This window comes from Equus quagga, chromosome 5, assembly GCF_021613505.1.
Source record: "Equus quagga isolate Etosha38 chromosome 5, UCLA_HA_Equagga_1.0, whole genome shotgun sequence".
NCBI lineage: Eukaryota > Metazoa > Chordata > Mammalia > Perissodactyla > Equidae > Equus > Equus quagga.
The window spans coordinates 11229692-11373870 of record NC_060271.1 but is presented as its reverse complement, the minus strand read 5'-3'; the positions used below and the strand labels follow the sequence as shown (position 1 = coordinate 11373870).

The window sequence follows — 144179 nt, the reverse complement described above, 5'->3', positions numbered from 1 at the left end:
TTCCCAGCTTCCCTGGTCGGGGGACGTGGGGGCCTAGGCCTTGCACTGTCAAAACCTGCTCTTCCCTGGGGGGCTGGCATTTTAACAGGTCCAGATTTTAGTCAATTCAAATTTTCAAATAATCAAAAATTCAGTTACTCAGTTGCACCAGCCACATTTCAAGTGCTCGATAGCAACAGGTAGCTAGCAGCTACCACATTGGACAGGGCAGGTAGAGAACATGTCCAACATCACAGAAAGTTCTCTCGGACAGCTCTGGCCTACAGGGGTGAGAGAGCCCCAGGGTGGGGATCAGGCAATCTGGGTCTAGCTCCTAGTTCATGCTGAGTTTAGACAAGGCCCTTTGCTTCTCAGAGCCTCAGTTTTCCCATCTGTGCTCACCCCACACTCTGTGCAAGGCAGAGTGCAGGCAGGGCTCGACAAGGACCTCTGGACTGACTCTACTACCCCACTTCCCGGGATCAGGTCCATGGGGAAACAGGTGGGCGGCTGGAGCTCTGCTGATGTGGAGGCTGAGGGACCCACCTGCCCACCCCCAGGCTCTAGCAGCTCCAGAAAAATACCCTGGTGTCCAAAGTTGCCTCCCTGCATCTCAGTGTCTCAGTCAATTGTCTCCAGGCCGATAAAGCCAGAGCCAGGAGGGCAGGCCCTGCAGAGGGCCAGTGTGTATCTCTCCATGGCCTTACACAGGCCCCAGTGAAGCCTGAAGATTCCGAACTCATCCCTCCGGAACCAGAGAGGCCCAGGCAGCGCCTTGGGGAGGAGGCAGCGGCAGGGGCTGGTCCAAAGGGGAGGGGAGACGCGAAGAGTCAGAAATGCGCTATCAGCACTGCGTCCTCCCCACTTCCTCTCTTCGAACGGATCACATCCTGTTATTGTGTGGACAGAGAAGGCCAGGAGCTGGGGAGGGAGGCAGGGCTCGGACCATATAGGCTGGGGGAGGAGAGAAAGGAGGAGCCAGAGGGAATGTCTCGGTGGGCGGGAGGGCATGTGTCACCGTGTACCTCCAGTCGCGACCCCAGGTGGCCTGGGCAGGGGTGGGCACCTCAAGGAGTAGGAGCAGCTTCTATCACAGCACAGCCTGTGCCTCCCTGCAGAGCCACCTGGAAGAAGGGAAACGGCACCTCCTCCAGGAAGCCTTCCCCAGCCTCCTCCTCAGGCTCCTTCACTTTAGCGCACATTTCCTAGGCCTCCACCACCAGGGCCGGGCTCCCACGGTCACCGGGCCTCTCTCTCACAGCACTTGTCTCCAGGGTGGTAATGCTCTGTATCTGCTCCCCTCTGCCCCACTTCCACCCAGCCTGCCAGGCCCTTGGACAGGGACAGCAAAGCTCCCTTACTGGCTCCTCAGCATTGCCCAGCATGGGCAGGTCCAGAGGAATTCCTGCTGCGTGAATGATGAGTGTTCCCACTTCCCCCTCTGCCCTCTTCTCTCCTCTGCCATTCCCAAGTGCAGTCCTATCCCAACCCCATTTCCAGCAATAATAATGGTTTTCTCTATAAAACACAAGCGCTTTGCATACATTGTTCTGAAACCTTGTGACAGCCTGTAAGATGGGTGTTAGTACCTTCACTTAACAGATGAGGAAACTGAAGCTCAGAGATGGTAAGTGATTTACCCAAAGTCACGCAGCAGGTACACTAAGTGGCAGTCCTGGAACTTAGACCCAGGGAGGTCTGACCCCAAAGGCCAGGCTCTTTCTGTGGCCCAACTGCCTTTCCTGTTCTGTCGCACTTGTGTCCTGGCCTCTCCCTCCCTGAGCTGACACCACACCGACTGTCCTCACTGAGCACGAGCCTGTCCTCAAGCCGAGCCTGTTGCTGGAGGCAAGCTCTCCAAGGTCTACCCCGACTGCTCCTGGTCCTGGGCAAGCTGCTGCACGAGCTGAGCTACTATCTCCCCCACAGCCCAGGCCTTTCTGCTCTAAGAACACCAACCACATAAGGTCTGTTTCTTCTTCTTCTCCTGGGGGCACTGAACACTGGCCCTGGCTTCAGACCTGGATTCAAGTCCTGAGTAATCTTCGTGAGACCCCATCCCCTCATCAGGCCTCATTTCCTCCCTGGACAGCAAAGAGGACGCCTCGGGCGAGCTCGACTTACTCCTTTCCTGACTCTGACTCAGGATGGCTGAGCCTCTACTGCCGGACACTGTGCCCACCACCATGGCCTGTCCCCAGAGGCTGCTCAGAGGTCTTGTCTGGCTCCCATGGGCCTCAGGGCTGGAGGGTCTCCCGGCTCCTGGGGAACAGTTAGTTGTTTTGCAGTGGGTGGCATGAGGACGCAGGGCTGCTGTAAGCGGACCAGATAAACAGCCTCCAGATCCTCATCTGCTCTGCCTCCTCCCACCCAGAGCCAGAACGATGACCGGGCTGCTGGGGCCCAGCCCAAGAAAGCTCATACCCCACCTCCCCACCAACAAAAGCAGCCCGAGGCCCTCTGCCAGCCCAAGGGGCCAGCTGTCCACCTGCCCCGACCAGCAGGGATGGTGGTTTCGGCAGGGCCATTAGAGCAGGCGTCTTTGTAAGAGTGACCCTGCCCCTCCCCAGCCACCCCCTCCACCCTTTTATTCCATGCTGACCTGGAAACTGAGCTAGAAGATTCCATACAGGGGAACCTCCCATTCAGCAAATGTTGAAAGGGAACTGTGCCAGGCCTGACGGAGGGCGCTGGAGGCGAAGAGACAAGTCGGGGGCAGGGAGGGGGGGTCTCTCCCCTGAGGAGCTCATGTTTAGTGGGGAAGCAGACAGGTGGATGCACGTCAGACAGCACAGAGCGAAGGAGGGCCTGTGGGGTACCAAGGAGGCAGCTGACCCAGTAGAGTAAGGACAGTCTCCTGGACGCTGAGGACAAGTCAACCAAATGAAAGGAGGGTGTGAGCAGAGGCTGGAGAGCAACAAAAAGTGCAAAAGTGGTGGGGCTGGCCCCGTGGCCGGGTGGTTAAGTTTGCGCGCTCCGCTGCAGGCGGCCCAGTGTTTCGTTGGTTCGAATCCTGGGCGCGGACATGGCACTGCTCATCAGACCACGCTGAGGCAGCATCCCACATGCCACAACTAGAAGAACCCACAACGAAGAATACACAACTATGTACCGGGGGGCTTTGGGGAGAAAAAGGAAAAAAAAAAAAAATACATGCTAAAAAAAAAAGTGCAAAAGTGGTACTGTTAAAGAAAAACTGCAGCCCAGAACAGAAAGGATAGCACAAGAGGAGCACAGGGGTGAAGGGAAGAGTGGGAAGAAGGGAGGCTGGGGAACTAGGCAGGCCTTTTGGGCAGGGTCCCAGGGTGCAGTCCCCCCCCTGTGGTGGACACAGGCCGTCAAGGGAGGCAGGAGGCCTGGGCCTGCCCTGCCTGCCACTGCTGTCACTGTTCATGGGATGTGTGGCCCTTGGAAGGCTCCTTTCCTCTGTGGGCCTCAGTGCCTCCATCTGGAGTCAAAGACACCAAGCCAGACCATCCCCAGGGCCTGGCCAGCCTGGGACGTCGATAGCCTCAGTCTCTGCCTGCTGGCCACAGAGCTGATGGGCTCTTCCTGACCTCTCTGCACGTGGACTGCCTCGTCCTCTCCTGGGGAAGGTCCTTCTGGAAATGGGTGCTTCTCCCTTCCCGTTCTTCCGTCCAGGGCAGTCAGTCTGCTGCCTCCACCCCTCCTGTGACGCTACTCTCTCCACAGTCATCACCAGCCTCCGTGTTGCCAAATCCAGTCAAGACTGTCAGGCCCTGTCTTGCCCCCTCAGCTGCGCCGGGCTTGGCGAACCATCTCCTCGACCCCAAACACCCTTTTGCCTGCGCCTCTGAGACCCCACTGTCTCCAGCTGTTCACCTACCTCTCTGACTGCTGTCTCAGCCTCTCTCTCTCTCTCCCTCGTCCCTTCATCATGCTGCTCCTCAGGCCTGCACCACCACCAAGGGCGCTCCCACTGGTATCCCCACCACAGGACTCAGTCTCACCGTCCTATCTACCCAGTGACCTCTTTGCCCTGGGCCAGGGAGAGGCACACTTGGAGTCTCCAAAAGCGAGGACCTTCCCGAGAGGCCAGGACATGACCCCAAGCACGTGGTGCCTTTGCCCTCCTTCTGTGGCTGGAAGCTCCCTAGGACGGTGGCCACCAAGAGCAGTGCCTGGTGGGATGAGCAAGGCTCACCCGCGGAAGCCAGAGACCCTGTGGGCCCTTGACTTCTCTTCTTCGCACATCTTTTTTCCTGAACACTCATCACCTTCTAGCTTACTGTATATTCACTATGTCAATCCTACAATCAACCTACTTATTACGGTTGTGTGTGTCTGTGTGTTTACTGTCTCCCTGCCAGAACTTAAGCAAGACCAGAACAGGGATCTTGGTTTTCTGCACTGCTGGGTCCCCAGGTCCTAGAACAATACCTGGTCTATCGTAGGGGCTCAATAAATGTTTGCTAAACAAAAGAAAGGAAGAAAGAAGAGGACTCCGTTGGAAATGCCTACCTGCCCTACTGAGGTCCCTGAAGACCCGAGAGGCCATATGCAGAGGCCTCCCCAGAACTCAGAGTCTGGCCTCTGAATGGCATTCCCATTCCTGAGCCTCCACTCACTGTTCCCAAAGCCTCGGCCTCCGCCCCTGAGCCCCACACGAGACCAGCACCCTCCAATCCTCAAGAGCCACTGAGTCATCCGTGAACCTGCGACCCTCCTCTGGCGAGACCTTAATCTGTCCAGAACCTACGAGAAAAGCACCTGCCCCAGCCATGGGAGCCAAACCCCACACACAGAGAGGACCACCCGCGGGGTGGCCCTGAGCTGAAAGCGTGGGTGCACAATGCTGAGAAGAGGCCCCCCCTGTGCGGCCTGGCAGAGGGGGAAGAATGGAGAGCCCGAGCGGGGAGCCGCAGGGCAGGGGGCCCTCACTCTGAGGACAGCTGAGTCCTGGAGGCCCCCCCCATTTCAGGGAAGGCAGGTTCTTACACACCTTTCCTTTTAATGTCCCAACTCTCAGTTCTAGGGGTGCAACATGCCAGCACAGAGTCCAGGCCCCTTTGTAAAACTTTTATTTAGAAATCTTCCCAATATATCCTTATATATATACACACACATCATCACCACATGGATTTTGTTGCTAAAGAGTCACACGCCCACAGTGTTGGCCTCTGGGCTGGACAAAGGTCAAGGTACCTGGAGCGGTTACTCCTCTTCTGCAGAAAAACGCAGAGACCAACGCAATTCATCACGTACAGTACAACATTGACGGAAAGTGCTGGGCCCGCCCACAGGAACAACGCGCTATGTACACGGGCAGGGGGCAAGCCTCGGGCAGGGGGCCACGTACCATTGAAACCACAAGTACGACTAGACCCCCCAAAGGCGAAATAGCTGTCGGCTGACTACAGATGCTGTGCCCTTGGTTTTGTTTTTGGAAAAGGATAAAGGTTGTACCATCTTGTCATTTCCCACACTACAAATAAAAGAGAATGAATTTTTCTTAAAAGATGGGATTCCCTCCAGTCATTATAGTCATCTTTGTTCTCATTTTTTTTTATATTTTTTCCCTTTTATACAGATGTTATTCTCGGAATGTGGACATTTCTTCATGGGTGAGGAGGACGCAGAGGACAGAGAAGGATATAGGGGAGAGGGGTTGTTAGAAATGGAAACAAAAATTATGGACCTTCTCTAGTTCTTACAAAGACCTGAAGCCTTGCCCAACCCTACCCAGGCCCGTTTCAGGTGGTTTTCTTACATTTACATATTCTGCCCACATTCCCATCTCTCTTTTCCATTCTCACTCCTGTGCCTTGTCTTGGAATGAAACAGAAATGAGGTCAATCTGGAGAAATGAGGCCAATCTAGATAACTCAGACAAAAGTGGTTCAGAACCTAAACTACCCAAATGCTGTGCAGTCAGGCAGACTGGCCCACTGCCCAGGTCCGGGACTCAGGGTGGGAAACCCCACTGCAGGATCCATACTGAGGGCAACAGAGTTCTTTATGGTCTCCAAACGGTTCTACCTTTACGATTCCATTCAGCTCACACCACAGCCCAAGAGACAGGCCAAGCCAGGGTATTATGAGAAACCGACACTCAGAGAGAGAACCTATCCAGGTCACACTGCAAGTCTGAGAGAAGAGGGAGCCCAAAGCTTGAGTTTCTGATTGAATGTGTGATCCATCTCCTAAAACCCATCCACCATCTACACTGAGGCCACCTGTCACTCCCAAGTCAACTGAATCCACCAGGAAGCAAACACAGCCTTAGGACCTAGGACAAGTGCTCCATCCTTAGACAGAGGGATTCCTCACAGGAGCTTCCCAGTATTGGAAATAAACCAACCCTAATGTTCATCAAAATAAGATTTTGGGGGGCTGAAGTGGGGCGGAGAGTCAGAGTGCTACAGGGCTAACCAGGTTGCTCCCATCCCCACGAACTGGGCCCAGAACTTAAAAAGAAGAGGAGGGGAGCAGGGATCATTCCGTCTGCCTACGGCCACTGCACTCAAGGTGCCATCACGGCCAGGGTAAGCCACTGTTTCTTCCACATCGCTAGGGACAGGGCAGTGCCATGGGGGTCATTCTCCCTCTGACCTCGAGGGCAGAGCCTGGTGGGAGACGGCTGGCGTGACTTGAGGGCAGTCCAACGGCATATACAGGACTCGTGTGCACTTGTCCCATGGGCTTGGGATGCAGGTCCCAGGCAGGCCGAGCCCCAGGAAAACCACGTCCCACCATCTGGATTGACACAGATCAACGAGGGGGCAGCAGTCCACTCCACAAAAGGCTTCTTCACTTTATAAAAGGACTTGCGGCAGTATGTCTTTAAAAGATGAAGGATAAGGACTCAATTTACAAAAGTTCCATGTACAACTTTTGGACGGGGGGGGCACTCCTATTGCATTAAGCCAGCCTCCCATACACACACTTGAGGACCGAAAGCTGCACAATTGAGAGGTGTTTAAGATTCTGCACGTTTGGCTCTCAGCCAGGGACTGGTCTCTGATTGGGTTCCCCATGCCCTAGACGTGGGGATGGATCCTGGGCCATATCGGGACCTAAAGATCCCACCAAGAACTGAAATCAAGCAAAAATCCCAAATGCCAGGAAAAAATCCCAAATGCCAGGACAGAGTCTGCACTCGCCAGAACACAGACCAGACCATCAGCAAACAGACATCCTGCGGCAGGGAGGTCCCTCCCAGCATCCAGGAGAAAGCCCTGATGGGGCAGCATCTCTCAGCACCACGCATCGGCACCCAGGCATCCTCTCACTGCACGGACCGCGGTGTGTAGCTGAGTCACAGGCAGGTAGCTCTGAGACACCACCAAGACTGCAGCCACATGCCCCAGAGAGCTTTGCCTCCACTTCTCCCCATTTTCCCCTTTCTCTGCCTTCGCACAAAGGCCAACAGGGCACACGCTCACAGCTGCCAACTCGGTCCCCGCAGCCACGAGGATCAGGAAGGCAAGACTCCATGGGAAGAAAGCAGAGTTCTGATCCCCAGGGCAAGAAGGGCGGGCTCCTGACTTTTCTGACCCTCTCCGGCCCCTCTAGTCGAGAGCGGGCTGTGTGCTGGCCATCTTCTTCAACCAGGCCCTGAAGAAGGCACCTCAAAGCTCCAGACTGTCTGCAGCAGCCGGCAAGCCGAATGGACCAACACGGGCCTGGGTGAAGATGGGGCTCAAGAAGTGGGCAGCTATTGGGTACCTATATATTCGGACAGAGTGGCCACAAAAGCCACCCCAGCCAGCTTGGGAGGGGCTAACGGCAAGGCAGAGGCTGCTGGACGCCTCAGGTGAGAGCTGACAACATGGGTCTCAGCAAAAACGGGGCTCACAAGCTCCAGGCCAAAAGCAGCGCCACTCGAGCCTCTCGCATGAGAAGTCTTCGGGGTTTGGGGAAGGGGGAAGACCGTGCCGTCTTCATAAAAAGTACCTACCACTTTGCTCCATTTTTCTGTTCTCCTACTGAGGCAGGAAACGGGAAAGTCAGCCCCAGGGGCAGTCAGGGCTGCCCAAAGTTCAGACATCAAGGAAAGCTCATGAGGTCCTTCGCCCTGCTTCAGAGCTGCCCAGTCCTCACCCCACCTGCCCTGAAGCCCTCAGTCCCAGCGGCCTGAGGGCACCCTCCCGGCTGGTCCTGGGTGGCCCCAGACCCATCACCGAGGGCCAGCTCCATCCGTGGCAGGTAACATGGTGGGATGGAGGCTGCGGGCCGTGTGCTTGGGTGCTGGCTCTTCCGTGTAGCTGTCCGGGCTGGCTGCCCCATCCAGGGAGCTGCCGCAGCTGGAGTTGGGGGAGAGCACATCCTGCAGGAGGTCGTCTGGAGGCGCACCACCCCCTCCTCCCCCACCCCCTCCACCAGCCCCCACCACAGGGTCCTTGCCAGGCTTGGCCCGCTGGGTGCCCTCCTCCTCCTGGTCGTTGAGCAGCTTGGCCAGGAAGTTGATGTACTTCATGGCCAGGCGGAGGATCTCATTCTTGCTGAGCTTCTTGTCCGGGGGATGCGTGGGGATCAGCTTGCGGAGCTCAGCGAAGGCCCCATTCACATTCTGCTGCCGCCATCGCTCCCTGCTGTTGGTGAAAATGCGCCGCACAACTTTGGTGTGGGGACCTGGAGGGTAGGAGGACAAGGGTTAGGAGAATGGGTTGGGGATCCCCCAAGGTATCTTCTCCTGTGGGGAAGAAGAGAAACCATCCATTGGAAAACTTGGGAAACCTAGAATGCCTTCTTTCCTTTTACTCAGAAAACTCTTACTCATCCTTCAAAACCCAGCTCACCTGTTTCCTCCTCTCTGAGGACTCCCCTCAACCCCTCCAGACAGATCGAACTAACCATGGCCCTCTATCCCTTGATCCCCATCAGCCTTGATCATTACTGTATGCTTTTATGCTTGTCTCCGTCTCCAGGCTGTGAGACACCTGAGGACATGGACCATACACCATTCATTCCTTCATTCACTTGTGCCAAGAGGCCATATAGCACTAGTTAGAAAGAGAAAGGCTGGAGCCAGACTTTCTGGGTTCAATTCCTATTATTCACTAGATAGTGACTCTCGGCAAGTCACTTAAACTCTCTGTGCCTTAGCTTCGTCATCTGTAAAATGGAGATAATACTAGTAACTCCAGTCCTAATTGTCACGTGGGTCTAACAACAAACCGGTAAAGCACTTGTGACAACACCCACCACAGATTAAACATTCAGCAAATGTTAGCTAGTATTACCCAGTCCCCAGTCATTTACCAACAACCACGCACTGTGCTAAGCACTACGGAATAATGGTGACACAATACACAGGGTCCCTGCCTTCACGGAGTTTATGACAGCTGATGAACCAGCAGCAAACAACAGACAAACAGGAGGCTGAACGTAAGTGAAAGATGGACAGGAGCTACGATGTTTAGCTGAGGTGGTTGGGGACAGCCTTTTGGAGGAGGTGACATCTGTAAGGTAAGAACTTAAGGCTGAAGAAGAGTCAGCCAGGCACAGGAAGGGAAGCGGGAACAGCATGTGCAAAGGCCCTGAGCTGGAAAATGGCTGAAGCCAGCCTGGCTAGATGAGTATGGGTGAGATCAGAGCAGGCTGAGTCCAGATCCTATAGGGCCCCACAGGAAGGTGTAGGGATTTCACTCTGAGGGTGATGGAAAGCACAGAGCAGGCACTTAGTAAATGTCTGCTGACAGACAGAGCATGCTGGTAGGTGGGGGAGTTGAGGAGAGAGCACAGGCCAGAGGGAAAAGGACCCACCCTGCGGGCTCTCTCGCCCAGGAGAAGAGTGGAGACACAGCCATGCATAGGCACAGCCTGAGGCTCTAGGCAGGCATCCGAGGGCTGCCTCAGTCGCCCCATGTCTACAATGCACTGATTATAGACTGGACCAATATTCACGAGTGTCCGAGTACTAAGACTTGCAGAGCGTGGCAGACACCAGCATGCATGTATCGAGCACGTACGGTGTGCACTGCACCAAATGTCCAAGCCCGACCTGGGATTCCCTAAGCCGGGGAAGACAGAGGAGGGCCCTGCTAGCACCCCTGAGCTCCCAGACTGAGGGGGCCACTTCTCTCCCCAACACTGAGGCACAGAGCCGGGCTCCGGGCAGCCCTGAGAAACCTCTGCGCACTGCAGGAACTGCTGCCCTGGGATATGGGTTTGCCCTCTTCCATTGCCCCTGGAACCAGACCTCAGACTGTGGAAACGTGGGCAGGGGAGCGGAGGAGGGGAGGGGTCAAGGCACCACCTAAGACCCGCTGCTCATTTCACCGCTAAGGAGATTGAGGCCAGGACGGAGGCAGACCTGGCCTCCACCATCAGCCTGCGGCCCAGCTCATCCGTGTGGACACTTCCTGCCTGATGGTCTCTCTTTCTCTCTCCTACAGGCACGCGCGTGCCTGCGCGCGCACACACACACACACACACACACACACATTCTCCGGGGGAGAATCACTCATCCTCTGCCCACAGTACCAATGAAGCTGTCTTTCCAAACCTGAGCTGGCCCCAGCCCAGCTGACTCTTTGCCAAAGGCCAGACCCAGGCTGGAAAAACACAGCACACCTGCCAGGCAGTCCTACCCTGGGAGCCTCAGAGGAAGTAACTTGTTGTTCTGGGGCCTCCAGGCCAGATGGAGGGGAGTCTCTGAGCTGTGTCATCGGGAGGACCAGTCCCTGCTCTACGGCTCACACTGGCTGATCTTGAGAGAAGCTTCTAGATGGGGACGGGGGCATGGTGACTGCTGTCACAGCTAGAGGTAGACAGACTCCAGAGGAGCAGCCACCCCAGCCAGGCCCTGAAAACACTTTGCCCCACTGCACTCTTTCAACCATCGGTGAAGAAGCCATTATTCTCCCCACTTTACAAAAGAAGAAACCGAGGGCCAGAGAAGTTGAGCAACATGAATCCATGTCAGGTCCTGACTTTAGACCTTGCATGAGTTTCACTTCTACGGACTCTCTTTGGTTAAATCTCTGATTTCAAAGTCCCATGGACATATCCTGCACACCCACACCCTCCCCTTCACCCCCATTTCTGTCTATTCCTCCCTGGCTCCTTCTCAGGGAACAAACTACCCACCTCTCTGCATCTTTCTCTTTCCTGAGTCTGTCCATCCCTCTGCGTCCTCTTGTCTCTCTCTGGCCAGGCAGTGAGTAAGCACTCAGTAAACACTGGTAAGGTTGCTGGGTAATGGCTTCCTTACACCCCTGCCCTCCCTAGGCCCTCACCCCTTTGCCCCATCTCCTCCTTCCTCTCCTCTGCGCCCGATTTCCTTGCCTGCGCCCTTTGTAGAAAGTGCCTCTTCCCTGGGGAACTTCAGAGCTGGTCCCGCCTGCTTGCTGTGTGGTATACCCACCTCCCCTGACTAGTGAACCCCTCTGGAACCTAGCAGCACTGACACCTCATCGCCCTTCCCTCCTGACACTACATGCCTGTGCCCCATGCTGGTTGGGTCTTTGGAGGTCTGGTCCTTGTCCCCACTCCAGCGCCCCCTCCTCAACAGAACACCAGGGAGGGCTTCCCTCCAGAACCTCCAGCTCAATACACACATCCCTTCCATTGGGTCCTTGCAAAGACCCCAATCTGGCTCCCAGGCCTCAGGTGCCCTTCCTACAGGAGCCCCAGTCCCCAGCCAGGCGGGAGCATTGCGAGCTCCGCAGATTTGCTCCAGTCCCTCAGCTCTGAAGAGCCTGCTCTCCTGCCCCCTGGTGCTGGGCCCCACCTACTACATCAGGTCAACCTCGGGAAGAGGGTTAGATCCTCCAAATTTCCCGTTCATCCAACCCCTTCCCCCACGTTCAGGGCCAAAGACTACTCAGGCAGTTCACAACAGCAGTGCTGGGCCCTTCCGGGGGGAGCGAGGGGGCAGGGTAGAGTCTATGATGTCAGGAGGGGAGCCCAGAGGACGGGACAGGGAACAGAAGGGCCCCACAATGTAGGGACCTGGGACGAGACCCTTGGAAGTGAAACGCTCAGCAGGGAACAGACTCCAGACCCCAGAGAGGACTTGGGAGAAGGCACAGGGAATCCTGTGAGAAGGGTCAGTGCTTGGAGTCAGGGGCACCATGTGTTTCTGCCCTCCCACTAGATCCTTGCCGAGTGGAAGGGAGCCAGAGTGGGGACTACAAGGGACCCCAGAGGTTTGAGTTAAGCACCACCCTGTGTCCTCATCCTCATGCCCCCTCTTTCCAGGACTGTGAATGTGGACCCCCCCAATCCCCTTGCAGGGTGAAGGACTTTGACAGTTTGGGGTTCCAAGGGAGCCCACTCATCTACTTGAAACACCTACAGAGTAGTCCCCAGTGATCCCTCCTTCAGGGGGCTCGAACCAGCCTGAGGGGTGAGGACAAAGGTGGGGGCAGGGTAGACTCACCCTCAGTAATCTCCATCTCATAGGGGGAGGGTCTCCTCTTCACTCGGTTGTTGGTGGCGAACATAGGGAAGGCATCCGGCTCACCAAAGAACCCACTGCAGGAGGGAGCGCACAGGTCAGGATCGCGTGTAGAATGGAGGGGAGAAAGGGGCTGCTTAGCCTTCCTCCTGTGTGTTCTCGAGCCCCCCACCCCTGGAAGAACAAGGGCAACCCTGGTCCCTTCATATCTGAACTGGGGATAGAAGGAACATGAAACACACACACATACACATACACAGAATCAGAAGTGAACACATGGAGCAAACACAAACATGTACACACACCCCTCCCAGAGACAGATACATTTCCCTCCTGATAGAGGCACACAATCCACAGACACCTCCATTCCCAAACAGGTGTTCACACTGGTGGACATGGCCTTCACACCTGGGGCAGCTTCAGCACCACAGAAGGGCACAGTGTCCCCTCCCCAGGACTTCACCCCACCCTCACCCTGGCCCCACTGGGTGGTGGACAGACGACAGACAGGAAGCCCTGACTCACCCACCCACCCCATCACCCTCGCTGGGCTCTCCATAGCTTCCTTCTCAGGGTCTCCTGCAGACTCCCTGACTGTCCCACACTGTCCATTCCTGCCTCATCTTCCTGTACCCACCCCAACCAGGCCTCCATCTCAGCATCATCTTAGCGGCCTCACAGGGAAATGGACACCCTCACCAAGGGGAGTACAGGCCCTGGCCAGAGACCACAGACAGCCGGTTGTGGGGGGGGGGGGGGGCTGGGAGGGGACACCCACTCTCCAGTAGGGCCCTGGAGAAGAGGTTCAGAGGGCCGGGCCCTCTTGCAACCACTCTCAGATCCTTGTCTCTTACCTGTCGCAGAGAGCTGCAGCTTCCAGGAGAATTTCACAGCCAGCAGAGCACACTCAGACACTCTCACCTGGTGTCCACCCTCGCACGACTCCCTCCTGACCCCACCACCTCATAGCGCACTTTGCTTCTGCTCACACCCAGCCACATGCCTGGACTACCGCTCCTCCGCTTACACACACTCGTGCACGCTGCACAGTCACAAGGCACCCCCAAATCTGCCCCCGCGCGTGCGCACACGCTCTCCCAGAGGGCTCCCTTCTCACTTGCCCATGGGAGCTCCAGCTTCTAGGCTTTTACGCCCACGGGTTTCAAACAACCCCTCCTCTGCAGCCGCACAGCCCCGCCGGGAGGACGGCAGTCGGCTCCCGAACTGCCGAAGGGGAGCCCCGGGGGCCGCGGCCGCTTGCCCACCCCGCCCTCCCGCCCGGCCCCTGACCTGCCGAGCGAGGCCAGCGGCTGGCTGAGGCTGTAGAGCAGCGCGCGGCCGGGGGCGGCGGGGGCCGCCAGCGCGGGAGGGCTCAGTTGCACCATGCGGCCGTCGCCGGGCAGCTCCGCGGGGGCCGAGGCGGGCGCGGGCGCCGGGGCGGGCCCCGGAGGTCTGCACAGCTCGGTGGTGGGCACCCGATGGCGCGCTTCGGCCGCTGCCGCGTCGCGGCCCTTTAAGTCCCGCGCGGCGCCGCCCCCACTGGCGGGGCCGCTGGCCGGGCCGCCGCGCGCGCCCAGCTCGATGACCGGGGGCTCCGCCGGGGCCGCGCGGCTCGTCTCCTTGGCGACGCCGTTCAGTAGGACCAGGTGCGGGGGGGCCATGCGGGGCTCGGCCGCGTCCCGTCCCTCTAGCGGGGGGTCACTGTGTGCCGCCTCGCTGGGCGGCCGCTCCGTCATCCTGCGGGCAAACAGACAGACAGGCTGACGCTCGCTCTGACCACCGCCCCCAGCCCACCGACGGGGGCGGGGTAAGGGGTGAAGGGCAGAGAGCGAAACTCACGCACCGAGACGTGGGCAGATGAGGACAAACTTAGCGCCACGTGGACACACACCGGCCGGGCCGTCGGGGCCTGAAGGCCTGGTGGTGCTGGAGGGGGAGGGAAATGGGTCTCTGGTTTGGGCGAAGAGGGGAGGGTGCCTGGAGACAGAAAGACGGAGGGCCAAAAGGACAGAGATGGAGAAAGACGACGCAGACATTGGAAGAAAAGGAATACAGCCAGCGAAAGAAAAATAGAAGGGAAAAAAGGAGGAAGGAAACGTAGAAAGAGGCAGAAAGAAAGATCACCCCGTCCCCCTTCTCAGGCCGCAAGGGAAGAGGAGGGAACAAACCCCCGAGCGTGTTCTTCCCGCCCCCCTTTCGGTTTTGGCGGGGAGTCTGTCGTGGGAGGTGGGGTGTTTTTCCAGCCTCCCCTGCCTCTCAGCAACACCCGCCCCCAGCCTAGCGCCACACACGCACCCAGAAACATGGTGGGGTGCAAGCAGGCAATTTAGGGAATGGAGGCTACAGGGTTTGGGGTCCACTCTGCCACAGCAGGCAGAGAATTATCAGAGGAACCTGCATTCCCTTTCAACACACATTCACCCCTGCGGGGGGGGGGGGGGGAGGGGGTGTCTGTCTACACTAAGCAAATCCACGTGTATTCTGTGCATCGGCTGGAAAGCCCAGCGGACCCCGTACTCCCAACGGGGCTGAGAAGAGACATCAGGAAGGGGAGAAGATGACCGCAGCCCTAGCTCCCTGCACACTGCAACGCCTCCTGCTCAGCTGGACTCAGAAGTGAGGTGGGGTCTGGAAGGGAGGCCTGGCAGAGGTGGTATGGAGCCTGGGCATTCAAAGGGTGCCCCTGAGACCACTGGGGTCTGGGCTCCCATGCACAAGTTGGAAGGGGTGTCACGGAGGCCCTTGAACTCTTCCGCACTCTGCATCCCCCTCTCCCGCCTCCTGTTGTCCTCTGGGAAATGGGAGGAATAACTCATCTGTGCATTTAAAAGCACAGCGCAAATGCTCAAGGAAACGTTATCACTGATGATGAGACTGGGCTGGTGAGGGGACCGCCTTGCCCAAGACTACACGTGCCTATGTGCCGCCACATCTCTTATCTCGCTCTGTCCGCACTACTCTCCCATATACACCGCGGAGCCAAGGATGCTCCTTCTCTCCTCCACAACCACACTCCAGGGTGACCGCAAAGGCTCTACTTCCCACTCGTGCTTCCTGGGGTTCTTCCCTCACCCCGCCTCCACGCCAATGGAGCCAGGCCTCCATAAGAATTAAAACAGAAAAACCATGCACAAGACTCTGCATCCAGAGTGTGGGGATGCTTGTGAGTTGTTTTAATAAAAAAACAAAAATAGAATCAACTCGACAGGCTTCATAAAATGTTCAAAATAAAGTTCCTGCTCTCAGAATTATATAATTGGGGTATTTTATAGCAGAGAATAAATACACAAAAATCCAATTTGGCCCCAAGCTGAGTCCATGTAATTACTCACGGCAGCCATTGAGCTCCCATTCTGCCACTGCACCACTCTGGACTGGAGTCGGCCTGGGAACCATCCTCTCACCCCAGAAGAGAGACCAGACCTTCTGAACCCTCCTCCGGAGCTTAGCTCAATTGCCACCAGACATATAGGCAATGGAGAACCGTTATCCAGACTGTGCTTCTGCCTTGGGTCTGCGAGCCCTAGGGGCCCAGCCGGAAACAACAAAATTCCCCAAAACCTAGTGTACAGAGCTGCAAAGGCAGTGGGTCCACAAGAGTTTGCAATTATGGTGGAAACAATAGATCTGTATCCATAGAATGGGACCAACACAGTGCCGCCACTAGAAGTGCACCAGAGATCTACCAGTCGGTTGGCCTGGCTCCCCTGCAGTGGTGAAATGCACCAGAAATATACCATCCTGTGGCAAAATATACAAAGCCCCAAGGTGCTGGCTCCCTACCTTACTGTCCCCATGCACCGTTGGGCGCCCAGTGACACGTGCTTCAGCCCCAGCTTCTAGCCAAGTGACAAACAGTGCGCGCTGCAATCACCAGACTGAGCTCAAGCTCTCTTTATAACACATTTATACCCTCGGATTAATTCTGAGGCTCCGTGTAGGAGTGGATCCCCAGGGGGCAAGCGGAGCACTTCTTCCAGATGATTTGACCCTGGCCCCAAATGCCCTCCCAAAGCCTATCTATATCTCTGAGGCTCCCTGTGAGAAACCTATGATTGGTCCCCAGGGTCTGTGGCAGACCTCTCCCCGCCCCTCCCGGGACCTCAGGAAAACCCGGCAGGCTCCTCTGCAAGCAGGATCACTCAGGCCAGACAGTCGAGCGTGCTCCGGAGGGGCCACCGGAGGACTCACAAGCATGGTCGGTTGTTGGCAACTAAACTCCATCACTAAGCTTCAGTTAAGATTACTGAAAGGCAAGCCTGAGTGATTTTTGTTTGTTTTTATTTGGGGAAGATGAAGGATCGGGGCGAAGGTTTCGATCTGAGTCACACTACAGTATTCGACCACTACAACTCCTCTGTCTTTGCGCGGCCAAGACCCAGCTCGCAGCCCCCAAAAGCGGATCTTCATCTCCTGTTGCCTCACCGCCACACGTTTCCATGTGTGCCTGAACAAGACGGGGATCCCCGGAGCTCCTGGGGAGCAGGCGCCGGGTCTGGGCAGCTCCCAGTTCCCGGCAGGAAGAATTTCTTATATGAAAATAGCCTCTGCGGTGCCCGGGACTGGAACGACCGCCTTAGACCCGGCCTCCTCTCCCTTATACTGCACCCGTGCTCGCTCCCACGACCCCCTGGGGGAGCCCCAAGCCCTCAAGAGAACCAAAATCGCCCGTGAACAGAAACTCTGTCCCCGCCGCTGCGGGAGTGGAGGGGTGTCCAGCGCGGCCCCGCCCTAGGCCTTAGGCTCCGGTCAGGCCCACCCGAGTTAGGACCGCGCTGGCCTTGATGGCTGCGGCCTTCTTCCTGCCGGAGCCCCGAGCCCCAGGCGCGCGCTGCCTGCACCACCCGGCTAGCTGCCCCAAAGTTATGAGCCTTGTGAAACGTCCACAGAACCAGGACCAATGGGAGTGGCATGGAGGACTAAGTCCAACTAGCTATTTTTACCCGGGGTCGAAAAAGGAAAGGGCCCTGCTGGAAGCCACAGAGGCACAGAGGCCACAGGCAGCGGCAGGCACAGTCAGATCCCGGATTCCCAGCCCTGGGTTTGTCCTCCCCTCCCCCCCAATCTGAGACTGGACTGTCCTCTGTCTTGAGCCTCCCCCACCCCAGGCCGGAACCCAAGGCCTTCCTGGACACTGGTGCCACCGATCTCGTTCCCCAAAAACTCACCTGGGGCATATTTAGAGAGACCGCTCCCTCTGAATAGGATCTCACTCCTCCGCCGGAGAGAGGCGGGAGCCGAGGTCCAGCCTGTGAACGAGGGTCTTTCCTTTCCCCCTCTCTCGCTGGGAGACCAGCAGTTAGGCCGCGGTGTGGTCCTGGGCGGTCTGCCGCGCCCAGAGTGCGTTTCCAGGAAAGATGGGGGTGGAGAGAAAGAGGGAGGGCGAGAGGGAGGGAGAGAGAAATGGGGGTCAATGGCTGAGAATTACCTCACGTCCTCGCCAACCGGCCCAGGGAATCGCGCGCAGCTTTCCGCCCCCAACCTGCAGGTGTTTGAAGCCTCCCCCACCCCCATAAAAAAGAACCCTACACCTGACCAATCAGGACTAACTATTTAATCCAACAACAACAACCCCGCCGCAGACCGCCCGGAACATTTTGGACCCTCCAACCGGGATGTCTAGTTCAGTGTGGCCGGGTTTGTTTTCTAAGCACTGCCGTGTCTACGCGGTTGGCTCAGGAACCCGGGTCAGGCGGGAGCTGCGGCTACAGTGCGGAGTCGTCCGCAGCCTGGCATGGGTGTCTGGGTGGCAGAGGGGCGGGGATAGATGTGTATCGGAAAGGGGGAATCAGCTCTCAGACCGTGGTCGGTGGGGCTGAACCTCCGAGGCCTCCATTCTCTCCATGTCCCCCACCTGCCCACCTCCAGCCCAAAGTGAAACCAGAGCCCAGTTCCAAAGGCTCCTTTCCCACAGGAATGGAGTCGGAAGGGTGCGAACCGAGAGGATGGGGAGGAGGGGGCGGGATATCTGATCTATCCGGGTCCCTTCTTTTCTTCCTACTGATGAAGAAAAAGAAAAAAGAAAGAACCCCGCGCCGGCCCCTCAACCATTCCTACGCAACGATTTTCGATTTTTCGGATTTTCGATTTTTCAGCGTTCGGACCGGCAGAGGAGGGGAGAATTCTAACAATTCCTTACAGCAGTAAACAAGGCAAAGCGCGGGGGGGGGGGGGGGGGGGGGGGGGGGGTGTGCAAATCCAACGCTGCTTCCCAGGGTGTAGCGGTAGCGAGATTTAGATCGCTTTTTTCCCCCTCCGGAGGGTTTTGTTCAATGTGTTTTCCCTAAATCGTCCAGTTTATGATCACACATGGAAGTCTTGGATTAAATGCAAAGACCTCCTTATTTTTGCCCCAGCTTTGGTGGAAATACAAGAATAATTCTTCCCTGCGCTTTGAACCCAACGCGGGAGATTTTCTTTCTCCTCTTCTGATCCAAATAGGGGGGCGCGGTGGGAGGAAGGGGGAATCCACTCCCTCCTGGTGTCCGAGGTCGGGGTTAATTTGTGCTTTATGACCGACTCTCTGTGTCTGTCCCTCTCTCCATCTTCTCTCCCTAACCCCAAATGCAGCAACTTACAAAACAGAGCTGGTGGGGGAAACCGCGCTGCTTTGTTATCGCTCCAAAGAAGCTGAAAGGGACAAGCCGCTTGCTCCTGGACGATTATTTTAATTAAAATACGATGATGATAATGATGTAGATGATGACATTAGCAACTACAATAACTGGCAAAACAAAATCCTTTCTCCTGGAGCTAGGGCGGCACTGACGGTCTCTCCATGGAGCCCGGCCCCAGCCACCAATGCGACGGGTACCCGACCCACGCGGGAATGTCGCTCACCCGGGGAAGGGGTGGAAAACTGTTTCTTGGAGATGATCCCGAGGGTCCCCACCCGAGGCGCGAGGCCTGGAGAATGCGCCCATTGTCTTTTCCGGGCCTCGCCCACAGACCCCGAGGCCGCACCGCGAAACTGACCAGAAATGGACGAAGCCTGAGTGCGTCGGGAACGAAGCCGGTGGCTACCGGCTTGAAGGCGCGGGCCTCGGCGGGCGCTGCTCAGCTTCAAGCCTGAAGAACCTCCCACTCACTGACAAACCCCTCAAACACCGAGGCACAGACTGGCCTCCGGACAGAGCGGCCGCCGACCGGGCTCCGTCTGCCCCTCCAAGCCGACACTGGTTTCCGAATATATCATAATATGGAATAAAACGTGAAATCCTTCTCCCCGCCCCCATGCCGCCGCCTCGACTTGCGCCTCCATCTCTTGCTCGCCCTCCCCCTCCATCCCCCAGCGATGTGCAAACGCGATTCTCATGGACACAAGCACACAGGCACACAACCCAGCAAGACGGGACCACACGCCGTCCAGCCCCGGAGAAGGGAAGCCGAGTAAAGAGAACCCAACATTGCCCCACAAGCGGACATGGTCAGGCTCGCGCATTGTCCGACACGACACAACGAAATCAGTCAAGCGAAATCGTTCATGAACACATAACCCAGCGGAGTCAGGATCGCACACGCCCGACACAACAAAGTCACCCAAACCCAATCGCAAAGGCCACACAACCCAACACACAGAACCAGACCCATGTCGAGAAGGCGAACGAGCACAACTATACACAACGATTAAAACGCAGATGGGCCTTGATGAGTCCAAATCTACACGCCCAAACAGCACAGACACCATCACACTCGGACACACAACCAATCGCCAAGAAAACCACACTTGGAAGAAGTCAACATTGCCCACAGCTCATACACTCACTCTCACAACCCCACCGCATGCACACAACCACGAAGAAGAAATGAAAACCAACCACCGCCTCGCGCATTTCTGTATATTGCGTAAGGAAAAAGGGGAAGGAAGGAAGAGAGTCTCCGAGGCGGGAGGGGCGGCGGCGAGCGCGAGGGCGTCCGTGGAAAATGCCCCCCGACGAAAGAAACCGAGGGAAAAGCAGCGAAGACCTCTTCTGCGAGTGGGGGAAAAGGAGGGAGGAAATTGATAGGGAATTCCGTGGGAGGCCGCGGGTCGCTTTCCCCTACAAAAAGGCCAGAATGCTCACGTTTTGCCGCTACTGGGGGACGCGTGTGGCCATTTTGAGGCCTGCTCCTTAGCGCGAAGGCCCTCCCCCCGCGTCCCCTGTCCCCTCGTCCCCTGTCCCCCGTCCCCCGCCCGCGCGCCGCGCCGCGCCCGGCTCCTCCACCGACGCGCTCTAATCCCGCTCACGTTCTAGGCCTCGTTAGCATGGGCCGAGGCGCGCCGGGGCCGTGTGCGCCGCCGAGATAAGGCGCTGCCGCGGGTCCGCTCGCCCCCGATAAGCGCCTCGGCCATTATGGGCCAAATGATTCATTTTAATTTGGCAATTTCACCGGAGGGAGTGGGGACTGGTTGCGCGGCGCTGGGACCGGCTCCGGAACGCGCCGCCGCGGAGAGCGTTGGGCGCGCTTTCTAGGACCTGGCGGGTCCGGCACCATTTCTGATCCCGAGGCCTCCCGGGACCGGGGCTCCCCACCACCTCAGCCCCTCGGCCATGCAGACACCTTTCTTCAGCGACTCTCATCCCAGCCCTCCGAAGACTGCGACCCCAAAAACCACAGCTCGCAACCCGTCCTCGGCATTCATTCTCTCTCCGGTGTTCTAGACACCCCGATTTCAATGGGCAGTTCCTCTGATCCCAGAAGGCTCCCCAGCTCCTCCCTGGCCCGCCACCCTCCTCAGCCCTGGCTCTTTTCTGCTCTAAAATGGAGCCTTCTTGCCTCGAAAGTCATGGACTAAGTTCACACTCAGGGGCTCTATGGAGGCAGATCTGGTGTCAACGGAGAGATTAAAAGGTCCATTCTGCTGAGTTTCAGGCTGAGCCCGGAGCCCAGGAACATCCCTCCCCCCATAACAATTTAAACATGTTAATCTTGCTACTGAACCCCTGTTCTCAGCATTATACATAATTCTAAGCATAATACAAACATTAACTCATTTAGTTCTCATAAACAATCCTAGGAGGTCGGTGCTATTATTATCCTCAGTTTATAGATGAGGAAACTGAGGCACAGAGAGTAAAAGTAACCTTCCCAGTGTTACATGTCTAGGCAGTGGTGGAGCCTGGGTCTGAAGCCAGTTTGGCAGCAGAGGGCTTCTGGAGCCCAGCTGATGAAGAAGGGCAGCTGGAGCCTAGGCGTGGAGGAGTGCACTGTGCTCAGCTTACACAGGGATGCAGATCTGTGCTCTGGGGTGGATCTCTGGGTTCAGTGAGTGGTGGGCCAGTGGGGCTCAGCCCTTGGAGCGTGTCCAGGTTCACACTTTTTTGTGGTGGAGTGGGAACAGCACAGGCTCAAATCTTACAAATCGCTTAGCTCTGAACCTCAGCTTCCTCGTCTGTAAAATGGGGAGATAATACATACCTCACAGAGTTGTTGTGAGGATTAAATAGAATGATCTTTAAAAGGTGGTGGTGAGGACGACAATCTATGGAACCTCACCCAGCCCAGAGCCCAGGACGACATCGTCTGCACTTGCATGGGAGTTCTGGTTATGGTTATAGAGAAGGAAAGTAAGGCAGAGATGTGACCTGACCAAAGCTTACAGCGACCCAGAGGAAAAGCCAAGACCCAAACTCAAGCATCCAGCTCCCAGGCCACAACTCTACCCACCGCGCAGGACTGCCTTGTCTTTCCAGCATCTTTGGTGTGAGCTCCTTTTGGAGCCTGAGAACTAAGGAAAAGCCCCTCGTCTGATCACAGACTGAGCAGTCAAGGAATGAGCCCAGAATGTGGCGGAAGTCTGAGTTCTGGCCCCTCCCTGGCCACATGTATCTGCAAAGAGACAGTTAATTCAGTGCAGCCTGTCCCCTCTGTTCCTCTTGTGCTCTCTGGTGGAAGTCGAGGCACCGTGTGGATACACGTAACTTTTACAGAATCCCACAGGAGAAGGGCCACCTATGTCCTTGGAAAAAGAGTCTACTTCCTGGACTTGCCAGGAGGCCTCCCCCGGCCCAGCCACACAACCGCTCAGCAGGGACCCTGAGGACAGCCTCTGTGGTCTGTTCAGCCCCATCTCTCCCTCTCTCCCCATGGCTGCAGCCCTGCCTCACTCACCGTTATCAAAGCAAACTCGCCCTCCGTTGTGCCTTAGCTTCTGGGGGCCCTTCCGCCTACTGCCCTCCTCCCCTCACATCTGTCCTTCAAGACTCAACCTTCCTGCCACTTCCTCCCGAAGCCTCCCTGCAGCAGGGTGGGCTTCCCTCTCTGCTTCCTCTGTCCCCATTGCCTTTTCTGGGCTGCACATCTTAATAGAAAGGGTCCTGGGTCATATAATTCTGAGTCCAAAGCCCAGCTCTGCCCCCATTGGGCCATGGCACTGCTGGGCAAGTCGTTTCACATCTCCGAGCCCCTGCAGAAAGGGGCTGACCATTCCGGTATGAGGGAGCCCCGCCAGGCAGTGCTCCCCCGAGAAAATGATGCCTGGACCGAGACTTGATAGCGGGATGGGGGGCGGGGGGCGAGGGGTGAGCATCAACAGTCTTCCAGGTGGGCCAAGGGCGGAAGCAGAGGGGCTTTAGACTCTTGAAAGGAACAGAAAAGAAGGCTGGAGCAAGCCTGTGGACAATTTAAAGAATGGCGGGGGAGGGGACGGGGGGGGGACCATTTTGTTTATTTGGTTTGAGGATACAGCTTCAGATTTGCACTTCTGGAAAGCTGTTTGGCTGCAAGGTGGAGAAGGGGTTTGTGTGGGTAGGAAGGTTGTTGGCAGACCAGTTCTGAGGCCAGTGCAGTGGTCCGGGAGAGGGGGATTGGGGCGCGGACTAGGGTGCCGGCAGAAGAGATGGCAAGAGGCGATGAAGACGACATGTGTTAGGGTAGAAAACGGCGTTTGTAAGAATTGGGTTTGGGGAGTGAGGGGGAAGGAGAAAGCCAGGAACCCTCTAGGGTTCCTGGCTTTCTTTTGCCTAGATGGCCAGTTATTCCTGGAGATGGGGGCCTGGAGGCCAAGGGGCATGGGGAGGGACTCTGAATTTGCTTTTGAACTCTTTGAGTTTAGGTGCGTTTGAAGGATTATTTTACAGGGCATTGAATGACCCTGCCAGGCACCCCAAGGGCTGCGGGGAAGGAACGCGGACAGGCGGCAGGGCTTTTGTCTGCCCCGCGGCGGGGAGTGTGCGCAGCATCTGTCCGCAGGCGGGCAGGGAGGTGAAGTTCACCATCTCCGTCTATTCGCGAAGCTCCAGATGCTGACGGAGTCTGGCAGCCGTCCCTGATCCGTCCCCCAACCCCCCGCCGGGGGGCTGGGGGGCTCGTGACGTCTACACCCTCCCCCTCTCCTGTTTCCGACGATCGGTGGAAAAACGGAAACTGCGCACTGAGCGGGGCGCCGCCTGAAATAGCATCTGGTGCCTGTCGGTCAGCGCGCTGTCCGAGCGTCCAGGAGTGAGTGAGTGACGCGGCCCGCTGCCCCGCCAGGAAATGCCACCCGCCTCCGCCCGCCCCGAGCCAGGGGGCCTCCGGCGGGCAGGAAACCCCGGAGCGCCTGGGCTGGGGGGTCCAGGGGGAGGGGAGGTGGGACCCAGACTGGTCAGTCTGGAGTCTGGTCCTGGAGTGGAGCAGCCCGGAGAGACGAGCCTAGCCAGGCGCGGGGCAGTCTCCGACCTGTTTCCCATCCCCACCTCCACCCCCACCAAAGGCTGGGTTCTCCCTAGGCCCCAAATTCTAGGCTTTACATTAAAGTGTTTCTGCCTGTCTCTGGGTACTGGACGATCTCTGAGCTTTCTCCCCTGAGCTTGTCCTCTGGAGGGATGTGGTGTGTGTGCACTGGTGGGCAGCCAGGTTTATTTTCAGTACCTTTCTCTGGCAGTACTATGTGCCGGGTACTGTCCTAAGCACTTCCTAAATATTAATTCAGTTAATTCTTACAACAACCCAGTGAAGTGGGGTCTACCGTTATCTCCAATTTGTAGGCAGCCAACTGAGGCACAGGGAGGTTGCGCAACTTGCAGAGAACACCCAGCTGGTAAGTAACGGAGCTGGAATTCAGGCCTAGGGCAGTCTGGCTTCAGGGCAGCAGAACAACGGCCAGGCAGTCCTGAGTTCCCATCCCTGCTGCCCCACTCGCCGGCCGTGTGTTTCTAGGAAAGTTACTTCATCTCTGAGTTTCACTTTCCTCATCTGTAGAAGGCAGATGATAATTGTCCATACATCATGGTGTTCTCAGGATTATTTTTAGCGGTAAAAACTCTGATTTGAGGAGATGTCATTGTTTCCCCCTTCCACTTCCATATGACCATCGTCTCCATTTTTGTCCCCCTTCCTTGTCCTGGAAGTGCCCTCGCTCATCAGTAAGCAGGCCTGAGCCCAGAATTCCAAGCTTGAAACGTGGCAAGAGTCGTTTCTGTGCTTCCAAACCCGGCCCCGCCGTCCCCACTCCTCAGGGATGGAGAGGACTTCGCTCTGATCCAGTGGTTCTCGCGGTGACCCTCAGCGTCCCCTGGGAACTTGTTACAAAAGCAAATTCTCAGCCCCCCGCCAACCCCGGTCCTGCTAAATCAGAAACTCTGGGAGTGAGACCCAGAAATCTGTTGTAACAGGACATCCAGGTGATTTCTGAGGCGTACAAAAATCTGAGAGCCGCCGCTCTAGTTCACGACCCTCACCTGTAGCAAAGGCCAGGGTAAGAGAATTGAATGTTTTAAGAAAGCACCGTGCTTCCTAATGTTTTGAACCATTTCCCTTTCTCTTGCCCCGGCTGCTTTTACAGAAGACCACAGCGGCTCCAGACTCACGGACCGGGTAGTGCCTGAGCTCGTCTGTCCTCGCAAGCAGAGGACCCAGACAGCTCTGCCATCAGTGGTTTTGCTCCCAGAGCTGTCAGAAAAGCACAGCACACGTGTGCGGCAGCAGCCCTCTAGCTAGCACCTGGTTGCTGGTGGTCACTCAGGGCACTGGCCCTCGTGTATGTGTAAATACTTGTGAGCGGGCCCCTGGAATCCTGAAGGGACTGACTCTACGTACTGAGTGCTTGCTGTGCACGCCCACACCGCTCCCTGCTTCTGCCTCCATTCCGTCATTTCATCCTCCACAATAACCCTGCCGGGCTGCTAGTGTGACCCCCTCTTCAGCGATGAAGGAAACAGGCTCATCTCACCCCAGGTCACGCAGCTTGCCAGCACCCGTGTCGCCTGGGACCCAGTGTCCTCTGCATTCCTGCTGGCTGTAGTGAAGTATTTGCTACGTTGGGAGAACTACTTCAAAATCCTGGACACTTTGGATAGCACTGTGATATGTCCTGGTTTAAACCTCTGTGACTCCAAAGAGGGTAAACAAATGGCCAAAAATCTCATGAAAAGATGCTCCAAATTGCATTAGGGAAATGCAGATTAAAACTGCAATGGGATACCACGACACACCCACTACGATGGTTAAAATTTAGAAGAGTGACAATACCAAGTATTGGCGAGGATGTGGAGCAACTGGAATCCTCATACATTGTGGAAGGGAATGCAAAAATGACAACCACTTTAAAGAGCTCTTTGGCGCTTCCTTATAAACATACAGTTTATAAACAGACACTTACTCGGGAGAATTGAACAACAGAGATCCACAAGAACTCATACACCAATAGTCATAGCAGCTTTATTCATAACAGCTAAAGACCAGAAGCATCCAAATGGCCATCAACAGGTGAACGGATAAACAAACGGTGGTACATTCATGCAAGAGAATACTCCTTAGCAATAAAAAAGAATCAAACTTCTGATACATGCAAAAATATGGAATACTCTCAAAAATGTGCTCAGTGAAAGAGGCAGACACAGAAGAGAATATTAGTGGGTGATTCCATGTATAGGGAGCTCTAGAAAAGGCAAAGCTGTAATGACAGAGCTCAGGTCAAGGGTGGTGGTAGAGGGTAGATGGCAGCAGGGGCACAAGGGAACTTTCTGGGTAACGGAAATATTCTACATCTTCATTGGGGTGGTTATACGCGTGTATGCGTGTTGAAACTCCATAAACTGTACACTTAAAATTCTACTGTACGTGAATCATGCCTCAATAACGGTGATTACAGGCATTTTTCGTGGCCCGGCTCCAGTGTTACCTTGTTCGGAAGCCTTCTCCGATCCATCCTGCTGTGAGATCTCCTCCCACCTCTTGAGGGCCTGGTTCACCCGCCCTTCCTTTCGGCCTGACTCACGCTGCTCAGGCCCAGGCACATGGGGCATCAGTGACGATCTGGGGAATGTGAGAGGAACTGAACTGATGGTGTTTGGAAAAGTGACAGAGACATGGCCAGGAAGGAAGGTCACTTCCTCTGACCTCAGTTTCCCCATCTGTAACAGGGATGGGGCTAGGGAACCACAGGATGTGTCCCTTTTATCCCTTATCATCTCTTTTTACTCTGTCTCTCATCTCTGCCGTCTCCGGCTTTCTCTCCCTCTCCCTGGGTCTGCTCTTCTTCCCTGCCTCGGCCCTGGCTCTTCATCTGTCTTTAATCTGGCTCTCATCTTCGCCTCCTTCCTCTTTTTGGATCTCTGCTCAGGTTGTCAGGGAGAACTCCAGTTCCTCACAGGTACCCTAGAAACAAGGCGTGTGGGTTCTCTTGTCACGTCTCTGACAAGTCAGATCTGAGAGAGGGTCACAAGCTGGTCTGTCAGCTGTGTGGGGCGGGGGTGAGGGGGCGATGAACGGGAGTGGGGAGTGGGGAGAATTTGTTAAAGCACCGTTAGGGAGGCACCCAGGCCTGCTGGACTCTGTCGTACAGCTCTGAGTCACAGGAAAGGCTGTGGCAGGAGGCCCCCTCGTCCGCATGGCCTGGGGCCTGTGTGTCCAGCCCAGAACCCGCTCCACAGGGCAGAGCCGAATGGCGTGGTTAAGAATACATGCTTGTCAGGCCACCCTGGGCTAGAGTTCCTCCTTGTCTACGTAGTGCTGATGGCCCTCAGCAAATCACTTTCTGTGCCCTCAGTTTCCTCATCTCTAAAGTAAGGGTAAAAACAATACATGATCCACAGGTTGCTGGGAAGATTATGAGACACAGAGAGAGCTTAGCACCATCTAAAAAACAGAAGCTATAATTTTTTATTATGACCCTCTACTCCACATCAAGCCCTGTATTCAGACCTAGGGATAAGATGGAGGAGATAGACACAGAAGCAAAGAATTACAGTGCAGCTTAATACATGCTGGGCTAGAGAGGGGTATGCAAGTCCTTTGGGAACCCAGGAGAGACTGTGAGTGTGTGTGTTGGGGGCTATTCTGGCTGAGAAGGATCAGCCTAGACTTTACAAAACTGGTGTCATCTGTCTTAGACTGTAAGAGGAGCAGAGGGTAGGGAAGAGCAATAGCACGTGCAAAGGCCCAGCGATGGGAAGTGAAGGGCACATGTGGGGACGGTGAGAAGCTCAGTGTGACTGTGGCTCAAGTCACACAAAGGGGCTTTGTGGTAGACGAGGGGAGAATGGTGGGCCAGGGCTACCCAAAACACATGCCCACCCAGCTTTATTCATTCATTTTATTCCACATTTGCTAAGCATCTAGTTTGTGCCAGACAGCATCCTAGGTGCCTGGACGACGGAGACGAATAAGACAAGCTCCACTTTCTTGGATAGCATGCCTGCACTGGGCTAAGAACTCTGGGTGCTTTCTCATTCTGTTACTAAAAGCCGTGGTGGGAGAGTGACCATCCACCCTCCCTGGAACTCAGTTTCCTCATCTGTACTGTTGGCGTAGCCCCTGCTTGTTTGTTCATTGTAAAATCGCGCTTTTTGAGCAGAGTCATGGGCCCTGTGCTGGCTGCTGGGATGTGAGAGGACTCGGAGCCCATCTGGGCTGCCCCCCAGGGCCGAGGCTCATGCCTCCTACAGGCTTACAATGGAAAGGAGCCGGAGGAAACAGATACATGAGCTCCGGTCTTTGGCAGCACACGGTTGGGCATGTGGCTTCTCCCAGGTTAGTCCCACCAGTCTTGTCGCCCCAGAACCGTGCACTGGGGCTTGCTGCACTGGGTGACAGGGGAGGAGGGGCAGGGTGAACACCAAGTAAATCTCCTTGAGGCAGAGAGGGAGCCGAGGACTTGGGCTGCCCTGGCACTTCCAGCAGAGCAGACGTTCCTGCCTCCGGCTCCTTCTCCTCTGTCCCTTAATTATTCCTCCAGTATAGTGCCGACCACACGTATCTGGGTGTCTGTGCACCCCGCCAAGCCCCTCGAAGACAGGGACCGTGTCTGGTTTGTCTGCGCCCAGCATGTCACAGAGACAGAGTAGGAGCACCACAAATGCATGTTGAAGAAATAAGAGTGACAGAGACAGAGCTGGAGAAAGAAATGGAGGGAGAGGGACACGGCCAGCAGGAACCCGGGCCATGGACTGAGAGGAAGCAGAACTGGCCAGCCCTCCTGGTCCCAGAAACCGCCACAGAGAACGTGCAGTGCATCCTGCATGGCCCCTGGAGGAGAGAGAAACGGTTCCATGATTTCCTAAGCTGTGAGTCGCAGCCCCTGCCTAGGGCAGCCCAGGAAATGCAGGCCTTGGTGGGGCGGGGGCGCTGGACACCCCGTCTCCACAGATACTCTCTGTGCTGGGTGGGGAGGGGAGGGCAGGCAGGGGCCTCAGGGTGTCACAGCTCAGGCCCCTCGAGGGTGATTCGGGGGGGTTGGAGCAAGTCACTCCTATGGTCTGTGTACTTGCTCCCCTTCCAACCAGCGTCTGCAACCTGGTATCACCTTACGAGGGTATGAACATGTGCTTTAGGGGACTGAAACGCGTGCTCTCCTCAACCCTCTACCCACAAGGGATAAGGAGGAGGAGAAAAAGAAGGAGAAGAGAACATGGGCTCTGAAGCCAGAGAGGCCTGAGTTCAGTCCTGACTTCACCTGTGAGTCTCCATTCCTCTCAGGGATAATCCCGATGCAATGCTCAGGTAAGGGCAAGGGCTCTGGAGAGAGGCTGCCAGGGTCAGAATCCTGGTTCTTGGTATTGGCTGTCTGACTGCGGGCTGTATAACCTCTCTGTTCCTATTTTCGACTCCATAAAATGGAGGATAATAAAAGTATCTACCTCATACAGTCGTTGTGAGGAATAAGTGAGTTAACACATGAAAAGGGCTTAGAAGACAGCAGGCGTGTTCAGTCGATGTTAACCATTGTTAGGTCATTGAGGTGTCATGATGACTGGATGAGACGGTAGATGTGACAGAGCTTTCTCCCGTGACCCTAACGATCCACAACGCAGCAAGCAAACAGTACTGGCTCCATAAGAGATCATTTCCAATCTTCGAAAAAATCTCTGAGAATCATCTCCTCTTCCTGTCCCCCATCTTGTCCTCATTCCACTGTCCCAAGCTGGGATCTTGTCATTCGTTGCAGGTCTTTTCATCTGCATCGTCCCTATTCTCTGTGGTTTGAGCACTTCTGTGAGTGTTTGCATGTGAAACTGCCTCCTTGCTTCTGTGACCTCACAGGGTCATAGTGAGCCCCCAGTGAGATTCTGAGAAGGACTTTGATACATGTTGGATGAGTCTGGCTCTGCACGGACGTGTCTGTGCACGCATAAATGCATTTTAACAACAGCAGGATCTACAGTGCCTTGCCTTTCTTCATCATGCTCCCCAGGCTCTAGCATAAGCCTCCAGACATAGCGGGGACATTCCGCAGACTTTGTCCCTGTGATTCTTCACTGGACGAGGGATCATACATGGTCTCTGCCCTCGAGGAGCTCCCCGCCATGGGTACACATAACCAGCATACAGGCTAGCTGCAATAAATCTCTAAGAGGACAAGAAAAGGACCAGAGAGAGAGTGATGGAAAGTCGAAGGAGGAAAATATCACTTCCACAAGAGGATTTTGGGAAGGTTTCCTGCGGGATGGGAAGGGAACATGGGAGGGGCTAGCCTTTAAGCTGGGTTTTGAAGGGTACACAGGGCTTTGAACTAATGCAGGGTTTGGAGGCAAAGGGAACAATGTGAGCAAAGCAAGAAGGCTGGAAAAAGCGTGTCTGTGTGTGTATGTGCACATGCATGCACTGCCTTTTCTTTCTTTATGGCACGCAGGGGAACAGCGAGGGACTAGGTTTGATTGCTGATACCTAACTTACTGATGCAAATACTGTGGCCTGCGATAGTACAGGAGGGAGGCTACAGCCCTGAGTTCCAGTCCCAGCTCTGTGCTTATGAGCTGGGTGAATTTGAGGAAGTCCCTGCTCTTCTTTGGGTCCCAGTGTCCTCTTCTGTACAATGAGGACTTAGTGATTTCTGAGGGCGCTGCAGCTCTGACACCCTTGGATACCTGATGTCATCTTTTCCATTGTTTTTAATTAGTCCCTCCTGTCGTCCTGGTCCCAGACCTCCCGTGAAGAGGAAGGACGCAGGGCTCTCCCCAAATCCATCCTTTTCCTGGAGTTCAGTCTCTGACCAGGAAGTGGGAAAGCAGGATTTCCTCTGAGGATGTCCTCTGTGACCCAGACAGTTCCGGTTTGGGGAGTGGGGAGGAGACAGGGAACATCATCCAGGCTTTCAAACCCTGAAGCCCCTTTCATGGCCCTGATGTTTTCTTCCATACTGGACTTAGAGCTCCTTAAAAACCAGGAATGTATTATTCAGAGCTGGAGAAAGGTATGTCGTTACCCCTTCAAACAGATATTATTCCTCAACATTTTAGTGGGAAAAAGTGAATTCTCTTTTTCTTTTTAAACTGTGAAACATATTAAGCATTATAAAAGGTAGGGAAATCTCCTTTTCCTCATCTAGGACTGTGGAAATCCTTCAAAGTCCTTCGAGGTCTGACTCCAGTGCTAACTCTTGCGGAAGCTTTCCCCTCTCTGGACTTGTAAACCACCCCTCACACCCTACTTCTGCATCATCAGTTCATACAATCATGGAATGTCAGAGACCCATGGGCTAACCCCTTCACCTCAAAAATTGGGAAACTCAAGCCTACTGATATGAGGTGATTTGCCCAATGTCACAGAATTTGGGGCAGAGGGACAAGAGGAAACCAATTGTTGCTGACTCCTCATATACCTATTCATATATCCATGCTTTCCAACAAGCTGTTCCCGCTATCAAAAATACCACCTCTTCCCTTTTTCTTCCTTATTGCTCCTGCAAGATTCTGGAAAAATCTGGAACGTTCTCAGAATAACCCTCCTCCCAGCTTCTCAATATATTCTCACATTTTCTATAGTTTTATTATAAGCACTGACCTCATTGTATTGTTAATGTTTCATCTCTCTCCCATTAGATCGAGATTCACAGAACAAATTAGTCTTGTTCATCACTTTATACTCAGCATCTAGCTCAGTGCCCAGCAGAATCGACACTAGATACCTGTTGAATGATTAGGAGTAAAAAAGGTGCTGATAGGGGGAGGAAGAATGGAGGGGGGGCAGGGCTGCTGCTGGGCTAGATGCTCTGGAATGACACTCAGCTGATGTCCTGGTGCTAACTATGGACATGTGACCTTGGCCCGGTTATACCTTGCGTCTGTCTCATCATCTGTAAAAAGGGGTTAATGACGCCTGCCATATATACTTCAGTCAGGTTGGGTTGTGAGGATTGTGGGAAAGCCTTACAGTAGACCCAGTGGGTACCATGATGTAAAAATCACTGAAGTGAACTCTTGAACCTGAACAGAACTGGGTTGCCCACTTCAGGACTCTTGAATAAAAAATAGCTTCTGGTCTTGGCTAAGGGCAAGGGTACTCCTTCTTGAGGGAAAATAAGGCAGGGTAGTTTAAAGAACAGCTCGTATTTAAAATAGCATTGATTGTAGTATTTGAAATCATTCATTCAGCTCGAGATCTCCTTCTTGTAGGAAGCTCTTCCTGAATTCCTCAGGCCTCAGAGAAGTTGTATTTCTCAGTGACTTATTAAGAGCTTGAGTTCTGGAGTTATACCTAACCTTGAATCTCTGGTAGCAACTTCCTTGGGTAAGTCACTTCCCTGAGGCTGTTCCCTCAACCATAGGATGACAATCACCAGCTGGACTCAGCCAGGAAACTTAAACGAACTAACCCGTGTGAAGCGCTCTGCACAGCACCCTGTGAGCGCATGCTAAGTCCTAGAGATGGAAACTATCATGATTACACTGCTGTGGCTCCTTACAGTCTGGATCACTCATTTTGGCTTTTCATCATACACTGCCTCATACCATTGTGTGACTGTTTCCAGGGTGTATCTGTTTTCCTTCGAGTCTTTACAGCTGGCAAAGGGCAAGGCTTATGTCTAACGTGTCTGCATCGACATCTGTGGAGCTTAGCACAGACAGGGCAAGGCAGAGGACAAGGGAGCATAGAGTAATCAGCCAGCAAGGAGCTCAAAGATAGAGTGAGGGGACGTTTGGTGAAGGTGGGGGGCGCCAGTGGGCCAGGACCCAGCCTAATAGGTTTGTTTCCCCGAAGCTGGGTAATAGAAGCTCCAATTCCTTATTCCATTTGAAGTAGCACCCATGTATCTATAAACAGCATGCTGTGGGACTGGATGAAAGAATTCAGAGAAATGTCTCTTGAAAAGCAGTCATCTCCAAAGTCTTTTAATCCAAATTTCCCAGTACCAATGCTGTTTCCAAAGATGCCTATCATAGCAACTAATTTGCCAAATAACTTCCCACAGTAAAATATTCTTCTCAGAGAACTTTCTGAAGGAGGCTTCAGTGATGACCCCTCTTGTCTGGCATGTATTTAGTAGAGATGTTTTGTTGAATCAATCTGCAGCCCAAATTCAGTCTCCAAAACTGCATAGGCATCTTATCAGAGGCCTTAAATTAGATACGCTCACAGAAGTGATGGAATTAGGTTTTCACCTAAAAAGTCTCAGATTCAGTTTTTATTGTTCGGATAGAGACCTTTTTGTTTGGTGTGAATTACAGGGCTCCCAGTGATAACAGTAAATTAATGAAGCTGTCAGTTAATTCACTGGCATTCTGTTTTTTTCAGTGATGTGCAATATAAATTGTACCTACACTTGCTCCTCGGGTGAAACACTGAGGGTTAAACAGCATACTTGAAGTGGCATTGGCAATTCCATTACTTAAAAACTCACTCCAATGAAACCTGTAGGTGGTTTTTTATGCTATCTATTAAAATAACTAAAGTCCCAAATGATGCCTATGGAAACAAACGTAAACAGAGAGAATCACTCTCATTGCCATTTCCATGTCTGAATTTTAACCTGAAAAAGCAACACCACAGGGAAACACAAACCATGCGGTCCCTGGATCCAGTGCAGAACAGCAGAGAGCCACTATGTTATTTACTTCGGCTTGCTAACCATCAATTGTTTTATCATACTTCAGATGGCCCAGTTGGGTTGGAAAGTATTTAGGGATCCAAAGTCCAAAGATCCACAAACGGGATCTTTCCAGTTTATGTATGAAGCTTTGATAAAAGGCAATGGCATCTTAACTTCAGCAGAAGGGCTTAATCTCTCAAGTGAATGAGGACATTTTTTTCATTTATATTCAGAAATGACAATTTAAAACCTAATTTTTAAAAAGGTGGGGGAAAAAAGGAAGCAACTATTGATACCCTCAACAACCTGGATGGATCTCAAGAACATTATGCTGAGTGAAAACCAATTTCAAAAAGTTACGTAGTATGATTCCATTTATACTAACGCTCTCTAAATGAGGAAATTCCTGTGATGGAGAACAGATCATTGGTTGTCAGGGTTAGGGCTGGAGGGAGGGTGTATTTTCAAGGGCAGCGCTAGGCAGTTTCTTTGCGATGCTGGAACAGGTCTGTATGGTGATTGTGGTGGTGGTGGTGGTTATGCAGATCTATAATAAATGATAAATTTCATAGAGCTATACACCAAAAAGTAAATAAATGAGTGCGCGTGGAAACTTGTGAAACTTGAAAGGTGTAGTTTAGTTACTAATGTTGTGCCCAATGTCAATTTCTTGGTTTGATCATTTAATACAGCTATGTAAGATATTATTATTGGGGGTTGCTGGGTGAAGGGTACCCTGAATTCTCTGTATTATTTCTGTAAATACAGTCTAAAAGTTTTAAAAAAAAAGTGGAGAGGATATGCTATAGCAGAGGACAAAGGAAAGCAGTCAATCTAGACATTTTTATTATATTAAAAATATTAAAACATTTGAAAACTCACAAAGTTTATAAAACACACACACAATAATTTTCTTATCCTGTGATAGATATGTTGAAAATGTTATATTAACATCAACCCACCAGTCTGCAAAAGTTCTACTGCCACAGAACTTAATATGCGCCCTAATTAAGAGGACATATACACTCCTTGTATAAAAGACCTTAAGGTATTCTAAATAAGACAACTTGTCCCTTAAATTCAATAAGGGTTCATTTAGCTAATTTAGTCAGCGTCATGATAACCTTACGTTCTTTTAGGTGACTTGGTAGATGCAGAGATGCAACATGCTAGGAAAACGGACTTTTCAAAACGTACAGTATAAGAGAGCAGTTGGGATTCAGAGTTGGATAGTATCTGTTTACCTAAATTTGTTGAAATAACTGATCTCAGGATTTGGTTTTTTAAAAAAGGTTTCAGTGATGCCGAACAGCTCTATTTGAACAAAGGGAACTTAGCCCTCCTACTAGCCAGCCATCTCATAGACAATGAGGTCACTTGTTCAGCTCTTTGCAATCAGCTGCTACCAAGAAAGAGAGAGACCCTACAGTGACTAGGATCCCAAAGCACCAAAGGCTCCGGCTTCCCTCAGGATCTTCAGGAGACAGCCTGTCCTCATGTCAGGAGGGTGGGGAGTTAAAGGTTTAAAATAATTTTGGCAACTGTCTGAGACGCTTTACATCTAAGAAGGTGCCTACTGAATTCATACTATTCATTTGCTTTAAAGTTTCAGAAGGTTTTAAACTTTCAGGAAAAAGTGGAGCGTCCCTTTCATTTTCTTTCTCAGGATGTTGGGTAAACTCTGCTTTTCCAGTTCGGAGGTTCGCTGCGGGACTTGGTTTAAGGTTCTTTAAAAAGAATGCTGGGTTTTCATGCAACTGCTGTGCTGCTTTTAGCTGAAGAACTTCATTTGTAATATTTCTCAATACTGGCATATCTGGGGGGGTGCCCACAGATTCACAGCTATAACAATTAATTATCTCACAGCCGTTCCTAGAGGGCTCTTGCTGACGATCAAGTTGTTCAGGTATGGATGTAAGGTTTTGATTCAATAAATGTTCACTCTTGCTGTCTGTGTTGGTCAGAGGCTCCTCTTCATCTTCACTATTGTCACTGCTTTGTATGAGTCCATATCTCTTCATATATTTTTTGGTTGCAAATGACATATTGTTTGGTGAAATTAAACTAAGCCCCACACTGCTTCTGTCTGTGTTAATATGTAGAAAGCTAAAAGATGAGTCACAGTTATTTTGGTTTGATCGAGTAAGAGACAGTTGTGAAAGCTGATTTTCATTTAAATATTTCAGAGCTATAGCATTTGCCTCCATGCTCAAATCCATACCACTGGGGCTTAAACCACTCATGCCAACATTAGCAAATGACATGTAGTTTAATCCAGAGATCACTGCTTCAGGGCTGATGCGTGCCAACACACTGAAAGACACAATGGAGAAGGCCATCATTTATCTTATTTTGAGTACTAAATAGTGTTATCCTAATGTGTTCCATTCTATGAAAGTAACAAAAGGTCTTCAGCTTTAAGCTTCATGGTGCTTTTTATCTGAGTGGTCAGACATCTAAGTCTTGACGATCCAGATACATTCAAGGGATAAATATGATAACCTAGAAAGTGATCCACAATTCAAAGACTGAAAGTGGAATGCAAATTAATTTTCCTAAACGTATCCAACAGTCATGGTTTTAAGACCAAATACAAGGCCACAAAATGTAAAAGCCATTCAATATTGGTAAAGTAAAACAAAAATAAAATCAAACAGAAACACATTTGATAATATAACATCACAAGCTTTGGTGAGTAACTCAGAATATTAAATTGTCGGGGCTGGCATGGCCAAGTGGCTGGGTCCATGTGCTCTGCTTTGGCGGTCCAGGGTTTGGATCTTGGGCCAGACATGGCGCTGCTCATTGGGCCATGCTGGGGCAGTGTCCCACAGAACACAGCGGGAGGCACTCACAACTAGAGTGTGCAGCTATGTACTGGGGGGTTTTGGGGATGAGAAGAAGAAGAACAACAACAACAACAAAAAAGATTGGCGGACGTTAGCTCAGGTGCCAATCTTTATTAAAAAACAAAAAATTTAAATTGTCCATAGTAGAACAGATTCCACTTGTACTGAGTGAAAAACATCAACCAGTCTCTGGATATGCGTGTGTGTGTGTGTGTGTATGCGTGCACGTCTGTGTGTGTATACACTAATTTTCTTTCATTACATATAGTCTTCAACTCACTTTGGTTGGCCTTATCTCATTAACATTAACTGACTAGGCTTTTCCTTTATATCACACATAAAATAGCAGCTGCTAATTTTTATTAACGCCTTATAATGTGCCAGGCGCTCTGCTGACCATTCGGTATCTCATGTAATACTCACGAAAACCTTCCTCAGGGAGGTCTTCCCCATCAACTATCTCAACCTTACTCTTCCTGCCAACACTTCACATTCCCCTCCCTTTACTATTCTGTTTTCTCCTTAGCACTATGGCTATTTATATCTTCAACTCACATTACTTATTTATGTCTAGCTCCCTCAGGAAAGGCCATGACAGCAGGGATTTTGGTCTGTTTTTTCCCCACTGCAATATCCTTGGTGCCTGGAACAGTGCCCGGCACATAGTAGGTACTCAATAAATATTTACTGAATGAATAAAAGAAATAGGGGGGCCGGCCCTGTGGCCGAGTGGTTAAGTTTGCACCCTCCGCTTCAGCAGCCCAGGGTTTCGCTGGGTCTGATCCTGGGCACGGACATGGCACCGCTCTAGTAGCTATGAAGGATAAGAAGGATTCTGGCAAGTAGAATGGTGAAAAAGAGCATCCCAAGTAAAGTAACAGCAAGGAACCCTTGCAAATGCCAACGGTGAGTAAGCTGAAACTCGGGTGAGAGCAGTAGGAGATAATATTTAAAAACCAAGTTTAAGAAAAACTGTGAAACAATGTGAATTAACTAGGTAGGCTTTACATAGTCTCATGTTTGGAGTATCCTCTCAGCCTAAGATTAGCGACAAACAAAATTTGACTTCTTCTATGTGTTGGAAAAATAGTTTCAGTGCAGGTTCATTTTTAATCACAGTAATATATACAATCCATTAACAATCAACAAAATATAAATTAAAAATAATTTAAGATATTTTTGGTCTTCTACGACCCAGGGTTTTGCCAGTTCAGATCCTTGGCACAGACCTACTACTGCTTGTCAGGCCATGCTGAGGTGGTGTCCCACACAGCACAACCAGAAGGACCTGCAACTAGAATACGAAACTGTGTACTAGGGGGTGCTTTGGGGAGAAGAAGGAAAAAAAGAAGAAGAAGATTGACAACAGATGTTACTCAGGTGCCAATCTTTAAAAAAGAAAAAAGTAAAAAAATAAATAAATAAAATAAAATAGGGTGGCCACTGTGAAGAAGTACATTACCTAAAAACTACTCCCCAAAGGCATTTACACCAAAATGTAAGGGTTACACATAGAATGCACATAATCTGTACATTCCAGTAGACATTATACAGACATTATACAGCTTCTATCTCACAGTATTGAAATAAACACTTCAAAAATGTTAGCCTCACTCTCCCACACTGTTAGTAGAAATATAAACTGGTACCACTATTTTGGTGGGAAATGGCAACATCTACCAAAACTTTCAATGCCCATCTCCTTTGATCCTACCTACTTCTAGGAATTTATCCTACAAAGATACTTGTACAAGCACCTGTAGAATGATGTTCACTTAGCATTGTTTCAGATCAGAAATAAGACAGCCTAGTGTTAAAGTTCAGTGTTCTCATTGCCTTGGCGACCTGGGTTCGGTTCCCAGTCCCAGAACCACACCACTTGTCTGTCAGTAGTCATGCTGTGGTGGTGGCTCACATAGAAGAACTAGAAGGACCTAACAACTAGAATATGCAACTATGCACTGAGGCTTTGGGGAGGAAAAACAAAGAGGAAGATTGGCAACAGATGTTAGCTCAGGGTGAATCTTTCCCAGGAAAAAATAAATAAATAAATAAATAAATAAGAAGCAAATCAATCAAGAAACTGAAGAAAAAAAAGAAAGAAAGAAGCAATTCAGCCTCAAAGTCCATTAACAGAGGACCAGGGTTCACTATATTACATGGGTACAACAGAATATTATGCAGCTGTTTAAATACATGAGAAAGAACTGCATATACCTATAAAGAAATGTTAAGAAAAAGAAAACCAAATTGCAACACTCATTGTACACACACATACTTGAAGAATACAAAACATTTATAGAAGAATACAAAAGAAACAGTTAAGAGAAGTAACCTCAGAGGAGCCAGACTGAGGAGTCTGGAGAGTGGGGGCTTTTGTATTTTATCTGATACTCTTGTGTGTTATTTGATATTTTTTTAAATCATGAGACTGTATTACTTTTGTAACTGGAAAACATCAAAAATAATTAAGAGAAAACATGCTAATTAACCTTAATAATATAATTTCCAGATTTTATTCTCTTGAAAAGCAAGTATGTGCTGATGCCATCTTTGATGAAGAAGAATCTACACAAGAGAACATGGCAGTTGCAACTGGTGAACAATAAGTAAAGTTCATGAAACTATACTCTTCAAAACACATTCCTACAAAAAGGAATGTTTTTGCTTTTTAGACGGCATAACTGCATAACCATACACCCAGAAGCTGGCCCAGACCCTATCACCTCCAGGAAGACTTTCTAGACACCAGAAACGAGTAAAGGCTCATTTCTCTTTCTCCAAGACTCTTAGAGTATTTTGTTGGCATCTTTACCCAGGAGACATCCCGTAACATCTTTCAAATTCCTCGTGTATATAACCCTCTCTCCTACTAAAATGAAAACTCTAAAAGGTAGAGATGATCTCTTATTCATCATACATGCAGTAGGCCCTGAATAAATGATGAATCAATTGAACTGAGTGGCAAGCTTATACCTTATCTCAGGAGACTGCTGCGATATATCTAAAATTTTTTCATCTTTTAAAATAAATTTTAAAGTTACCTGGCATGATCTACTTTATGTGCATTTTTCTTGATTTTAGTGGGAGAATCAATTTTTACTCCAAGGCTTCTTAGTTGCTTAAGGGTTGCATTAAGAACACAATCTTTGTCCACCAGTCCTGAATCATGTTTTTTTTTCTTTGTATGGTAAACATTTTGGGTTCTGGTGCATTCGTGGCTGATAACTACTGCTGTGGTAGATGGCTGCTCAGTCTCTTCACAGACTGACTTATTCAATAGGTGGTTCACTTGACCCTGATGAAAAGAAAAAGGACATATTTGAAAAATCACTACTAACAATCTTAGGAAACAAAAATGTAAATAATACCATAAGTAAGGCTAGGGAAAAGTACAATGTCTTAAATTCTACAAAGTATAAATATATTTGAAAGTATTATAGGGTTTTTATAAAAGAGCCCATCCTAATGAATTATTTCATCAGACCCTAGAAGAAATTTAGAATGTTTGTTCAGAACTTGTTCATTTTAAAACAGATTTAAAATCATTTGAGTAACATTTCAAGCGTTTTCGAGCATTTATAGTAAATTCTTTATAAAGTTTTAAATCTTGTTTTCATGTGAAAAATGGTAATGTTTGAGAGTTATAAATTAGATCTTTATGAAATTTTCAGAATTTAACTCCTCTCTTTTCTCACTTTGAATGAGAATGCCCTGTGATACTATCTCTGCTTTGCTGATAGTAAAGCATATTTCCTTCCCTGAGCACACAGCTGCTAACACCAGTCTGGGACCTAGCAGGCAAATAACAAATACGTGTTCACTAATGAATACTTAGGGCCCTATGAGCTATGTTTAATTAGCCTTCAGTTATAAATGGAGAAATCAAATGTTCCAAAATCTACAATTTGGATGGAAGTGACACCCAGGGTCATTCGACTTTCAAATCCCAGTTTACATTCTAACTTTTCCAAGATGACTATTTCCTTCAACCAGAATTATCCCTTTTTATTCTGTGCTGTCTTTGCTTACAGCACTTCTCAGCCTGTCCTATAAGTATTTGTTACTGATATTGATGTGCTATGTCCCCCCAGGTTCTCAAGGGCAGAGATTGTCATATTCATCTTTATGTTATCCACTTAACTTAGTTCACTTTCTTAGACTAAGCTAAGTGTTCAAGAAAAATCTGCTTACCTGAACCAAAATCAGTAAATATTATCATAAATATTCCTTACTTTCCAATTTTCAAACTTCCTGCAAACTCCTGCTTGTTTATTCTGGTACTAACTTTAACGTGAATTTGGGATAATATCAACACATATTTTTTTAAAGATCGGCACCTGAGCTAACAACTGTTGCCAATCTTCATTTTTTTCCCTGCTTTTTCTTCCCAAGTACCCCCAGAGTACATAGTTGTATATTTTAGCTGTGGGTCCCTCTAGTTGTGGCATGTGGGACGCCACCTCAGCAGGGCCTAACAAGCGATGCCATGTCCGTGCCCAGGATCCAAACCAGTGAAACCCTGGGCTGCTGAAGCGGAGCTCATGAACTTAACCATTCGGGCACAGGGCCAGACCCTCAACACTTATAGTTTTAAAATAAGGCTTTTTTTTTTTTTTTTCCTGGCTATCTAAGTTTCTGATGACTGGGATGCTTACAGTAAATTACTAAACTTAGGTTATCATAATTTAAGAAAAGCTAAAGGAAATAAGTGATCTATCATTAACTTTGGGAAAATATTTTCATATCAAGGTCCCAATCAGTTTAAATATAGGAAAGGCTTAACTAGTATACTCTAGACTAAATAACCATGTCACAAAAGATGAAATGCTTCACATTTTCTCACCAATAAATCCTGGTATATTTTCTGGTTATCTGATGGTTGATGAGGCAAAGGTTGCGTTACTTGCTCAATTTGTGGTTCCCCTGATGTTACAGAGCTGTTATTAGCACCCTCTGTTGGTCCACTGTGTAAGCACATGCTTACACTCTCTGCCAGCACGGAATTCGGAAAGAACACAGGCACATCAGGTTCTTTTGTCACAACTGGAGAAGAGCTGCTTGAAAGAGTACACACAATGTGTTAGTTATCAGGGTACCTTTAACACATATTTGAAGTACAGGAACTCAGGAAGAAAGAGGTAGGATTCAAGCAGTATTCTGGTTTGTATTTTCAGCTTAGTGATGCTATGTGAGCATCTCACATCTTGATAGGCTGCATATAAACTGGATCACGACACCTTTTTAAGTTATGTTATCTAAATTTGATGACTTTCTTTGAAAGCTGGAAAACAACCTGTTGATTTCTCTTGAACTTGATGCAATGGAAATTTTTAGAGTATTTAAAAATTTAAAACATATTGTTTGTTCACTTCAAGTTTTCAAATATAGTTAAGATCCCTGTCAAAGGGAGTTCATAAGCTGTCATTTATAATCACATTATATATTTGGTGGTATTCCTTTTCTTCATTATGCTTTTATGTATTTTTCAAATTTTATACAATGAGCATTTATTACTTTCAATATTAGAGTATAAATACATATTTTTAAAAGAACTACGGAAAGCAGTATTAAAAAACATTTCTTGTAAGAACAATAATCTGTGGCTATTGTAGAAAACAGAGAAAAGTAATAATAACTATCAGCTATCAGAAAGCTTATCATGGGCCAGGCACTGTTTCAAGTACATATCTTATATAATCCTGACCAAAAAGATCTATAAGATAGTACTATATATTATCCCTATTTGACAGATGCAGCAATTAAAGCACAGAGAGGTTAGGTAACTGCTCAAAGTTACAGCAAGTATGAAGAAAATAAAAGTCAGAGATAATTCAATACCTAGAGATAACCACTGTTAACATTTCAGAGTATTTCCATCTACACTTTTCTATAGATATGTATTTTCTCTGAAAAACTGCACTGTATTATAGTTTTAGAAGTTTCTTTTTAAAACCTAATATTACATCATGAGTATCTTCCCATTTCATTAAATATTCTTAAAAACAAGTTTTAATCATTACATAGTATTTTATTTTACAGATATAGTATGATTTTTCTAACCACATCTCGTCATTAAAACTCAGCTTATTTCCAATTTTTTCCATATTGTCTAATTTCAACTTGTTATGAAGTGCCAAGCACTCATTTGGTACCTGATATGTACAACAAATATTAACTTTGTAAAACAGCAGTCAAGATATAATTCTAAGAAAAAAATCAATAAATTTGACTACACAAAATAAAAAATTTTTACATGGCAAAAAACATTAAACAAAGTTAAAAGACAACTGACAAAAGTGGAAGAAAATATTTACAACATATACAACAAAGAGCTAACATCTCTAATATATAAACAACACTTAAAAACTGAGGGGCAAAGGACCCAAAACTCTAGTAAAAAAATGATGAAAGACACAAACAGATGATTCACAAAGATATCAAAATGATCCTCAACATGAAAAAGTGATCTAACTCACCTGTAATTTTAAAAACGAAAATTAAAACAATATCAATATACCATTTATCACCTATCAGACTGGTAAAAAGTTTTTTTTTTAATATGGCAACATATTTTGCTGGCACAGCTGTGGGCAAACAGGTAATCTCATACAATGCTGATGAGACTGCAAAATGGTACACCCCTTCTGCAGGGAAATTTGGTATACTAAGCAAAATTACATATGCACTTAACTTTGGATGCAGAAATCCTGTTTCTAAAACAATTCAAAAGTATACACGTGCAAGGTAATTCACTGTAGCGTTGCCTGTAATTGAAAAATATTGGAAACAGTCTATGCTCATAAATAGGTGGTTTATTAAACTAAGGTGCTTCCACACAATGGAGTACTACACAGCTATAAAAAAAATGAAGATCTCTAGGAACTGATATGGAGTGATTTCCAGTATATATTGTTAAGTGAAAAAAGAAAAGTTCAGAATACCACCTATGGTATGCTACTTTTCTATATCTCATGTAAGAAAGAAGTAATAAAAGAAAATATAGACACATATGCTGTTTGTGTAAAAGAAATGCAGGAAGGATTAGCCAGTAACTAAAGAGACTGATTTTCTAAAGGAGAGGGGTGGGAAAAGCAGGAATTTGGGAACAGGGTAGCAGGGATGAGAAGGGAGTAACTTTTTTGAGTATATATCTTTTTTTTTTTTTAAAGATTGGCACATGAGCTAACATCTGTTGCCAATCTTTTGGGTTTTTTTCTCCTCCTCCCCAAAGCCCCCCAAGTACATAGTTGTATATTCTAGCTGTGGGTCCTTCTGGTTGTGCTACATGGGATGCCGCCTCAGCATGGCCTGATGAGCAGTGCCATGTCTGCACCCAGGATCTGAACTGGCGAAACCCTGGGCTGCTGAAGCAGAGCACGCAAACTTAGTAACTCGACCACAGGGTCAGCCCCTGACTATCTATCTTTTTACACAGTTTAGTCTGTTAGAACCATAGTAATGTTTCAGATACTTAAAAAACAAATAAAATCAAACCAAATATGAAGGCACCCGAACATGGAATACAAACAGTAACAAAATAACCTAGTGGCATTACAAACAAATAACATAACCACACAAGGGAATGAGGAAGAAAAGAACTAACAAATAACTATGGAAAAAGGTATTTACATTGAATATTGTAAGGCTAAAGATAAAAAGAATTATAAACAAATATCATACTCTAGTAAATCTGTTTGAGAATTCTTAGCAATTCTGAAACTCTGTGTATACTAGGATTGAACAAATAAGTAAGTATAGTGTGCATAATGAGAGCCAGGTTTCTCCTCTTGGGGAAAGAAGTTATAAATAAGAAAAAAGGCGGGGGGGGGGCGGAACAGCAGGGTTGATAATATGGAGGACAGAATTAGCAATTTGGAGGATAGAAATATAGAAATACTGCAGATAGAGGAGGAGAGAAAACTAAGACTAAAAAGAAATGAAGAAACTCTCCGAGAACTATCCAACTCAATTAGGAAATGCAACATAAGGATTATAGGTATCCCAGAGGGAGAAGAAAAGGAGAAGGGGGCAGAAAGCCTGTTCAAAGAAATGATGGCTGAGAACTTTCCAAACCTTGGAAGAGAGATGGAACTCCATGTGATAGAAGCCAATAGATCTCCAAACTATATCAATATAAAAAGACCAACACCAAGGCATATAGTAGTGAAGCTTGCAAAAGTCAAAGACAAAGAAAAAAATACCAAGGGCAGCTAGGCAAAAGAAAATAACCTACAAAGGAACCTCCATAAGGCTGTCAACAGATTTCTCAGCAGATACCTTACATGCTAGAAGAGAATAGAATGATATATTCAAAACTCTGAAGGACAAAAACTTGCAGCCAAGAATACTCTATCCAGCGAAAATATCCTTCAAATATGATGGAGAAATAAAAACTTTCCCAGATAAACAAAAGTTAAGGGAGTTCATTGCCACAAGACCTCCTCTATAAGAAATGCTCAGGAAAACCCTCATACCTGAAAATTCAAAAAAAGGAAAGGGGTTACAAAACCCAGAGCAAAGGAGATAAGCAGAAAGAAAAAGGGGTAATGGATTGGAATCAGATGACTGGCATGAAGTTAAGGATTTTCAAATATAGATAGATACATATAGAAATTAATATAGATGTATATGTATGCATCAGTTAGCATGCATATATATATGTATGTGCGTGTATATATATATCCTAGCTAAGAGCCTAGAAGCACAGCTACAAAGTAGGCAGGAGTGTATTTAAAACCAGATCTTGGTTTTAAATATCATTCTTTGACATCATTGCTCCCGGTTTCTGTGGTTAATTTCATGGCTGGAAAGGGAAAATACAAGATGAACCTGGAAAATCATGTAGTGCCAGAAAATAAGAACATGGTTGAAAAAGGATGGGGGCTTTTCCAAAGGAAACAGAAGCCAATCTGAAAGAGCTCCCAATGGCCAAAACTGTAATAATCTGAGCAACAAAATAATGATATTATTGGATTCTAAGTCATAGAATAAAAGAAATGTCCAGCAGTCCATACTGACATTAATAAATGAATAAACACATAAGCGGAGGAGCAGCTTTTTCTGATAGAAGAAATCCAACTTACAAATGTAGAAGGAATGAGGAAAATGCAAAATCATCATTAGGCAAATACCGCAGTAATAATTGCTGCAGGCAAGATCCATCCATGGATGCTAAAATCAGGGAGACAAAGCTTGAGAAGAGGATATTTGCAAAGTCTCAAGGTACTTATTAACTACAAAGGGAAAAATTTTAACTTTACAGGGGGAAAACTAGCAGACATCACCTTAACTGATTAATCAAGGTTAATATTGTATATGACATCATTTACCCACTGATATGATATACTGAGAAGACCTATAATACCACTTCTGTGGTATTCTTGCCCAAAATGCAAAATTTCAATTTAATCATGAGAAAGTATCAGACAAATCCAAATTAAGAGACATTCTACAAAATAACTGACCAGTACTCATCGAAAGTGTCAAGGTCATGAAAGACAAGGAAAGATTGAGGGTGTGTCACAGATTGGATTGAGGAGATAGTAAATCAATGTGGGATCGACCTTATATGGGATCCTGGAACAAAAAAGGACATCACTAGAAAAACTGGTACAATTAGAATTTGCAGTTTATAATATTGTACCAACGTTAATTTCCTGGTTTTCATAATTTTACTTTGGTTATGTAAGATATTAACATTAGGGAAAGCTGGGTGAACTCTGTACCATTTGTCCAACTTTTCTGTAAATCTAAAATCTCAAAATAAAAACCTTTAAAAGCAAGATATAATTCTACATTCAGTTCCTTTTTCTCAAATGAAATTTGGTAATGAAGTCTGAGATCCTGAAGAAATAATAAAACAAAAATACAATGTATCAATCTTTTAACAAATAAAATTTACAAATAGAGATTATTATTATTATTATTATTTTTTAAGATGATGTTTTTCCTTTTTCTCCCCAAAGCCCCCTGGTACTTAGTTGTGTATTTTTAGTTGTGGGTCCTTCTAGTTCTGGCATGTGGGATGCCGCCTAAATAGAGATTATTATAATCACCATGTGGTATCTAAGACACAAAGACACACTGGTCACAAAAACCGGAAGGATGGGCCAGCCTGGTGGCATAGTGGTTAAGTTTGCATGCTCTACTTTGGTGGCCCAGGTTTCGCAGGTTCAGATCCTGGGCGTGGACCTAGCACCACTTGTCAAGCCACACTGTGGCAGCATCCCACTAAAATAGAGGAAGACTGGCAACAGATGTTAGCTCAGGAACAATCTTCCTCACACAAAAAAAAAAATCAGGAAGGAGATCTTGAAGTCACCCAGTCCATCTCCTTCCTTAAGGTGAAACTGCATTTAAACTAGTAAAGACACAAGTGAATTTATCCTAAACTCAAAAGAACTTCACTGAAATTACATTGTATAATTTCCCTCAGTATCCAAATTTGCACACTTAAATAGATACAAAGAACTAAATCTTATACACAGAGAAAAAGTGCCTATAACTTTTAATGGGAGAAATATTTGCAAATCATGTATCTGATACGGGGTTAATATCCAGAATATATAAAGAACTCCAACTCAACAACAAATAATCTAATTAAAAATGGGCACAGGACAGGGGCTGGCCCCGTGGCCGAGTGGTTAAGTTCGCGCGCTCCGCTGCAGGCGGCCCAGTGTTTCGTCGGTTCGAATCCTGGGCGCGGACATGGCACTGCTCGTCAGACCACGCTGAGGCAGCGTCCCACATGCCACAACTAGAGGAACCCACAACGAAGAATACACAACTATGTACCGGGGGGCTTTGGGGAGAAAAAGGAAAAAATAAAATCTTAAAAAAAAAAAAAAAAATGGGCACAGGACACTTCTCTCCAAAGATGATATACAAATGGCCAGCTAGCATATGAACAGATGCTCAAAGTCACTAATCATGACAGAAATGCAAATAAAAACCAATGAGATATTACCTCACACCAACTAGGATGGCTACTGTTAAAAAAAACCCAAAATAACAAGTGTTGGCAAAGATGTGGAGAAACTGGAACCCTTTGCACTGTTACTGGGATTGTAAAATGGTGCAACCACTATGGAAAAACAGTATGGCAGTTCCTCAAAACATTAAAAATAGAACTACCATGTGATCCAGCAATCCCACTTCTGGGCATCTATCCAAGAGGACTGAAAGCAGGATCTGGAAGAGATATTTGCACTCCCATGTTCACAGCAGCATCATTCACAATAGCCAAGAGATGAAAGTAACCCCAAATATCCATTGATGGATGAATGGATAAACAAAATGTGGTATGTACATACAACAGAATATTATTCAGCCTTAGAAAGGAAGGAAATTCTGTCATATGCTACCACTGTGGATAAACCTTGAGGACATTATGCTAAGTGAAATAAGAAAAGAAAAAAAAGAAAAGTATTGTATGATTCCACTTACATGAGGTATCTAAAGTAGTCAAATTCATAGAAACAGAAAGTAGAATGATGGTTACCACGGTCTGAGAGGAAGGGGAAAAGGGGAGTAGTTGTTTAATAGAGTTTCAGATTTGCAAGATGAAAAAGTTCTGGAGATATGTTTCACAATAATGTAAATACACTTAACATTACCTTTAAAAATGGTTAAGATGGTAAATTTTATGTTATGTATTTTTTACCACAACAAAACAAACAAAAACCTTAAATGGCTTATTAAAACAAACACAATTCCTTATTCTGTCAATCAAAGCTCTCCAAAACTTGGTAGCCAACTTGGCTTTTCAGCCAATGTCTTACAATGCCCCATTTTACTTTATATTCTATGTATAAACTGGATTACTAATACTCTGAATTCAGTCTAGATTTTTTGTCTACAATGCAGTAGTTTTCAACCTTGGCTACACATCAATATCACTTGTAAAGTTTCAAAAAACACAACTGTTCTGATCTCTCCCTTCAGAGATTCTGAAGGTGAAGGGCCCGGATTTACCTATATTTTCAAATGCCATGGAGTCAAGAATTACTGCTCTAATGCCTTTAAATTGGCACACTTTGTCAAAATCCTATCTACCCTTCAAGGGTCATTTTAAGTTTGGTTCCTCTGTGATATCGTTCTAAAACCCCAACTGGATATGTTCTGTTGCTTCTTTTAACTCCCGTTAGCACTTCCTCTTATCTCTATGTCACACACATTTTCATTTATAATACAGTTATCTGTGTGTTCATCATGTCTCGGACAAATTTCTTAATTGCTCTGGGCCTCAGCTTCCTCATCCATAAAATGGGAAAAATGATATCCACCTCCCTGGGTTGAAAACAATGAGACAGGATTAAAGGAGATAAAAGTGCCTAGCATAGTACCAGATATACATAGTGGGTGATCCCTAATTGTCTGTTTTCTTCCTCTCCTGCTGCTTTCCCCTTGTTCCTCGTACATCAGATCAGAAACTTTATCTTCAACCATGTTAACCTATTTCACTTTAATGAAAACACAAAAACTCTCAAACACAGAAGCAGAAATCCAGCCTTTGGAGATCTTATGGCTTTTCGGGAAATTACTTGTACTAAGCAGGATTTTTATCACCCAAACATTTGCAAAGCACTTTATTTTTAAGGAGAGTCCGTGTCAGTTACTGAGTTTACCTTATTCCATCTGTAGCCAAATGGTAACAGTAATTAGGTACTAAAGCACTGTTCTAAGTGCTTTGTGTATATTAACTCACTTAATCCTCACAACAACGCTATAAGACAGGTACTTTTATTTTCTCCATTTAAAGATAAGAGAACCAAGTCATCCAGAAATTATGAGACTTGCTGGTGGTCACAGTGCTGTGATTCAAATCCAGGCAGTCTGACACCAGAGCCCATGCTCTCAATCACTCTGCTATCCTGCATTTTTGAGAATTTTAAAATATTTGTCGTGGTGTCTAACCTAGCAAGCAAAACCAAAAGCTGAAAAAGGAAGAAAAGAACCAAAACATTAAAGATTTCAAACTTCAAAAGATTTCAGATTAAAACAAAATTTTAAAAGATGACTAATAAGGCAAGTATTAGTAAGTATGTCTAAAGAATGACTTCTGAATAAAAATAAGATCATTTCAAAAGAAAGTCTCTAAATATCACATACTACTACTTTTCACTGTGAAAAAGCAATCAATTACCAATTATGCTGCAAGACAAATAAATTTATCCTTCACAGACTGCTTTAACATCAGAAAGACCAATCGATCCAGCAAGACATTCAAGGGGGACAGGGAACTCAGACGGCTAGGTGCCATGTGTGAATACTTAGCCATGGGAACCATAGCATGAATCAGACCAGATGTTGGGAGGAATCCTAGAGAAGCACCAAAACTACCATGGACAACACTGGTGATAGTATTCAATCCAAATCAATACATTATGTTGAACAGAGATTAGATTTACATCTAGCTATGTGTTGGAATCAAGAGAGCTGATTAATTGCCCGAAAATGCAGTTAACTGCATTCTATCAATTAACTAAGATCTGTTTCTGAAGTTAAAAACAACAATGGATTGGAGATTTTTAAAGTTCTGACTTAAAAATTATTTCAGGGGGAAAACCCCCATAATTCTAGAAAGTAGTCTACTGTTTACAGAAGTAAGTCAAGGAGGATAAATAAGGATAACCACAGTTCATTCCTCTTTGTTCTCAGTTTCTATAATTACTCCAAATAAAATGGCGACTTTTCTTGAGGCTCACCCCAAACTGCTCTTCCTAGCAGTGAACATTTACGAAGTAGCTAACATGGGGAACCATACATTGGGTCAAGTTCAGAAGATAGAGAAATGAATATGATCCCAATCCTGTAGGAATTCAATCTAGTGGGAGAGACAGGTATACAGATCTTTTTAATACACTGTGGAACATAGTACACATACTTAATTGAATTATATCATTAAAACATATACTATAGGGGCCTGCCCAGTGGCGCAGTGGTTAAGTTCGCACGTTCCCCTTCAGCAGCCCAGGGCTCACTGGTTTGGATCCCGGGTGCGGACATGGCACTGCTCAGTAAGCCATGCTGTGGTAGGCGTCCCACATATAAAGTGGAGGAAAATGGGCATGGATGTTAGCTCAGGGCTAATCTTCCTCAAAAACAAACAAACAAAAAACATATACTGAGGAAAGGACAAATGTTTCTCTCTAGTTTTCTGGAGGGGCATGTTTATTGTTTTAATCACTATTATCATCTGAATAATTTAAAATGTCAGATATTATCACAAGGCTTATAATTTTAAAAAGTAATCGACTGCCTGTCCCATGCCACCCCATCACCAAATTCACGCCTTTTAATTGTTTCATGTGATATTATCCTGTAGTGTTTTACACCTACACTATTCCTCTACCTTCAAAATTTATTCTACCCCAATCCCTTCCACCACTTCCATCACAAGTCAAGGCACCATCATCTCACTTGGTCTTTAGTCTACTAACCAGTCTCCCTACTTCCACTCTTAACCCCTTTCAGTTCAGTTGCCACAAACAGCTAGAATGGTCTTTGAAAAATGAAAAATCACATTATACTACCCCATTGTCTAAAACCGTCCTCGGCTTTAATAAACAGAGAATAAATTCAAAACTACTTTCTACATCCTACAAAGCCCTACATAATTTGCTCCTGCCCGTATCTCTAACCACATTTCCCATGCTCTTCCTCATAGTCATTATGTCTAGCCACAATGGCTCTCCTACTTGTTTCTGGAACTGTCAAGCTCATGCATACCTCAGGGTCTGCACTCGCCATTTCCTCCACCTGGAACACTCTCCTCTGGATATTCTCATGGCCAGCTCCTTCTCATCATTTAAGTCTGCTCAAATGTTACTCCCTCAAGGAAAGCTTCTTTCACCACCTACTTAATATATCCCCTCGCTCCCATGCTGTCATCCCACTTTCACTCCACTTGATCACTCTTATTTTCTTCAGAGCAGTTATCACTATATGAAATTATATTATTTACTGTTTATGTGGTTACTGTTTGTCTCCAGAACTCATGAAAATTCAATGAATCAGAAGCTTTGTCTACTACTGCTCAATCTCTAGGGCCTAGTTCTGTGGCAGCACATAGTAGAAGCTCAAAGAATATTTGCTGAACTTGTTTCCAAATTTACTAAAGATCTAAATTACTTTGGAATCCTTATTTTATTTAATAGAAAATTGCATAATGAAAAATTTCAAACACAAAGAATAAATACGTCATTATATACAATCAGTTTTAAAAATCACCTACTCATAGTCAGTCTTATTTCAATTATACCCCTAGCCATTTCATCTTCCACCAGGTTATTCTGAAGTAAATCTCAGATAACATTTCATATGTAAATATTCAGGTTGTATCTCTCAAAAATAAAGACTTTTATATATATATAATTGAAATAGGGGGAATCTTTAAAACTTTACAAAATTCAGGACCCCATCTCCATATGGCACCTAGTGTTATCAGAATCTCTATGGTGAGGTCTGAGCACATGCATTTCTGAACTTTTCTTCAGATGTTCTGATTCAGTCAGACTGTCACACATTTAATTATTGACATCTGGGAATGGTTCCTGGAAGGCTAAGAATTGTCAATTACATAAGAACCATATCAGGAAAGACATCAATGAAAATACTATTTACAAAACAAATAGTTTCTGAGTTAGAACACCAAAAGAATGACAGAATCTAAAAAGAAAAAAAGAAGTAGGATGAATACTGAATCAAAGAGACTTTACTTGGACACAGAAAGTGGCTGGTTAAATTCTTCTTCCACAGCAACGTTGCTCTCTTCAAAACTGGGAATATCAACTGCTTTCAATGAAGATGCACTACCCGGAGTACTTGTGACTTCATTATTAATATCAACAGAAAAATTCATGTCCTCACTGGAAATCTTGGTGTCATCTTGCCTCAGCTGAGATTCCGGCTCTGGATCATCACCTGCTGCATTCCAAAACAGGCTGGCACCTGGGGGTGAAGTGATTTAACAGATACTGAAACAAATATTCAACTATAAAAATAATTCTCTGACAAATCTTTAAGTAAGATTAATATATTATTTTAACACAATCACCTGTAACTGTTTTCAGATATTTCCTCAGAAATGCCATGAAGAGGTAAGTAAAAGGTGACAAGATAGAAAATTGGGGTACAAAGGGAAAGGGGACATTCTGAGCCCTGCCTCTTAAGAGGTATGGCTCTCAAATGATGTGCTTTATATAGTAAAGCTCTGAATACAATTTTGGGGGGGGATTGTGTGTATGTTGAAAATTGTTGTTCTGAAAAACAGGAGAAATATATAAAATACAAAATGCTAGGCTCTCTGATTTTGATCCTTAAATACAGTATTTATGAAACTAAATTAGGAATGTAGCAGACATATGTAAATCAGGCAGGTATTTAAAAATCAAACGTTTCCCAAACTTTATGGATCACCCGTGCAATTATTTGCAGAATTATTTGCATGTATTATTTGGTTATTGCTTTTCTTTAAATCAACTCACTTTATTTTTACCTAGCTTCATCATTTCTGTGAATTCACAGATTTGATGTGCTAATTACATTTTTCCAATACTCATAAGAATAAATATATCTACAAAATATAAAATATTCATCTGTATAGCACTCCAAATCATCTTTTGAATCTGAGCGGTAAGCATTCCACAATTCGAGAAATACTGCTATATATAATGATTCCAAGAAATAGTTAAAACCAAAAAGTAAATCCAACTCAAATGCTTTCTACTTTGAGGTCAACTTGAGTGACTTTATGAAAATAAATTAATAAAAGCATGATTTAATTTTGTATTCACTAAACATTTTTTTTTTTAATTTTATTTTTTCTTTTTTCTCTCTAAAGACCCCAGTACATAGCTGTATATTTTCAGTTGTGGGTCCTTCTAGTTGTGGCATGTGGAACACCGCCTCAGCATGGCCTGATGAGCAGTGCCATGTCCGCGCCCAGGAACTGAACTGGCAAAACCCTGGGCCACCAAAGAGCAGTGCACAAACTTAACCACTTGGCCACACGGCCAGCCCCCCTATTCACTAAACATTTAAAAAAAAATTTTTTTTAAGGACAATTTTGAAAAAGTTATGTAAGTTCTGCTACTGTTCCTGAATACATATTGATATGTATCTTTAGAGAAATAGGTAGTATTGTAGAATATACTTCTAAAAGCCATTTAGGGGGCCAGCCCGGTGGTGCAGCAATTAAGTTTGCCTGTTCCGCTTTTCAGCAGCCCCGGGTTAGCCAGTTCGGATCCCGGGTACAGACATGGCACCGCTTGGCAAAAGCCATGCTGTGGCAGGCGTCCCACATATAAAGCAGAGGAAGATGGGCACGGATGTTAGCTCAGGGCCAGTCTTCCTCAGCAAAAAGAGGATTGGCAGCAGTTAGTTCAGGGCTAATCTTCCTCAGGAAAAAAAAAGCCATTTAGTTCAAATGATTATTAACAATTCTTTTCTGCATATAAGTAATAACTGAATATGAATATATGAGGTTTCAAAATATTTGAATTCTATGTATCATGCTTAAAAACTCGTTTCAAATAATTTCAGAATTTATCAGTCTGATCATGTGAATGACTTCATTCAATTATCATTTATTTGGCACACTATGTTTTAGGCATCATGTTAGGCAACGAGATACAACGGTGAATAAGGCAGTATTCCAGATCCCAAGAGCTTACAGTCTAGTGAGAGATACAAATGATAAGCAAATGTAATACAGTAAGTACAGAATTTTACAAGAGGACAGAGGAGGAAACTGTACTTTTTGGTGTGCTTATTTAGCTCCCAATACCCACAGCTCCTTTACCACCACCCCTCTACAACACACACACACAAACACACACACACTTTCTCTGGGAACTATCACCTCTGCACTTAGCAAAGGTGGGGCTCCAGCAGATAGGTTCCTATTACATGCTTCTCAAACCCCTTACCACCAAACCAGGGATTAAAACCTAACCCAGACTAGGCCATTCAGATTCTCTGCGATTTGAAACGGGGACTGAAGGATAGTAACCTGATTTGTGTACCTGGCTAGAACTTTATAACACATAAACTTTGGAGCTCTGGGTGAGCTATATTTTGAAATGCAAAGCAGTGAATGAAGACTACAGACAGAGTTGAGTAAAAACAGCCATGTAGAATAACTGAATAGTCCTAAAGGTATTGCAGTTTCTAGTTCCAGCTTTTTCCTCAAGTCTAGCCCCATTCTCGGCCTTGGTTTTCACGAACCATCCACATATCCTTCCAGTAAATTCCCCTTCCTTGCTTAAATTAGTTCAGAGTGGTTTATGTTACTTGCAGCCAAACAATCTTAACTGAGTAATACCTGAATTTGACTTATAAATGTACATGAGGTTCTTGTTACCCTCCTTCCTTTCTCCCCTCCACATGGACAATTTAGATAATACATGTGTTCAGCAAAAGAATATATGTAAAAATCTGTCTTCCTTCTTTATTCTTCTTCCTAAATTTTTATTCTCCTGGCTCAACTCTTCATCTGCTACTTCCTCAAGTCTTATGTCATCAACCCACCTCCACTCTTCTGACATATGAGTATCAGTATCTACATTTCCAAAAGTAGCTCAATCTCAGCAGGTATCTAGACTGAACTCATCTTCTCTCCTCTACTTCTCTAACTTGCCTTCCCTTGTCATTCAGATTTAAAATCCTGGAGAAACCTTCATTCTCATCTTTAATAAACCTCTAATTTTGGAATAATTCTACATTTACAATGAAGATACTACAGAGAGTTCCTGGATACTCTGTACCCAGTTTCCCCTAATGTTAACATCTTACATTACCATGGTACATTTTTCAAAATCAAGAAACCAATATTGGTACATTACTATTAACTAAAACCCCAGACTTTATTTGGACCTCACCAGTTTTTCAACTACTGTCCTTTTTCTGTTCCAGGATCCAATCCAGGATGTCACATTGCATTTAATGCTGGAGTAACTTTTGAATTCTATCTCTTCCAATTGCCACATCCAATTAGTTACCAAATCTTATCAACATCCTACATGACTCTTCCTCTTCGTTCTTATCACCACCACCCTATGTACTAAACATCTTGCTAGACCCTGGGAAAACAAAGATGTCCTTGAAGATCTCATGGTCTGGTGGTGAATAAACATGTAAACAAATATGTCATTTATATTATTAATTCATTTTTTTAAAAGGCCTTCAATGTTGCTTACCAAATGAAGTAGACATGCATTGTGAAAGATGTAGTCAAGGTTCTCCATAACATAGTAATGTAGAGTACTAGACAACTCAGACCCCTGTATTTTCTCACCAAGTCGATACTATTTTCTCTACCCAATCTGTTCTGCCACCTCTCAATTCCACCTACTAAAAGCCTCATACCCTTCAAGAATTAGAATCAATAACACTGCGCAGATAAAACTTCCCCTGACCCCTCAAACCACAGATGACTTCCCTTATTAGAATCGGGTCCCACCTGGGAAAGCAGCACAAACAAACAATGTGTTATGTGCTTTCCTATCTGTTTTCAAGTATAGTTTTACTTTGAGAAAGAGTAAAATTACACAAAGACTTAAACAACTTCTACTCTCATCACCTTGGCTTTCGTTCTACTGGTACCATGCACCAATTTCAATGTAAAAATTTAAAAAGTAGATATGAAAAGCATTTTTAAAAATTTCTTACAAATAAAAAAAGGAAATTACCTGTGCTCACAGCAATGCTTACACTTTTTCTCATGTGCAAATCAGGGGAAGACCGTGCTTCCATGGAAACCAACTCCATTTGGCTTGCAGCTTGCACCGTGTCTTCAACAGTGGTTGTCTTAAGGGAACAGGGCTGCAAAGACTGTGCTTCCAACAAACGCTGAATCTGTATCAATTAAAAACACACTTTAAACTGACAGTAAAGTAATCAACTAAATTGGCACCAGAATTTAAAAATGAATTACAAGGTGCCCCCGTTATAAATAACTTACTTTTACCCATATTTTCTCACATTTCAACTAGATCATACTACAAAACTTATTCAATGGAGAAAATCATTATCATTCATTAGTGAAAAGTACTTACGTGAGCTAATGGTAATTTTACAAGTGAAAACATATAGGCGTTTAGATGAGCATTCATATATTGACACAAACAGAAAAGTCTCAATGTTAACACTTCAAACCAACATTTTATTCTTCTTTCACTTACAAGATAGGAGGTATGCTCTAACTTTATTTACCAAATATTGAAAATGTTTTACACAAGATTCTTTTTATAAAGGTTGATCAGAATTGGCCATGTTAAAAGTGGAAATATTAATAACAACAGCTGACACTTACTGAGTGCTTCCTGTTTAGAAGACACTATACTAAGAGCTCTTATGTATGATTTTGAAAACTCCATGATGAACGTACTACTATTAACCACACTTTACAGATGAGAAAACTTGAGGCATTAAAAATAAACTTATTTGCCAGGTCACATAACTAACAAGTAGCAAAACTGAGGTTCAAATACCAAAAGCTTCCCCTCCTTCTAAAATTGAGATATAATTCACACGCCATAAAATTCATCCCTTTAATGTATACAATTCAGTGGTTTGTATATTCACAAAGTTTGCAACCATAACCACCATCCAGTTTCAGAACATTTTCATCAACCCCTGCAAAAACTCGGTACCCATTAGCAGTTACTCTCCGTTGCCAGTGTCCCGAGCCTCCGACAACCATTAATCTACTTTCTGTCTCTACAGATCTGCCTATTCTGGACATTTTATATAAACAGAACCATACAATATGTGGCCTTGTATCTTGCTTCCTTCACTTAGCATAATGTTTTCAAAGTTCACCCGTGCTGTAGTACATAACAATACTTCATTTCTTTTGATGGCCAAAAAACATCCCATTGTAGGAGGTGTCACATTGTGTTTATCCATTCATCAGTTGATGGTCACTGGATTGTTTTCACCTTTGGCTATTATAAATAACATTGCTATGAACATCCATGTATAAGTTTTTGTGTGAGCATATTTTTTCATTTCTCTTGGGTACATATCTAGAAGTGGAAGAGCCTCCCTTTTAAATACTGCAATTTTCTATTTCCCTACAAATTATATTATTGTGTTCAACTCATCTCATTAATTTTAGTGGATTAACTTTATTAATATAGAAAAATAAGTATCATCAATAAATTGTTAAGATCAGTAGAAATATAACCTGCTTTAATAACACAAAATAGTATATGTACTTTAGTGGTTTAGAACATGGGCTTTGGTGTCATAAGGACCTAAGTTTAAATCCTACTCTGCTACCTTTTGGAAAAGCTATTCAACCATTATGAGCTTCAACATTACCTAAAACTAAGGTAGTTGTGAGGATTAAGAGATAAAAATAGTTGTAATTTGTTGAATGTTTACTATAGCCAGGTCCTACACTAAGCACTTTATACATATATATTAACTCATTTAACCTTCAAATCTACATATAATACTAATCATTGTTCCCAATTTACAATAAGAGCGTGGTTTAGAGAGATCACATAGGCGACACTTGACAAAAGACATTATATATTATACTTACCACATATATATGACAAAGAACCAATTTTCTTTATATAACGAGCTCTTTTAAATTAATTAGAAAAAGACAATAGAAAAATGACTAAACACAGAGTTTATAGAAAGAAAATACAAGTGGCCAGTAAATAATAAAATGATCAACCTTGTAACAATACAATGCAAATTTAAAGTTTCTACTTATAAGACTGATAATAATTTAAGAGTTTGATATGCCCAGTATCAGAGATGTGGAAAGTTTTGGAGAATTGGTGTAACCTTCCTAGTGGCGATTTTCACTCATTCAACTTACAAAACACGTATTAAGCAACTATTACAAGTGAAGTACTACACAAGGTGCTAAAGAATACAATGATGAATCTTGTAAGCTCCCTCCCTAGAGCTCCCTAAAGACAAAAAACAAAAACATCTAACTAAGGCCTGAATGAGGAGAAGCAGCCAGCCATTAGAAGAATCAGGATGTTTCAGGCAAAGGGGACTTAAGGCAAGCCTTGTGGTAGATATGTGGAAGAAGGGTGTCAGTAAGGAATGGAAAAAAAGACAATTCTTAAAGACTAAAGTGGAAACATGTTCATGTTTTTGAAGAACAAAAAGCACACTATTGCAGCTGAAGTGTAGTAAACATGGAAGACAGTGGCAAGAGATGAGCTAGGAGAGGAAGACAGAAGCTGAATCCAAAGGGTTTTGAGGGCAAGGTAAGGAATTTGGATTTCATTCTAATTGCAATGGAAAAACATTGAGAGTTATAAGCAGGAGACCTATGACCCGACTTGAGCTTTAAAAAGATGGCTGTGGTGTTTCCAACTGCAGGAAACAGCAGGGGACAGTACTGGAAGGAGTGTGTATGGATAAGAGAAGACAATGGTTTCAATTAGAGTGGTTAGCAGGAGAGAAGGTAAAGAATAGTTTAAGATGTATCTAGAAAGTAAAACCTGGGTTGCTTTTTTTTTTTGGTGAGGCTTGTCCCTGAGCTAACATCTGTGCCAATCTTCCTCTATTTTTCGTATGCAGGATGCCACCACAGCACAGCTTAATGAGCAGTGCATAGGTCTGCAGCCAGGATCCAAACCCACAAACCCCAGGCTGCTGAAGCAGAGTATGTAAACTTAACTACTACTCCACCGGGTTGGTCCCAAAACCTGGGTTTTTGAAACCTAAGATTTTGGCCTGACCGATGGGGTTAAGAAGTGACGTCATGAATTGAGATAATAATAATGAAAATAATAGTAACAGTTAACGTTTACTGAGCACTAACTATATGCCAGGCACTATTCTAAGCCCTTACCTAATAACTCATTCAATACTTAGGTCTCAATAAACTTATGTATATTCTTATTTTGGGGATGAGAAAACCAAAGTCAGAGAGGTAAAGTAAGATGGCATAACTTAGATCATAGCAAAACTGGATCAGTACCCAAGCAGCCTGGTGCCAGAGCCCACTCGTTTAATCACTACACTAAAATGAGACTTGGAATACTAGGAGAGGAAGAACTTTGGGTAGCTTTGAACATTTAAAATGTGTGTTCTTTGATTTCCCACTTTATTTCTAGGGATCTATGCCACAGAGATACAGGAACAAATGCACGGAGACAGGAGTGTACGAATGTTCAATGTTGCATTGTTTGCCATAGCAGAAACTTGAAACTCTTGAAATAATCTATAGGAAACCAATTAGAAAATTTGTTTTATGTCATTATAATGAGATTTTATGCAGAATAAGATAATTCTATATATGCTTATATAGAAACTGTGTTATAAAATTTTTTAGAAATTTTAAATAAGATGGTAACCTAAAAAAAAGGAAAAAGAATTCACATGAGCAAAATATATTTATCATAGATGCATTTTTTGCATCATATTTTGTACTCTCCCAAGTATAATGATTCATATAATCTAGACTAGAGCAGCAGTCTATAATTTACATTTTAAGTACATAAATGCCAGGTAACTAAGATTTCTAAATAGCTTAAGAGCTTTTTAACCTCTGTAAGCCTTTATTTATTTTTTTTTAAAGATTTTATTTTTTTCTTTTTTCTCCCCAAAGCCCCCCAGTACATAGTTGTATATATTCTTCGTTGTGGGTCCTTCTAGTTGTGGCATGTGGGACGCTGCCTCAGCGTGGTTTGATGAGCAGTGGCATGTCCGCACCCAGGATTCGAACCAACGAAACACTGGGCTGTCTGCAGTGGAGCGCGCGAACTTAACCACTCGGCCACAGGGCCAGCCCCTGTAAGCCTTTTTTTAAAAAAAAGGAAATAAATGACAAACATTTCTTTTCAAAGTGAAATATTCAGCTACATTAAAATTTTTCTCAAATGTTTATAATGATTTGTTAAAATCCAACTTATATTTTACAATTTCAAAGAATTTACCTTCTAAATTTAAAAAAGAGCAAGCTAAATTTTTTCTCAGGTGACCTATCTAAACCATTTTTAAGCAGAATTTGAAAAATGTGATTGTCTTTTTTAGTTTTTTCTTAAACACCATGACTCTAAAACGAAATGTTTTTAAAAAATCACCTGTATATATGCCCATTATACATATATTTGTGTAGTTAAAGGATCATGGAAAAAATATGAGAGAGTATATTTCAGGTTGTTTCCATTGGTACAATGGAAAGGAACGAGGGTGGGGATTTGTGGTAGATATGTAGAAGAAGGGTGTCAGTAAGGAAAGAAAATAAAAGGGACACAATTCTTAGACTAAACAGTGCGAGGATATAATTAAGACTAAGAACTTTGCCATAAAGGCCTGAAGAAAGGAAGCACTTCAGGATAAAAGGAAGGAAACAAGTCTAGTATAGATCCACAGAAGAGGCTCTAGAACTACTATGTACACCAGCTAAAGATCAGTATACATACTGTATGGTTAAGAAACCACAGCTATATCAGAATCCATTGTGCAGGCTTTATATTAACTTGTATATAAAGGGTTAGCACATTTTATATAGACTTTTCATTAGAGGCAAAAAATGAAATAAAAATGCAATTGTGTTGTAGGTTAGGCTACACACAAGACAGAGCCAAGAGAAGGCTTGCTTTCTAGTCCTGGTTCTACTCCTAACTAGCTAGGTGTCATTGGGTAAATTTTCTCTCTCATCCTCATTTTAATTATCTGTAAAACAACAGGGACTAGAATTCAGTTCCCAAGGTTCCATCAGTTCTGACATTCTACAATTCTACTCCATAAAATGTAATTACTGAAGAGTTGCCAGTTATTTTTTTTTTTTTGAGGAAGATTAGCCCTGAGCTAACATACGCCACCAATCCTCCTCTTCTTGCTGAGGAAGATTGGCCCTGAGCTAACATCTGTGCCCATCTTCTGCATTTGATATGTGGGATGCCTGGCACAGCAGGGCTTGATAAGTGGCCAGGTCCACACCCGGGACCCGAACCAGCGAACCCCAGGCCACCGAAGCAAAGCATGCGAACTTAACTGCTGAGCCACTGGACCGGCCCCCAGTTATTTTTAAGAAACTATATTAATACCAAGAATTAACAGAACTAAGAAAGCTAGCAAACCTGTGCCTGAAGTAGTCTCAGCTGTCTGTCTTGTTCTGTGAGGAACCTATATGCATCCGGAGATAGTCCCATCATTCCATTATCTGACCCAGTCTTGGGTGTGTGCATGCATACTGCACAAGGCCGTGGGTTACATGAGTCCACATGCGAAGGGAGTCTTGCCACAGGCGATGGTTCTGCATTGCCGTGGGGAGAACAACCACCCATGCTTCCCTGAGGTCTCAAGGCTATAGGACTACTGGAAGAATAGAATGCATTATGGTACAGAGCTGGACATCCATTTGGGTGAAATAGTGAGTGTTTCTGAAGGGCTTCAGACTGGAGGTCTTGAACAGATCCTACTGTATTCATTCCTTGCCAAGAATTTATTGGACTATATTGAACATGGCCATGATGCTGACAACAACTGCAAACATTTGTGGAATAGTAAGATGGTGTGGGGGGAGTCGGTATCTGAAGTTCCATTGGTCTTCCTGAATTATGGGGTGAAAAAACAAAATTGTGTGGGTAGGTCTGAGAGGCAAGAGAAGACTGCCTGGAATTAAATGTGGAGGATCTTAAAGGATACTCTTCTTTGTGTACATTTCCAGCAGAAACTGTTTGAAGCTTTTCAGATGTATCAGGAGATGGCCCATCAAGAGAAGTTGGTTTAACACTGTTCCTGATATGGGGGTTCCCTTTCTTACAGACAGATGGCTGTCTTACTTTGCAGTGTCTCAAAGGAGCAATGCCTTGGTTTAAATGATTTGGTAGCTCTCTCAAGGAAGGCTCTCCAGCTTCAGCTTCTGGGTTGTGTTTCTCATCATAAAGCTGGGGTTGCAACGGCTCCAAGTGTTCAGAGTGGTTAATCAACAAAGGAGGATTTTCATTATTCACCATTGCCAATGGGTTAGGCAGAGGGTTTGATTCTGTGAAATTGCCATCCAACACAAGTGAAAGTTCAGGAACCGATGGTTGGATCTTAGAGATCTATAAATGGGAAATAAACGAAAGAAAAAACAAGTATTTTCTAGGAGAAGCATGTATTGTTTCACTTTCCTTAAACTAGTATTTCCCAAATTATATCTAGTTACTTATTAAAAGGTGTTTATTCTTTATTTAGACAGTTGACAAATATTTTCTAGACATATTCTATGTGATAAGCACTAGGAATACAATTGTGAGCAAAATAACATGGTCCTCGCCCTCACAAACTCATTTAACGATGGAACTTCTTTTACTGAAGCACTGACTAATGCTGCTTAGATCACAGAATACAATATGGGAAACTGTTTTACAATAGACTTTTTTCACCCCCCTCTCTGCAAAAAAAAATGATCACAGGCAGGATGTTTCAATAGATCTAGTAGAAAATGATGTTTCTGCATCTTAATAACAAAGGATCTTCCAATTAATATTTCAGAATACTTTTCTAAGTGAAATTATTCAGTGTTACTCTTTTTTACTGATACCAACTAAAAGAGTTGGAAGTGAGCAGAAAAGAGTAAACAAACTACTCACTGTGATTCATTTGGTTAGAATTTGATATTAATTTAAAAAAATTTTTTCTCATTCATTTTTCTTCTAATAAGTAATTAGTCTAACTAAGGCACAACAATTGTAAAATAACCTACTGGTTGGCTGCAATCAAAAAGTTATGAATTATGACAGGGGTTATTAGCAATCTCCAAAAGCAAGTAGGATGTTTTCTCAGACTATGGTAATAAGAACCAAAGTAAAGCTCCGGTGATAATATAGAATGTTAAGTCTATACAAGTTAAGAGCACCAGATTCTGAAACCAAACCTCCTGAATTCCAGCTTTCCTACTTACTAGTTGTGTAATCCTGGGCAAGTAACTTAACCAATCTGTGCCTCAGTTTTCTCTGGGAATAAGAATTCTATGTATTTATTACAATATGTGTATATATGCACATATATTATTACATATAATTATATAATTATATGTACCTGTGAGGAATATATATAGATATAGATAGCCAGACATATCTTAGAATGAAACAAATAAGTTTTGAGTAGTATTATTGAGTGCTTTAACATGAAAAGACTTTTATGTTTCTAAGTACAAAGGTGAGTTCCTTATAAGATCAGTGATACCTTTTGACTTACTGGATGAGGACTAGGAATTGGTCTTGGAGAAAAGTCTTCATCTTCAACACCAGAGTCGTGATCATTTATTGGCATTTTCCCTAGAGATGACTTTTGAGAGGACCTAAAGAGGAGAGGGAAGACAAGAAAAGTCTTCAGTAATCTAGTGTTCATTTGTTCTTTCTTTTTGAAATTGAATAAAGTCCTTTAATATGTCACGGTAGTAGCTGGATCATTTAATTAGTATCTGACAACCACAAATTATTTTCTTTTTCAGGCCAATGTTAGTTGCCCAGGAAAGCTGGCCCAGTCAGACTCATGCTTAATAAACTACCCCCTTTGTCTGATCACGGCAAGTTTAATTCAGTTATTCTTAACATCCTAATAAATCAACAGTTACTGAGCATCTTCTGTAGAACCACTTTGAGGAATGTAGAAATAAGTAAGACACAGCACTTGCCATCACAAAATTTATAATCTGGTGATAGAGATGTAGACTCACTGTATTAAACATGCTGCATGAAACACTCACTGTGCTAAAAAGGAAAATCAAGTAAGGAATCACGTTGTCCTATGTCCTTTTATCTGTGATGGGAAAATACTTTGAGACATTAATTGAGGTACCTCCTCCCATCTTGTCAGTGGTAGTAATTGTGTCACAAGTGGCATGCCCCAATAAAACATAGAACAATTCTGAGTGATGGTACTGAGTTTCAAAAGCTGAAATTAGAGTTTAAGACTAAAATTTGGAAGACTATATGCATCAGGTCTTTTTGCATCCTAAACTAGATCCTATCTCAATAGGATAGGTTAGGGAAGAGGAAAGAGAAGCCACAAGAAAGCTAAGAGAGCTTAGACATTAATGGAATTCCTAAGAAAGGGTCCTGCATCCTGTCTCCCCGGCAGGGAGAATAGAAACCCTCAGGTAGATCTGGAAGATCTAACAGCGGAAGAAATCTTTGCCCCAAACACTGGTAGTCTAGAAATGTAAACACTCCCAGAGCTCTTTCTGTGCCAAAGTGCTGCAATGAAACAAACAGAATGTCTGCATGGTTTGCACCAGTCCCACAGAATTCTCCCCCAGCACCCAAGAATGACATGGAGAGTACAGAATGATATCGCATGTGCTTCAGAGCAGTATGGACATGACACAGAGCGCCAGTGACCTGAACAGGGTAAGGAGGTCACAGCAGGAACCTGCACAAACCTACTGCCAAAGATTAGATGCAAATGAAAACATCTCAGCAGATGGCACCTCGGATAGATGATAATCATGTCACCGACCACATCACCAGTACTGGCACAGCATTCATCCCTCTAAATTACATATAACCTCAGAGGAAAGAGGAAAAACAGACCTTGAATTAACTGAAATTAATTTCTATAACCAAGAATAATGAATAGGGGCTCAAAATAGAAATCAAGTTCAATTACTTTTAAAGAGAAAAGTCACTTTTTTTTGTGCACCTGCATTTGTGTCAAGGAATTAATATTTGCTACATACTTACTTATGATAAAAACACACATAAAACTTCCAACATTGAGCAATAAAATCCATTTACGAGCTTTTTTAGCACCCAAGGCAAAAAGAAAAAACTTTATGTTGTATAATTATAATACCAGTTCTCTAGGCGGAACAAACATTTTACTAAAATCTTAAAATGGCTGATCCTTATTAAAGCTTTGGTCAGAGCTGAAAATAGACAAGGTTTCCAAGAACAATGTTAAATAAATTGCAAGCGTTTCTTTAATTAGGCTTTTTCTTCCATAAATATTCAATAAATTCTTGAATAAAGCCTTAAAACTTAAGACAGTGAAGGTTTTCCTGCAGAGCTATAAGAATATAATTTTCTGATGATCTAACCTGTTTCAAAGATAATTTGAAATGCCCAAAGATGGAGAGAGGATACCTCAGACCTAATTCCCAAAACCTGTGAATATGTTACTGTGCATGGTAAAAGGGAATTTGCAGATGTGATTAAAATAAGGCTCTTGAGATGCAGAGATTATCCTAGATTATCCAGGTAGGCTCAATGTAATCACAAGGGTCTTAAACAACAGAGGCAAGAGGGTCAGAGTCAGAGGAGATGTGAGGATAGAAGCAGAGTCAGAGAAAGAGATCTGAAGATGCTATGCTGCTCGCTTTGAAGATGGGGTAAAGGGCCACCAGCCAAGAAATGGGGGCAGCCCCTAGAAGCTGGAAGAGGGAATAAAACAGATTCTCCACTAAAGCTTCCAGAAAGGATACAGCCCTACCATCACTTTGACTTTAGCCCCAAAGACCCATTTTGGACTTCTGACCTCCAGAACTGGAAGATGATAAATTTGTATTATTTTAAGTCACCAAGTTTGGGGTAATTAGTTGGAGCAGCAACAGGAAACTAATACAGACACAGTCATAATTCCCATTTTACAGATGGGATACTGATGTTTACAACCAGAACTTGAATGCTGATATGTCTGATACCATAATCTGAGCTCACAACTATTAGGTTACACAGCCTCTATAAATAGTTGGCATCTATTTTAAACTTGTATCATAGTTAATTTCCACCTGTAGAATGAAATGTTAAGAATAGATGAATGAATGCTACAAAAAAAGGTCAAGACATTTTCCCAATAATTGCAGTAATCTATAATGAATCTTATACCTGCTTCTTTCTCATGCAAGATACTAAAGAGACAGCATTAAAGGGGTCCAAAGACAGGTTAGAGTCAAAAAGTTGAGAGAAGGACAAATCAACTGCTAGGGCATGTTAAAAATAACAATATTTTCCGAACTACTAGTCAAAGAATAAACCAGCATTCCAAAGTAACTTTTAAATGAAGTTATTAAATATTTGGCAAATATTTTGAAGCTATTAACTTGGCTATTTATTAGGATTGTGTTTAAGAGCAAATAAATGGGTGTGAAAAGAGATGGAGATGAGAATAAAACAAAGGAAAAGATTTTTTAAAAAGAAAAAAAAATATTTGGCAAATATTAACTTAAATTAATGGACCTCTCAAATAATATGGAGAACATTCAACCCTCATCACTGGACTATAAATTTCATGAAGGAAGAGATTATGTCTGCATCTGTTTTTAATACCACCATATCCCCAGCCCTCAGTACATTATCTGGCACAAAGTGGAATAAATGAGAAAGCTGGAATAAGGATAGGAAGGGTTAATTTTACGTCAATTTGGTTAGGCCACGTACACAGATTTTTGGTCAAATTATTATTCTAGATGTTTCTGTGAAGGTATTTTTTGGATAAGATTAACAATTAAATCAGCAGACTCTGAGTAAAGCAGATTATCCTCCATAATGTGGGTGGGTCTCATCCAATCAGCTGAAGGCCTTAATAGGACAAGACTAACCTGCCCAAGAAGAGAACTCTGCTAGCAGACTACCTTTGGACTCTAACTGCAACTCTTCTCAGCCTGCTTGCAGATTTTGGACTTACCAAGCCTCCACAGTTGCATAAGCCAATTCCTTAAAACAAATCTCTCTCTCTCTATGTACATACATCCTGTTGGCTCTGTTTCTCTGGAGAACTCTAATACAAGGGAATACCTTCTTTGCCACAAAAGGTATATACTGACCCAAAAAGTCACAAGCCATCATTTAATATTCCCCAAGTATATTTGCTTTGAAAGTTTTAAAACAATTTCTTTTTTAGATAGAGAAATTATTTTTTATAATAGTTTATGTGATAGGCCCAGGTTTAAAACTATAACAAAGGGAAGAATGAACAGAAGGCAAACTAAACAAAATCAGGAGTCTTCTTCCTAAGCCAGATAATTTCTTGACAAACACTTTTTTCCCCCATGTAATAAATCAACTCAAATAAGAACCATATTAGAGTTGTCACTTCATTAAAATTATTGTCCAACTTCCAAATATGAAGGAATGCATTGAAAGCAAGGACACCCATGGTACAAAAGATACACAAATAGTTTCATCAGAAAGAATTGGAGAGTTAATTACTCATCAAAAACTAATGAATGTAATAAAAAACATGCATGATAATAAAAATATATCTTTTACCTCTTAATTGAAAGATTCTTCGAAACTTTATTGAAAAACTCTGTTTCTGCATTTTGGCACCCAGGACTCAATTCAAAACAGATTGGATTTTTGTCAGAAGGTTCAACATTCTGAAATAAAGTAGGTCATACTTTGAGATCTGACTTAAATAAAAATACCAGTGAATTCTATCTAGATGAAAAGTATCTCTGCAACACTGGGGAGGGGGGGGGCCTTCTGATTTCTTTAACTGTAACTTGCATTTTTTTATTATTACTTTTTAAATTGAGATATAATTGATGCATAATATTATATTAGTTTCAAGTACAACATAATGATTCAATTCGATGTTTGTATATATTATAAAACATTCATTATAAGTCTAGTTAAGATCCATCACCATACAGTTATAAATTTTTTTTCTTGTGATTAGAACTTTTAAGATCTACCCTCTTAGCAACTTTCAAATATACAACATAGTAGTATTAACTACAGTCACCATGCTGTACATTACATACTCAAGACTTATTCATTTTATAACTAGAAGTTTGTACCTTATGACCACCTTCACCCATTTTGCCCACCTCTCACCCGCCCCCCTGCTTCCTACAACCACCAATCTGTTCTCTCTATGAGCTTGTTTTTGTTTTAGATTTCACATAAAAGTGAGATCATACAATATTTTGTCTTTCCTTGTCTGACTTCTTTCACTTAGCATAATGTCCTCAAGGTCCATACATGTTGTCACAAATGGCAAAATTTCCTTCTTTTTTATGGCTGAATATTTCACTATATATATACATATATATACACCACATTTTCTTTATCCGTTCATCCCTCGATGGACACTTAGGTTGCTTCCGCGTCTTGACTATCGTAAATAATGCTGCAATGATCATGAGGGTGCAGATATCTTTTCAAGTTAGTGTTTTCATTTCCTTTGGATAAATACCCAGAAGTGGAATTGCTAGATCATATGGTAGCTCTATTTTTATGTAATCTTCTTTTTCAAACTGTCCATTTCCCTGCTACATAAATGAAATGTAAACTTAATTACCTATATTATGTAACTCACTCAATAACCAAAGATTCAGTTAAAATAACAACTTTGAACTGAGGATATGATCTAAAGAATAAAGTAAGTAAATGATATACGTCTCTAACATAGAAATAAATTATTAGACCTCATGTAAGATGATTGTATTTATAATTAAAATACAAAAATTTGATTCATGAACTGATACAACCTATAAACGAAAGAAGGCACAAAATAAGATCTGAGTATAAACACATGGTTATTTAGAGGTATTCAGTATTTTTGTAATAAAATACAGAATTTTTTTTATTATTGGTCTAAGACATTCCTATTTTAAAGCGTAAAGACCATTAGGTTTAAACTGCTAATATGCAACCCTAAACATTCATTAATGTGCTAGGTAATCAAATCACTTACTTTGAAAAGATGTAGTGTTTCCCTGCTGGTTAGTAGCTGGAATCGAAGGTCAGATAACCTGCCATCGCAAGGGAGGCATTCATAAAACTCAGGATCCTTATGTGTCACAGAATAGAGAACAATAATGAAATTTCCAGATTCTGAAAAAACCCTAGACAAAAAATTGCCGTTTAATTAAAATTTACCAAGGATAGTAAGAGTACACTTAAAGAACTCTATGTGAGTCTCTCAATCTAGTTAACAGACTGACTAAACAGTCCAATTTTTAGAAGAAAGCTGGGGAGCAAATTTATGCTTACTTTTTAATGTTACTGATTTTTTATTTTTAAGATACATTTTATTATGAAACATATCCCTTGTAAAAACTTCAAATAAAACAGAAATGTCTAAAATAGAAAATGCAAACTACCCCACACCACGGCCCAGTTTAGTGTATACACTTCCCGAATTTCCCCCTAGGCATACACAAACATTTTATACAATTTAACAAAAACAAGGCCATACTATACACACAATTGGCAACTGCTATTTCTTATCTATCCTGGATTTCTTTCCATATCACTATTATATATTATACCTCAGACCTCCTTATTCTTTTTTAGTGACTATTCAGTATTGCGGTTTATAGATGTGCCATTATTGACTTAGCTAGAGTTCTAAAAATGGATATTTAAATTATTTACAATATTTCAATTACAAACATTGATAAAGTGAACATTCATTTCATTACTCACCATATGACTCAACAAATATTTGTAAAGTCATCAAGAGTCCTGAAAATATATACTAAATTATTTTAAACACTTTTAGTAGTTGTCTCTACTTAGTAAAACGTGGAATGAAAAATAATTTGGGAGGAGATACATTACGCTACTAACAAAACCAAGCAGTGGAGATCAGGGAGGCAGAATGCCTACTGCTCAATTCCTCTCTCTAGAGTCAGACAAGACTACTGCTCAGAAGGCTGTAAAGCAGTGACCTAAGCTATGCGGAGCAGTGCTGACTCCTCTCTGGTTCAGAGGGTGGCGGTAATTACAGAGTTCAGGTATCAAAGAAACTGCCTAATGCTTCAACTGAACACAGACTAACAGAGAGCTTCGAGATTAATTTTACCAAACATTTACTGTCAATAAAAAACTAAAGCAAAACCAGTTGTTGATTAAAAAAAAAACTTAATTGTACTAATACACTAAAATGAACATTTAATTTCTATTTTATTGCAAATAAAACTAATTGCCTTGTAAAGTTGAAATAAAGTGTAAAAAGTAGAACTGTAAAACGATCTGAAGAAAATACAAGAGATTTTTAATTTCAGTAAATACTCCTGGAGTGGGCAAATCCTTTCTAAGCAAGACAGAAAAAGAAAAAAAAAAAGTCTGTTTGGGAAAAATATCATTAACCAAAGTTAAGTGAAATGACAATCGGGGGGAAAAAAATCTTTGCCATATATACATACACACACACACACATACAGACATACACACACATATTTTTATAATATATATTTATACATATAAAATCTTTGCTATATATACTTATTTTTATAAATATATTTCTATCTTTTACATATTATATATTGTGTATACAGAGAGAGTGAGAAAGAGAGTTCTTACAAAGCAATGTGAAAAAGATGCAAAACCCAATAGAATAATGGCAAGAAAGATGAATAGGAAGCTCCCAGAAGATGAGATTATAAAACATTAGAAAAGACCATGTTCCATCTATCAGATGGGCAAAGATCAAAACTTTAATAATGGCCTTCTGGTTCCCTCTTTGAGGTCTTGCTACTCTTCCTTCCCTCACTCCTCTCCGGCCACACTGGCCTCCTTGCTTGTTCTTTTTTTTTCATGTGTGGAACTGTGCATTTCTTTTTTTTTATTGAGTTCATAATAGTTTACATCAATTTGAGGTTTCAGTTGTATATTATTTCTTGACTGTCACCACGTAAGTGCTCCCCTTCACCCCCTGTGCCCAGCCTCCACCCGCCTTCCCCTAGCAACCCCTGAACTGTTTTGATATTCCATGTAATTGTTTATATTCCACATATGAGTGAAATCATCTGGTGTTTGTCTTTCTCAGACTGGCTTATTTCGCTTAGCGTAATTCCCTCTAGGTCCTTCCATCTTATTGCAAATGGGATGAATTTGTCTTTTTTTCTGGCTAAGTAGTATTCCATTGTATATATATACACCACATCTTCTTTATCCAATCAGCAGTCGATGGGCACTTGGGTTGCTTCCATGTCTTGGCCATTGTGCATAGCGCTGCAATGAACATAGGGGTGCATATGTTACTTTGGATTGTTGATTTCAAATTGTTTGGGTAGATACCAGTAGTGGGATAGCTGGGTCATACGGTAGTTCTATTTTTGGTTTTTTGAGGAATCTTCATACTGTTTTCCATAGTGGCTGCACCAGTTTGCATTCCCACCAGCAATGTATCAGGGTTCCCTTCTCTCCACATCCTTTCCAACATTTGTTATTTTCAGTCTTCGTGATTAGAGCCATTTTAACAGGCATGAGGTGGTATCTTATTGTAGTTTTGCTTTGCATTTCCCTGATGATTAGTGATGTTGAACATCTTTTCATGTGTTTATTGGCCATCTGTATATCTTCTTTGGAAAAAGTTCATCTCTTCTGCCCATTTTTTGATTGGGTCATTTGTTTTTTTATTGTTCATGTGTGAGTTCCTTAAATATTATGGAGGTTAACCCCTTGTCAGATATATGATTTGCAAATATTTTCTTCCAATTGGTGGGTTGTCTCTTTGTTTTGATTCTAGTTTCTTTTGCCTTGTAGAAGCTCTTTACTCTGATGAATTCCCACTTGTTTATTTTTTCTTTTGTTTCCCCTGTCTGAGAGGACATGGTATTTGAAAACATCCTTTTTAGTTCGATGTCAAAGAGTGTACTACCAATATTATCTTCCAGGAGTTTTATAGTTTCAGGACTTCAAGTCTTTGATCCATTTTGAGTTTATTTTTGTGTATGGCATGAGATAGTGGTCTATCTTCATTCTTTTGCATGTGGCTGTCCAGTTTTCCCAACACCATTTACTGAAGAGACTATCTTTTCTCCATTGTATGTTCTTGGCACCTCTGTCAAAGATTAGCTGTCCCTAGATATGTGGTTTTATTTCTGGGCTTTCAGTTCTGTTCCATTGATCTGCGTGCCTGTTTTTGTACCAGTACCATGCCATTTTGGTCACTATGGCTTTGTAGTACATTTTGAAAACAACGGATTGTGATACCTCCAGCTTTGTTCTTTTTTCTCAGGATTACCTTAGCAATTCGGGGTCTTTGGTTGCCCCATATGAATTTTAGGATTCTTTGCTCTATTTCTGTGAAGAACGTCATCAGAATTCTGATAGGGATTGCACTGAATCTGTAGAGTGCTTTGGGTAGTATGGACATTTTAACTATGTTTATTCTTCCAATCCATGAGCACCATCTTGCTGTTCTTGAAGATGAAAGTGATCTTTCACCTACAGCACTTGCACTTAATGTATCCTCTGCCTGGGACACTGCTCCCAACACCACATGGCTCACTTCCTCACCTCAAGTCTTTGCCTCCCTGACCACTCTATTCAAAATTGCAACTCTTAACCTGCCACTACCATCCAGACACACAACATCCTCTTCCCCTGCCTATTTTTCTCCACAGCATTCATCACCTCGTAAAATAGTATTTATTTTACTTATTTGTTCTGTTTACTGTCTACTTCTGCAGGGTCTTTACTGTGTTCACTGCTTATCCCCAATATCATGAACAGGGCTTGGCACATAGTAGGTACTCAGTAAGTATTTGTTCCACAGTGTTAGTGAGGGGATGGAGGAAACAAGCACTCTCAAAGACTGTTGGAAGGATTATAAATTGGCAGACTTTGAAAGGCAATTTGGCAATATCTATGCAAATTTAAAATTACATACTCTTTGACCGAGAAAAACCACTTTTAAGAATTTATTCTACAAATACACTAGTATATGCACACAAAAATGTATACACAAAATTGTGTGCAAGAGAAAAAAAGCTTTTAAAAAGCTCTTTTTTTAAAAAAAAGAGAAAAAAGTTTTTAAAATATAGTATATATTATTTACTGTTCAGTTGTAAAATTGTATATTAAATCTGTACATGCCAAACTGTAATGCTCTCGAAGGTATAATGATACAGAGAAAAAAGCACCATACAGAAAAGTAAGAACGGTATGCTCCTATATGCGATTTAATCTTTACATGCCAGGGGAGGGTGATATTTATCTATGCACTGAATATTTCAGGAAGGAAGCACAAGACTCCATTAACAGTGATTATCTCTGGGGATAGGGTCTGGGGAAATGGGGTGGAAGAGAGACTTATTTTTATTACGTATCTTTATGTATGTCTGATTGATTACCATGTACTTGTAATGCCTTTTCAATGAAGTCTTCCTAAAAAGTGAATTATATTATGTTAAGTGAACTAAGCCAGACTGAGAAAACAAACACCAGATGATTTCACTCATCCATGGAATATAAACAAACACATGGACAAAGAAAACAGTTCAGTGGTTACCACGGGAATGCGGGTGTGGGGTAGGCACAGGGGGTGAAGGGGAGCACTCATGTGGTGACATACAAGAAATAAGGTACAAATGAAATTACACAATGACGTAAACTACTATGAACTCAAAACAAAAAATTTATTTTTAATTAAAAAACAAAAAGTGAATTATAGCCGCCCAAGGTAGACAGAAACACACCTTGGAATTTTCATTTAATAGATGAACAAGGTAAGAGGCAAATAGTGGTATCATGTACAAAATAACAAAATTAAATGAAGAATTGAGGTTAGAAATAAAGTTTCCCTGCTAGGTCTTCCCATGCTTGTGCTCTAGTTCCAGAGAGAAAATTAAACACCTTGTTTCAAACATTCCTTAGGGTCCTAGTGGTAGGACTGTGTAACTTAGTAAGATACTTGTACGGTAACAAATTCAAACTCATTTTCAGCCACTTCACTGAAAATTAATTTATTTATAAAATAAAATACTAGAGTAGATGGTCTCTAGGGTTTTTTCCACTCCTAAAAAGTCTATGCTCTGTGTACAGTTGTGGTTAGGGAAACGAATTCCTTCATCCTCCAAGGAAAGTGCAACCTCACCTTTCTTGTCTGCTTTTATTCTTAATCCTTTAATGTAAGGGCTGTTTTCCTTAATGTGCTTGTTCTTCTGGTTTGTAAGTATTATAAAAGATTAAGGCATTGCATGAATTTTAAACGAGGCCAATAAGACATGAATGGGGGGAAAGATCAAAATAAAATACTACAGAAGAAAATATTACTTACCTTTCTTGAATAGAAGTACTGAACATGTATCGCAAGCAGCAAGCCCATACCTGAGGACTATAGATATGTATAATTCCAGACAGCCAACTAAATGAAAAAATAGAAATTAAAAACTATAGTCATTTACAAATTAATACTTAATACACTTTAGATTACATTCTTCTCAAGGTAATATGGCAGAGATTCTTGGCATTCACCAGAAACATACTAAAGGCCTTATAAATAAGAAATCTATATACACTAGACCATGCTGATAATTAAGAGGGAGAAAGATAGATAGATAGACAGACAGACAGAGTGAGTGAGAGCTTCTTTTCTCTCCGTCCTCTTCCACCTGAGATGAAGGGAAAATGAAAAATGCTGGGAGACAAGATGGTTAACAATACAGGTGAAAGCAGGAATCAATTAGAATCAATTAGCCTAGACTGCAAAGAATGGGCTGAATCAGGGGAGAACGAAGTTGGCAGCCTAAAACTACATAGTTATTGAAAGGATTAAACACCATAACATATATAAGGAACCTGAAACACAGAAGACTCTTAGTAGATACTCACTTAGCATCAATAACCCACAGCCAACACCAGGGGCAGAGCAAACAGACTGTAAATAGATTTCATGTCCACAGAACATTTGTGCATTCTTATTTTTTAATTTTGCACATACTATTCCCTACATGGGTTCCCTTCCCCACCAATCTTCCCTTCTATTATCCAAGCACTTAAAGGTCCAGTTCAAGTTTGCCTTCTCTAAGAAAATGTCCCCTATCATCTCTCTTACTAACAGTGCTCACTGTCTATATTGTTCATTGCATAGTAAATCATATGCTTCTTTATGATTTATCTTTCTATGTGTGAATATTTGAATATTTTATCACCTCACTTTGACTATAAATTCCTTGAAGAGATTTAAATCTCAACACAGTACCAAACATAATACTATGCATAGGATAAGCACTCAATAAATACCAAATACAAATTTCTGCCTGAATAATCTGTCTAAATGTCATTAACCACTAACTCTAAAAAGAAAGCCATTAACACTAAGGGGAATTTCTGCAAAATTGTCTGGCGGTGAATTTCAAACATTGTCATTCTGAGCCCTGGCTTCTTCAAGGTGCCTTAAGGACAGGAGGCAGTGAAGAAGGTTAAAGATACAGGGATCTAAGGCTTCAACTTCAACCAGAAGAATTTAACTTTATCTGTTTTATATATGGGAGTTCTTCCTAAGATTGGGCAAAATCTTGGTTTAATTGATTCTGCTATTAAAATAAGAAAGGTTAAGAATCATTGGCCACGGGGCCAGCCCGGTGGCGCAGTGGTTAAGCGGGCAGGTTCCGCTTCAGTGGCCCAGGGTTCACCGGTTCAGATGCCAGGTGCAGACATGGCACTGCTTGGCAAGCCATGCTGTGGTAGGCGTCCCACATATAAGGTAGAGGAAGATGGGCATGGATGTTAGCTCAGGGCCAGTCTTCCTCAGCAAAAAGAGAAGGATTGGCAGCCGATGTTAGCTCAGGGCTGATCTTCTTCTTCTTCAAAAAAAGAATCATTGGCCTTTGTGGCTTTATAAAGTGATCTAAGAATTAATTACACATTCATAGTACAACTGATTCACATGTTAATCATATACATTTGAGTACATATGTGGCTGAGGTTTTCATGAATAATGTAGCACTTACATTCCCACCAATGGTAGAGAATAAACCTTGGGATCAGATTCCAGCAGAAGTAACAATTTGCGTGTTTCATCCATGGTAAGATATCTAAACAGAAGACATTCATGAAAAACAACTGAAAGTACGTACTTTTTACCTAAAAGAGATAATCTGAGTGTTAAAGTAGCATATTTTAGGCAGAGGAGATGATTCAAATGAGTACTTTCTCTCACATATGCACACAAAGATAACAGTTCAAGGAATACAAAAAGACTCCAGTAAGAGGAAAAGATTAAAGAGATTTAATATCTTAAAATTTCTCTTAAAATGGTCACTGAAGATTACACACCTTTTAAAAAAGTTTTACTCTGAAAAGGGTCAACTTATTTTAATCAAAAGGATTAAAATCAAGGTTGACAATTTCAGAACAAAATAGGTTTCCCTGAGAGAAGTGAATTTCCTGGTAGTGGGAGTGTTCAAGCATCCAGTGACTGGACAAGACTGCAACACACGTGACTTCTCACTGAAGGAGGCTGAACTCGCTGAGGTACAGTAAACCTTCCACACACTGTATTTCTCCAACCACTATTAGAGAACTTTGGAACCATCATGACAGAACCCAAAAGCTCACTTTTCCCTAAAACCTTATGCTACACTTATACTTTGTTATTATGTTTATTGTTAACAGTAAGTTTTAAGGATATGAATAACTACAGTAGAATTGTCAAGAATTAATTTTATGGCTTTAAAACGCAAAAATAAAACAATGCCATTTGTGATATGTCTTGATAGTACCACTGAAGACATATTTTATTGCTATAATAACTCTAAAACACAAAGATAATTAATTTATCAGGCCACGTGACAAGATGATGAAGCCTGAGTTGGCAGGAGATTTATCTATCAATGACACTTACACCTGCTTTGAAAGCTCTTCTAATTGACCACCTGACAAATTCCTATTCTTTAAAAGAACCAGCTCAGGCTTTCCAGGATTTTCCCTGGCTATTTGGACACACCTTCCTGCTGTCCCTACACTGTACATAAATCCTCATTATGTTTGCCCATATTACGTTTACACATTAATATACTTAATGGACAGTATGTTTTCTATCTATTTAACTCCAGTATCTAACACAATACCTATTCCACAATGAATCCTAATAAATATTAGAGTAAACAAAGAAATGTGGTCAAGGAAAAGTGCAAATGTCACAAGTTAAATAATTCTAGGTAGGAAGGGGCGAGGGGAAGACGGGATTAGACAGAATATTGAACACTCTGGGTTACTACTAGCATGCCAAGGGGTCGTAGAAGGATAATTCAAAGAGAGGTAAATTCATGCTTCACTAGTAGATGGGCATGGGTACTAAGGAAAACAAACTAATTTTTTGGTTAATTATAACACAAATTCCCATGTCCCAATTGAGAAGCACTTTATTACTGCAAGAGAATGAAATGTTCCACCTAATTCAAACATTTTTTGAACACTATCACTTTTGACCATTCCATGATTTTGGAATATACCAACATTTTTTCCTTTGTGCCACTCCAACTAGAAAGGTGTTCTGGTCAGCATGTGGGACTCAAAACGGGCCCTTTCTTGCTATTCCAGGGACGCTCTGAAAAGAAAATTCCCTCTTTTTCTTATCCTCTTTTGAAGAGGCATTTTTAGAAGATAAGACGAACTTGAATGCACCTTAGCAAACATTTTTGTCTCTAGAAACCTAACAGGAACTAGGGTGGAGTCAGTGGGAAAGGAAGCCAGAAGTAAACTGCTTAGACTTTAAAGCAGAGAGTGCTTACATTGTCTGACCTAGCTCAGCAGACAATGGATAAAGAAAGTGGATGAGGATTCAGGGAAGCAGCCCTGCTGAGGAACAGAAAGCAGCGATTTGGCGTATATTTCATAAAAACTAAGAGTGGTGATAGGAAGCTGGAGAGGATACTACTCCAGCTACGTGAGAAAACACCCTCAAGTGGCTGACAATCTGGTAAGCAAGAATACTACAGATGATGACCACCTAAAACCTAGACAAAATACAAAGGCAAAATGATATAGAGGATAATTTCTCCTTATATTTTCAAATCACAAAATACAAGCCAATTTTAACATAATTTTTGCCACTAATTTTCCTTGGGGTGGTGGATATAAGTCTTCAAAAGAAAACCATATTCAGCAAAAATTAACAACTTCATTTTTCACCTTATTTATCTAGCCACCACAGATCTCTGGCATGTAAAATGGCTCATAATTCTTTCATATTATGTAGATACCATGAAAATATACTACTGTAACCAATATTTAAAATAGTGGATTAATAGATCTTTTACTTACCCATATTTATAGGTACCTTGAACTTGAGAAATATTCAGACTACTGCTCAAGTTTCTCGCCAGAGCTGTTGGAATAATGGGGATGGGCTTCACAGGTGTGCATTTAAAGGTATTTGCTAGAGTTACTGCTGCCCAGTGCAAGTCAAAATCCACACTGTCCAGACTCTCCCTGGAAGTGACGTGAGCTCTGAGGGAGAGCAGTTTACCACAATCCAAGGAATCTTTGCTACACACATGGTGCTCCAGAGCCTGAGGAATCAATATCACACAATTATTTTAAAACTCTGAAATCTGTCCATATCTCTAAAGGTTTTGTTTCATACTGGTGCACAGACACACATAAATCTTGCACTAACAAAATTAAACAATTTCTGATTTGTAACATTTCAATTCTCTCATTTCTTCCATGTGACCAAAAAGTTACATGAATAATTACGTCAAAGCAAGTCATATATACTGTATCAAGCTCCATCACATATTTCCAACTTACATGTCCCTGCAGCATTTCAAATTCTTATTGGAGAATGTCACTTCCAATAAATATTTATTACATGGGAAAAAAAATGGATGTAAATTAACTCTGACTCAGTCTCAGGGAATCTGAAGTCCACTTCTCTTTGATCCTTTTATTATCCCAAATTGTCGAGTTGCTTCTTCCTCTGTAGCTGCTCATGCCCACTGTGTCCTTTCCAGTCTCAGAGCCACCAATCTACCACAGGCTAATACATCCCTGTCTAATACACATCTGACAACTACAGTTGCCTAACTACTCTCTCTGACTTCAGTCAGGCTGCCCCACCAGGTTAACTATTCCTGATTTAACAGTATTTCCTCTTTTCAGAAACTTTCAATGACTCTACGTGGCCCATATGACAATGTTCAAATTCCTTAGCCTGGCAGATAAGATTCTTTATAATCTGGCCAAACTAATACTTCAGTCTGATTGCCCACAAATCCAGGAAAAATCTACACCCTTAATGTCACCCTGAGTACATCTTGCACTTTGCTACCTTGGTCACGCTGCTTCCTCTTCTGCAATGCTACCCATATTACCTACCTAGGATTTCTGACTCAGAAACCATATTTAATTGCATTTTAGGTCAATATTCATTCAATCAGAAATTATTATGAATACTTATTAAATATGAGTTTACTAAAATACTACATGGTACACATAGTTTGATTCTTGTGTTGAACTAAGAATAATCAAGTTATCAACAAATCTCACCTTAAAAGCTGAACTGAAGTCATCTGAACTGTGAACTATTATTTCTCTTGAAGAAAGTCCTTGAGTATGAATTTTACATGGAATCACAAAGTCCCCAGGAAGAGAAGCAGTAGGGGTTCTTTCTAAGCATTCAGGTACTTCTCGACCAGGATCAAAACGATCTACTGTCAACGTTACACTTTCTTCATCTGAAGAACAAAACTAGCAGTTATGCTATAGCATTGCCAATGAAAAATGTGAAATCCCAAGCAAGTCTATATTACAGTAAAGCATTTTGTTCATGCTAATAGTACATTAAATTCTTATTTTAAAAAATGATTTACATATATATGCTTGCACCTAACCAGACTGTGAAGTCTGTGATGGGAAGTGTCAAGTTTTACACATCTTCATAACCTTGGTATACAGCAAAGAAAATTAGCACAAAGTACATTACAATAATCGGCTGAACCAGAAAACATAAATTCTATCATAGTCACAAAAATTTTTTTTAAGTATATTACCTTCATCTACTGTGAGAGAACCAAGTAAAAAACATGGCAAGTTTTTTTTATTCTGCTTAGCATGACGACAAGCAAGTCGGATGGCCTTTTCGGTTACCACAAGCTTTGGATTTCTGAAAAGTAACAGAAGTCTTTTGTGAACGTGGTGGATCTGACATCCTTAAAAACCATTCTGGTATAAACTGCTGCCTAAAGTATAACACACATCTTTTAAAATGTACAGAAAGATCAGAGCTGGGAAATCTTAGGGTCAAAGGCAGGAAGTAAAGGAGGGCTGCCTGGAAACCAGAACTGCAATAAACAGACACTGAAGTTATAATTGTTCTCCAGGCATTTGCTTAATTGTATGAACCAGAACAGGAATCAAGAAACTATGAGGCAAGCCTCCTGTTTTTGTAAATAAAGTTTGACTGAAATAGTCACGTCCATTTGCTTACATATTGTCTAAGGACTTCAGATACTGGCATTACTGAATATGGAATATAAATATGATTAAATTGTTTAAAGATATATAACAGGGACTCCAAAATATGAGTAAAGAAGAAGATACTATCAAAAAAGATCAGGCACGGGCCAGCCCCGTGGCCAAGTGGTTAAGTTCACACACTCCACTTGGGTGGCCCAGGGTTTCGCTGGTTCAGATCCTGGGCACGGACATGGCACTGCTCATCAAGCCATGCTGAGGCGGCATCCCATATGTCACAACTAGAAGGACCCACAACTAACAATATGCAACTATGTACTGTGGGCTTTGGGGAGAAAAAGGAAAAAAAATAAAACTTCGAAAAAAAAAAAAGACCAGGCAAATTTGAAAAAGAACCACAAAGAACTTGTAGAAATAAAAATATAATCAATTAAAAACTCAATGGATTATATAATCACATGGGGATAGGTATATCAATGTTTATTATTCTATAAACTGTGCATATATAATACACATTATAAACTATCTCTCATATATACCATAAACTTCCACATTTGAAAAACCTAAATGGACAAGTTAGAACACAACTAAGCACAGCTAGAGACAATTAGTAGAGTTGAAGAGCAAAGAAATTATTCAAAATGTAACACACAAAGATAACAATAGAAAATATAAAAGATAGGTTAAGAGACAGAGAAAAGAATGAGTAAGTCTAACAAACATTTAGTTGAACTTCTACAACACTGTTTTTGTCAAGGATAACCATCCATCCTTCTCTGCCAACTGGTTTAGAACTTAAATACTTTTTGACTTGTATATTTCCTTTACTTCCTATATTTAGTCCATCATCAAATACTATAAACTGTTTCTTCAAAACACCTTGTTTCATTCTTTCCCTTTGATTTCAATACTGCTACATTGTTCTAAGCCTTTGTAATAGCTACCATTTATTGAATTCTTCCTACATTCCAGGCACTGTGCCAAATGCTGCTTTACAGAGTCTTTCTCATTTAATCCTTACAAGAGTACTATGAAACAAGTATCATTATCCACGTGTTTTAAATAAGAAAATTGATCCTTGGCTACTTTACTGAGGTCATGTAAATAAGAAGTGGTAGAATCAGGATTTGACCCTCCAGGCAGGCAGTCTGACTCTAGTTATAGCACCTTAAACCACAATGGCATAAATCCGTGGTGCTTAGGTTATAGAAAACCATCTCAGAGCTAGGCTGACTGTAGGCTCTCCCTACTATGATCCATCCTTCTTAGAAGGATGCTTTTAACAAGTAACTGCTTTTAACAAGTAAATCCCTCGTATACGAAATCTCAATGAATCTCTATTTTCTATTACTTTAAGCCTAAGCTATGTCTTTCTTTCAAGATTGCAGTCCTAACCATAATATTTTATATTCAATATGGTCTTCCACTCAAAATCAGTTCAATCTTCTCAACAAAGACATCATGCTGAAGCATGATGAAAAACCCTTTCAGTTTTTATTGTATTTTATCTCTTTTGAATTCCTATAATACTTAAAACATTAGATTTGCAGAATATTTTAACTGTGAAATTAAGATTATTTCTCAAAACCATGAGGAACACATTTAAGATCAAGCGGAAGGGATATTTTGTCTGAGGGGAGCTTCAGAATGGGAAAGTAAAAAAAAAAAAAAAAAAAAAGAATTAGTCATGGTAATTGACTTTGCCTTACACATCCTTTTGAATCCTGTTTACAGTGGTGTGATTTGAAAAGAGAAACATACCTGTAGTAATTAAGATGTAAGTAGATGAAATCTCCAACTGGCATTGGGTTCCAAAGTGCACATTTTGATGGAGGAAAGTAGAAAGGTACCATTCTGCTTGAAGGAAACCTTAAAAAATTTTTTTTTAAATCAAAGCACAGTGAAAAGCAAACAGAAGAAATTTTGTAAGAAGCAGTTCAACTTCAAATGATGAGACTTTTCAGATTACTTTTGTAATTTCAGAAGAGTTGAAAAATATTTTTAAAAAGTAAAAAAAGAAAAGAAAAACTACTTCCAACTCTACTAGCAAGGGAATAAGCACTCAAAATTTAGGTATGGCTTTTTTCTATCCTTTTTTTCCTTTGCATACATAAATTTATACACATGCAAGCTTTCAAAAAAGAACTGAGAGTATCAATCCTATAGAATCCTCTTTAAATAACAGAAAAACAAGCATAAACTATGAATTTACATTTAAATTTAAAATCTGTCCTTCTGAACTAATTTCTAGATAATACCTAACAAAATTACTTAATAAAATAACAATGAAATAATTAAAAGCACAAAAACTTCTCTGACAGTGAGCTACCTGTAACAGTGCATTTGTATGGTGGTAGACTATTAAATACTAGTTGAACTGAAAGAATACTATACCATGCACTAAGAATACCTTGTCCTAGATTACTTTCATGTATCATCTGATGTAGCTTCTCAACTAAAATACTAGCCCCGGTTTACTGATCACCTACTATATATCAGGCATCCTACGGGGCACTTTTTGTTGTCAGTGCCGTCAAGTCGATTCCAGCTCCTGGTGATCCTGCGTACAGCAGAGCAGAACCCCGCCTGGTCTTTTTGCGCCATCCTCTCACCTTCTGGCACTGTTATCAGACAAGGCTCTGCTGCTACTCAAAGGGTTTTCATGGCCAATTTTTTTGGAAATAGGTGGCCAGGTCCTTCTTCCTAGTCTGTCTAGTTTGGAAGTTCCACTGAAACCTGTCCACCATGGGTGACCCTGCTTATATTTGAAATACCTGTGTCATAGCTTTCAGCATGACAGCAACACAGTCGCCACAGTATGACAACTGACAGAGGGGTGGTGTGGTTCCCTGACTGAGAAATGAACGCAAGCTGCAGCAATGAGAGCGCTGAATCTGAACCATTAGTCCACTAAGGCTAGCTACTGGGCACTTTACGTACACCGTATTTCTCACTAAAACTGTTCCAGAAACACTTTGTCATCCACTTTATAGATAACAAACTATAACTTTCTTAACTTCATACAACAATTAAGTAGCAGAACTGGGATTTGAATCTAAGTGTGGCTGATTTCAAAAGCTTATAACTTCTAGAAGTTGAATGAGATAGTGCTTTGGAGCTGGGGTTCAAATTCTGGCTCGACCACATTCCTAGCAGTATGCTTTCAAATCTTTGTCTAATTTGAGCTCATAATATCTATTATAAAGATTTTTAATCTCTCCCTTTTTTTTTTTGAGGAAGATTTGCCCCGAGCCAACATCTGCTGCCAATCACCCTCTTTTTGCTGAGGAAGACTGGCCCTGAGGTAACATCCATGCCCATCTTCCTCTACTTTATATATGGGACGCCTACCAGAGCATGCCTTGCCAAGCGGTGCCATGTTCGCACCCGGGATCCGAACCAGCGAACCCCAGGCCGCTGAAGCAGAATGTGCGAACTTAACCACTGCACCACCGGGCTGGCCCCTCTCCCTTTTTTGAAATGAGTACATAATCTGAGATTAAGAAATTTGTTCAAGATCACAAAGCAAGTGACAAACTGTCAGTTTATCTATGTCTTATTAGACACAGATCTAATAACTTATTTATCACTTACCAGTTAGTGAGAGGCAGTATGATGTAGGGGTTAAAAGCAGAAAGTCTGGAAATCAACTGCTTAGGTCTGAAACCTGGCTTCAGAATTTGCTAGCTGTGTGACCCTGATCAAGTTATTTAATGTCTCTGTGCCTCAGCTTCCTCACCTGTTAAACAGGATAATATCAGTATCTCCAGGTAGAGTTATATTGAGTATCAAATGAGTCAATAAATGTAAACTGCTTAGAAAAATTTCTGGCTTACTCTAAGTTTTCAACGTTAGCTATTTCTCTTTGCTCTCAGTAGTAAACAGTATCTTTAAAGTCCAACCTACACTATTTCAAATTCACTTCCTTGCAATATAGAGTACAAGTCAAATTAGGTTTAAATTCTAGCTACACCACTTACCAACTGTATAACTTTGGGCTGGTTAATCTCTCTAGCCTGCAGTTTCCTCATTTAAACAAAACAAAAAAGAGGATAATAATAGTATCACCTCAAAGCTTTGTTGTAAGGATTAAAAAGGAATAATGCATGCAAAGTGCTCAATATAGCACCTGGCACATAGCAAGACTTCAATAAATGCTATTATTAGTCTTTTTCCTCATCTAAAGTATACAGATAGACTCTGGAGGCAGGGGAGCCACAAACGCCCTGAAATTGGGTACAAAATTTTGGAGGTATGTATATAAGTATTTTTTCTTGGGAATGCGATTCATGGATATCAGATATTCAAAGGAGTCTGTAACCCCAAAATAATTCAGAATTGCTGCCCTAAAGCCCACAGATTACTGAAAACCAGAGGTCACTAAATGAGTAAAAAAAACCTACAGTTGAATATACCAGAAATAATCAGTTTAAATCACACGAGTATATTATTTCACCTAGAATGTAACGAATGAATTTGACTCAATAACAAAAAAGAGAACATATTATGCAACAAGTCCTTTCAAAGAACAGAAGCTGAAAAATTTTTAAAAAGTAAGATGTGGCAGGGGCTGGCCCTGTGGCCGAGTGGTTAAGTTCGCGCGCTCCGCTGCAGGCGGCCCAGTGTTTCGTTGGTTCGAATCCTGGGCGCGGACATGCCACTGCTCATTAAACCACGCTGAGGCAGCATCCCACATGCCACAACTAGAAGGACACACAACAAAGAATATACAACTATGTACTGGGGGACTTTGGGGAGAAAAAGGAAAAAATAAAATCTTTAAAAAAATAAAAAATAAAAATAAATAAAAATAAAAAAATAAAAAGTAAGATGTGGCAGAAGGAGAGAACAGAAAGACCAAAATTTAGTGAAAAGAATATGACAGCCTCTTTGGGTCACGTTTCCCATTGTCTTCATCAAGAACATCTGGCACAAAGAAAAACAATACAGAGAATAAAGGTAATTCATAGATCCAATTGCAGTTCAGAAAAAAAAAAATTCACGTCAGCATTAGTTATTCTTCCCCTGGGGGAAAAAGAACAATACATGATCCAAAGAGCCCAATAACATAAGCCAATTTACCTGGTCCCCATAGTCATGACAGACTGAGATAATTAGGAGACAGGTGGCAAGCTCCTCCTTCCTACTCCACCTCAGTGGGAAAAGGCTGGGAGACATTTGAGGAAACTTGGTATATCCAATGTGAAATTTTTCCCATCAAGGAATTAGGGTTTAGAAGAGGGAAAGAACTCAACTGCTTTCTCACCTGTCTAGGATGAGAGTAAATATGTATCTGGTTTTTAGCCTCAAGAGTTCAGGTACTATTTCCCATCAATAAAAAGATCTGACATAAGGGACTGATGAGACTAACATTTACTGAGTGTCTACCATGTACCAGACCCCTTAGTTTAGCAATTTTATTTAATCCTTCACAATAATCTTCTGTTAGATAGAGATTACTATCCTCAACTTACAGATAAGGAAACTGAGGCTTTTAGAAGTTAATTAACTTGATGAAGGTCACCCACCTAATAAATAGTAGAGGTGGGATATGCGTCCAGATTCTTCTGATTCTAAAGATCTTTTTTCTTCTATTTCAACCTACCCTCCCAAGTTATGTGAGCAGCTGTGAAAAAAAACATTTTGTAAAAATATATCTATACCTGGTATTCATCTGGGGCCCTGCAAGAGGATACATAGGCTCCATGATCGTTGCTGAATGATTTATTCAATTTCAAATGCTGAGTAACCTAAAGAAGTAAAGAGTGATATTACCAATGAGTGATAAAAACAAGAACATGATTTAACCACATATTAACAAAATTATAGGCAAAATTAGGTTACTTATATGAAGCATCTTCATCTACAGATTAAGATAAAATGGTTGTGGATTCTGATCATTTTCATATTTTGTAGTCATTCAACCTATAAATTAATGTTAATATTTATTCTAGGCAGAAAAACCTACCAATATCTCTATTCATTAAGGAAAGCACAGATTCTGTCTCAAGATTCTTGTATCAACTTAGTGAGCTGGGTAGGACAGGTAGTATTTAATATATTTGATTTGGATCAAAAGCCTCATAATATTCAGAAAACCATGAAGCAGCAGACAGGAACAATTTGGGCTAGATATTTATTGGGTCTATAATGAAGTCAATGAATCTTCAATCTTGTGGAGATGGAACACAAATCTTTCATCCCCACAAACTAACTTGTATCAGCGCAAAATCAGTGGCCTTTTTTTGGCTCCACCTACCCTCTCTGGGTACTCTCATCCACTCCCATTGCTTCCACACCCATCTGTATACAGCAAACTTTCAGCTTCCACCTCTCTTCTGAGTTTCAAACTCATATTTCTAATTGTTCATTGGACATCTCCACCTAAATATTATCACGGCAAAATGCAGACCTCATAGTCCTTCCTTTACAGTTCAGTATTTCCTATATTCTTTTCTTAGCCCTGTCCATTCTATTTCAATTCTAGCAAAAAGGAAGTGTCTGAAGCAAAGTGAGGAAGGAAAGAGTTACTAATGCAGGTGCAGAAGTCACTCAGAAGAGATTTTCTAGATAGAGTCAGAGGCTGACAATATTTACAAGAACAAAATCCTATTGAAAGTGCCCTTGTAAGGCTGACTACAAAGTCCCTCTTGGAGATACATGGACTTCATGCAGCTTCTATGGAATGCAAGTTTTAAATTCTAAAGCCCTTCTACGTGACTTAGTTGTCATGGATAACAGTATTCAAAATTGATATCTGTAACTCGAGGAAGTATAAAAGTGCCATTTTTCTCCATTAAACATAAGTCTTAAAACTCCACATTTGCCTCCTCTTCTTTTATACATTAGGGAAAAGATAAGGTTGATCTCTTTCCCATTTTAAAACAATACACATGAGATAATTTATTCCGACAGTATCACACAAGCAATTAAAGCTAGTGAAACTAAAACCACAGACACCTATCGCCAGCCAAACATAGTCTCAGATAATGGCATCATGATTTATCAAATGGAAACCATCAAGTCATCCTCACTTCTCCTTCCGCCCTCCTCCTCCATATAAATTCTGTCTTCCCATCTCCGCCACATTAGTTCCTGACTTCATCAACCACATTTACTGAAAAGTCCCCCACGGCGCTGCTAGAAGGGCATTTCTATGCAAATCTGATCAAATTATTCTCCTGCTTAAAAAGCTCCTCTTTAAAAACAGAATAAAGGACCTTCACAATCTGGCCCCAACCTATTATTCCAAACTTGTCCCTCATCCACTCACCCTACATCCCAATCAACCTGAACAACTCGCAGCTCCCGAGTGTGAGTGTCTCGGCACAGGCTGTCTGCCTGACTTGGAAGGCCCTAGTGATCCCCCCGACCACCACCTCTCACGACCCAACTCGAACCTCACTTCCTCATGAATCTATCTCCCAGACACCACGGGGACGTTACTGCCGCCTGTGTTCACACACACGGCATTTTCACACTTCCCTGTTTAGCATTACTTCCAGCAGATGTCCAGCATTGACTGATCCCTTACTACGGAGCTGCGTGAGCTAGAAAACGAGAGGGAAGAAGATGGAGCAAACCGGGCTTCAGTCCCTAAAAAATTCTCACAGTAGAAACAACTTCAAACGGCACGTTCCCGACCGCAAACCTCTCTCACACACCTAAGGACAAACGATGGCGAAGGACTTCGCGGTCGGCCTATTTCAGTCCTCCCACTAGCTCCCGTTCATGGCGTCGGCCCAGGCTCCAGGAGGGCCCACCCACCACCGGGCCCTGAGTGTCGCACCGGCCAGCCCCCGCCCCGCTGCCGCCCTTCAGGCGAACCCGGCGCACAAAGCCACACTCACTGCAGCCTCTGCCGAGCCGGAGTCTGTTTGTTGGGCCGGAACAGACGTCGGCTCCAAGGAGCGCCTCCGCCGACCCCGCCCCGCCTCCGGGACGTTGGGGTCGCGGGAAGCGAGGCGCCAAACACAAGCCGTGAAACCGAACCCCGCGCCGCGTCCGCTGACTGGTCGGTATCCCGACCCGTCAGGGAGCAGGGGCGGTGCCGGAGGCGTCACGCACGGTAGCCGTGACGTGATGGTGCGCCAGCCAATCAGCGCTCCCCACTGGTCCCGCGCTCGACCAATCCCAAGCCTCCTTGGAGAACTGAGGGCGCCACCGGAGCTCAGGTATCAGGATCCGGAGGATTTAAACACTTAGTGTTCGTCAACGGTTAAGTTCCGGAGTGGGGCGGGCCTTGCGCGCACGCAGTGAAAAGCCCGGCCTGGCGGCCGGAAGCGCTCGCTTCCGTGATCGTTGCTCGGCGACTAGAAGCGGACTAAATTTGAAAGGACAAAAGAGGGCAAGTTAGATTTCTTCCGGTTTCTTTCCTAAGAAGCATCCCCTCCTCTCAATAACATAAATTAAAAAAAAAAAGAATACACTTCCTGTTGAGCAGAAAAGAACTTGACAAATTTATAAACCGTTTGTGCTTACTTTGCAGCTGATTGGCAAGTTCTTTCTGTAGGGAGATCCAAGTGACAAACCTCAATGGCTGCCATGGGTTACATTTAGTGCAGAGGCCCTTGGGTGTAAGCTTCTTCACATCTTCGAGCAAGGAGGTCAGTTTGTGCCGAGCAGAGTGAGTGAGAAGAATATTTAGAGTTTAAAGTGAAGGAGATGTTGGTAGACCACATAGGACCTTGTACGCCATGGTAAAGACTCGGCTGAACTCTTGAGTTAGAGAGCTATTGGGAGGTTTTTAATTGGGGACTGACTAGATATAATTTTAGGTTTTAAAAGGATCGCTGTGGTTGTTACATTGAAAATAAACTATAGGGGGCAAGGGCAGAAGCAAGGATACCGGTTAGAAGGCTGCTACTATAACCTTGGGGAGAGATAAATGGCGGCTTGAACCAGAATGGTACAATGGAGGTGGTGAGAGGTTGTTGGATTCTGAATATATTCTGAAGGTAGAATCAACAGGATTTGACTACAGATAAAATTTATGATATAGAAAAAAGGAACCCTGCGTGGGCCCCTCATGATTTATGGTTTTCTTTAGAACTACTTTAAGATATCTGAAAGAGATACGTAAGATGATGTGAATTAGACAAAAAGGAAGGGGAGAGCGTAACACATAACTCCCCACTCCTTAGGTGTGGGTTAGGCGTAGTGATGTCCCTCGAAAGTGTACAGTATGGAAAGAAGGAGGAGAAAGAGTAACTACAGTGGAGAAACCTGACCAATGTTACTTCAGCCGGGTGATCTAGGCCAACATTGAGTCATAAGTCATGTTGACAGTATGTACACTTGAAATGCTGTGATGAAAATGGCACTTTACCTCTGTGGTCTTCCTTTCAGTAACTTATAACCCCAGTCTTACCCTGAGAAAAACATCAGACAAATTCCAATAGAGGGCAATCCGATAAAATACCTGACCAGTACTCCTCAAAACTGTCAAGGTTATCAAAAACAAGGAAAGTTTGAGAAACTAGCCAAGAGGAGCCTAAAGAGATGTAACAAATAAATGTATTGTGGTATCATGGAGGGGATCATGGACCCAAAAAAAATGATACTAGGTTAAAAACTAAGAAAATCTAAATAAACTGTGGACTTTAATTGATAATAACGTACCAATATTGGTTTGTTAATTGTAACAAATGTACCATACTAAATATAAGATGTTAATAATAGGAGAAACTAAGTGTGGGGTATGTGGGAACTCTGTACTGTGTTCTCAATTTTTCTGTAAATATATTTCTAAAAAATAAAGTCTGTTACAAAGAAAAAAGGAAGGGGCAAGAGAAGAGTTGAAATATGCCAATTTTTTGAACAACAATAAAGTAAAATGGCTTCTTTTTTGCTTAATAATAACTCAAATACAAAAACAGGCTTCAATTAAACATTTTATTACCGCTGGACTTCTAAGCAGGATATACATTTAATGCTATACATAGAGTCGATACTTTTTGAATTGAATGAAGAGAAAAATAATCTTCATTTTAGGATTAGAATGACTCAGCCTCATATTTAGTACAGCTTGGAGGTGCCTAAAGGGCTTATTCCCTAGATATTAAAAAAATTTTTGAATTATGGTATAAGGTAACAAGCACTGGCTTTGGGGATCTGGCCCCAATTCTGCCAATTAATCTAAGATTGATTTTCCTCTTTTGCATATTGTATATTAACATCAAAAAGAGTTAATGCATAATGAGGGTGAAAGTTAATTAGAAGGCTGCCCATATGTTATTATTAGTACAGGTGTACTGACAATTGACAGTGTTAATAAATGAGCAACACATTGCCATGCATTCATAGAGATTAAGGGAACTGATCTGTTAAATTAGAAAGAGAATGAGCTTAGTGAAATAAAATCTATAAATGCTATGCCAAGGACCTACTACACAGTAAGCTTTGTGCTAGATGGTATGGGGACTTGGAAGGACGTGACAAGCATAGAACAAGGAAGGCACAATTTTATAGTTGGGGTAATAAGAGATAATTATCCAAAGCAAATACGAATTATTGTTAGATTGCACGCAAGTTTAAATAGGCTGAATATATACCATGCTATTCTTTGATCCCTGTTTAAATATATTTATGTCATTTCAGGACACTGTGGAATTGCCATGGCTGTTGGCCTCTACAGAGAAAAGCTACCAGTCTTATTTTCTTATTTTTCAAATTTGCAAGAGCTTTAATTTGCTTCACAGAGAACCATTTCCAGTGTGCCATACTTTAAAAAAATGTATGAATTTGTTGCACAAACAATGCTACAACAAGAAAAATATTGTAAAGGGAAAAATTCATCCAAAATTCTACAGCCTAACATGTCAATTGTTTTCATTTTTCCTTGTGCCCTTTCACTCCCTGTCCACATGACATGGTCTTTATGATTAGACCTGGTAAATGTTCAGTGTTATAAACCCTGCTGTGCCTGCTAATAGGCTGGCTGTGGGAATTAAAGAGCTATTGTTATCACCAGGAACAGGGAAGTTGGAATCAGTTATCAGTTCTGTTATTTATTTACTAAATTTCTCCAAACACCCAACTTTCCCTTTCTCTATTTATACTCCTGAGCTAAGCTGGACTACTGCTTTTTAAAAACAACTACAGCTTCACTTTTAAGGAACATATTTTTAAGGGGCATTGCCACTCTGTCAGTTTATGCAAAATTCCTTTGAGATGAACCTCTTGGGAGAGGTAACAACAATGTGTGTCATCACGTTGATTTACTTTATTTTTTTGAAGCTTGGCTTGTTTGGAATGAAGACAAGAATGATCAAATAACAAACACTGGTAAATTCTCTGAAAGTATTTGCTAATCTGAGTTAATGTACCATCATCCTGATTTGCATTCAAGAAAACCATAGGTATAACCAACCTACCTACACTTGCAAAGTTAATAAGCAAAGACACTCTAAGACCTGCCAAAGACAATCTCCTTTCTCAGGTTAGCCTGCCATTCTACAGTGTGGACCTGACTGAGCTTGACTGACAAAGTCACTCCTGGAAGCGTAGGTTTATTGTCTGTTGCCAGATTTGGCACATCAGCTTCTTAAAGGCCATGTTTCCTTTAACTAATGCTCTCGGAATCTTTGATAAAAGGTCCTTTGATAAAGTGTTATGGCAATAACCATGCAAATCTGAATAGCAGGAATCTTCATTTTAGAAACTCCATCAAGCATCAGGTTATGTAATGAGCTTAGCATCCCTCTAGGAAATAAATCACAATATAATAGATGGCTATGAAGGTCTGAATGCAAAGCATATGGCCTGCCACCCACCCCCCTATGCCATCCACATGCTGTGTCTTTGTTCCATCATCCAGACTGATCCTAGTAACAAGTTCCTAGCTAAATATACTCAAGGGAGGTATCTCTGATAGGGAAATAGCTGCCAGACCATTGAAGATACAAGTTGAGTGGCAGAAACAAAGTCATATAGTCTAAATCTTCCAAGAACCTTAAGAGAGTGAATTATGTTGTAACAGTGGTACACCATGCTGCTCAAAGAGGAATCAGACCTAGTCCCTTCCTTCAGGGAGCTCTAAATCTAGTGTGGATTCACAGTACACCACAATGCTACAACAGACATAAACAAGACCTTACCCCTTCCGGTAAGGGGGAAGGATGTAGAAGCATAAAAGAGGGACACCTAACCCTGTCTTGGAAATAGGGAGCTTCCTAGAGAAGGTAAAATCTGGATTGAATACTGAAAAATGAATAGCACATAGCCAACAAAGAGGCTTGGTCAAGAAAGTGAAAAAGAAAGTATGGGAACAGGAAATTCCTTTCAAATTGACCTTTGAAAGCTCAATTATGATAAATAGGACAGATAAATGATGACAAGACTCTATTTCTTAAGCCCTTAGAAAGTGCACGAGAACATAGCTATAGGCTGGGAATAGTATCCATGTGCTGAATATATGCCCAAAAGACCTACTGTGCTTGGTGATAAATAAACACATACAGGTAGAAGTGGATTTTGAGGATAGCTCTTACTATATAGCTTTCTGAGATCAGTCTTCTCATCTGTGATAGAACCCACTTTAAAGGGATTTTGTGAGCATGCAACTTTTTTTTTTTTTTTTGAGGAAGATTAGCCCTGAGCTAACATCTGCTGCCAATCCTCCTCTTTTTGCTGAGGAAGATGGGCCCTGAGCTGCCAGACCATTGAAGATACAAGTCAATGTCAGCCATGTCAGCCCCCAGGATCCAAACTGGCAAACCCTGGGCTGCCAAAGCAGAACGTGCAAACTTAACTGCTACACCACCAGCCAGCCCAGCATGGAACTTTTTATCACATAAGGAGGTCAGTACCGTATAGAAAGAATGCAGATTTTGAAGCCATAAACACTGAGTTTGAATTTGACTTTGCTATCTACTGCCTATGTGCGCTTGAACAAAGTACTTCCACTTCCTGGCTCTGTTTCTCCATCTGTGAAATGACAGTACTAACTTCACAGCATTATAAAGATTTTGTAAGGCGAGGCTGATGTTTAGCTAACACATACAAGTTGGTATATAGCTATTCCCCTGAGCACTTTGAATGCCCTCTACCCCTCTCCTGGGACACTGAGGACCTCCCTGTGATCCAGCAATTAGAGGACTGATGTCCAGCATAGCAAATCTTGGCACAGAAATCTCTAGAGATATTCTGATTGTACTGATTATTAAGAAATTTGAATATTATCCGAAAAATAAGTAATGTAAGTGAAATGCTTGGCTTATAGTGGATATTCAATAGATATTGATCAATTTTATTTAATTTATGGAGTCAATCTATGGTTTTAGATAGGGAATGGCTGTCTACTGGGTGACATCTATTTATTCAATATATACTTACTGTGGCATTGAAGGTCTGGTTGTCTGCATCTAGGTGGAACTCATTGCCTCCCTGCCACCTCCAAGGAGTAAGAACACTGATAGGAGGCTAAGATGAAATGAAGTCTTTGGGAACAAATCAGGACCAAGGTGCTAAGAGATCGATTTTTCACCATGGACAAGCAGAGGGGTTAAATGTTCAAGCATCAGAGTAGCATGGTGTCTTTTATGAATCCTAGCTTCCTTGGCTTGGCTCCATGCCACTGCCCGGCGTGGTAAGATAGGTCTTTTGGAAAAATCCTTCCACGTGTCTCCTCTCTCTACTCGCAGCACTATTCACACTGAAAACTTCTGGTCACCAAATGTGTGTGGGCGAAGGGGTTCCCACACCAAGCATTTCTTGTTGTTGTAAGCCATTAAGTTTGGGGGTTGATTTGTTATATAGCAATACATAAATGGAACAGGCCTAAAGAGCCAACAAATAATAAATTGTGCTTTTGCCTAGGCTTGTTCTTCCTGGAAATAACTCCCTGGAAAACCCTTGGCAGAGATGGGTATCTGGCTTTCACTTTTTTATATCTTTCCCTACTAGTATTTTCCTTAGCTGCCTAGCGTGGTTGGGAGGAGATGGGCAAGGCACAGGATAATAAATACTCAACTTACTGTAGTCATAGTTCTCCAGGGAGATGTAGAGAGGAAAGTCCCTACATATTGCTCTAAGTAGGTATACTATGAAGTTTGGGACCCAGCCTCCTGTGTGGAATCCTTGGTTCTGGTGGACGCTATCATTGGAGCAAGAAAGACTATGTTTTTGTCTTTGGCCTCAGGCCTTCACTAAAAGCATGAGAATAGCTTCTTAGACTCTTTTTCCATGGAACTTACACCCTTAACATCTTTCAACTGTGGCAGTTATGCCAGAAGAGATACAGAAAAATCAGTTAAGACAACACGCACAAAGGAAAAGAAGGTACATTTGCTTCAATATGGCCCTTTTTGTACTCCCATTACCTTTTAGTAATATGACCAGTGGTTCTGGTTTTCAGCTGACATATGTCCTAGTTCCTCCTCCCTGGAAGGTGCAAAGTTTTGAGCCTTCTTCTGAACTTGGATTGGATTTCTAATGCCAGGCATTCTGCCAGGTCAGGGGTCAGCAAACTATAGCCTGTGAGCACCTGTTTCGCTATAGCCTACAAGCTAAGAATGGCTTTTGCATTTTTAAATGGATGAATGAAATAAAAGAAAGAATAATATTTTGGGATATGTGCAAATTATATTAAATTCAAATTTCAGTGTTCATAAAAATGTTTTATTAGTACATAACCACACTCATTTGTTTACGTATTGTCTGAGGCTGCTTTTGTACTACAAGGGTAAAGTTGACTAGTTGCAACAGAGATGGTATGGCCCACAAAACCTAAATGACAACTTTTGGCTTCTCTTTCATCTGCAAAATGAGTGTAATAGTAACATCTATGTCACCAGGTCAATGACATAGTAGCTATGATAGGGCTCAATAAACAATCAAAAAGGGGAATATTTTGAAGCAATATGAAAAATAAGTTATTAATAATAAGATTTCTCCAGCAGTAATAATCTGAGACATTCTGTTTCTTCCTCCATGGTGGGAAGGAAAATGTAGAAATTGTGGGAAGGAAGGAAGTAGGAACTGAAGGGAGAAGAGATAAGAGAGGCAAAGAAAGAGAGTGGGGAGAAGGACAGGAAAAGAGAAGTAGATGGGGAGAAGGAGAGGAAGTTAGAAATGGGAAAAGAAGGGGACAGTTGGAAATAAGTAAAAATAAAAAGAAGGGCGGGAAAGAGAGAGATAGGGAGGAGGTGGGAAATACCGCTCAGGAAGAGGAAAGGAAGGAAAGGAGTGGTACAGGGAAAAGGAGGCGGGGCACACAGGACAGAGGCTAAACCACCATCCTCTCCTCCTGTTTATCATTTCTCAACCTTCCTGTCACTCAACTCTCAACAACTTAGTTCCTCTCTGGTAGTCTCTCTCTTCACACCAATACTATCTCACTTAAACTTCTACTTGAATGATAACTCTAACACCCTGGCCTCTCAGTTCTAACAACAGGGCATGTAATCTGCCTCAGCCTTCCATTCACCTTCTCTCACCCTGCAGGGGCTCACCTTGGACCTTGGCATCACTAGAAACTCACAAGTTCTGAAATCTCAATTTCAAATATCCCACCCAGACCACCAGCATCTGTACTGCCAAGTATCCCACTGCAACCATTCTTCAACATCAATGCTTCTAACACCTTGGCCCCTTTCCCAGCTCCCTTCCACATCCTCACTCTCAGCCCTCATATGCCATAATTTACTTTCTATACGGTTTTGATTCTACCTACATTATCATAAACATTCTCTTGCAAACACCCTCTTGGCCTTCTCTCCCTCTGTTGCATTTGCTTAGCAAAATTTCAAGCCTGTATGAACTCAACAATTTGTCTTCTCCCTGCCTGCACCTGAACAAACATCTTCGATTATTTTACATTCATGATCTCAAATATGAAATGAGCTCTTAATATTGTTCAGAAGTCCTACTGATTAGTTTTCTTTAGAAAACCATTTCCACTCTCAAAGATGTCTATTTCATAAATTCTCTCTCCTCAAACATCCTACTCCACTATCTTTACCCTCAGCTGATGTTGCCTTTTCTTTGCTGAGAAAATAATCAGACAGGAACCCTTCCTATCTTCAAACTTTCCTGCAACTGTACCCTGCTTGCAACTCCTATTATAAATGAACTTGTTCATTTCTAAGAACTTTTAAGTCATCTAAGGCCCTCCATGTGCCCTTTGGAACACATCTAATTCTTCTTCTCAAGGAGTTACCTTTCTCCCTTTCTATGAAATTATTCCTAGTAGCTTAACTACAAGCTCTAGTACAGCATTGCCCAATAGAACTTTTTGTCACGATGGAAATGTTTTGTACGTGTACAGTCCAATACAATTGCTATTAGCCACATGTGACTTTTGAGCACTTGAAATGTGGTTAGTGTGACTGAGGAACTGAATTTTTAATTGTATTTAATATAATTAATTTAAATAGCCACATGTGGCTAATGATAGCGTGGCTCCTATTGAAACCAGTAAACAGCCATTGATGACTAGGTAGCTAGCAACTAAAGTTTTTTTTTGTTTGTTTGTTTTTTGCAACTGCTGATTATAGCTTTTAGTTGTTCACCTGCCCATTGTTAACTGCGCTGTTTAGGCAATATGCTCCCTCAAGACTCCTGCTAAGTTCCTATAGATAACATCTCTCCGGAGCCTGGATCAGCATGATAATGGGTGTTCTAGCTGTTTTTCAGGAATTAGGACCCCCTTGTCCAGTTCAGGCCAGTTGAGACCAACAACCCATCAACTGGGCCCACGCAGATATGGGATAAGTGACATTTTGATGTCAAGAAGCTAAGAACTCCACCCTCAGATCATGCTAACGCCACCATTTTGTGAACATGCATCCTATGAAAAGGCACGAAGTTTGACTCCGCTTGTGCAGATCATCAATTACCTCACCTCTCCTCAATTCCAATTACCTATCTCCATACTGCAAACCCTTACCCCATAAATATCCCTGAGCCCCCATTTTCGGGGAAGTGGATTTGAGATTCATTCTCCCACTTCCTCACTTGGCTGCCTTGTGATTAAAACCGTCTCTCTGCTGCAATTTTGTAGTCTCGGTGTTTGGCTTTCCGGGCCAGGGGCGACTTCGGTAACACTATCTCTCATCCTACATAAACTTTGCCTTGACCCTTTATTCTATTATTTTCATTTCCTCATCCCCTTTCAATCCAGTTTCAGATTAAATACAGTGTGTGATCTGCTTTGGACAAAACTGTAGACTTTCTATGTCAAAAGTCAGCCTGTTGCCAAATCCAATTTATCTGTACCCTCTGCTTTTTTTTTTTTTTAAAGATTTTATTTTTTCCTTTTTCTCCCCAAAGCCCCCCGGTACATAGTTGTGTATTCTTCGTTGTGGGTTCTTCTAGTTGTGGCATGTGGGACGCTGCCTCAGCGTGGTCCGACGAGCAGTGGCATGTCTGCGCCCAGGATTCGAACCAACGAAACACTGGGCCGCCTGCAGCGGAGCGCGCGAACCCAACCACTCGGCCACGGGGCCAGCCCCTGTACCCTCTGCTTTTAACACAACGTTCACCACTAGGTCACCACAACCCCACCCCAAACAGTCTCCTTTCTCTGCTGGAATGCCACATTCTCCTGGTTTTCCTCCTATCTTTCTGGCTCTTCCTTCTCAGGCTCGTCCTCCTCTCCCACTTTTAAAGATCTGTGTTCACCAAGGCTCATTCCTTGGACTCCTTTTCTTCTCCCACAAGATTCTTCTCTCAAGCAGGGTGCAGGGGAATAGAGTTATGGTTAAAGGACTTCCCACTGTAATAACAATATAATCCAAACTCCTTGCCACAAGCAAAAGGCCCAAAGGACCTACCAGGGGCCTAACTCTCCCACCTTCCGTCCTCTCCCTCATTCATACAGCTCTGGTCTCACTGGTATTCTCTAACACAAGCCTCTTTCGAGCTTTTGCACATGCTTTTCTCTTTTTGTAGGACACTCTATCCCAGTCTTGATTTAAGTGTCACTACTTCAGAGGCCTTCTCTGACTACCTTTCCCAAATTACATTCATCCTTTGTTATTCCTCCATTGTTTTTCCTTCAAAGTCCTATAGCCATTTGTATTTATTTATTTATTGGTGCGTTGACTTGGTCAGGTCGGCTGTCTCCCCATTGGAATTTAAACTCCTTGAGAGGGGAGACAATGGGTTTTACTCTCCCATGTGTCAACGTCTCAGACTCCAGCACAGGCTTGACACCACGAGGCGGAGACTGAACGAATGAATGACCCAGTGGACGGGCGAGCAGCCGAGGGGGCGCTAACCGGCACGGGGACCAGAAGCGCAGCCGCCGAGCGAAGGCGGAAGCCCCGCCCCTTCCGGCCGCGGCGCGGACGCCTAGGCAGCCACGGCGGCGGGGCCGCGGCGGGCGCCGGCTCGGCCCGCCCCCTTCTCCGCGCCCCGCCCCGCGCCTCCGCCGGCCCGGCCGCTGTCAGCTCCCTCAGCGTACGGCCGAGACGCGGTGTATGCGGAGCCTCTGCGCCCGCCGGCTGCTTCACGTCCTGGGCCTTCGCTTCCCGCTGCCCACCCGCCGGCCGCTGTTCCTCTGCCCTCGCCGCCTCATGAAGCCGCTGGTCGTGTTCGTCCTCGGCGGTCCCGGCGCCGGCAAGGGGACCCAGTGCGCCCGCATCGTCGAGGTGAGACCCGAGCAACTGGGGGGCTCCCTGGGCTTGACCGGACGCCAGGCCGGCCTGTCCCGCCGCGCCTGCCGGTCCGCGCCCCCTGAAGCCACCGGACTACAAGTCCCGGCGACCAAAGCGCCGCCTGCGTGGCGGTGGTCGAGGGTCCCCGGGCGCGTGGCATGTCGGGACTGGTAGTCCACGTCCGCCCGCCTTGGGGGCTCCCAGGATGGAAAGGACCGCTTGGGGTCGCTTTGTTCCCGCGCCCCTCTTTCGTTACATTTTGGGGACCAGGTTTGTCTCAAGATTGGGCTGGGAGAGGGATCCCGGGAGGGTCAGCCTCCGGGGACCCCCAGCTTACAGAGGGCAGTGGGTCGCTGGTTGTGGGATGGGAGAAGGCAGCAGGAGCGCGGGTTTAGGTTAGAAACCGTGTGCGCCCACAGCTGCCTGGAGCGGAGACCAGTTTTTCTACTCCTCCTCTTCCCTTGGGCCCTCGAAACTCCGACCCTCAACTAGTCTTTAGCTTAGAAAGGAGCCCCCAGGGGCAGGGTGTTCCTTTAGGTATTCTGCCCGTAGCACTTTCTGGCCCCGTCCACGGCAGTACCAGTTCTGAGGCTCAGCCGGTTCCTCTGGTTGGAAAAGCCACGGAGTGGTACGAGTTCAAGCTTCGACCTCTGTCGCCGCTGCCAACTCACGCTTTGTCCATCGCCAAGTCACTTCCTCTCTCGAGTCTCAGTGGCCCTCTGTAGAACATGAGGCTGTGCCCCCAGATTTAAACTCGATATGAAATACTTCCCAACCCTAAAATTGTGTTCTTTTTTTTTTTCTTCAATGCGTGGTAAGGTTACCAGTTAAGTTCCGTTAATTTTCGAACAGATGCGTGGTTAGCTGCAGTGACAGTGAGGAGAAGGGCTTATGGGAGAATCTGGGGAATGTTTGGGGGAGAAGGAAAACAAGATATCTAGAAGCAGAAGAGGCGACCAGTAGTGCTGTAAAACACACTGAAACGATCCCTGTGAAACTCAGTGACCAGCAAAAGTTTTGACCCAGAACTTCTAAAATAATTCCCTCCTCTGTCCCAGAATATGGCTTTTATTAGCTTTGGGCTTTTACTTCTCTCCTTTATGTTCATACAATCCACTGATGTCCTAGATTTTATTCTCTAAAGAGCATCCAGAAGAAGTTGGATGGTAACATCTACTTCAATTTGTGTTCTACAGCTAGTATTTATAATTATTGATCTTTTCTAGGAAAAAAAGTGAAACTACTTCAGCCAAAAAATACATAAATATTTTTCTCCTCATTTTTGATGGTTCTTTTCACATTTTAAAAGACAGGTGACAAGTGAATGATTTCAGGTTTTTGTTTTATATGTGAAATGACTCTTACATGTAAATAACATGATAGGGGAGGGAGAAAAGACTTGAGAGTCAGATATGGGTTCAAACCCTAACTATGCCATTTACTGTTTCTTTAGTCCCAGAGAAGTTGTTACTTTTAGCTTGCATGCCTCTGTAAAAAGGGAGAAATAATAGCTATCTAGTATGGTATTTGTGAATATTAAATGAGGTAAAATATCTGGCACACATAGATGCAAATAATATTTTTTCCATTTTAGACTGCCTGTTCTTAACTTGTGAGATTGGTTATTTTTACTTCGAAGTAGTATTACTTTGTAAAAATTGGTTTATGACTGTTATATTTGAATGCATTTAAATATTTTGTTTCTGAATCATAACATGGCTTCGAATGTCCGCACCCAAACTAGCAATACCCATATGACTCCACTGGATTAAAAATAATCTACATGTTCTAACTAGTGTTTATTCTTTACTCTGTTCAGTAATGGCTGATAATATTTTAAACCTGTTAATTATCAATAGTAAGATTTCCATGATGAGATATGTTCTATAACGTATTATCTATTCTTTAAGATTCAGCAATTATATGAGCTTAAACTGCTTCAAACTGTCATCTTTCATGAAAATAGTTGCTCTTGATTCCAGTTGCCATAAACATTACTAAGCTGATATTTACAAATGCCAAATATTTTATAATTTAGCAGTTGCTCTCCCCTAGCTGACTAAATAAACAATGGAATGTCTATGGTGAGTTAAGTCAGAGGTGTTTTTTCCTGTGAGTCTTGTATTTTCACTCAATATTTTATTTTACAGGTAAACATAAGCTGAATTCCAAAAGACTGTAATTTTTGGAACTCAGTTTTATTCTCTAGGAAAAAGTTATATAAATCAAGGTTAAATTCTGTAACTATCATGTCAGTGCTAATGTAGCTCACAGGGTACCTGAAATGTGGCTATAATAGAATGGTTTCTTTGGGAAAATTACATTGATTTCCAGCTCAGGCTGCCAGAAATACATCTTTGGGCCCTGGCTACAGAACCTGAGAATATCTGGCCCTCTGATGTCTTGGGACATTGCACTTAGCAGCAAGGGTGTAATTGGAAGGAAACTGGCACATTTTTATTTTCTGGAGGCGAATTCTCCCCTGCTGATTGCTCTCCCAGACCTTGAGGAAGAAAAGGCAAATGTGATACAATATCTTCTGAAAGTGTTGTGAACTGGGAAAGAAAGGTTTGAGGGAGGTTTTTGGGTTGATTTTTCCCCTTTAGTTGTACTGGTCTTTTTCAGTTTTATTTTCTAACTAATTGTTTCTAAATCTGTATCCTGTCATACTCAATTTGTTAGCCATTTTCTAAATCAGGGCAATCCGTTATTAGTTAAGTGCTCAGAGTGGAGTTATTATTGTGGAATAACCTTACTTATTACTAAAAAGTCATGGTGGGGGTACTGCATCATTTTTGAATTTTTTAAATTAAGCTTTATTTAGATTGCTTTGCCCAAGGAAAATTTATGGTACCGTAACCTAAACTTACTTTTCCAAATAACCACAATTTGGCATGTGTTAGCTGGAAGGGAGAGTTGAACCTCTTCTCTTAATGATGGTGAACATTTTGCTTATATAAGCAAATAAATTTTTATTTCCTTGAATAATAAACAAATTGTGCTGAGACTTCTATATCCATGCCAAATTACTTTCTGTAGCACCCAAAAAGCGTTCTTATCATCTGTCATAGCTTCCTCCAGGTCCTGTATGGATAACTCATACTTTGTATGGCCAATTGTGTCTCCTGTGCTTAGAAAGTTTTGGGTGATATTGACTTTAATCATGTAGAAATCAGAAACTTGATTTTATTTTTATCTTTGTGTCTCCAGTGTTGAATGTCGTGCCTGGCACATAGTAGGTGCTTAGGAATTCTTTGAATGAGTATGTTTAGAGGACGTTAGTTTGTCTTAGAGATGTAAAAAAAAATTTAATTTTGGTCCCCAGGGGGCGCCCAAGTAGCAGTTAGCTCTCCCAATTTTAGGACAGAAGGGTTTGAATGAGACTTAACTCTCTTTTACTCAAATTTCTTATGTAATACTTCTGTTTCCTTTCAGTGAATAAATGGTATGGTTGTGAAAATCTGCTGAGCATTCTAAAATTCCCAAGCTCTTGATTACAAATCCCCAAGGCAGATTACCACTCATAGAGGAAACTAGATAGAAAGATCCACTGGACATTAAGCTTGTCTAAGAGTAGGCCTTTCTCTCTCCTTTTGGTGGGATAGAGTGGAGTAAGACAGGTTTTTTTTAAAAAAGAAAGTTTAAATTATCTGTAAAAGAGATAGTCCACAGAATTCTTGACTCTTCTACGGCACCACCTTTTCGTTAAAGGTGGTTGTAACGTAGGATTTTTTTGGTTAAGAACTCAGAGGAGGGGAGAGTATATTCAGATATTACTGTCCTTACTTTTGAAAGCTTCCCCCCCTTTTTTTGCCTTTCTATTTTAAGTTACAAAAGTAATACATGCTTGTTGGGAAAAGTTAAATTTCCTCTAATCCTGAGGTCACTTGTATTAACTGTCTGGTATTAACTGCTTCTTCTCTTTCTCAATATTCTTACGAATAAAAATGTGAATATTTATCTTTTTTACCTCCAAATGGGATTATTCTATTTTCTACTGAATGTATCATGGATATCTTTTCAGGTCTTTACATATAGATTTAACTCATTCTTATTAGTAGCTGCAGACTATTCCATAATATAGATGTTCTGTAGTATGGTTGTATCATTCCTCTATTGAGGGACATTCAGGATAGTTTCCAGGAATTATTTTGCTATTGCCAACAGTGCTTCAGTAAACTTCCTTGTAAATATAACATTGCATATGGATCCTTTTATTTTTCTAAGTTTCCTAAAAGTAGGATTGCTGAGTCAGAGGATGTGTGCTTTTCTTTTGGTGAGGAAGATTGGCCCTGAGCCAGCATCCATTGCCAATCTTCCTCTTTTTGCTTGAGGAAGATTGTCCCTGAGCTAACATCTGTGGCAGTCTTCCTCTATTTTGTGTGTGGGACACTGCCACAGCATGGCTTGATGAGCCATATGTAGGTCCATGCCTGGGATCCGAACCTGTGAACCCTGGGCTACCAAAGCAGTGTGTGTGAACTTAACCACTACACCACCAGGCCTGGTCCATGCATTTTTAATTTTAATTGATAATTGTCAGATTATTTTTTAAAAACGTATTTATTACATTTCTATCAGTGGTATATAATTCTTTACCACCACTGGATGATTACCAGTCATTTTAATTTTTGCAGATTTGTAATTCAGTAATTTTTTTCACAACCGTCTTAGTCCAAACGAAATATCTAATAGTTATATTTATTAAGGTTTTCTGAATAAATTTCCCATTTTTTCCAAGAAGTCTATTAAGGTGAAATGGCATAATTACACTTTTTAAAAAAATTTCTCTGTACTTGTCATTTATTCAGAAAGCATTTTTAAGAGCTAGGCACTGTGACAGTTGCTGAGATGAATAAGGCACAGACCTTACTGTCAAACATTACAGTGAGTGGAGAGACAGAAGTTTATCAGTAACTACTACAGGCTAGAATGTGATAGAAAATACCAAATATACCGTTTAGATAAGGGACGTTTAAATTTCAGTCCAGTGCATCAGCGAAGTCTTCCCAGGGGAGGTGATATGTATGAACTCAGTTTTGAAGGACAGTAGGAAAGAAGCAGCTGGGAGATGTGGGGGAGTGGAGAACACTTAAGCAGAGTTACCCTTGTATAGGGCAATTGGAGGTATCATTTCCGAGAAAAGCGTAAGGAGCGTAAACCTATATGAGAGAGACTGACCCAGAAAACACTTCCTGAATGCAAACTGTGCTGTATGGGGGCGGGGATGTGGGGAATACAGGCTTCTAGGGGCTCTCAATTTGGAGTGGAGATAAACACTCACTAGAATTTTGTGAGACAAGATGGGAAAGATTTTGCAAATATTTAATATTTAAGTTTAACATTACATTGTCTTAAAACTGTTTATCTTTTAGTTTTGTCTCCCTAACTGGACTGTAATGTCTTCAAGGGAGAGACCCTGTCTTTCACTCCCTCGAAGGCATGGTGTTTGAACTACTCATCCTTCAGGTCTTAGCTTAGTAGCATTCTTAGTTCATGGTGCCCTTAGTGTCACAGTGGTTTTCTTCACAACCACCCTAGTCCAAAAGAAATATATAATAATTATATTTACTAAGTAATTATGATGCGGGGTCGGTGAGCCGAGGAGTCGAAAGAAAGATTTCTTAGACTCTCAAGATCTGGCAGTAGTGCTCTTTTTAGAGAATAGTGTGGAATAGCATGGGGACAGGACCCATGGGCAGTCAGAGCTTCTGCTGCCACCGCTTCTGCTGCCCCCGCTGGCATGGGGACAGGTCCCATGGGCAGGCAGAGCAGCTGCTGCTGCCCCTGCTGGCATGGGGACAGGACCCATGGGCAGGCAGAGCTGGTGTGTGGGGACAAGACCCACGGGCAGTCAGAGCTCCTGCTGCTGCCGCATGGGGACAGGACCCATGGGCAGGCAGAGCTCCTGCTGCTGCCGCTTCTGCTGCCCCCGCTGGCATGGGGACAGGGCCCATGGACAGGCAGAGCAGCTGCTGCTGTCCTGAGTTGAGGGTTAGGGCTAATTTTATAAGGCATGGGTACGTGACTTATTTTTACTGGAAAAAAAAAGAAAAGATGATGTAAAAAGTCATTAAATGATTTCAGTGCAGATGGGGTCTGGTTATTGTGCAGTCGTATAACTTTAGATAACGAATCTGGCCGTATAGATCGGCATGTAGGTGAGGATGCCCTGGGCTTCTCTCCCTGGGGCGGTCCTAATTCATACCATAAAAAAAGTCCACTGGGTCGTATAGTTTGGCATGTAGGCCAGGTCACCTTGGGCTTCTCTAGCTGGGGCAGCCTTATTCCACATCAATTAGATCCAAACAATGTTTAATAAGTATTTTCTAACAACTTAGTAACTGTGTGAAGAGATAGTACATATATGTTAAAAGAAAAAGTAGCAATTTTATTTCCACAATTACTTACTAATGGTGATGTGGGCTCGGTGAGTTGAGGAGTTGAAAGAAAGATTCCTTGGACTCGCAAGGTCTGGCAGTAGTGCTGTTTTATTCAGAGAATAGCATGGAGTAGCGTGGGGACAGGACCCATGGGCGGTAAAGAGCTGCAGCATGGGGACAGGACCCAGTGAAGGTGGGGTCTGGTTATTGGGTGGTCCTGTAACTTTGGATACGAATCAGGTCAGATCAGGTCAGGACATCCTATGCTTCCTGGAGAGTGATATAGATCAGCATGTAGGGCAGGACACCTTGGGCTTCTCTCCCTGGGGCAGCCTTGATCCTCCTCAATGGGATGTAAATGCCTGTTGGGCACTGAGCTTCTCATACCTCTGAATCAGATTGGACACGCCCATCCTCATTTCCTTTTCCACATTAATTTTCATGTGGTACTCGTTTTTATCACAGCAACCGCCCGCCAAAGAAGCAGTGTCACAAAGATATGTCTTTGAAAAGATTGTGCTGTGATCTAAAGTTGAAACTGTGAACTACCCTGAGCTGGTAGTTCACATGACATCTAACAGATATCCAGAATTGCTGTTTTCCTTAAAAATTTAAACCCAGAGCACTCTTGTGAATTCACTGCAGTGCTCCAGGGCACTTTGGCATAGAGTTTGGGAACCATGAGCTTAAATGTTATTTCCTTGGTGAGACTGGCCCTCACATGTTTAGACTAGGTCATATTTCTCTATTATATGCTTTCAGAGGGCTTTGCACCATCTGTCAGTTTGTCATTCTGTTGTCCTTTACGATAGTTACCAGTTTTTAATTCTCTTGGCCTTTATAACATTTATCAGTTTGTAATTCACCGTTATTTTTCTAATTATTTGATTGTCTCCCTTCAATATTGTGATTTAAACGAAACATATATTTGGTCATTCAGATGACCAAATCATATATATTTTGGTCGTCTTCCACAGTTCTTGACTTATAGCTCCAAAAACCTTTGGACTTTCCTGTGGTGAGTGACTAAGGTGTTTCTTTTTATGTTAATGAGGTGGCTTTTGGACCCCACCAAAAGAAGGGGCTGGTTACATGTAGAACCAACCATGTGATTAGAGGGTTGGAACTTTCAGCCTTACCCTACCCCGAGGAGGGAAGAGGAGGCTGGAGGTTGAATCACTCGCCAGTGGCCAATGATGTAATCAGTGAGGCTATGTAGTGAAACCTCCTTAAAAACTCCAGAGGGCAGGGTTCAGAGAGCTTCCGGGTTGATGAACACCTGGAGGTTTGGGGAGACAGGTGTGTCTGGAAGCTCTCTACCCTTTCCCTGTACCTTGCCCTATGCATCTCTTCCAGCTGGCTGTTCCTGTTATATCCTTTTACAATAAACCGGTGTTCTAGTAAGTAAAATGGTTCTCTGAGTTCTGTGAGCCATTCTAGCAAATTATTCGAACCTACGGAGAGGGGTTGTGGGAACCTTTCGTTTATAGCCAGTCCGTCAGAAGTACAGATAACAACGGAGACTTTCACCTGGCATCTGCAGTTGTGGGACTGAACCCTTAACCGGTGGAATCTGATGCTCTGTCTGGGTAGATAGTGCCAGAACCTAGTTGAATTCTTGCACACCTTGCTGGTATCTGAGAATTGTTTGTTGGTCTGTGTGTGTGTGTGTGTGTGTGTGTGTGTGTGTGAACTCCCCTCCCCCCCCCATGCTGGAATTGGGTCCAGAAACCCGAGAGACTTCCCCCATTAGACTGTAAGCTCCATAATGGTGAGAACCCTGGATTTCTAAATTTAGTCTCATAGCTGTAGTGTCTAGCAGGATGTCTCGCATAAATTGATGCTCAATGAATGTTTGTTAAGTAGATTTTGAAGCCAGTCAGACCTGGGTTCCTGCCCCTTGGTGAGTTATTTAAATTTTTGGCTCTTTAGTTTCTTCCACTGAAAATTTGAGATGTTAATCTATTTTACAGGATGATTGTGAGGATTAACCAAGAGAACCCATGTAATAAAGTATCTGGCACAGTGCCTAATACGTATTAGGTACTTTGTATATGTTAGCCCTCCCCCCGGACCTATTCTGTGCTTATCCATAAATAGTCAATGAAGGAAATGTCTTGAGCAGTGTAAGTAGCTCCACTTTGGTAGGCATTCTTAGTCATTAGACTGAAGAAAAATTGATTTGAAAGGACATTAATAAATATCAAAATGTCATACCTGTGTATTGTCTATTAGGCAATAAGTAAAGTTCAGATTCCAGAGTCAGACTGTCTGGGTTTGAATCTCACCCTGATGCCTACTGTGTCTGTGACCTTAGTTAAGTCATTTAATCTCTCCATGCCTCAGTTTCCTTATCTGTAAAATGGGAATAATAATTTATGGTATCTCCCTCACAGGGTGTTGTGAGGACTAAATGAGCTGGTATATCTAAAGTACTTATAGCAGTGCCTGGCACATGGTAAGTCCTATATAAATGTTAGTTATTATTTTTATTATCATCACTATCTTACTTTTTCTGTGTTAATTCTATCTCCCTCCCACCCCCTGCCACCTACTTTTGACTTGATTGAGACTTTTCCCCTTCGGATATATAACCTCCTATTTAGGAAGCTATACATTCTATTTTTAGCGGTAACCCTAGAAATTTTAAGCAAACATATTATTTAACTTAAGTCTAATATTAACGTTTTTATTCTCCCCCCCAAAAAATACAAATACCTTAAGACACTTAACTCTATTTTCCATGCTATTCTGTTTTTCAGGATTTTAATTCTATACTGACTTTTTTTGTTATCCCCACAAATGACATGTTAATGTTTTACAACACAGATGTAATGTTTAGAATAACTCACATGCATACCAGTTTCTTTATTCACCATTTACTTTTGCACTTCAGCTCTTCTGAGATCATTTTCCTCCTTCTTAAAGTATATCCTTTGGAAGTTTTTTTAATCAGTATGGACTTGTGGTTAGGAATTTTTGCTGTTTTCTCTGCATGGTGGGTTATTTCTTCCTAGTTCTGAGGGTGTCATCCTTTAGGGGTCCTGACTTTATGTGGGGCTCTTTGATCTGATCTCCAATCCTGTTTAGGCCTGTTTTTGTCTCTGTTCTCCACTCTGTGGCCCATTAAATCTCAGGCTGTAGTCATCAGTGATGTGGGGATGGGGAAAGTCCCCAGGGCAGCCAGAACTCAAGCACTCACTCACTCCTGGATTTGTTCTTTCACGATTTATCTAAATCTGAGTTACTCCTTTAATTTTCTGCCAGCCCAGTCATGCATTAAAAAAATATGTATATATATATAAATCAACTATGTGAGGGTACTGTGCCAGGAGGGGTTTCTCTGAATGTATGTATATATTCCACCCCCATCAAAATTAGACACCTCTACCTAAGTCTGCCCTAGCTTGAAGCCCCTCTTCAGTATTAGTTCTTCCCCTTATCCTTACTCCCTTTGAAATCAACTTGATTTACACCCTTTGGGTTAAAGTCTCAGTGACAATAATCGGTTAATCTAAACACCATGTTCCAGTTAAGATGCTAGTGGGAGAGGACCTCCCAAAGTCACATAGGAGTCCTGTATTTCAACAGTTGTCTTTCTGAATTGAAATTCAGAGCATTTCAGAAAAGTCGCTCTAGTAGTGGGACTTTTAGACCAGGTAAGAGGAGAAGGGTGGAGACGGGATAACCATCTTATTCTTTGTGTCGTGTTGGCTTGATTATGCTGACTCTTGTTAACCTCAAAGTTAATACTTTTATAGCCCAGTTGCCATATGAAAATGTGTTTACTCTAACATTTCAGTTGCTTTAACTTGACAAATCAAGAACATTTTTACAGACTAAACATGTGATAAGAGCATTTAGAACTTAATAGGGAACAGGTGTGACTGGACATACTGTTTGCCGACAGTTTTATGCTGCTTGGTGAACAATGCTAACAAAACATCACTTTGGTAAAGGAAAAAGCACAAGTTGTTACCTACCATTCTCAGAAACTTTCACTTTGAGGGCCTGGGTCCCATGAAAAATATATTCCATGCCTGGTTTCCATCAGTTTTCTCCAAAAGACCCATAATTTGGTTTCATTCATCATTAGGATATATCCTGTATCAATAAACAATTAAATATGCCCAACTTGGAGCCATACAAAAGCCTGCGTCCCTGCCCAATTTTTATTTTTTAAAGATTTTAGTTTTTCTTTTTCTCCCAAAGCCCCCCAGTACATAGTTGTGTATTTTTAGTTGTGGGGCCTTCTAGTTGTGGCATGTGGGATGCCGCCTCAACAAGGCCTGATGAGCAGTGCCATGTCCGCACCCAGAATTTGAACTGGTGAAAGCCTGGGCCGCCGAAGCAGAGTGCATGAACTTAACCACTTGGCCATGGGGCTGGCCCCACCCTGCCCACTTTCTATTTGGAACTTTCATAATGTATTAGTCATTGATGTTTGCTATCGGAAAGTATTATTTGTTTAATTTAACCTATAGGATTACCTTTATAATTTTGTATGGTGTAGGTCTATAGTAACATGAATTTCTGTTTTCTTGGTGTCTACTGAGAGTAGAGAGATAGCCCGGAAGATGTTTTGATTATGTAGTTGAGAATTGACTTAATGGTTAATTTAGGTCTTTAAATAGGGGAAAATTTTATTTGCTACTTATTTAATGATTATTGGGTGAGGCAAGTGGAATGTGGAAATAGTAATGATGTCAGAAGTGGAGAAAGGAAAGAATGAAGCAAATGAAGCAAAGGTAGTCCACAGCTGGCTGAAGAGTGGATTACATATGCCTGTTCTTTGTGTGTGGATAGAGTTCCTGATCTCATCTCCATGGTAGGATAGAACAAAATGATAAAGTCTGTCAACTTTGAGTCTCCTTTTTAATTTCCACCAGCTGATTCTGTTATTCAAAGGCCATAGTATCTTGAAGGCAAAAGACTGTATCTCCATGTCTGTCACCTGGAAATTACTCAGAGGCCCTATGTGGAATGGTAGAATCACTGAGAGTCAGAAGACCTGGGTTCAAGTGCCAGTTTCCTCTCCACTAACTGGCAAGTGAGCTTATCTCAATTTCTCCTCCCCCTAAAATGAGGGGTATGGAAGTAGGTGGTCTTGCCAGCCCTAAAACAGATCTGTATCCCAAGACTTCGGTGTTAGATAGCATGTGATCCAATATTATCACACTTAAGAGGCAAATTATCCAACCACTATGAATGTGCGTACCTTCTTTGCCGTTCTATGTTCTATGAATGGGAGCACCAAGGAATTGTATTTGATAAATTCCCACTGTATTTCATGTTTACGTAGAACTTCAGAGTGGTAACAAAGAATGTGTAAAGGTGGGAAAAGGAATAGCTTTTCAAAATAGAACAATTGTGTAGGTATTTTTTTAATTCAAAATATTTAAGAAATGGGATATTAGGGCCAACTTTCTTACAACATAGCATAATATTAGAAAGAATGTAGACTTTGAAATCAGGTTTGGTTTGAATCTCAGTCTACCACCTGTGGCTACATTGCTTAACTTTTCTGATTCCGTATCTTCATTTGTAAAGTGATGATTCACTGGATTGTTAGAAAGATGACATGAGATAATACTTCTACAATGTTTAACACAGTACATGGCACTCAGTGTGTAAATGGTAATGTTTATTATTTTAGAAAAGATCAGTGGAAAAGAGATCAAAGAGTAGTTTGGGTAAAAGGACTTTTGGGGAGCGCTATATTCCTATTGTTTACTACAGGATAAGGAAGTGATTACTCACGCTAATCAGTTTACAGATTTTTAAAAATCTGGTATGGTATTTTAGAGTCTATTGAATATGAAAGATCTTTCTACTTAGAGAAAATGTTTGGAGTTAACTTAGATTTAAAAAGCCTAGAAAGGTAAGTGGATTTAAGGAAAAGTTTATAGTATAAATGCTATTTATATTCAAAATAGGTTACTAGATGACCAGATGGAGCTAACGACCTAATGATTGAGTAAGTATCATAGGCTAGTACTGTGTATATACCTTAACTGTCCTGTTACTAAAGATGTGCATACTTTTTATTTTGATTACTTTTTTGTTATATAAGTAGTACATGCACATTATAGAAAAATTAGAAAATACAGGTTAAAAAAAAGAAGAGTATAAAAATTACCAATGATTTTACCATCCAGAGGAAACCACCATTAATCAATATTTTGGGACATACTCTTCCAGACATTTCTTTTTAGTAGTCTCTCTGGAAACCTGCTTTTCATTTATTATATTGCAAACGTATTACAATGTTAATAAATATGCTTTTACCTTATAATTTATATAACGATATCATACTGTATAGATTTGATACATTATTTAACTAATTCCCCATTTTGGAAATTTTATTATTTCTGTTTTTCAGAAATTGTGTTCCGTGTTTTTAAAAAAATAACTTTATTGAGATATAATTCACATACCATACAGTTCACCCATGTAAAGTGTATAGTTCAATGATTTTGGTATATTACATTATTAATTTTTCTTAATTGTGGTAAAATATAACATGGAATTTGCTATTTTAACCATTTCAAGTGTACAGTTCAGTGGCATTAATTGCATTCACAGTGTTGTGCAACCATCACCACTGTTTCTAAAACTTTTTCATTACCCCAAACAGAAACTGTAGCATTAAGCACTAATTCCCCATTCCTTCCTTTCCCCAGCTCCTAGTAACCTCTAATCTACTTTCTGCTTCTATGAATTTACCTATTTTAGGTACTTCATGTAGGTGGAATCATACAACATTTGTCCTTTTGTGCCTAGCTTATTTCACTTAGCATAATATTTTCAAGGTTCATCCATGTTAGCATGTATCAGAACTTCATTCCTTTTTATGGCTGAATAATGTTTCATTGTATGTATATGTCACATTTTGTTTATCCATTTGTCTGTTGTTGGACATGGGCTGCTTTCTCCCTTTTGGCTGTTGAGAATAATGCTGCAGTGAACCCTGGCATACAAGCATCCGTTTGAGTTCCTGTTTTCAATTGTTTGGGGTATATACCTAGAAGGAGAATTTCTGGGTCATGTGATAATTCTGTTTAACGTATTGAGGAACGACCAAACTATTTTCCATGGCAGCTGTACCGTTTTTTATTCCCACCAGCATTGTGCAAGGGTGCCAGTTTCTTCTCATCCTCACCAACACTTAACCATTTTCTGTTTGTTTGTTTAATTATAACCATCCTAGTAGGTGTGAAGTGGTATCTCATCGTGGTTTTGATTTGCATTCTTCGTATGACTAATGATGTGAGCTTCTTTCATGTACTTGTTGGCCATTCATATATCTTCTTTGGAGAAATGTCTTTTCCGGTTCTTGACCCATTTTTAAATTGAGTTGTTTGTCATTTTGTTGTTGAGTTGTCGGAGTTCTTTATGTATTCTATATATTAAGCCTTTATCAGATATATGATTTGCAAATATTTTATGTTTAACCTTTTGAGGAACTGCCTGACTTTTCCAAAGTGGCTGCACCATTTTACATTCTCACCTGCCCAGTGTGAGGGTTCCAGTTTCTCTACATAATGGCCAACACGTCTTATCTGTTGTTTGTTTTTGTTTGTTTTAAATAGTCATCCTAGAGGGCATGAAGTTATATCTGATTATGGTTTTGATTTGCATTTCTCTGATGACTAATGATGTTCAGCAACTCTACCATACTTACTGGCCATTTGTTTTTCTTCTTTGGAGAAATGTCTGTTTGGATCCTTTGTCCTATTTTTTTCCCCAGAATATTGCATTTTAAAAATTGTCTTTGCTTGTTTTTTAATTATTTATCTTTTTATTAGTGAGAGATAAAGTTCTTTATGTACTTTAGATACAAGTCCCTTATCCAGATACATGATTTGCAAATATTTTCTCCCATCCTGTGGGTTGTCTTTTCATTTTGTTGGTAGTGTCCTTGCAAGCACCGAAGTTTTTAGTTCGGTGAGGGCTTACCTCTTGCACATTAGAACATACAGTATGCTTTCTATTGCCTATGGTGCAGAGATTAAATGACTGATAAGTAAGTCTAAAGCTGCAAAAGAGGAGTAACTGGCAATTGTCTGTATTGTGCCTGGGACTGAGAGTTGGGGGTGGAGGAGAGAGGGTTAGTGGTAGATGGAAAGGAAGAGGGGGAGTAACTGATTCTTATTACTTCCCTGACTGATTCCAGGGCATAATTGGCTCCAAGTGAAGTCAAACTAGTAGGGTGGGAGAAGTTGCCCATTTTGCAAAATGGTTTCCAGCATTCTTCCTGTTTTGTAGTCATGGCAGGAAAGAACGTTTTCCATAAAATTTTTCCATAAACTTACCACTTTTTAGGTCATTTCCCTTATATGAAGAAGCAATGCTCTAATCAAGAACCAGGAGTCCCTTATATTCTGCTCTACATTATATAAATGGGTACAGTTATACATGGTCAACATTAAATCCCAAGCTGGGCTAGACTTTGATGGCTATACCATCAAAAATGTATATTCTTAGACTGACTTTAATTTTAGATTGAGCAAAATATAATCTTGAAGGTAAATGTTATACCAAAATTTTTTGAAAAATATGTACTGCTTTTTAAAGCCAATAATGATTTTGCTCACACTTTCTTCTGTTAGCACAGGTTGATGGACTAAATATGAAGATGATTCTTTGTTGTCTAAGCAAGGTTAATTTTCTCTAAAAAGATCGATTGAGAGCGGTTGCTTGGCGCAGTAAAGTTCTGACAGTGCTCCAAGGGGTTATTCTGGAGACTAAAAGTAGTGTGGGCGTACAGTCTTTGCCATGGAGGTGTCATTTCCAGAACATCTTGCTTCTAATTTTGAACTGTGTCTAGAGTAGGGCTTTGTTGAAATATGTTTCCTTTTAAATCTTTGCTGCTTTGCCTTTTGGATCCTCTCAACTGAGTGTGTCTCTAAATTTCCATCTGTTTCTGGGCTATAAAATGTGGCTGTTTTCTGTCTCTTTCTATAACTCTTGACTTCATGCCCATGCAGTGTATTTCTGTGTTGCTATATTACACTTTTGTTTCTCCTTTGTTTAAGGAATGGATCGCTTTCCAGAGAGATTTTTATTTAAACATTTGAATTGATTTTTGCTGCTATTCTCTACAATGATTTAGTTTTAAATTTTAAATAAGTTTTTGATTGTACAGGTAGTATTTCTTTTTTTTCTTGAAATGAGATGATGTTTTTTTATATAGGGATTTTTATCCTTAATGTAAGGCTACTTTCAATTTCATTTTGCTGTTCTCTTAGGATTTGATATTAATAAAACATTTAAATTATTAATCTTGCTTTGTGGTATTTGCAATTTAGGGATGTGTGGATAATATATATACTTTTTTTCATAAAAGCTTTCGAAAGTTTATACATGTACATTGTAAGAGATTCAAACAATTTGAAAATACATTAAGTAAAAAGTGAAAGTTCTCCTTAATCAGCTTCAGCCTGCTCTCCTTATTAATCAATGATCAGTTTTTCTGAGTGCATTTCTGGTCCTTTTTTGATGTATTTATACACATAGAATGCATATACACATGCATGCACACACATTGGCTATTGTTTTGTTACTTGCATTTTTTTGCTTAACAATGTATCTTGGATAGCTTTCCATATCAGAACATATAGATAGCTCTACTTCATTCATAATATATAGTAATCTCTTTAGCTGTTCATGTATGGTGGACGTTTAGATTTTCTGTTTGCAGTTGATGCTGACGTGAGCATTCATGTACCTTTCTCTTTGTGCACATATGCAACTATTTCAGTAGCACAACTCCTAGGAAATGAAATTACTGAGCCAAAGGGTATGCAAACTTAAATTTTGGTGGTCTCTGCCAAATTGCCCTCTAAAATGGCTGAACCAATTTACACTACCACAAGGTATGAGGATGCTGGTTTTCCCCCATCCCCATGCCCCATCCTTGCCATAGCCGGGTATAACAGCCTTTTTATTTCAACCAATCTGCTGGGTGGAAAATGAAATCACATTGTTTTAATTTGTATTTTCATGATTACCAGTGAGGCTGGGCATCTGTTCTTTTTTCTTTTCTGTGAATTGTTTGTTCTTATCTATTGCCCATTTTTGTATTGTTTTTTTCTTTGTTAGTAGGATCTCTTTATTTACAATGTATATTTCCCTGTCACCTTTGTGTGGTGAAAACGTTTTCTTACATGCTGTTGCTTGTCATTTGATTATATTTATGATATCTTTCTTTGTTCAGAAGTTTTTATGTTTACATGGTCAAACATAAATCTTAGCTGTTTTGGTTCTAGTTTTGGAATGCCTTTCTCTGTCTCAGGATTATTTTCCTCTAGTACTCTCATAGGGCTTTTGTTTGTACTGTGTTGTTTTAGAAGTTTAATTCACCTGGAATTTAGTTTTGCATATGATGTGATGCAGGGATCTAATTTAATTTTTTCTCAGATGGGTAGCCAGTTGCAGAAATGCCATTTATTAGATAGTTCATCTTTTCCCCATTGATTTTTAGATGCTGACTCTATCACTTACTGAATTCCCATTTATGCTCGAGTCTGTTTCTGGACTCTGTTGAGTTTCATTGTTCTGTTTGTCTATTTGTTTGTTTGTTTGTTTGAGGAAGATTGACCCTGAGCTAACATCTGCTGCCAATCCTCTTTTTGCTGAGGAAGGCTGGCCTTGAGCTAACATCCATGCCCATCTTGCTCTACTTTATATGTGGGATACCTGCCACAGCATGGCTTGCTAAGTGGTGCCATGTCCGCACCCGGGATCTGAACCTGCGAACCCCGGGTCGCCGAAGCAGAATGTGCGAACTTAACCGCTGTGCCACCAGGCCGCCCCGATCTGTTTGTTTATAATAAGATAGTAAGCCAGATAAATAAATTCTTGTTGGTTCTCATAAATTTCTTAATGTACTCAAATACCTCTGTGATGCCAGTTTTTGGAGCCTCTGCATTGGAGGCTATTTGCACAGTGAACTGGATTTTCACTTCTCATGCTCTGCTTGTTCTATGGTTATTCTTTGACTTTCCTCCTTGTATACATTTCATTTGCTGTTGAGCCAGTTTGGTAGTTCTGTTCCTTTATTGGTATGTAACTTGTGGGTTAGCCACTGATTATTTTGGACTTTGCTCCAGGAAGAACCTGGATGAGTTTGTCTAACTCCTCCCTGACCTGTCTGAGTGCTCTCATAGTAGGTCTTGAATCTAGTAGTGTAGACCACATTTTTAGGAGTATGTTCTTCAGCAGGTGCTTTTGGTTGTAACAGCTAATAACGATATTTTGCTGTGTCTGATAGTGTAGTGTAGTGTAGATATTCTCTTTTACAAATGAAGAAACTGAGATCTAAGAAAGGATAAATAAATTTACCAGTGTTACACTGGGTTGTGACAGAGTTTAGTTATAAAACCTTATATTTTAACTTCTAGTTCAGTGTTCTGAGTATATGACTTCATGAAAGGTTCTTAGGTTCTTGTGATCCCTCTAAATGCATTTCTCCATTAGTTTGACGGTTTTGCAGATGCTCAAATGTTATGTTTGCAAATATTGTTGAATTCAGAGTTTGATGTCCTTTGCACGTTTTTCTCAAGTGTTGATTCGTAAATCCAAATAAATTCTGGTTCTTAAAGAGACACCAAGCTGTTAAAATGTTGTTATGGAGCCGGCGCCATGGCCGAGTGGTTAAGTTCACGCGCTCTGCTGCAGCGGCCCAGGGTTTCTCCGGTTCGGATCCTGGGTGCAGACATGGCACCACTCGTCAGGCCACGTTGAGGCAGTGTCCCACATGCCACAAGTAGGAGGACCTGCAACTAAGATATACAACTATGTACCGGGGGGATTTGGGGAGATAAAGCAGAAAAAAAAAAAATGTTGTGGTTATTTTGTGATGAGCCTTTTTACAAATTGCATTCTCAAGTAGTTATATCTCTAAGAGTGACTTTCTTACCTTTTGTATTCCCTGGGTAAATGATATTCTCATTTTAATGTTATTTACATTTTAAAAATAAGAAACAAATACAGTTGGGCTTGCTGAGTGTTTAAGAAATCTCTCCTTCATATGGTGAAATAGGAGAGAGGAGCGCTTCACCTCAGTGGTTTGATGTCTGTCCTCCGAGCATTCTCACAGGAACTGAATTAACTGTGTTCTAGGCCCTTAGACCACCTGTAACAATATTTGGGTTGTAGTGATATGAGTGCATAGCTTGCGGGCTCTGCATGCAGTGATTGTAAGAATTGATCATTTAATTAACAAGATCAGATGAATGCTTCCTAAGATTAATGAGACCTCTGGGCCTATCCATTCATGTTGGCAGTTTTCAAATTATTGCCTCTGAGCTCCTGGAATCCCTGGAGGTTTCTGGGCCTGGTCTTCATCTTTGACCGTTTTCCATCCCCATTCCATGCAGATTGATTCAGAACGGCTGAGATGAATTAAAAGATTTTTAAAAAATACTGGAAATGACCAACCAGAATGAAATTGGAATGTGAAAATTCTAATTCACAGTTGCTATAGGGGTCTTCTGGTATGTAAATCAGATACCAAAATCCTCAGTTATCTGAGGAGCCTTCTGCAGTGTTAGAGGGATATCCGGGCCTACGCAAATCAGGAAATGGTCTGTTTTGTGGCTTCTAACTCACCCTTTCTGTAAGTTTTATTTATTGTTCTGTCTTCTTGCCACTGCCTCTGAAGAATCCGCTTCTTCCCCAAGCAGACAGTGCTGGTAAAGACTGAATTCCTTAGGCAAAATTATGTAACTATGAAGAATTGCCTTTATTAATTAATTGTGGAGCTCAAGTCACTTTATATGTGCAAGTTGCTATTGCATCCTTTGTGAATATAACCTGTTTACTGCCCCTGAATCAGCACATTGCCTGGCACTTTGTAGACACTCAGTAAATATTTGTGGATTGGAAATAAGTTCCAATTGTTGCCTGAATTAAAGTTTTCTACATGAAGAGCAAAACATTGAGGAAAATGAAATAGTGCTGTAATTGTCTGCAGCTGATTATATCCCTCCTTTTTTCTTCTTTATAGGATGTAAGCTTTTAAACTATCACTCTTTAGTTAGAGAAAGAAGTATTCTTCATGTCTGTCTGCTAAAGCTTCTTGCTTGAGAAGAGATTTAGCTTAGTTTATAATTTCCGTAGTTTATAGTTAATGTGTAGATTTGCAATTAAATAGGCATAATCAAATGCAATGCACACATTTGGAAATACAATCAGGGCGGACTAACAATGAGATTGGAAATCCGCTAGCAATTTAAGTCAAATATTACACTCAGCTTTTCTCCCGCTGCATAGATAATCTTTCTTTAATGGTGATTATAGGAAAAATTCTTTTCCTAACCCTTTGTGGGTGATTCTGGAAGGAACCCTAAACAGTTGACCAGTTTTAAGTATCTGGGCACTGTGTAGCAGTTCTTACAGTCACAGAAAAGTAAGTTCCCCAAGACTGGCAGATACTGTTTCTGGAAAGTCCGTATCAGACATCTCATTTAGAGTAACTGGAAAAAGTTCTATCGGAAATGCCTTTGAAATAAATGAGAGCCTTACACCAAGTGTTGCTGGGATGCCATAGGCTCTAAAGCTGTTGTTTGCAGCAAGTACCAGACTGGTGAGTCTGGGTGGCTCTGGACAGTCCCCGCAGCATTTCCAGGTGTTCTACTGAAAGTGCATTGTTGACAGTCCATAGCTAGAATTTAGATTTTAAGGTTTGCTAATCTTATAGAGAATGCAAAGTGAACTTAGTGTTAAATGCTTCATAGATGTGTCAACTATTTAAAGGTCGCGCAATAGTTTTAACTCACTCAGTTGCTTTAAAGATATAGTTGTATCTAATGTCTCTGCTGTGTTCCCTCTGTGTAAGACAAGGCTCAGTAGCAGTCCAGTGGCGCTTTCTAATCACCACATTAACAGGAGGAGGTGCTTGGCATCTGGATCTCTTCCTGCCTTTGAGGACTTGCCATTTATGCATCATTTGTACCTTGAACTCTTTTGTTGTTGTTTTGTTTTTGATTGTTTTGTTAGCATAGAACCATATTACATAAATTTAGAAAGAAAGAAAGACAATTGCTAAGAAGTGAGAGAAGTTGCTCAAGATGATTTGAGATTTGATACCATAAAATTGTCAACATTACTAGTTGTAGTAAAATAGTGCCATTCTGTACTTGTTGAGAACGTGGTGCTTTTTTCTCTCTGCAAATCTTAGTGTGTGTTTCATAAAAGTTGTTGCATTGTTTTTCAACTTCTTAAAGGAGAAAACGAAAGTGAAAAATTTAGACAGTTACTCTAAATGCATTGAGTTTATACATTTGTCACTAGAAAGTTACTACTTTTAGTTGAATAGCAGCTTGTAGTTGTAGTTATTGTAGTTTATAGTATTTATAACCTACTGTGGTTTTGAATTTTGCTCTTAAGACTGTACTTAGTAACCCACTAGGTTTTAATTGCTAGGAAATTTCAGAGAATGTGAAAAAGTTTTGGTTAAGCCTGGGAAATATCCATTCTTCCTTTCCTCAAAATTGGCATCAGTGACTAGTTAATGACAGCAGAATGCTTTCAAAACATGCTCTTTAAAGTCTAGCTATTATTAAAATACCATAATAACTAGTGTGTAAGTGATAGTTGCTTTTTTGTTGTAGAAACTCTGTGGTTTCGGCAAAATCCTTAAGAAAAATATAGTATAAAACAGTAACTGGTAAATAGAGGATTTTAAAAAATGGGATGTGGATGAGAAGTAGAAAGACATGTGGAGGTTTGACATGGTTATATTTATTTAAATTCCCTTGTTTCCTTGGACTTTGCAGATAAGATTATTTTCTCTCTTTTTGACTACTGTGTAATTATTATTATTTTTTTGGTGAGGAAGATTGGCCCTGAGCTAACATCTGTTGCCATTCTTCCTCTTTTTGCTTGAGGAAGATTGTCACTGAGCTAACATTCATGCCAGTCTTCATCTCTCTTGTATCTGGGATGCCACCACAGCGTAGTTTGATGAGCAGTGTGTAGGTCTGCGCCTGGGATCCGAACCTGTGAACCCCAGGCCGCCGAAGCAGAGGGCATGAACTTAACCACTATGCAACTGGCTGGCCCCTATAATTATTTTTTAAAATATCATTTGTATACCTCTACAATTTACTGCTAGTTTCTCTTATAAAAAAGTGAGATGCCAACACCCATTTTAATGCAATATAAAGCTTGCAAATTCCAGCTCTTAATGTCAGGAAATAAACAGCGTATGTACTAATTTCTAAATTACTAGCTGGGCTTCTAGGTGTTTATGTTGTTCATACAGCAGAGGCAATCTGTATTGTTAGTGTTCCACTGAGCATTTGCCATTGTTTAGTGCTGTTTGTCTCTGCATTTATTCACTATTACCACATGCTGTAATCTCTAGACCAGATGAGAGCACCCGGCAAGCACAGACTTCAAGCAGGAGCCAAAGTAAGCAGTGGGAAATGAAGCTGCTATAAAATTTTGTGGACCGTAGTTGCAAAATGCTTTTTGAAAATTGTACATAGTAAATGAGAAAGTAGGTCACACCTCATTTTTTATAAAGTCTTTCCTACACCCATCTTTCAGAAGTTTGCTTATACTTGGTGATCAAAGTAGGCATTTTAAAATGGTGTGGTGTGGAAATAATTTTAAAATAACAGTTTAAATAATTAAACACTTTTGTATTTATTTTCATTTTCTGCAAACAATGGGAGTTTTTTTTAAAGCCTGTTACAACAACTAAATACACTTTTGATCATTTTTTTCTTTTTAAAGATTTTATTTTTCCTTTTTCTCCCCAAAGCCCTCTGGTACATAGTTGTGTATTTTTAGTTGTGGGCCCCTCTAGTTGTGGCATGTGGGATGCTGCCTCAGCATGGCTTGATGAGCGGTGCCATGTCTGCACCCAGGATCCGAACCAGTGAAACCCTGGGCCGCCCAAAGCTGAGTGCGTGAACTTAACCAACTGGCCACAGGGCCAGCCCCTTGATCATTTTTCTAATGAAAGGGGTTATGTGACTAAGAAAGAGACACAAATGATACTCTCCTTTTTGTTTATTTTCATCAAACTTTATACCCAATTTTAGTCAGCAAATAAACTATTTAGAGTTTGTTTTGCTTTGCTGACTGCCTTACTGTTAGTTTACTTTAGTAAGCAATAACAAGTTTAGTCAAGGTTTTTGGAAATAGAAAAGGGGTAAAGAACATATGGCTTTTGCCATCCAAAAAAAGAAAACTCACTATAGCCTGGGTAATTGAAAGAGTTAGTTTTTGTAAAATATACAGTTGCAACATTCTACTTAAAAGAGGGGTGGATGAGCTTCCTCAAATCTTAACATTGAAATTAAAGACAAAAGGTAAGTTATCAGATATTTATTGTACCCTTACTATGGATATCATGAAAACCCATTTAGGGAGTCTTAAGAATTTGGGATGAGATGATTGTTGTAACTGAACATTGAATATAATTCTCAGGTGTCCTGATATTTGAGAGTAAAAACATTTTTTAAATAGGTTTTATAGTTCTTTTGATGTAATAGAAGGGAACATGCAAGTTCATGTGGAAGAAGAAGCTTTTCAGTATTGAGAATTGTCTGTTAGATCTGTATTGTTTCCTCATTCCAACCATGGGGAAATGGTAGAACACCATACTATTACCCTATACCCTGACCTCATACATCATTTGTAAGTCCTTAATAATAATGATCATCACAACCATAATAATACTGCACTACTGACCTTTCACAGGATATTTGTATGTGTTGTCTCACTTAAGCCCCTTGATTGGTCTTTTTATCAAAACCATTCAAGTGAACACATACACACACACACACACATATTGTAACATAAAAATGGTGCATATATGTAATATTAAAATCCTTCCAGATTATTTAAGATAAGTATCTTCATGATAACAAGGAGATAATTGGTGGCTTTTATCCCCTATTATGTGTTAGGCTGTCTGGTAGGCAGTTTTTATACATTACCTCATTTAATCATCACCACTAACATTTTTTTTTTTTTTTGAGGAAGATTAGCCCTGAGCTAACTGCTGCCAATCCTCCTCTTTTCACTGAGGAAGTCTGGCCCTGAGGTAACATCCATGCCCATCTTCCTCTCCTTTATATATGGGACACCTATCACAGCATGGCGTGCCAAGTGGTGCCATGTCTGCACCCGGGATCCGAACTGGTGAACCCCAGGCCGCTGAAGCGGAACATGCGCACTTAACCACTGTACCACTGGGCCCGCTCCCACCACTAACTTATAAAATAGGTATCTGTATTCCCCTTTTACAGATGAGACCTCTCTAGTTGCAACTAGGGAAGTAGGAAGTGGACTTTTGAGATAAGGAAGATTCTGGTGTAGGGAGAGAAGCAGTGATATTCTAAGACACTGTTTGATTATGTGACCACTCTCCAGAGGGGTCAGGAGAGCTAATTTCGTGTAGGAGGTAGGACTTGCGCTGTTTACTGAGAAAGGGAACAAAACAGAAGAATGGGGTTTGTATAAATTAGTTGATGACTGCAATTTAAATGTGTTGAGTTTAAGGAAGGGCCGCAGAGATTTTGTAGAAGCTGGGTACAATCAACAGTGTAAGATTTTTCGTTTTTTGCTTTGAATTATATAGATTTTTGTTGGGCATTTCTTTTAACATTATTAATAACATGTAAGATTTGATTGTATTTGTGAGGGAATATAATGAGATGTTAATGCCTTGAATAATTAGATAAATTTTGAAATGATTCATGGTTTGTGAACATTATAGCTACCATGCTCAATGTAGGTTAAGGATATTTTTTAAGCAAATTAGGTTGTATGAAATCTCTCTTAGAGTTTTTATTATTTATTTAATATATAAGCAAAGCTCCTTTACTGTAGAAAAATTAGACTATAGAAGTTAACATGATGGAAAAAAACCAATTAGTCCTACCACTGGGTTGAATGTATTCTGATTTTTTTTTCTGTGTGTGGTTTCTTTCAGAAATATGGCTACACACACCTTTCTGCAGGAGAACTTCTTCGTGATGAAAGGAAGAACCCAGATTCGCAGTATGGTGAACTCATTGAAAAGTACATTAAAGATGGAAAGATTGTGCCAGTTGAGATAACCATCAGTTTGTTAAAGAGGGTAAGGAATGTGAATGCCAGCCAATTTAAACCAGCAAGAAAACAAGAAATTAAATCTACCTTTCCTTTGAGTAATGAAAAAAATCAGAGTATATTGAATTTCTTGCTTGTGGAAGGTGGTCACGGTGTTTGAGAATGGCAGAACTAGAAAGTCCACTTTCACCTGGGAAGAAATTGGACAGTAGCTTGCATTCCTGCCTTGGTTTACGATCAGCTACAGCTCAACTTAACATCCATATGTGTCCCCTTGACCCTTCCCAACATGCAGACAATCAATCTCTTTTCCATTTCTATTTCTTCTTCATCATCCTTTTTCTCTTCTCCTCTTTCTTTTCCTCCTCCTTTCCCTTTTGTTTTCTTATAAACCTGCTTCCTTCCTCCCTCCCTTCCTTTCTTCCTTTCCTTCTTCTCTACCCCTCTCTTCCTCCCTCCCTCCCATGATTCTCCCGTTGTTGCTATTCTCTCGGTCTTAAAGTCTCCTTTCTAGTGCATGTATGACCATCTTCATTGTGAAATGTTAAGACTAACAGTTATCAAACTAAAATACTTCCCATCTGAAAAACAGATACCTTGTATTTACATAACTCTCCACTATCGATTCCAAGGCTGTAGTCATTAACAGATATTTTTGCCTACTATAAGAACCAGCGGAGGAGAAATACAAGAGTAGGAACAGCAAGAAACAGTTGAAGCCTGATGGAAAAGAGGTATATGAGCATCTGGATGGAACCAGAGAAACTTGAGGATGAAGAGTGACTCATTCACACACATTCTTACCTCTTATCTCAGAGATTAGAGTAACCTGCTTCCATTCCAGAGTAAATAAATCCTCTCTCCTTATTCTCTCGATTTAATGCCCTTTATCCACTTTGTAGAAAAGCATTGTGAAAGAGTAGTCTACATTTTTTAGTTTTTCACTTCCTCCTCTTCAACCCTTTGCAGTCAGGTTCTATTTCCATCTTCACTGAAGGGATGCTTACTGATGCTACCAATGATCTTCTCTATCAAATATGGGGCATATTTTTAGTCATTTTTCTTACAGCATTTAACTCTCCTCACTGTCTTTTTGAAACTCATTCCTCCTTTGTTCTCTGTGACACCATTTCTCTTGATTCTCTTCCTGCTTCAGTGACTGCTATTTCTTAAGTCTCCTTTGATAGCTCTTTTTCTGCAGGTTTCCCAAACCATGATGCTTCTCAGGGTTTCATCCTTGGTTCTCCTCTCATTTTATTTATTTCTTGCTGGATGGTTGTAGCCATGCTCAAGGCTTTCACTATGCTAATGATGTCAAAATCTAGAGCTCTAGCACAAATCCTTTTTCTGAGCTCCAGACCTATATCTCTAACTAACTGCTAGGCGTCCATCTGAATGTCTTACAAGTGTCTCAGAGTCGACATGTCAGAGGCTGAAGGTATCTAAAATGTGACTGCCCTTTATTTCCTGTCCCGGTTAATGGTTCTACCATCTACTCAGCTGCCCAAGCCAGAAATCTGGGAGCCATCCTGTATTTTCCACCTCTTCCTCACTTTCCCAAATCCCTTCATTGAGTGGATCATTCCAATTATCTTTCTCTTAATCTTCTTTTATTTTTTAGTCTTTTTTCTCTATTACCACTCTCACCCTAGTTCACGTCCTCTTTTTTTTCTTACCTAGGCCACCACTTGAGCCTCTTTATTAGTCTTTTTGCCTTTAATCCATCCTTCTTGGTACAGTCAGGGCGATTTTTTCTAAAAGGTGATGGGAACATATTCTTCTGCTTAAAATTCCTCAGTGGTCCTGTGTTGCTTGCAGAATAAAAACCAAATCCTTAGTGAGGCATAACAAGTCCTTCATTAATCTTGCCTCTACGTACTTTCTAGTCATATCTCCCACCACTCTCTAAATACACTTCAGATTCATCAGAGCTGTTATGCTTTCTCATTTCTGAGCCCTTATACATTCAATTTTATATAATTCAATTCAGAAGGTACCGTCTGGGGTACCTTCATCCCTATCTGCCTGCCATTTCATTATTCAGTATTCAGCTCCACTGCACCTCTTTGGTAAAGCTTTCTCTGGCCGTTTGTCCAGGTAGTTTGTGCTTACTTTGTTTTGTCGTAGCATCCTTTCGTACTTCATCCTGGAATTTAGCACATTTGTACACGTATTTGTTACCCACTGGACTGTGAGCCCCCCCAGGGGTCATGACCTTACTCTTCATGGTCCCTGATGGTAGGCCTCAAATAAATGTATATTGAATGAGTAGACTATTGTTGTATCTCTTCAGATATCTTCCACTACCATAATTGGGGTAAAAATGCTACAGCAGGGGCCCAAAAGCATTCTGTGAAAGTTTTGTGAATACTGGAGAAGCTAGATGCTGGGATAAAGCCAACCCTCAGTTAAAGGAATCAGAGGTCCTGACAGCTATTGTTCTTGAGAAACTAGGAAACAGTTTTAGCACTGAGGGGACTGGATGTTGATTGCTTTGGAGTAGAGGCTCCTCTGGAATTTGTCAGTCACGCATCTGTGCCTATCCCGTGGTGGTTGGTAATGGTGTGGATTTGGAGATTAGAGATCTGCGCCTCCCATTCACATATTCCCACCTTCTACCTAATTTCAGACTTTGGAAGAGGATGGTGAAATGTACCACTCTTGCTATCTTTCTGAATGCATTGTTTCCTTTTGCTACCTGTGTTTTGGGGTAGCCAATAGCATTTAGGGTTAATTAGCTTCAGTTAAAAAAAAAAGAATATTGACTCCTACACTAATAATGCTAGCAATCTCTTTATATTTGTCCAAAGCTTTTTGTAATTGGACTTGAATTATTGCAGAGAATCTGAGTACCTGTAGAAGCAGCATACTTCCCACCACAGCAAAATGACTTGGGAGGAGGAAAGGGAAGGTAGGGTTTCTAGTGGCCGGAGCACAGATAGGGGTTAATGCTTATTTTTCTCTTTTTGCTGTTTATAACTTTGTGAATGTATATGTGAAAGTAATATATGCTTACTATGGAAAATTTAGAAACTACAGAAAAAAATTGTGTGTATGTGTATGAAATGGGGAGGGGTACCTACCCATAACTCTGCCACCTTGAGGCAACCATGTTAATACATTGGATCATTTCAAGTCTTTTTTTTTTTCCTATACACCCTCCACTCTTTAAAGAATAATAAAACAAACACCTATATATCCACCACCCTGCTTACGAAATTGCATTTTATTAATGTAGTTTGAACCTAAATCTTCCTTTTTCTTTAGGAGATGGATCAGACAATGGCTGCCAATGCTCAGAAGAATAAATTCTTGATTGATGGGTTTCCAAGAAATGAAGACAACCTTCAAGGTTGGAATAAGACCATGGATGGGAAGGCAGATGTATCTTTTGTCCTGTTTTTTGACTGTAATAATGAGGTAAGGAAAACCTTCAGCTGCCCAGATGGGCTTTAAGCAACTGATGGTCAGCTTTAGAGAAAAACAAAGTGGCTTTTTACTTATATTTGCATTTTATATTGGGAGCAGTATTTTTTTGAGTTGGTAAATTGGATGGAAAAAACAGTACCCTCTTGCTGTTGGAGTATTAAAAACTATTTGGCATCAGCAACCCTGTGGACCTAAAATTTGCTTTATTTTCAAAATAACGAGAATTTGTCTTGTTTTATTTTTAGGTAAGAGTTGACTTGTACAATGATGTTAGGTAGCAAGGCTGCACTGTTGCTTCCTAGGTCAGCACTATTAACAGAGTATCTTGCCTTAGGATATTGTTTACTAGAAAAGAAACACACATTTCTGGGAAGTTAGGCAAACTTTCTATTTTAAAGAAACACGTAAGATAGGCTGATTTGTCTTCTAAGAGTGAAATGATCTTGAAAAAAGCAGGAAAGGGTTCTTTTTCTTTCTGGCATTTCTAATAGTATATCCAGACATACCTTTGAAAAACTAAATGGATTTCTCGGAATCATTTAATTAAAAGGCCTGACTCTGTTTGACAGCTGTAATATAAACTTCATTAAATTAATGCCAACAGCCTGAAAGAATAAGAATCTGAAGTACTGCCTTGAAGGAGGTTGGCTCTTCTTGGATCGAATTGCACATGTGCCTCTGGTAGAGAGACTTGCTGCAGCCTTTGAGTTGTTTTAAGATGTAACTCTCTTCTTCCAACCCTTAAAAGTATGTTTTCACTTATTCTTCAAAGTTAACTGTAGAATGTTACCACAGCTTTATAACTAAGGAATGTTTATTCCCGATTAACAAGGGGTACTTTATTCACATGCAAATATGTTGACTCTTAAATATTTGGATATTTATGGAATTATTGAAAGTAGGCAAATATGGAACAAAGTTTGAGGCATGTAATTCATACCTAATAAGTTAATAATATATCCTAGATGGAACCATACATGTACAGATCTTCTTTTTATTGCGGTTTGAAAAAAAATACACAGGAAAAACTGAGTCATGAATGAATTCTTATTATGCTCTGTACTTATTTAACCTAGTTTATATAAATTGAACCACATGTTTAAATTTAAAAGGACTTTGCATGTTCATTAATGAATTAGACACATTGGGTTTAATGCAGGGTTTTTTTGGTAATGCCTTCAAACTTTATTCTCCTTTCAGGTTAAAAGAATGGCAAATTCAGACCTTTTTTTTAATAACTATTTTTGTTTTTAGATCTGTATCGAACGATGTCTTGAGAGGGGAAAGAGTAGTGGTAGGAGTGATGACAACAGAGAGAGCTTGGAAAAAAGGTACTTTGCAGTTTTCACACATGGCCGCCTCAGTCTCACTTTGGAACTTGAGTAACAGATGAAATACTTGCCTCATTGTGGTAAAGAAAAAGAAAATGTCTGTGTCAATATGTAAAGTGGCTTGTCTAAGAAGATGGCCACCAAGGGAGTCAGCAGAGCCAGACCTGGCGCTGTCCCCTGAGCTGTCCTGTAACAAACACGCAGAGAACAGTGGCTACTTAGAAGCTTGTCATATTTGCTTCTTTTGCAGAATTCAAACCTATCTTCAGTCAACAAAGCCAATTATTGACTTATATGAAGAAATGGGGAAGGTCAAGAAAATAGATGCTTCTAAATCTGTTGATGAGGTGAGTATCCTCGGCCTGCCTAAAGAAAAATCAGGTATAAAAATGTGATTTTTTAGGGGCGTAGGCAAGAGAAAAAGAAATACTATTATTAGACAGCTTAGTTTGCAGTCTCCAGTAGGATACTGGAGACTGGATGAAAAATGAGCCTTTTTCTCCTTTTTGAGTAGAGTCTAAAATGGGTTTTACATGGGGCCAGCCTGGTGGCGTAGCGGTTATGTTCACACGTTCTGCTTTGGCACCCTGGGGTTTGTCGGTTAGGATCCCGAGTGTGGACCTATGCACTGCTTGTCAAGCCATGCTGTGGCAGGCGTCCCACATATAAAGTAGAGGAAGATGGGCACGGATGTTAGCTCAGGGCCAGGCTTCCTTAGCAAAAAGGAGGATTGGTGGCAGATGTTAGCTCAGGGCTAATCTTCCTCAAAAAAAATAAATAAATAAAATGGGTTTTACAACTTCAGACTTGTTCTTCATAAGAAGTGGGTGTTTTATTAATTCCAAACCTCTTTTCTCAAGCAGTGGAAAATTGGCATTTTGAGAACTGTGATTTGGACCATGATCGTTTTTTAAACGTCTGTAACGTGAATGGCCAGTCATCTAGATGAAGTGCCCCAGGCCGCTCTTCTGTCTTCCCGCACTGAGCACAGAGCTCCAGAGGGGAGGGTTTCCACCACTCGGCCCCAAGCCCTCAGTGCCCAGTAACTATGTCTGGTGTCTCTTACTTCACGTTTTTTCCCCCCAATTCCCTGAATCTTCTTCTTCTGGACCTTTCTTTTTCATCATATAGTCACTTGTGCTTTTTTATCCATTGCTGCTTCCTATAGATGTAAAGTTATACATCGGAAAACGTAGTATTTTAGAATCAGAACTAGGAAGATAAGCCACTTCAGTTTACGTTTTGTCAGATTATTGGTAGCCCATCAGAAAGTTTGTTTTGTCCTAAAAAACACTAATAAAATTGAATGCAACATGTTCAAATTTTATATGTCTTATTCATGATATTATACTATTGTCTAAAGTAAAATAGATGAAACTAAGAAATTATAATATGGCTTTTCTTTTTTTTGAGGAAGATTAGCCCTGAGCTAACTGCTGCCAATCCTCTTCTTTTTGCTGAGGAAGATTGGCCCTGAGCTAACATCCGTGCCCATCTTCCTCTACTTTATATATGGGACGCCTACCACAGCATGGCTATCCAAGCGTGCCATGTCTGCACCCTGGATCTGAACTGGCGAACCCAGGGCCGCCGAAACAGAACATGTGCATTTAACTGCTGCGCCACCAGGCCGGCCCCTAATATGGTTTTTTTAATGATCATTTTGAAAATTAATATAAAATTGACTCTTTTTAACAGGAACTTAGCTATATGGAGTTTTAATAATATTTGCTTTTTAAATTATTATTATTATCTTTTTCCTTGACAGGTTTTTGATGAAGTTGTGAAGATTTTTGACAAAGAAGGCTAACTCTAAGCCTGAAAGCGTCCTTGAAATCATGCTTGAATATTGCTTTGATAGCTGCTATTACAGCCCCTTTTTAAGGCAATTTTAATCTTTCATAATTACATCTCAATTAATGGCTGGAAAGTATGTAGTAAGACAAATTAAATTTTTTAGCTTCAGTTTTTTTCTTTTTTGGTCACAGGAGTAGACAGTAAATTTGGGTCTAATTTTGTCTTAGCTTTGGTGCTCACAAAACAAAGAAGGGTATTAGCGAGTTCTTTGTTTTATTCAAAAAGAATAGCCCTTTTATAGTTTGTGCCTTCTGTGAGCAAAACTTTTTCGTATGTGTGTAATTAGTAATGACAACATGTTAGGATTAGGGATTTCCCACTTCCTTTTCCTGCAGGTTTTAAATTTCCAACCTGTTAAGAGAATTTGTGGACCAAATTCCAAAGAAACTTTTTGTGTAGTCAGTTCTTGAATAATGAGTTTGGTAAACAAACTCATAAAATGAATTCCTAGAAGTGTTTTACTACTTATCAAATAACTGACCATTTCCTATAGAAAGGTAAGGAGACTAAGGCTTTGTTTTACTACGACTGGTGCGAGGCTGTGTGACAGGGCGCAGCCTTTGCTCCCAGGGGCTGGGATTGGGGCACTAGGGGTCAGAGCCTGGCAGGATTGTCAGCTTTATTCTGACATGAATCTGAGGGGAAGGGGCAAGGATCACATCTAATGACATGTGTTCCATATGCTCTATTATATAGTGTTGTTAATGATTAAACTGATCTTAAAATTCCTAGCAGTGGAATTTTGAAATGCATGTACTTAGATTTATGGTAAAATGATTCAGTTAGTGTTTTAGTAACACTTCAGAGTTCGTTTGTTTTCTAGACTAAATACAGGGTTAGCATAAAGTAGAAGAAATCTAATGGTTAAATTTCCCATTTGTATTTTATTTTCTTGAATACTTTTTTCATAGTTATTTGTTTAAGAAGATTTAAAAATCATTGCACTTTGGTCAGAAAAATAATAAATATATCTTATAAATGTTTGATTCCCTTCCTGGCTACTTTTATTCAGATTTTTTTTTTTTTTGGCATCGTGTTGAAGCATTGAAAGGTACAGAATAAATAAAAGGCTATAGAGTCCAAAGGAATTGTCTCTTAAATCCATTTTTCCTTTAAAAATCTCTGAGAAATTTTTTTTCTCCTTCCTAATCTTTTTCTGCCATCCCTAATACAAGGTGGTATACAAGGTTCTTAATATGAGATTTATTAAAATATGTCTCATTTTCACCACTTACACTGCTTGGTAATACAGGGTTAAATTGGGCAAGGAAATTTGACTTTGTATAATTAGATTTTATATTTAAAGTCATTGAGAATAATGAGGACAGTTTATGGATATTCTTATATTGTAATAGATTCATTTATTTCTATGTGTGTTATGAAATTCACTTATTAATGACATACTTTCAACACACTTGCCATTAGAAAACAAAGTATCCATAAGTGCTGTAACATATTAGCCACCAAAATTTGTGCTGAGATTATCTTGGTTTTCTGGAAGAGACTATAATGAATTCTTATCTAGTGATTCAGCCCAGCCAATGCAGAGGGATTTTACTGGTAGTTTAATCAAACAGCTGTAGTGGGAATCAAGAGTAAAGACCAGGATTTTGAGAGTATTCCTACTCACAGAGATGAAGAAATCACTCAGATGGGGGTCTAAATATTTGTATTGATATTGTGAAAGCAAACTTAAGGCTTTAAGAAGACTGCTGAGACTAGGTGCTTTGCCTCATTTCATCAGATACCTTTCTGTGGCATTTGAGAACAAAAACCAAGAAACATAGTAATTGCTAAATTATGAGGCTTTGCTTTTTCTTTGCTTAAGTAGGAAAAGATGTTGGCAATATTGAGTTCAGGAGTTGATTGATATCCATCTCACTTCACTAGTTTGGTCATTCCATTTGTTAAAGATGCAGTCACCAAGAAGTTTTTGACTTTCTTGACAGACCCCAGTGGAAGCCTTGCTATTTTTTATGAAATTAACTCCCATTATTTCCATTCAATCATGTTGGATGTGTATGAATTATTTAGTAAATAATCTCAATAAATTTTGTGCTGTGGCCTTTGCTGTTTGCTGGTTCAGATTTCTGTTCTCTCAAGCACATTGAAGATCAAGAAGTATCATATTTAACATGTGAGTCCTTACACGGCAAAAGCAGAGTTCAAGATCCAGGAGAATTTTCTGCTCTGTGTATTATGTTTGTCTTGAATTAAGGAGAAAGCATGACTTTATCCCATTCCTTCAAGAAGTAATCTGGATCGAGGCACAAGTAGCCTGTTTCATTACTGGCCTGCAGCATCAGTTGCTTGTCTCTTTGAGGGGGAAACTGGCAGCAGGCAATGGGTCTCAGGATGCCAGGTTTTTTGTGGGCTTGTGGCTTTGTCCATGTACTTTAAGTGGTTGCCTGACATTCCAGTAGTCCCTGGAGATAATAGTGGCTGAAAATATTGGTCAGACTAGGTCAGCATCTTTTCCCTGGAGGTTTAGTCCTTCATCTTCAAACACGTACTAATTGCACAGGCCGTAGTGCTCCAAACACATTCTCTGCCTTTCAAGAGTTTTCTGTCTAAAACTAACACTGGTGGATAGACCTTCACATGTCTTCTGTGGGCTGACTTCAGTTGTTCTTATATAGCCTCTTGCAGTTCTCCCTAGCCTACCTGCATACTTCAGCTAAATTAAGTACTCCTGAATTTTAAGCATTTTTTTTAATGACAGAAGAGAAGTTCATTTATTGTGTACCAAAGGAAAAAGGTAAAAATGGTCCTAATCACCTATGCATTTATTTCTTCATCCCTGACCCTTGGATCCAGGTCTGCTTTCCTCTGATGGGTGTGGTTATGGGTGTGGTTACTGTGATTGTGATGTTAATTGTGGACCTCAGGTGAGTTCCAAGGTCACCATCTTTCCTGTCCTGGGGAGGGCCGAGTGTCTAAGTTGAATTTCTGGCTACCACCCTATACCCCTGTCAGCCACACCAGCTGCAGGCTATCAACCAGGGCTCAGACTTTCGTGAGATCCCCTGCTGTCGCCATTCATTAAGAGCTAACTTGCTTCTCTTGGGTCCCTTTTCTTCCTTCAGAGAGGTGTTTCTTTCATGACTTTGTCCTCCTACGACCCAGGCATAAGAGAAGAGGGCTTAATTATTTTATACTCTTTAGGGAGATGAGGGTAATAAATCAAGATTTCTCCAGGTGAGGTTCTTTCAGCCACAGAAAATTGTTTTTTATTTATCGTACATTTTGAAGTAAATTTATGCAACTTCCTAACATTGGCCTCTGAGCCCTAACCAGCCAGAGAAAAACCATCTGTAGAGGTTGGTTACTATATCCCAATCTAATGGTAGATCATCCAAACAAGCTTCAAGAACTGTCTCCTACCCAGTGGGGTCAGGCAGTTAAGCAGCACACCACATAAAGGACATATGTGTTCTCCTTTGGTTGAGTAACCATATTAAAAAGAGAAAGTAAAATTCAAAAAAGAGCCAGGGATGTGAACTTTGGGAATGCTCATTTACTACCCTTTAGAAGGCTTCCTGGAAGAAATATACTCTCAGTAGCTTCTTCTCTGAAGTTAAGGAAAAAAATAGATACAACGGCCTCAGGATGGACTTCCAAGAAGGCTGAATTAGCTGTTTCCTTGCCAGCGTGTAAACCCCGGCGGCCCTTTGAGGACTGAGTAGAACTAGCCCTCACAGCCTGGCTGCAGGCGCTTCCAGAGCCAGAGGGAAAGGCTGAATCTGACAGCACGAGGCTGCTGTGCATGGCTCGCCTGGGGTTCTTTATTAGTTTTATAAAGAAGCATTTTCACAGGTGGCTGCAAAGCAGCCGCCAGAACTTACCCAAAGTATCTATGAGCTGGAGGAGGCTGCATCAAAACAGCCTGGGCAAAAGGCCTTGTAAGCCTTTTGTCCTTTTAGTTTCTAGGTAATGTGCACAATAGGCACTACCGTTGTCCTGTCCTCAGTTGGAATTGTGGTCAGGATGGACACATTACTTACATTATTGGGGGCTGGGGGGAATACTAAAGTTTAATGGCTAACTTTTAGATTGGGTCAAAATATTCTCACATCAAAACAACCAAGTTAAAATAGCTCATCAAATTCCCCTGGTGTGAAACACAGTGTCAAATCGTCCATGTCATCCAGTATCAAACATGATCTAGCAGAGACTATATCTGTATTCGTTCCTCTGCTTATGGCCTTTATATAGGTCTGGCTAAGTGCTGTTTAGGGAAAGATGGTAACTCCTGGACTTCAGGCTGCTGCTACTATGTGCTAATGGAAGAGCCAGACATGTAGGGGATGGGACAGGATCAGAGGAGGAAGAGTAAAACCATTGTATAGAGAAGTCCAGTTCTGCTTCCTACATGACGGCTCTTGTAGGAGCTTGCTTATTCTGCCCGTAGTCACTCCCATCAAACACGATTTGTTAATCTGTCCAAAGTCGTCTTGTTCGTAGACCACATTCCCACTCCACTCCATGAGTATTTGGTGATGAAAATGGGTTTCAGAATGTGACTCCCTTAACACTTTCTTATCGTTAATTCTTGGTTTGAGTAATTTTATAGATATTTGAGTTTAGCTTGTGTATTTGACTTAAGAAAGTGGCTGTTTATAGTCATCAGCTAAATCATTGTTTTATATGATGATACATTATGGCCAATTGCTGAAATAATAGCCAGATGCATATAGGAGGCGTTACAGTCTAATCACAGTCATGTAATTCATGCCATCTTGACTGAGCTAACTGGTCACGTTAGCAAGCCAAACTTTAGAGGTGCTAACCCTTGTGACTGACATCAGAGAGTTTGTTACAGGAAATCTCCATCTTCCTTAGGCAGTGGTCTGTCACCAGACCAGGAAATGACAATAGCACTAAATGATGACATTACAAAAATTGGCTGGCCATTCACTCAAAATATATTTGAGAGATTTAGTAGGGATGCTACAATCAATCATAGCTCCTGCCCTCAACAAACTTACTAGTTAAGCTCAAGTCTAGTGGTTGCTTAACCATATTGTGTTTCTGTTAGTGCTTTTAATACTGGCACACTTTTACCTCAGTGATCTTACTCTGTTTTCTCAATGAGGCAGGTTCGGATGGTGATTTTCCTGTTTCGTGGATGATTAAACTGAGGCCCAAGGACTCCAAGTCAGTTGCACCACAGTCCTTACAGCTAGATGGTTGTGAGTCTGGAACTGGAACCCAGACCTCTGAGTCTTACCCTATCTGCTTCTTGTCTTTCCAGTAGCCCATGCTTCCTACCTGTTATAAAGCCCAATTTTAAAGTGTGACCTCTGATACCCCACCGTGGTTCCTCAGTCACTAGCCTATGACCATTGTTTATTTTCTCTTTTGCACATATGTGCAGTTTGTGAAGTTACTTTGTTCACTTATTGTTGATCTCCCCTGCTAGAGTATAAGTGCCAAGAGAGCAAAAATGTTGTGTGTCTTCTTCATCTGTTTCCCCGTGCCTGTACACAGTAGGCACTCAATAAATATTTGTTTTATTTTTAAAGATTGGCCCTGAGGTAACATCTGTTGTCAGTCTTCCTCTGTTTTTTTCTTCTCCCCAAAGCGCCCCCAGTACATAGTTATATATTCTAGTTGTGGGTCCTTCTAGTTCTGCTGTGTGGGACGCCACCTCAGCATGGCTTGATGAGTGGTACTACGTCTGTGCCCAGGATCCGAACTGGCGAAACCCTGGGCTGCTGAAGTGGAGCGCACGACCTTAACCACTCGGCCACAGAGCAGGACCCAACAAATATTTGTTGAAAAAATAAACTGAAAAGGAGAATTATTTTTGGCTGTAGCTCTAGCTACAAGTTGCATCACTAAACTTTGGATCCCAGTTGGGTCTGCTTACCATCTCCTTAGCATTCTGTTTGCATTCCCCCTGAAGACTGGAAGCTGATAACCTTAAAGTACTGGGGAGGGGGGCCGCCCCGTGGCCTAGTGGTTAAGTTTGCGCGTTCCACTTCGGTGGCCCAGGGTTTCGCTGGTTAGGATCCTGGGCACGGACATGGCACCCCTCGTCAAGCTATGCTGAGGCAGCATCCCACATGCCACAACTAGAAGGACCCACAACTAAAAATACACACAACTATGTACCGGGGGGCCTTGGGGAGAAAAAGGAAAAAAAAAAAATCTTAAAGTGCAGGGGAAGGGAGGGGAGATGAATTTTCCACCCCATCAGCATCCCTCTACTTTTAGCATACAACCTGTAGAAAGATTTAAAGTGTGACTATCTCAGAAAGAAAACAAGGAAAGACTGGGACCAGAAAACAATGTTTTGGTGAAAATCTCACCCACCCTCCATAGGTCAATCTAGTTGATAGGTTTTTGACCTATTGGTATGTACCTCTATGTCATTGTTACTGTGTTATGACTGAAAATCTCTGCTTTATGAAGACTTTTAACAGTTTCTGGTTCACATTGCAGATCTGAACTGCTTAGTATAAATTTCTACTTGAAGCCAAGACTACAGTGCATCTTCAGCACTTTTACTGACTGTATTTATTGAGTTGGGAAAGAATGAAGTGGGATGCTTCAGCCTGCTTTCTCCTCTAAGTTATGTGTTGTGGTTCTTGATCAGTGGAGTCTTTGGGAAGGAGGTTTTAGAGGTCTTGGTTGTAGTTCTATTTTCTTACTGACTTGGCACAGAGTAGATTCTTAATACATTTTATTATGTGTACATTATTAATACATCTTATAGTATATTGAAAGAAGGAAAGCATCCTCTCAAGCCCTCCGGATAGTTAGAAGCAGAGCTAGGCCTCAAACTCAGTTCTCCTTTCTCCCGGCTCTCATTCCTCGACACCAACCTGCTTTACCTCCATCATTCCTAACAAAGACTTGGAAAAGCAAGGGAGCATCTTGTGTTGCTCCAGAGCCACTACTGTTGAACAGGATTTCATTCAGTTTGCGAGCATTTATTGAATGTCTTTTAAACCAATGCCTCAGGCCCCACCCCCAGAAATTCTAATTTAATTTTAAAGTCTCCCCAGGTGAATCTAAACCAGTGGTTCTCAAACTTTTGAGTGTATAAGAATCATTTAGAGGGTTTGTTAAACCCAGATTGCTGGACCCACCTCCAGAGTTTCTGATTCAGTAGATCTGGTGTTGTGGTCCAAGAATTTACGTTTCTTAGAAAGTTCCAGGTGATGCTGATATTGATACTTTGAGAACACTGTACTAAACAGTGACTGGAGCCAATACTATTGGAAACTCCCAGCCTTGCATCTTTGTGAGCAAGGGACCAAGTCTTGGTCCTCGTATCCACAGGGCCTAACATAGAGGAGGTGCTTAGTGCTTGATGGATTGACAAAGTGATAACAACCGTAGTGAAAGCTCTTAAATCCCACAGTTGCCTAGTCTGCCATCCCTGAAGCTCATGGGTTGAGGGGGGAGAAGGACTGTGAGATGATCACAAACGTTCTCCCACTAAAGAAGTTGTCACATGGGTACCAACTTGATGGAGGAGGGCTGCTTTCATCTCACTTATCAGCTGCCACTGTCTTAAAAGGTGAGGAGAGCCCAAGGGGCCACTGCTGCTATCTCCAGACTTCTGAAGGGAGATGGAGTAGATGTGTTCAATGTGGGCTTGAGGGCAGCGCTGGGCAGTGGAAACAACATAAGAAAGACCTTCTAATGTTAGAGCCACCCAACAGTGAATTGGGCTTTTCGAGGACATGCTGAGTTCCTCGTCACTGGAGGTGTGCAAGCAGAGCCTGGACTCTTACTCAGCAGGATGTTTTAGTCTTCTAGCCCTGAGATTCTGTGGTTTGCAGACCATCCTGTTCAAGTGGTAGCTATCTAAGTCTGAAGTCTACCTGGAACCCCAGCCATGCTCTCTGGGACCCCTTGAAACCCAGGACACAAAACAGTTCCCTGTCCATAGAAGCCGGGAGGAAAGGCTAAGGAACATCATGAGAGTCTGTGCCTTCCCACAAGAACCCAAATACTGAGAAATTTCCCTAAGCTGCTGGTTCTGCTCCTGGGTGCCCTCACCAGTGTCTAGGATAGGTACTCATCAAAGCTCGCCGGTGATAATGCTGCTGGTGGTCAGGAGGCGCTGGTTTGTATTGAACAGTGTATTCCAGAAGAGGGAAACAGCACCAGCAAAAGGAAGGCAGGATCAGTGAGGGGTGGGGGAGACACACCTAGCTGGAGGGGTGGGGGTCCAGGTACCAAACAATGGAGACAGGAGTGTGCAAAGATAAGGTGGGGAAATAAAATGGACAAACCTTACAGACAGGTAAAGGAATGTGCACTTATCCTGTGTCTGTTCAGCTGGGTCCAGACTAGAATGCAAGATGATCACCGCTAGGCTGGATGAGGCAGTTTGACAAAGGCTTCTCAGATTTTGGAGGCTGTTCCACTCCTCCCCTCCTCCTCACTGTAAGCCGTCCCTCGAGTTCTATTCTGAACCTTTAATGGTTTTTCCATCTCACTAGGGACAGTTTGCAAACCCTCCCTGGCTTGGCCTGGGTTGAGGCTGGGCCCAGGGCCGGCTCAGGCGAGCCGGGGAGAGGAGGTGGCTCCCAGCAATAAGCAACCCACAGAACTGTGTCTGTTATTTAAGAAAAGTTTCTGGGTTTTCGGCTAATTGCAAAAATACATAATGGATGCTTTTCGCATCTGCTAGTTATTCTGAAACAGGCCTGCATCCAAGAGCAAACTTTAAACAAACAATAAGATTATGGAGCTTAACTATTTCAATGTGTAACAGAAAAGAAAGCCAAGGCCCAAAAAGTTACTTTAACACACATGCACTCAGACACAAGCAATCACACCGACAGATACACACACATACAAACATACAGATGCCCATTCTGGCACCACTGCTCACAAATGCATACTTGCATACTAGCACCTAGTTCATACATGCATGCACAACCCATTCACACGTGCCCAGTCACTGGCACCAATACACATACACAAATGCACATGCATGCACTCATACACATGTATACCCCCACCCAATTGGGCAATCACACCGACACACAACCCAGACTAGGATGCACTCACACAAATCATTTTTACTGCAGCGAGTGGACCTCCTGGGTGAATGAGAGGGTCCTCCCAGTCCTGGCGTAAGAGCAGCGCTCAGTCAGCAGGGCGCTGGCTGTGTCTGGGTGGTATCAAGTGTAGTTATTCAGTGTGGCCACCAAGGGGCGCCCAGGATCCATCCTGCATCCACCTTTCTGCAGTTAGGCCAGCTGGTCAATTGTTATCTGTACCCACAAGCCTGCTCCTTTCAGTTCCGGATCCCTGCACAGACCTGGGAGGCTCCTCGCTCCCAGCCCCAACCTTCTTGGATCCACTATACTCATTTGCACCTACTCCCTCTCCCAAGCCACTTAAACACAACGCCCCATCTCTCCCCCCACTAGCTGAATGCACACTTCAGTGCCCCCTGCTCTCTCCTGAGACTGCTCCTTAAAGAACTGGGTCTGTCAGGTTTTGACCATAATGTGGCCTCTGCCAAAAACTTCTCCCTGGGAACAGCTGTCAAAATCCTACCTATTTTTCAAAGTCGGAAACAGTATCTCCCCGTTCAGGACTGTCAAAGTTAAGGATGCATGTTAAAATAATTGAATGAATGAGCTGGGCTCAACACCTGACTCTACCTTCCCCACTAACCCCAGCTGGAGAGGTCTCTCACCCTCCATCGCCTGCCTTCCAGCTTTTTTTGTGGTTCTATGAAACAAATCCTGGCTTCAAAACGCAAGCTAGCATAGAAAGACCCAAGATGTCATGCAGCCAATCCTTTTCAGCATCCCTGACCGGTAGCTACGCTAGTAACATAGAACTCACCCCTCCCAGAGTAGTCCTCACTGGCTGACTCAGACTTCTCGAAAGTTCCTCCATGTTTCTTCATAAACATTCTCAGAGCTCCTTCTTCCTGACAGGGGCTACGCCAGGCTCTGAAGAGACAAGATTTCTGCTCTTCAACAGCTAGCAGTCTGGTGAGGGCATTTAACCAGTACAGCATGAGGCATGAGAAAGTACAACAGGTACAAAGTTCAGGGGAGGGTGTGATGAACTTTCCAGAAGAGTGAGGCAAGGAGTCAGGGAAACATTCACAGAGGGAGTGAGAGCAGAACAGAGACTCACAGAATGAATAGTAACAATAATTACAGTTCTGTTTATTGAATGTACTGTGTCCATGACTGCTAATCCTCTGAGAGGAGAAGTTCTAACCCAGGTCTGTCTGTCTGCAGTCTGGGAGCTGAACCACTAGGCCAAAACACCTCTTATGGCATAAACAAAATAAGAGTACGGGGGCAGACATGGAGGGAAAGGGCATGCCAGATGTATTCGTTTTCTATTGTGTAACAAAACATCACAAACTTGGCAACTTTAAACAACACCCGCATGTTACCTCACAGTTGTGTAGGTCAGAAGTCTGGCTTCTCTGCTCACAGTATCACAAAGCTGAAATCAAGATACCAGCTGGGCCCCGCTCTCATCTAGAGGCTCAGGAACGAATCCACTTCCAAGTTCATCCACGCTGCTGGCAGAATTCAGTTCCTGGCGGTTGTAGGACTAAGGTCCCTGTTTCCTTGCTGACTGTTGGTCATGAGGTACTCTCAGAGGCTGGGCTCACGTCCATTTTCCAGACAACAGAGGCAGATAGAATCTTCCTCCTGCTTCGAATCTCTGACTTCCTCTTCTGTTACCAGCTGGACAATCAAGACTTTTACATTTTGTTTATAGACACATCTGAAAGCTTAAAAACTGATAAACTGTGATTTCCATGTAACTGTGTTAGTATCATTCACTGCAGAAGTGGTGGTTGCTTTCTTTCATCACTTTTTCTTTTCCTCAAGTTCCTAACTGCCTTTATCTCCCCCTCATGTTTATCCAGTCTCTCTTTCACCCAGACTCCCTCTCTCCCCAGAAACCTCCTTCCAAGGCCCTCTATTCTCCTACTCCAGTCAGATCTGCTAGTGTCCAAGCCTGCTGGACATCTATCATCCTGACTTCCTTTCACAGCTTTCTCTGTGGGGTCCACTCTTTTCTGAAACTCACGTTTTCTTCTTTCATGGTTTATTTCCATGTTTGTCTGGAGCACACCGTCCAAGTAATCAGCTAAGGAAGACTGCATAGGAGGTAAATATTCTGACTCCTTGTGTGTCTCCATATGTCTTTATTAGACCCCTGTAATGGACGATCCAGCCTATGTAGAATTCCACACTGAACACTATGTTCCCTCAGCACTTGGAAGCACTTCTCCATTGCCTTCTAGCATCTAGCATTGCTCTGAGAATTCTGAAGTCATTCTGATTCTCATTCCTTTGTGGCCTTTTTTCTGTATTTTCATTTTTCTCCTCTCTGAAAGCTTTTAGATCTTCTCTTTATCCCTGTGTTCAAAAATGTTAGGCTATTGTACCTGAGTGTGAGCCATTTTTTAATTCATTTTTGGGGCACATATTGAGCTCTTTTAATATGGAGACTTTATAAACTTTGTTTATGGGAAATTTTCTTATGTAACTTTAAATAATTCCTCCTCTCCATTTTTATCTATTTTGGCTAGAATTTCCATTTGTTAGATTTTTAACTTCTTGGATATATCCCTTATGTCTCTTATATTTTCTACTTTCTTATCTTTTTATTTCACTCTTTGAGAAATTTCCTTAACTTGAAAATATTCTATTACCTATCAAATTAAAAAATGCATGTATATATATAAAAATTTTCAAGAGCTTTCTCTTGTTCTCTGGTTGTTTCTCTATTCTTCATACCTTCCAATTTTTAATTGATCAATACAATACCTCCTTGAATCTCTGTGGGGATATTAATAGAAAGTTAAAAAATTTTTTCAGTTCTTTTCTGCTACTTGTGTTACTTCCTCTGAGGTCATTTCATTTGTTTGTCTTACTCTCTTTCGAGGGGGAGGCATTCCTCAAATGTCTGCTGATCTTTGCTATCCATTCACATTTAAGAAAGAAGAACTAAAAAGCTTGCTGGTTAGCTAGAATGCCTTGGGTTGACTGGGCAGGCAGCCAGTCACTACAGCAGAGGACTTCCATCCCCACCCCACCCTAATGCCAAACATGAAGGGCTTTCTTCTGGGGACATATGCCTGGAGAGCAGACCTGACCTCTTGGTGCTCTGTGCCCAGCGCTGGGGAGAGACTATACAGTGTTTGGATTTCCAGTTAATCCCCCGTCTTAAGCTTTGCGTCTTGCTGGTTCCACCAAGGCCGACTGCCTCCTTCCTTGGCTATATCTTCCTCTCTGCGCACTCTATACTAAGGCTTTCTCTGTCCTGCTGCATCAGTTACCACTCCATCTGCTTTCTATTGTCCTGAAATTTGTTGCACTGTCTACTGAGGTTACCTCGCCCATTATCTTTATAGTTGTCAGTTTACATCCCTTATTTTATTTTTATTTTTTTTAAAGATTTTATTTTATTTTTTTCTCCCCAAAGCCCCCCAGTACACAGTTGTATATTCTTCATTGTGGGTCCTTGTAGTTGTGGCATGTGGGACGCTGCCTCAGCGTGGTTTGATGAGCAGTGCCATGTCCGCGCCCAGGATTCGAACTGACGAAACACTGGGCCGCCTGCAGCGGAGCGCGCGAACTTAACCACTTGGCCACGGGGCCAGCCCCTACATCCCTTATATTTTTAACAGTCATTTTAGAAGGTTCTCAAGAGAGAAGGAGATAAGCAGTCAATTTATCTTCCCCAGTGACGTGTCGGCCCGAGCTCTTTCTTCTATCCCTCTCATTACCACATGGGCCCAATGGTGTGGTCCTCAAAGTGTGTTTCAGGACTCCCATGCTCGCATCCTCCTCCCCTAGCTCCAGGCAGCTCCTCCTCACCTTTCAAGGCCCTCTCCTCCTCAGGAGAGGACTGGAGACTCCTTTCCTCTGAGGGGGCGTGTCAGGTGAGAACTTCTGGAAACCCAGTCCCTGTTGGTTCAGATGTACCAGCGAAGAGTGAATGGAGGGATTTCAGTTCTGGGGCTTGGTTTGGAGAAGCCACATTTCAGGCATGAATGCAGTTCTTCTGTGTCTTGAGCCCCTAAAATGATCCCATGTTACTCACTGCTGATAACAGCACAAGAGTGACTCTCGCGAAGGGCTGAGACAGGCCAGTTGTGGCTGGGCAGAGGCTGCTGCTACTCAGCACGACTCCCTCCATCCCCAGGCCTGTACGTGCAGCCTGTGATCCCCGAGGGGCTGTTGCTCTCCCTGACCTATGAGCCTGGAAAGTCTGGTTGCTCCGGAGGTGACTCTGCATGTCAGGCCTCTGTGGGACACACCTGGACTGGGACACCAGGCCTCCCTGAGTCTTGGAGGGCTCCTCCCAGAGGATCAGGTGGGATCTGATCGACCATCCTGGTTTCCTGCCCTGTACTGAGGTGCTTCTGGGATGGGAGATTTTCAGCACTAAAACTGGAAAGTCCTGGGCAAATTGGGACGAACTGGTCACTCTACCTGCAGAGGACTGCTCCCCTATCCCCTGCCTCCTGCCCCAACCTCAGGCTGGTTTCTAGAGAAGAAGGTCCAGGGCCTGACTGAGTGCTCTAAGCCGATTGCTCAGGGTCCCAACTGGGCCCCTCTCATCAGCCCCCAAATTACAGCTCCCCCCAACCGCTCCCCCACGGTTGAGCTATAAAGCACAGTCCAGCTTCTCCCAGGGCAGAAACCCCACTGCAGCCTCCCTCGCAGGGCCCCTCAGCTCTGCTTGTGCCCCCGGAGATGGAAGCTGGGCACATCCAGAGGCAGCTAGGTCCCTCACAAAGTGCTTTCCTGACTCCTCCCCTCAGTGGTCTCAGCAATGACGTCCATAACCACACAGAACAAGTGAAAAAGTTGGGTTCCTCTTTCTCGTCTCAACTAATAACATGATAAAATAATGATGATGCTAACATGTACAGACCACTTGTGTGTCAGATCTCATGCTAAGCTCTATGTATCATCTCATTTAATTCTCAGAACCACCTTAGAGGCAGCTATTATTATTCCTATTTGACAAATGAGGACATTGAAGCTCAG

General features: G+C 42.4%; 3 protein-coding genes across 10 annotated transcripts; 1 reads left to right on the top strand and 2 right to left on the bottom strand.

Moving 5' to 3' along the window:
* Positions 1-4623: 4623 nt before the first annotated feature.
* Positions 4624-20119, bottom strand: TAL1 (TAL bHLH transcription factor 1, erythroid differentiation factor). Of its 5 annotated transcripts, none has more exons than XR_006888412.1 (5): positions 17775-20119; positions 13637-14083; positions 12329-12423; positions 7901-8574; positions 4624-6781 (listed from the first exon to the last, which is right to left on the bottom strand). XR_006888412.1 is itself a non-coding variant. In XM_046660013.1 (5 exons), exons 1-5 carry the CDS (start codon positions 17858-17860, stop codon positions 8040-8042), a joined length of 1077 nt encoding a protein of 358 aa, XP_046515969.1. In that variant the 5' UTR covers positions 17861-20119; the 3' UTR covers positions 4626-8039. The 5 variants fall into 5 exon arrangements, 3 of the variants coding, with proteins under 3 accessions (XP_046515969.1, XP_046515968.1, XP_046515970.1); XR_006888413.1 differs by having other exon boundaries at positions 4624-6696; XM_046660013.1 differs by having other exon boundaries at positions 4626-8246; positions 8333-8574.
* A 14320-nt stretch (positions 20120-34439) lies between these two features.
* On the bottom strand, positions 34440-88470 carry STIL (STIL centriolar assembly protein). 4 transcript variants are annotated; one of them, XM_046660283.1, is made up of 18 exons: positions 88338-88356; positions 86151-86237; positions 84082-84226; positions 82249-82356; positions 80064-80176; positions 79561-79748; positions 78334-78581; positions 76020-76103; positions 74345-74431; positions 69029-69179; positions 67597-67706; positions 63572-63686; positions 61477-62445; positions 56098-56263; positions 52126-52357; positions 41250-41460; positions 39448-39701; positions 34440-35867 (listed from the first exon to the last, which is right to left on the bottom strand). In XM_046660283.1, the coding sequence occupies exons 4-18, from the start codon at positions 82338-82340 to the stop codon at positions 35078-35080; spliced, it is 3810 nt and encodes a 1269-aa protein (XP_046516239.1). In that variant the 5' UTR covers positions 82341-82356; positions 84082-84226; positions 86151-86237; positions 88338-88356; the 3' UTR covers positions 34440-35077. The 4 variants fall into 4 exon arrangements, with proteins under 4 accessions (XP_046516239.1, XP_046516237.1, XP_046516238.1 ...); XM_046660281.1 differs by lacking the exon at positions 84082-84226 and having other exon boundaries at positions 88338-88470; XM_046660282.1 differs by lacking the exon at positions 84082-84226 and having other exon boundaries at positions 63584-63686; positions 88338-88470.
* Positions 88471-98777: 10307 nt separating this feature from the next.
* CMPK1 (cytidine/uridine monophosphate kinase 1) lies at positions 98778-132230 on the top strand. Its single transcript, XM_046663243.1, has 6 exons — positions 98778-99080; positions 123426-123572; positions 126812-126964; positions 128228-128304; positions 128555-128651; positions 130073-132230. Exons 1-6 carry the CDS (start codon positions 98910-98912, stop codon positions 130112-130114), a joined length of 687 nt encoding a protein of 228 aa, XP_046519199.1. The 5' UTR covers positions 98778-98909; the 3' UTR covers positions 130115-132230.
* Positions 132231-144179: the final 11949 nt, after the last annotated feature.

What these genes read in the sequence shown, in the direction of transcription:
- TAL1 (XM_046660012.1), bottom strand. Translation starts at nt 17,860, where the DNA reads ATGGGGGTGGGGGAGGCTTCAAACACCTGCAGGTTGGGGGCGGAAAGC. An exon ending in CCGGTTGGCGAGGACGTGAG is followed by an intron (nt 14,084 to 17,774) that starts GTAATTCTCAGC and finishes GTTTGCCCGCAG; the next exon opens with GATGACGGAGCGGCCGCCCA. An exon ending in TGAGATGGAGATTACTGAGG is followed by an intron (nt 8,575 to 12,328) that starts GTGAGTCTACCC and finishes CCTACCCTCCAG; the next exon opens with GTCCCCACACCAAAGTTGTG.
- STIL (XM_046660281.1), bottom strand. Translation starts at nt 86,194, where the DNA reads ATGGAGCCTATGTATCCTCTTGCAGGGCCCCAGATGAATACCAG. An exon ending in TTCTCTCACAGTAGATGAAG is followed by an intron (nt 79,749 to 80,063) that starts GTAATATACTTA and finishes TTTGTTCTTCAG; the next exon opens with ATGAAGAAAGTGTAACGTTG. An exon ending in TCTCTACCATTGGTGGGAAT is followed by an intron (nt 74,432 to 76,019) that starts GTAAGTGCTACA and finishes TTTTTCATTTAG; the next exon opens with TTGGCTGTCTGGAATTATAC.
- CMPK1 (XM_046663243.1), top strand. Translation starts at nt 98,910, where the DNA reads ATGCGGAGCCTCTGCGCCCGCCGGCTGCTTCACGTCCTGGGCCTTCGC. An exon ending in AGAGAGAGCTTGGAAAAAAG is followed by an intron (nt 128,305 to 128,554) that starts GTACTTTGCAGT and finishes CTTCTTTTGCAG; the next exon opens with AATTCAAACCTATCTTCAGT. An exon ending in CTTCTAAATCTGTTGATGAG is followed by an intron (nt 128,652 to 130,072) that starts GTGAGTATCCTC and finishes TTTCCTTGACAG; the next exon opens with GTTTTTGATGAAGTTGTGAA.